The sequence below is a fragment of the Chenopodium album genome, chromosome 5 (assembly GCF_948465745.1).
Source record: "Chenopodium album chromosome 5, dcCheAlbu1.1, whole genome shotgun sequence".
NCBI classification, from domain to species: Eukaryota; Viridiplantae; Streptophyta; class Magnoliopsida; order Caryophyllales; family Amaranthaceae; genus Chenopodium; species Chenopodium album.
Window position 1 is genome coordinate 10,540,036 of NC_137838.1, and position 144,179 is coordinate 10,684,214.

Below are 144,179 nucleotides of genomic sequence, written 5' to 3' on the forward strand. Positions count from 1 at the left end.
TTTTAATTTATACAATTTAAATATTTAATTTATAGGTTGAAAATTTTATAATAATTATTACAGTTGGTTGATGCGTGCGTAGCACGCAGCGACCTAACTAGTACTAAGAAACAAAATGAGGGAGGTGGGTGTCATCAGGTTGATTCAATTGTAAAACTAAGGGGGAATTGAAGAATTTTCTTTGATCAAGTAGGTGTGAATTTTTCAAGTTAGAGCTTTAAGAAACGGACTTACACACGTTCTAATTTAACATCATTTATTATTACGTATCTAATCTAATTCTAATAATCAATGTATAAATGTTCCTAGAATTCTCCAAATTTTGGTGTCATTATTTATCCCTATATCAAAAGCTTTGAAGGTTATGCACACCCTCTACCACTCTTGATTCCGTGAATATGGACAGCAATTTCTACTCAACATGACAAGTTGGAGACTTCAAAAATCTTATAGATATCAATTCGTTGAGTTGATTAAAGTTTTGAACGGTGGTAGATCTGGTAGCAAAAGACTTCAGAAAAAATATTGTCGTTACCAAAATAAAGGACTTTAAAACAAAAAGGCATATCTTTAAAATTTAGCTCATATAGAGATTAAATGATTAATCTACTTTCCTTTAAAACTTTCTAAAGTCAATTTTGTTCACATATTAAGGTGTAAAACCACCTATTTGTGCATTGAAAGTAAGGAACAACAACTAACTTAAACAACATTATATTGATTTTTGATATATTTTGTGTCAAAGAATTGGGGTGTACCAACTACAAAACTGTGCTATCAAATTTTATTTTCCCTCCTGATAGAGTGACATGTAGATCAAACTCTTAGAGCCACATCATCTGTGATCCATCTGTGTACACCTTGAAAGTCTTCCTTCCATCAACTGTTACATACAAATTCGCGATAATAATTAGAATAAGATCAAGCCATATATCACCGGGTAGTTAATAGTCTTCATACCCAAAAAAAAAAAAAAAAAGAGCAACTGACTGGAACTATTACCGACATAATTCATTCACATCAATAGAATAAACTATCTAATGCATTAGATACCAATTAGGATGGTGAACAATTAACCACCAGGTTCGTGACAAGAGCAACCTTGTTAGCCACAATTCTCATTAGATGAACCAGAGAAAGCGCCTACCAAGACCATAATTGCTTGGTGGGACGCTTATATAAAAAATTGCCTTAGCTAGAATCTAGATCAACTACCTAATGCAAACCTCCCTTTTAGATCAGTAATCAACCACTTGGATGAGAGGAGAGCAAATTCCGCAAATGAAGAAAGAGTGGAGGAAACAGCATTTTCTTTGCCAAAAAAAGTTCAACAGAAGTTCAAAAGAAGAGTCAACGGATGGGCCAAAGCTGGTTAGTTTGAAGGTAGGAAAATGCTTTGACTGATCAATAACTTAAGTTTAACCCTTTACTGGTAGCCAAAGTATTAAGATACAAAGCTTCACCCAACCTAGCCCCATGTCCGCTTTATACAGCTGGGATATAAAATTTCATCATTTAGCTGGAATTTGTGCAAGAAAGCAAACAATGAACAGCAATAATTTTGAGCCACACATCCCAGACTTGCCTAACAGAAAGTTATGAATTCTTAAAAAGAAACAGAAGGTAAAAGGAAAACCACATACCTCATCAGAAAGGCAGAATTTGTTGCAATAAACATCACAGGATGAGCCAATACAAAATACAAAGACCTCAAAACTACAGCACAAAAGAATCACATGAAGATCTACAAGAAGCTTTGCACGATCAAGCAGCAAGGATCAAACACAATGGCTCAGCCATCCTAGGTGAATGCGCATCACTAGATTAATTTGGAGGGTCTTTCTGAGGCGATGGATTACTATACTTTATCATCTGTTGAAGACAAGAAACATATAGAAAAATAATATTAATCAAACATTGTGACACACAATGGGTACAGTTGAGATATAATTAATCCTTCAACATAACCAAGAATGAATAATTGATTTTTGCAACACCAAGTATCCCTACACCAAATATATGGTTTGAATTGACAGTCAAAAAAGTAAATTTTATCACACATAATAAACAAATAAAAAAAAAAGAAAATAAATAAATGATCTGCTACAAAATACTGATTGAAAGAAATAGTTGAAGACTCGGAGCGAAAGACTTAAGGAAGTTAGGAGAGCATAGTAAACGAGGATAAAAGTAATGTATCATGAAGTCTTTCTGCAATTATAAATTAATGGGAAAACATAATGTGAAAATTAAGAAAATGAAAGGCTGCAAATGGAAAAGTAAGATGGAAGATAGAATGATTCACGGAAATGAGAGGATAATTAATGAGAATAGCTCTATCTCCCATGAATCCATTACAGTATTAGTGTGCAGCATGATCTACTACTATGTCATTGAACATTGAGCCATTTCGGACCTCCAAGATATTGAGGCCCTGTACCTAGGTGAGGTACATCTGGACCTCCACATACCCTGATGATTGTAAGAGTAAGATTTATTCTGGCTCACTTTTTTAAAAGAAGACGGTTCTATAAAAGTCTGCTAAGCTTACTATATTTTCTAAGTCTGGAGGGAGCATGAAGAAAGAATCCTCATCAGCCCAGAAATGCCTGTGATAACTAATAAGTGACTTATCTAGAGTCATTTTAGGTTTTCTCCAACAAATTTGTGCCCAAATTATACTCCTACATAGATCCACCAAAGGTGATTCACTATATTTTTTTGAGTTTTTTCGCTATTAATATAATAATATGTCAGAGCAGGCCAGAGAATTTAGCTTTGCATCCAATTGGATCAGCTAACATCATTAATTCTTCTGAATAAAGAACAAATGCCTTATGAGGAGAAGATGGCACATCACTTTAACATGAAACACTCGAGGGTAGCTAAGATGAAAAAGCACCTTGTAGAAATATTTTTTCCGGAGCTTGATTGCTGTCCGTATGCATCTTTTGACTCTTATCTTCAGCACATTATCATTACAAATCTGCCAAATAATATTTATAAGCATAGACTGATATCACTTTATTTTTAAAGACAATAAATAAAATAATAATAACAAACACATACCCTGCTTAAGCAGAGTGCAACATTAAAGGCTAAGATAGAAGATACAATAAAGCAAAGACCCCTTTGACAGAACTGATGATATAATTTAAGTGACCCCTGTCTTCTATAAATAACGCTCATATAGTGAGCAATGGTATTTTTAGTCCATTTCTCACTTTATACTACTTTATATTCATATCAAAAATCACAAAAAGAAACTCCTTAAAGGAAAGATCTTAAAATGACTTTTTGAGGGTCAAAAACTCAAATTTTAGTGGCTTAATCACAGCACAGCTTTGCTATTGGAAATTTTAGTTCAAGGGAAAAGAAAATCAAACTATAGTTACTCGTTCAATAGTGAGCACTGAGCATAACAAATTTTAAGATCTGAGACATAAAATGTAACAGGCATGAACAAATATATAGCAAAAGCCACATTGCAGAGAAAAGAGCAGGTAAGATCAATTACCTTGATTAGATCATCTATTGAACGAGTTTCTTTGATGACTTTGTGACGGTTTAAAATTAAAATTGCTGCCACACAAAACACAGGTAGGTCATCTTCCCCATTCCTTGTTGCAGAGAACCCAGTGCGTTCATGCGTGCGATCACTCCGAGACCAGAAGGTCCTAGTTAAGCCACAAAAGGAATGATTAGATGCTAAGGACTTCATCGCTGCCTCCTCAGAACTGGCATGTTCACTATTTTCATTTTTTGCAAGTGGGCCAGACTTTGAACTGCTCTCGTCCGTTTCTTTCCTTTCCTCTCCGCTCTCAGTGCCCACATCATCCGGCAGTTGCAGCACCAATGGTTCAAGACAGTTTTGAGCAAGATTCCAAGCAAGAGGTTCATCAAAATCAGCAGCCCACATCATCTGCATGAATGGTCAATTTCAAAATGACAAGGAAACATGCAAAATAGAGCTTCTAGCTTTAGAAAATCAAAGAGTATCAAAAAAAATATAAATGTACGTGAAAGATTAAAAAGTAAAATTAAAAGGGTAAACACATGTTAAAGAATTGATTGCATATGCTAGAGGTCAGTCTTTCTATCCCTTAACTTCCATGACAGTCTACAGGCAATAGCACACTCTGGAAGCAAATCACTGCAGTTCAAGCCACACTCTGTCAACGATAAGTAACAAATTCTGCAGTCAAAGTACTTCCCATGGACCCCATGAGACTCCTAGGAAACCACTTGGGTAGTTAGAACCGTGCACTTTCCCTTTAAAGTTTAGTCAATTTAGCTGGTTATGTACAAGGCTCTTTTCATTAACTCAAGGCCACCATGGGACATTATGTGATTAGGCAATGGTTATATTTGGCTCCAAATAAGTGAATAACATTATGACTTCAGAATGGATCTCCTATCATCACTTGATTTTTTTACATCAAATTATGGATTTTACAAAAAGACAATCCCTATTCGCTAACAAAACTTATCTCCGAAACATTGTGGGCTCTCATAATCTTTTCATTTTCCTACAAATTTCTAAAAAGGTACCTTGACATTCTTAGCCCATCCCAAAATTTGAAAAATCGAAGGTTGCCACATTTTGTAAGGAGTATCCCTTTCCCATAATACCTATCATTGCAGTTTAAAATAATTTATGACAGTCTTATAGTCTTAAAATCCTGACTCTTAGTAGCAATAGCTAAACTTCTTACTTATTGGACTGCAGAAAACAGTTTAAGCCACAATGACTCAGCTCCTGTCAATGATAAATCATACAATACTAGGGGAAGATACTTAAATTGACATTTATTGAGTTATTTCATATGCACAGATATTAGCATATAAAGCTCTTTGATCTATTATTTTGAACAATTACTAATTCAACAATGAAAACCAACACACAGCAACCAAATCAACTATCATCATCAACCAACTTAGCATTATGGCTAAGATCATTCATTGACAGCGTAAATACATGCTTGAGGTCATCTTTTAACTTCAAATTATCTGCATTAATGAGTGAAATTGGAGTCATTTGGTTCAGCTGAGAGAGAAATTTCTGACATTAATAGTTAAAAACTACCATTTGTTCTCAGATACTAGGAAATAAACTTAAAACATCAATTTTATAATACTTTTTTACAACTTGAGTCTCCTGGAAATTCTTAATTTCATGGATAAAAAAAAAAATATGTGTAGCAGCAAGAGTGATTTCCAGGAAGTTAAGAGAACAAACCTCCCACATACAAAGGGCTTCAGTAAAAGATAATTCTCTTCGGAAAAGCACCAGTAGCATACGGAAGGCAAAATGAAGGCTTTCCGCACCTATGTGAGTTAAGTGTGAGAACATTTCTCTGTCAGTCAGTTTTAAGATTTGCCAAAGTGTTTGCAACTGCTTCATTACTCCAGTTTGTCCTTCCATTCGAAAATTTTCTCTCTGAATAGGTAAAGCCATACAGTAAACACAGATTAGACAAAACACAAGCCAATTTATTATCCAAATGAGAACAAAGAAAAAAGTCAGACCGTTCGTCGAAGAAGCATCTCAAAGCACCAAAATGCATCCGCGTCATTTTCAAAAAGAACGACAAATGGAGACAGTAAATCACTCATTCCTGTACCAACAACATACATCAAAACATCAAACATCTTTTTATAAAAATATGAACCATAACACATCTTTACAGTTCTCAACGAAAGGTCAGAAAAATGAGCATCAGCACAAATACTGAGGAAAGCCCTTAACCTTGGCAGTATCCTGTCTCAGGATCAACCCATGCGTAAACAGCAAGAATGTCGGACATCCTGGCCAAATTTTTTGGATCCTCGTAGAACTCAAGATGACTATCAGTTCTAACCACATCTACCACTGTCAACAAACATGCTCCAGTGATTAAAGCACATTAAGAAAGCATGAATGAGCACTTTAAAGAAAGAGTGAAAGAGAAAATTTAGCCAAAAAAAAATCCATTACCTATTCTATGCAGAGTCCAGAGCCATTCAGATACTTTATCTTCACTAGGTTCAGCTTCTTCGCATTTGCTTGAATAAAGCTCTGCTGTTTCTGGCACATCAGATATCCTCAATTTGTTCAGTACTTTATTTTTGTACTTTTGAATATCCTGTCTCATGTCATGGGAGAGTGGAAGAGTGGAAGAGTGGAAGAGTGGGACCATGGAGGGATTAAACGAGGAAGAGGGAGACCAAAGATGACTTGGTTGGAAGGAGTGAGGAAGGATATGAAGTGCATGGATTTACGTGAGGATGAAGTTTTGGATCGTAAGGGATGGAGGAGAAAGATTTATGTTGATGACTACACGGAATAATCAAATTTGGTTCATGTTAGCCGACCCCACTTTTGGGATTAAGGCTTTGATTGATTGATTGATTGAATATCCTGTCTCAACACTTGCTCGTGAGGAGTATCACAGCGGCCATCAGCCATCTCAATTTCGGAACTGATAGACTGTAGAACACTATCAGATCGTGAGCCATTTGATTCAATAACTAATTCATCATTATTATCAATCTGAAAACTGTGCATGCTTTGATTGCCAACTCTTTTCCATGGTGTAGAATGTCCATCATCATGTGATTCATTTGCTTGATCACTTTCATCACTTTTCTCAAATAAATCTGTGACCGGTAAGGCAGGAAAATCATAATATTCATCAACTGGAAATTGAGATTCATTAGCTTGCCTCCTAGGTCTCAAGGAACTGCAATTGAATTTTACAGGGCTGGGAACAAGGCAAGATGAATCATAAGCAGCACTATCAATGCTTTCTCTCACACTGGCAACATCAGAAGAATCGCTAGAGCTTGCCCTTCGGCATGTATATGTTGTATCTGTACAGTTATTATTCCTATCACAGTAAGCGTTAAGTTTGTTAGTATCATCTCCGGAAGCATGTCTTTCTTCAGATTCAGCTTCTCTTTTCACATCATCTTTAGAATATGCCCTCACATCCATAATTTTCGAGCCAACAACATAAGCAAGCGAACCCGTTCCTATGCTTGAATGCATTTTTTGACATTGTCTTACAAGTTCTTCATATCGCTCCCTGCATGACAGATAAAAGGAACCAAAGCAAGCAAGAGTTATTTTTCCATTGCAAGTAACTCAGTAAGCAGTCAAAAGAGCTTCTTAACAATATACCGAATATTGGTCTAAACATCTACTTCACTATCCAAAGTCCAACCAATAAATTTGAGAAACACGCCCTTCACATTTTAAAATAAAAATTTTTAAAAAAAAAGGGAAAAAGGAGAGCATAAACTTGCATCCTCATCATCGCACATATCATTTATGCAATAATGTTCCTAGTAAGCCCCTGTGGCCCTACCATATACATCAATTTCAATGACATTTCAATCACTGACTGACTACTCATGGTTCAATAGGCACATGCAATGTCTTAGTTCAAATGACCAAATAACCAACGTTTGCATCCAAGGCGCACCAAGGTGATGGAAATTTCCGAACGCCTTAGGCATGCCTCAGTGCGCCTCATTGAAATGTTATTGAGATTGATGTATATGGTGAGGTGCTCTTAATAAAAAAAAAATTGGGGGAAAAAAATACAACAAAACAAAAGTTGTGCACCTCAAGCTGCACCTAACTGAAATCGCCTAGCTTAGGCCAAAAAAAGGCGAGCAATAATCATTAAAAGAAAATTTGAATGCTAGTAAAGGTGAAAAGAAATGCACCTTCTGGCTGCTCTCAGCAGATCACGGTACTCTCTGGTACTGCCCAGTGCATAACAGCCGAGAAGAAATTCCCATACTTCTGACCTTATAGATGGATCCACACCCTATAATGAAATCCAACACGTTAACCATATAATTGGAAATTTACATTAAGAAAAGACGAAAACACAATTATATTAATTGTCCCGGACAGAGTACAGAAACTTTGCTCAAGACAAACACTTAGCAAATAAAAACAGTGAAGATTAGTAACAAAATGATTATGCTGAATAGTAGAATTAAAATTGATGAGAGGGGAGCAAATTTGTAGGCTGACTTTACAGTAATGGATTATTGAGTTATTGATTGCTGAGTGATAGCTACTCATCTCATGAAGACCTCTCTTTCAGAAGCTGATATGCAAGAGCAAGACGTCAAATAAAAGAGCAATATTTTTCAAAGTCGATATAATGTGAGCAAAATTTGTCTTTTTTGGTAGCAAGCAAGCTCATAAAGCTAGTGACAAAGCCTTAGAAAATTACAAAAATTAGATACAGGGTGTTCAATACAGACTGAAAAAGGTTGAAAGCTGTTGTGTGCTACAAAAGTTATGTTTCACAGATTAAGATTTGTAATCATTTTTTTGAAGACCACAGGCCCCAAGATATGTCTCCCTAATAAGGTCCAGATTATGATATAGAATAATACGTCAGTAGATTAAAAGCAACAAGAGAAGTTACAGGTGATAAATTGAATGCTATGACTTCATCCATAACTTGGCGGTGTGGTCACTAAGACTTTCCCTGATGACAGCACCATAATGTGAAGAAGCGCTAAAATGATTACTAACAATTACTATAACATCTAATATTCCTATGTCCCTAATTTATATTAGTATGTGTTGTTCAATGTCCACTTAAAAAATACGTCAATTACGCAGATGTCCTAAATTGCCAACATAAATAAAGAGCTTTTTGTCACCTACATTTATTGAGAACCTGTGTACCAGTAAAAATTTAGACTATAGTTAACGAATAATAAATAGAGTACATATCATTGAAAATATCCATACATGTATCCATCTAAAAGCCAGTCTTTCCATAATAAGAAGCAAAATTCGAGGATGTAAGAATATTGGAATATTTGTGGATTTGCACATTAAATGCTTAAAAATCAATCAATCAATCAATCAAAGCCTTAATCCCAAAAGTGGGGTCGGCTAACATGAACCAAATTTGATTATTCCGTGTAGTCATCAACATAAATCTTTCTCCTCCATCCCTTACGATCCAAAACTTCATCCTCACGTAAATCCATGCACTTCATATCCTTCCTCACTCCTTCCAACCAAGTCATCTTTGGTCTCCCTCTTCCTCGTTTAATCCCTCCATGGTCCCACTCTTCCACTCTTCGCACCGGTGCACCCTCGGGTCTCCGTCTTACATGTCCAAACCAACGCAGACGATTTTCCCTTAATTTATCTACAATGCCCGCCACACCTACTTTCTTGCGAATAACCTCATTTCTGATTCTATCTCTTAAAGTGTTTCCACACATCCACCTTAACATGCGCATTTCCGTAACCTCCATCTTTTTAATATGCTCTTTCTTAGAAGCCCAACATTCTGTACCATAGAGCAACACTGGTCTTATGGCAGTCCTGTAGAATTTTCCCTTCAACTTTAAGGGAATGCTGCGGTCGCATAGCACTCCCGTGGCCGCTCTCCATTTAAGCCACCCTGACTTAATCCTGTGGGTCACGTCTTGATCAATGTCACCATTCTTCTGGATGATCGACCCTAGGTACTTAAAACATTCACTCATGGTCAAATCCTTTCCATCCAAACTCACCACTTCATTGCTTGTCCCCCTCTGAGTGCCAAAACGACATACCAAATATTCAGTCTTACTCCGACTTAGCTTAAACCCTCTAGATTCCAACCTTTGCCTCCATTGCTCCAACTTGACATTAACCCCATCCTTAGTCTCATCCACCAAAACGATATCATCTGCGAACAGCATACACCATGGAACCTCATCTTGAATTGGTCTAGTTAATTCGTCTAGAACCGTTGCAAAAAGAAAAGGGCTTAATGCAGACCCTTGATGCAATCCGATTGTAATAGGGAAATCTTTTGTCAACCCTCCGCATGTCCTCACATTTGTTGACACATCCCGATACATATCCTTAACTAGGTCTACATACCTTCGTGGGATACCTTTCTTCAACATTGCCCACCAAAGTATCTCTCTTGGCACCTTGTCATATGCCTTCTCTAAATCAATAAAGACCATATGAAGATCTTTCTTCTTTACCCTATAAAACTCCATCATTTGTCTTATCAAATGGATTGCGTCCATAGTAGATCTCCCAGGCATAAAACCAAATTGGTTACCTGAAATGCTTGTGCATGCCCTCAACCTTTGTTCAATCACCCTTTCCCACAACTTCATAGTATGGCTCATAAGCTTAATTCCTCGATAGTTAGAACAATCTTGAGCGTCTCCTTTGTTTTTATAAACCGGGACCAAGGTGCTCTTCCTCCAATCTTGTGGGATCCTTGTAGCCGTCCATATCTTGTTGAAAAGGTTTGTTAACCAATCAATACCAATCTTACCCAAACACCTCCACACCTCTATCGGTACCCCATCAGGGCCAACCGCCTTCTTAGGTTTCATCTTCCTCAGTGCAATCTCCACCTCTACTCTCCTAATCCTTCGCACATACTCCATGTTGATTTCTTCATCACTCATAGAGGTATCTCCTATCACAACTCCATTACTTCCATTAAATAATTCATCGAAGTACCCCTTCCACCTGTCCTTGATGCCCTCCTCTTGCACTAGGACCATTTGGTTCTTATCTTTGACACACTTCACCATGCCAATATCCTTCCTTGCCTCTTGTCTTCTCTTTGCCATCTTATAAATGATCCTTTCTCCCTCCTTGGAATCAAGCTTTTCATAAACCTCCTGATATGCCTTTTCTTTTGCTTGGCGAACAGCTGCCTTTGCCTTACTCTTAGCCTCCTTATACGCTGCAAAGGTTTCATCACTCCTACATTTTCCTAAGGCTTGATAGCATTCCCTTTTTTGCTTAATTACTGCTTTCACCTCTTCATTCCACCACGAAGTATCTCTCTGTACCGAAGTTCTTCCCCTTACTTCCCCTAAGACCTCTTTGGCCACTCTTAGGAAACAGTTCTTCATTCGTAACCAGGTCATGTCCGGATCCACCTCTCCATCCCAATCCGCTTCTTCAATTACCTTTTCTGTAAAAACCTTAGCTTTTGCATCCCTTAGGGTCCACCATCTTATCCTTGGTTCTTCTTGTCTAACTTTTTTCTTCGCCTTCTCTTTCAGACGAATAGTCATTACCAATAGCCGGTGTTGGGTGACCACACTCTCCCCTGGGATAACCTTACAGTTTATGCAACTTTGTCTATCTATGCTCCTTGTGAGCAGGAAGTCTATTTGAGTTGCATTTGCTCCATTCCGAAAAGTTATCAAGTGTGAATCCCTCTTCTTAAACCAAGTATTAGCCAAAATTAAATCATATGATTGGGCAAAATCCATAATAGCTTCACCACCGGCGTCCCTCTGCCCATACCCAAAGCCTCCATGGACACTCTCATAGCCATCTCGGCTCGCCCCAACGTGCCCATTTAGATCCCCTCCAATATATAACTTCTCTGAGTGGTGGACACCCTGCACCACCTCGTCTAGGTCCTCCCAAAATTGTCGTTTCTCTTCTGCATCTAAACCCACTTGGGGAGCATAAGCACTGATAACATTCACAATCTCCTTGCCACATAGCAACTTCAGCCTTATCAACCTATCGTTCTTCCGATAGACCTCGATCACCTCTTTTGCCAACCTCTCATCGAGAACCACACCAACTCCGTTCCTAGCTCCACCATTCCTTGTTCTGTGGCTCGTTTCTTGCCCAACATACCATACCTTATACCCCAAAACCAAGCCTCGAGCTCCTTCTCCTGTCCATCTTGTCTCTTGGAGGCACATGATGTTCACGCGTCGTCTTTTCATTACTTCTACCAATTCTGCTGATTTTCCCGTAAGAGACCCCACATTAAATGCTTAAAAAGATGATGAATAATTAAAGAAATCAATAATCTACGGATCAAAACAGTAAGTGGGATATAAATGTATATTATAATAAATTGACATGCTGAATGAATCTTCTCAAAAGTATGGAAAACTTAAAGCAGTAGTAAAACCCACCCCTAAGATAATCAACTTCAAAGCTTTTTGAAAACCTAGAGCCTTGCCTTCGCTATCAAAAACTGCCTGCCACTTATCAGGCTTCAGCATTTTGTTTACCTGCAATGTCAGAAAAACAGAAAGAGTGAGCATCTTCATATTTCAGTTATAAGAGTACCATCAAATCAACCAGCAATAAATCCACAATTTCAGGAAAGCTAAAAGAATTTCAATTGTGATGCATATATATATATATATATATATATATATATATATATATATATATATATATATATATATATATATATATATATATATATATATATATATATATATATATATATATATATATCATCCATCCCCGCGTAAGCTAGAAATATCAAATAATCATTTAAAATAATTTATACAGAATATACATGGTAGGAAAATCACAGTGTCCTCTTTCTTTGTCAATGCAGAGAGAGAGAGAGAGAGAACCAAGCCTATCCAACTAGACAAGCAAGTACATGATAAAAATGTGGACATCAGCTTCCGTAGGGTCAATCACCAAGCACACAAAAATTAACAATAGCCTACTATGAATTTTATCAATGGAAGGGGTCTAGGGTAGTCAAGATCTGCGCAACCTATATGCACATCCGCCTGGGGGGTGGGGTAGGGGAGTGTCACTAGATTGGGCTGGAAGTACGGTATGATATCGCTTAAAAGATTATTTGAATGAAGTGTTTGTAATTATCATAACTTGCCATGATGTTTACAACATTTTACCCTACTACAATCCCTTTCTCTTACCTCAATGTATTAGCAAAACATAGATCAAACTACTAATCTGAACAGATTGGAACAGTGATCCCAATCTATTTCTTCCTCACTCTCCGACCATGATTCTATGCATGCCTTTCTACTGGCATCAAGAGCAAGTTCATCCAGGAATTTATGTTTTTCTTTCAGGTTACCATGACTATAAAATAGATGAATTACAAAGTATGGGCCAATCAGAGAGACAGAGAGTATGGGCTGTCTTACAAGAAAAACCGCTTTATTAAACAGGAACAAACAATAAACAAAAGGGGGGAAGGGGGAGGACTAGAAAACCAATAAGGAAGAAACTAGAACTACAACCATTTTGAAAACTAATAAGAACACAGCTAGAAAAGAATTTAAGACAGCTAGAGAACTAAATTTTAATATATTCTATCACGCTTCTCCAAAGGCAAATCCCATAAGCTATCCATCCATAGAAGCATAAATCCACTATAAAATCGTGCTTGTTATGAAGTAAGAACCAGGTAGCCACATGAAATCCACACAAAGAGATATGGATGGCATGTAACTTACAGTTAATAAATACAAATCGTAATAAAAAGTAGCAAGTCAAGGATAATCGTCCAATGACGGAACATATACTTTAAATTGATATGGTAAGATAACATAAATCTGATCCTAGAACATACCATAGGCAGAAACATCCTGGAAAGAAATGCTGATGGTAAGTTGTGGTATGGTATAGTACAAACAACAAAGCTTAACGAGATTCGCAATACAGAACTCACTCCCTAATTCAGGAACTTAGAGTGTGGTGCAAGTTTTAATATAAAGGTTTCAATGAGCAAAGGGGGAGGGGGCGACGACAACTCCTAAAAAATGTCTTACGGTCACCATAACCTTGATAGGCGAATGATGAAGGCAAGGATCCCCTATGTCGCAAACGATAGAAGTGATAGAACCCATTCTCTGATGATTCGCACCTGGTTTTCCACAACCCCATTGCTTGACAAGGCTATCAACAGACATCACCTAATTACACTTCTCAACTTCTCTCCACCTACATGTTTGACAAGATTAAACATATACAACTCAATTAGATAAATTAACAACAAAACTGCCAGTACAAAAATGTTAGCAGAATTAAGGCAAAACAGAAATTTTAACCCAAAATAGATTATTTAGTGCCAACTCTTAAATGCCAACCTAATTTCTTGATCAACTGTTACTTTAGCAAGATACTCCTATCATTTTCCATCTAAGCATACCCATTTATAAAAATTAAAAATAAAAAATAAAAAATCCTCAAAAATAATTAGTAAATGGTCATCTTCCTCTATTATTATTATTTTTAATAAATAAGAATATTCCAATAATAATAATAATTCCCCAATAATAATACGGAATAATAATTAATTATACTCCAATAATAATTATTTTCTACTAATATTAAAAAAAAAAAAAAAAAAAAAAAAAAAAAAAAAAAAATCACCAAAATAATTAGTACACCATACATGCTCATCATCCTAATTAATTTATACAGAGTATATTTATTTTTTTTAAATTAAAGAAAAAGAAAATGAGAAAACACGCTAACCCACTCCTTTGGATGAAATTGTGCTAAAATCAGTCAAAATTTACAATTTTTTTTACATTTTATACCATAAAAACTACCCAATTCCCTCAAAAATCACCAATTTCTTACCAATCAAAACACAACCCAGAAAAATTAACGAAATTTTGAAAAATGGGTTCTAAAAAACAGCATTGTGAATTCACCATTTGATGATCACATCAATCAATCCATCTTAAAACAGTAAAATAATAACACAACAAATTAAATCTCACAAAAAAAAAATTAAAAAATCAAGAGTAAAATGAAGAAGAAATACCTGAGCGAAGATTGAAAAGAATAACGGAGATCGGTTGACGAGCTCCGTCGCCATCTACACACAACACACCTACAAGAACACCCTCAGACCGTTTCTCTCTCCTAACACCTGAATTTTTTAATTGTTTTTTTAAGTCATGTTTTAGGGGGTTTTTCTTTTATGATTTTATTTTTTATTTATGAAAATATAATGGTTTGACAAATGGGGGTATGAATTCTTTAAAAAAAAATGAAGAAATGAATTATGATTTCTGATGGATGTTCTTGTAATGTGAATTGGAGACCAATTTATATAGGCAAGAAGATTGTATGATGAGGTTTTTTTTTTTAATTGGGGGATTTACGTCGGTTTTAATTAAATTAAATTAATTTTCGTCATAGTTTTATGATGGGTTTAGCATATTGGTTAATAATATTTATTTTGAAATACAATATACATATAATAGATTTTAATCACTCCATGAGATTACCTATGTTATGACGTAAAAGTCATAGGGTTAGTATGATTATAGTACGGAAAACTTAATAAGAAGCATGTCTTCTAAACTAAAACTAACGTTGATTCGACTTTATTTGACTTTTTGATATATTTTAATTAATCATGCATATCTTACATCACGTAAAAAGTAAATTATTGATTTTTTTTTCCCAAAGAAACTAGTTTTATAAACATATACAATTAGAACAGTTGCAATTTTTTGAGGCGACATAACCTAGTTTTTTTTTAAATATATTTATAAATGAAAGCTAACTAATTAATGACATTCGTGTTTAAGATGATTTATTAATCAATAAAAAAACGAGTACTTTATCCTTTCAAAGAAAAAAAAAGTAGTACTTTAATTATTATTTTTTTAAGTAAATGATACTTTAGTTGAAATAGGAATTGTTGTTGATCCATTTGGATATATTTCCTAATTTTGTTTGTAAAATTTTTGATTTTCATATATCAAACATGATTTCTTACCATATATATTATTATATTGTGTTGAATGTGTTCACATTGTAAGGCCATGTTCTTTAGAGCTGCTCTGCTCTGATTAAAAATAATACTTATAATAATAAAATATGATTTGCTCTGCTCTGCCCAGAAGCTCAAAAGAACAGGGCCTAACTAAAGTATTGAAACTTTATTCTATTGAAAAAAAAAAGAAAAAAAATATATATAGTATTGTAACTTTTATGATTTTTTTTGTCAACAACTAATCCCTCCAAACTTATATATTACATAAGAATTTGACTAACATATATGTCTGCACAAGTTTGGCTTTTAATGTACGCAATTATGCATTTTGGAGTAAATAAAAATAGTTATGACAATATAATATTTAAAATATATATTGTGACTAATTAATAACAACATATTACATAAATATAGTAGATTTTTACATAATAGAAAAAATTATATAAAATAAAAGTTAACATATGAATAATGCCGAAGTGAAACTGTTTTAGTGTTATGAGCATTCAATAAAAACTAGTTTTAGGCCTGGGCGATGCCTCGCATCATTGCTTGTATATTAAAAAAAATTATAACAAATAAAGTGAATTATATTGGTGGTTTTTTTTTTAAACGAAATTATATTGATGTCTTTATAAAAAGAAATATCATTTTTTTATTTTTGTAAATATAATTGAATATCAAAGGGAGTTTTTATTCTTCAGCTATCATAAAAAATTCTTTTAAGTAAACATATTTTGTGGTTAAAAGAAAAAACCTTTAAAATTGCTATGTATTTTTGGGCTACATACTCTATAATTGTGGTTGAATAACTGAAATCAATGGAATTAATTTGTAATCATATTGTTGTTAAAAGTAACCTTCTGACCCTTCATCAAAAAAAAAAAGTAACCTTCTGACCCATGCAATGCACAGTATGTGTATAGGTGTATAAACTTTTATTTATAATATGTTTTAATTGGAAAAAAGAATAGTTTATAATTTATATAGAAGAAGAAAGAGTGATAAATAAATGTTGTTGTATAAGATATTAAGTTAGAAGAAAGTGAATCAATAAACTTTCATACATATATTCAATTAAAGCTAGTGTTTTTTTTATTTTTTATTTGTAATATGGGAAAGGGAATTAATTAATGAAAAGGTGCGGTAACATGTGGCATTGGTGAAAAATAAAGTTTACATGTGGCATGATGGGAATGATGGTTTGTGTTTTTTTAAATACTAAGTGTAGATAGATAGATATAGATATACACATACAAGTTGACAATTCAAATTTTAGAATATAAGATCACGAATAATTCTGTTTAATACAACTTTATTATAATAAGATGTGACAACTACATATATTCATCATAAAACAATAACAATCCGTGAAAATAATTTAAATTCAAATAAAAACTAATATCTCTTTTGTAAAAAAAAAAAAAAAAAAAAAAAAAGTTAATACCAAACAAAAAACCATTTCAAGAAAAATAAGTTTAGTTTTTTTAAAATAAGTTTGTTCAAAATAAATATATAACAGAGAATCGCTCCTCTTATATGTGACTGGCCACATCATATAGTCACTAATTATACAAAAATAAAGTAACCCCCTGTAATATTGACTGAGTATTTGAGTAACCCTTATAACACTGACGAACTAACCCCTGTAACAATGACCGAAAAATTCCTCTCAATCAATCTATCAATCAATCAATACTATATACTAAAGTAATCACCAAAATTATCCCAATAGTACATGTGTCGTGTCCGCATTAAAAAAATTCCCTGTCAAAACCTTTTCTTTTAAAAAAAAAAAAAAAAAAAAAAACTTTTTCTTAAAAAAATAATAAGATAATTGATAAAAATGAGAGAGAGAGACAAATTATACACCAACCTAAATAAAAGAACAACAAATAAATAAAATATTAAATGATTACTCAATCTATAAACAAATACACATAGTAATATATAAATATATTTTTTTATCATGCGACTATCCAAACATTAACGAAATAACCCCCATGATGATTGGCTACACCATGTATTTAGCCAGGCACATAATAAGAATTTGTGAATGATAAAAAATAATTTAAGTTTAGTATTGATAATTTAAGTTCAACAAAATAATTTAATTTTAGTTTAAAAAAATATTTAAGTCTAACAAAATTATTTCATTTCACAAAATGAATTGAAATTCAATAAGTATCAGGTCAAGGGAATAGATCATTACTCTATCTTTGAGTTTTACTTGATGACGTGCGTTTCACCCAAAAAAAATGACCAGCAAAATGAACTTTTAGGCCTATCAACTTCATCTTTTTTTTTTTTTTTGAAATAAAATCAATTCATAAATAAAAGTCATACGACATCTACAATGAGATTTAGATCTAACAAATACATTATTGAATCAAATAAAAACATTCCGTAAGCAAAGCTACGATCGTTGTTGCAAATCATACATTCTTCATACCCTCTTTCATATTGTTGTGATTTACAACCTTCTTCGGTGAGGGGTCTATCCATCTATTGTAGCCGTGCATGCAGAAAATTTCAATCTGATTACGTTAGATTGTAATCGAAATATTAACCTCTTTTCCAATCCCGCACAAAATTTTACCCATGAAACAACTCTATAGCAATCCATGAAATAAAAAGCAAATCCTCCCTCAAAAGAGAGAAGAAAAAATCGGTCTTTCGAAGGAGCCAAATTCTCCTAAAGAAGAAGAAATACTCTATCTTTCGAGGGAGCAATGTTCCTCATAGAAGAGGAAGAGTTATTATAAACCTAAAATAAGAGAAAAAGCACACAATTAGGGCTTTCCACCGATAAAAACCAATAGAAGCCCCTCCAAAATTTAACAATGGAGGCTAATAGGGGCAGAGCCACCGGGGGGCTGGTGGAGGCCCGGCCCCCTGTGGCCCAACTGGTGATATACATAATATATAGTATGGCCCCCCTAGAATAACTAATAAATAGCTGATACTAGATGAAGCCCGTGCGATGCACGGTTTGTTTGAATTTTTAAAAATAATTTTTTTTATACATATATTTATGTGCTAAAATTTGTTATATATTTAGATAAAATTCCTAATATCAAAAGATAATATTTTATATTTAATTAATTTAAATTGGAAAATCTCATTCGCCAATTTTGCTTATGTGGTATTTGAATTATTTAATTATAAAAGATTTTAATAATCTCCTATTTAATTGGTTAGTACTAAAATTTATAATCTTACATGGCACACTAAGAAAATTAGATCCTATGTGGCTCTCTAAAAACTCGAGAAAAAACTCCCCTTTATATATATATATATATATTAGATTTGTCCTACATAATGTTAGTGATAGCCCAGTTGGTTTGTTGGAGTTTTTCATGGTGACTTGGTGAGAGAGAGGTCTCAGGTTCGGGTTATAGAGATAGGAAAGAGGAGAGAGAGGCTAGGATTTTTTTTTTATTTTTTATTTTATGTATTATTTTATATTTCTTATTAACTTCATCTAATTTACGTTAACCTTAAATTAAATTTTAAAAAATAAATTATTTTTGCTAAACTAAAATTAAGTTTTCCAATTATTCAAAAAAAAAAAAAGTTCTCCAAACTTAGATTATTGTTATTATTATTATTATTATTATTATTATTATTATTGGATAAATTTTAAATTAATTTTACCGATTAAAACTCATTTATATTGATTCTCTATTATATTTTTTTTATAAGTTATAGAACTCAAATTATATTTTTATTTAAAATAAGTAGAGTATTATTCTAGCTGCAAAATTGAATCATATATTATTTTTTTTAATCAATTTGTTTAATTTGCGTATGCATTAATATAGTTTCTAGAAGAAAACACACATAAACTTTCATACACAGATCTTAAGGTGATTGAGATTATATTCTTAATATAGAAAAAATTCAACAAGATTACACTTTTAACTTATTAGCTTATCGCATATAAATCTAAAATAGGTACGACATTATTTCTCATTTCTTTATATAGTTAATAAATACTAATTATCCTTAAACAAATTCGTAAAAAAATCTTCATAAAAACAGTTATTTAAAAAAATACATAGGTCCTGTTTGGGAGAAAGCTGAAAGCTGAATCTGATTGAGTTAGCTGATTTTGACTAGCTGATTTTATTAACTGATTTGACTAACTTATTGTATTAACTGATTATATAAAAGTGTTTGGTAAATAGCTGATAGCTTAAAGGTGATTGAGTATGTAAAATGACCAATAAGGTAATTGTGGGTTAGGTAATTTAGATAGGATTTTAAATTAAATGAGGTTATGAGTGTCATTTCTCAATAATTAATGAATAAGCTAATTGAAAAAGCTCCTAAAATGAGTTTTTTTAAAAAGAGCTTATTTAGTGGAATAAGCTCTTTCAATAAGCTTCCTACCAAATACTTGTATTAGCTTGTTTGACTAGTCAATCAGCTAAAGTTAGTCAAATAAGCTAATATACCCCAAATAAGCTTACTACCAAACAGGGCGATAAAGACACACAAAAGTAACACTGCGTGTCATTCCTAGTTTATCTTTTTTATGGTGTGTTCACTATAGCGTCTTTATTGAAAGGTTAAGGAAATGATTTAGTTTGATTCTCTTTATTGTTGTTTATTAGAGCAAGATTAGCCCTAAGTCTTAAGACTATACATGACATCAACAAATCACTTTTAAATTGTCTCAAGACAAGACTTCACAAAATTTTTGCATTTATGAAGCAAAGTCTTAACAAAGTCTTGAATGGAGTCTTGAAAATTCAAGACCCAACTTAAGACTCATTTAATACTTTATACTGTATTTTTTTTCTATATACGTATATTAAAGCACAATTTTTTTTTTTTAAAATAAATAAATTATTGTTAACAATAATTTAGTTTAATTTTATTGGAAAAAAAAATGTAAAGTGTAAATTTAATTGCAATTGATTGTTGTATTTATTTATTTTTTAAAATTGTTTGCTGTATTTTAATATAACGTATTCCATTATTTGCTATTTTTTGTTGTATTTATATTAATCTAAAGTATTCTATTATTTGCTATTATTTTCATCAACAAATTTAAATTATAAGAAAATGTAAATTTTACGGCTATGGTATTATGTATATATAATTCATGTAATTTCATTATTATTTATAATGTTGTATCTAGTGGTTTGATATTATTTTTCAGCTATATAAGATATGTAACTTACTACACCATTGCAAATTATACTATTAAAATATCATATATAAAAAAGAGAAATACCAATAATACATATTTAAGAAATCTTAAATGAGTCTGAGGAATGAAGATCTAAATTTAGTTGAATCTTAAGGAGTCTTAACATAATTAAAAATAAATAAAAATTATTAAAATATGATGTCGCATGGGGAAAAAATCTTAAGATAAGACAGGGCTAATCTTGCTTAGTTTCTTATTTAAAGTCTTTTCCCTTCTTATTTTCTCACAGCCCCCACTTTCCTCTACCATGATTCCCCACCCCCATGATATTTTCAATTCCTTTTCTTAATTCGTCCATACAGCACCACACCACCATATCTAATTACTCACCACCAACACCCTACCATTAACAAAAATCGTCATCACAACCATTCAATCACCACCACTACGACCACCCTTACCCTCACAAGCACCTCCAATACCACCACCTAAAACCCCTTCACGGTCGTTATCACCCCCACCCTCTCGAAACCACCCCACCACCCTGAAAATTCACTATCGTGAAAACCCATGCCCTTCCAATAACAAAAAAAAAAAAAAAAAAAAAAAAAAAAACCTACAACTCTAGAAATTTGAAGAAAAAAAAAAGGAGAAAATAATGATTGATGAAGAAAACAAGGAGTAGGATCTATAGGCACATTTATGCTACTTTTATATTTGCCTTATAGGTCTTTTAGTTGTTTTTTAGGTCGCAAATGCATAATTTGTCTGTTTTGTGCTCTATTACGCTTCGTTTGTATTTTCTTAATGTTTAAGATAATTTTCATAATTATTTGGACGCTTTTCAAAGTGGTTTTGGAATAATGAGACAGTGAAATGATGAAAAGTCAATAAATCAAGGTCGCTCAATGAATGATATGTGTTTGTGGAAACTTGGGTTATATTAATATGCATGAGGAATGAAAATAACATCCCTAAGAGCCGCTATGCACCTTTCATTGAGCGACCTCGATTCATCGACTTCCAAAACCACTCCTAAAAGCGTCCAAATAGTTATGAAAACTACTACAAGTAAGAATTTCGTTAGTTAAGAAAAATATGTAAAATGGGTAAAATCGTAAATCAAATCATATGACATACATAAATCTTAAAATCGTAAGATCAATTTTAAGACTTAAATAGGGATTTAAATAATTTAAGTTCAACAAAAATAAGGTGAAGAGAACATGACCTAAAATCATAACTTCGATCACATAGTCATTTTTCATGAAATAGCACATTGTATAGATTTAGATTCAACTATCTATAACAAATAATGATACTTGGATTGCACATTTGAAAACTATGTGCATGAATGTATATGCACGTATAAAAACTAATTTTAAACTTAAAATACGAAATATATGACAACAAGGTTAAAAATTAAAAGTTCAAATCAAATCTACCCCCTTTTAAATAAAACGGTTCCTTACCTAAAAGGCATAGATATAAATCTAGAGAACAAAAATTAATCTTTTATAGTCTGTTCTCTTCATCTTAATTGCAATTCAATTCAGTTAAGAACCAATCAGTTCAATTCAGTTCCTAATTTCCTTCTTTCAAAAACAATTCATTTTAGCTCTATTCAGTTCAGTTCAACTTCAAACAATTCAGTTCAGCTCAGTTTAGTAAATCAGAACATACAGTTGAATTAATCTATAACCCATTCGGATTTGAAAATCATAATGGCTCGACTCGATCAAGCATGCCTTCAAGTGTATTCAGAGGTGACTTACATCGGACCAACCCGATAGCTCGACCTAAAAATAAGGCGGGGTTAGGCAAGCCTAAAAGCACATTTATAGCTTAAAAGCCGAACCCGACCTGAAAAAGCCCAAAATTCCCATTATGGCCCTTTAAACCCGACCCGACCCAACCTGACCTCACCTCTAAACGTATTGTGGTTTCCAACTTGACCCAACCCATAAGGCCATAAGAATGAATACCTCGTCGGTTATAAAAACGCGGCTACATATTGTAATTTTGACGGTCGTTGTTTATCATATGATAATTAATCTTTATCTAATTAATAAATTACGGAGTATAACGAGTATGATGTCGTTGTACTACTAGCTGTTTCTATCTCTTCTTCCTTTCTCTCTCTTCTCCTCTTTTCTTGGCGCTTTCTCTCCTTCTTCTTCAGAGTTGCCAATGGCGACGGCAACACAAGGAGGTATTTTTTCCCTTCTCCTAATCTCAATTTTCTACCAATTTCCTTGATTAATTGTGTTAATTTTTGCTTTGCTTTTTGGTTATTGATTTCCGTTAAATTTTGGTTTTTTTTGGATAATCTGTGTTTGATTTCGAATTTTTACCTTTTTATGTCGTGATTATCGTTGGGATTGATTGAATTGATTAGGGTTTTTGCTTTTAATTACGAATTTTTCTGCAACCCTGTAATTGAGTTGAGTAATTGGGTAGTTTTGGCAAGATTCATTAATTTGGGGTATTGATTTGGTTTTGGAATTATTCTGTATTGCATGCCAATTTCTTGAGATTAGTGGTTCTTTGGTGTAGTATTGAAGATTTAGCTTGATCTGGAAATACCTCCGTTCTAAAAATTGAAGAAAAGAAAGAGAAATTGAGGAAATTAGCAAATTATGGCTGCTATTATAAGGTGTAAAATTGTATCCTTTCTAATTTGGGATTTTATTAAGATTTCGAGCAGCTTGTGCTGAATAACTGCTGATGTTAAAATTTACATAATGAAAGTATGTACGGATCATTAGGCAGCTTTTAGTTGAATTGACTCTTGGAGAGTCTAATTCGCTTAAATTTTCCCCTTATTCGAGTTAATACGGTGTTATTACACTAACAAGGCATGTTGTTTCTCTCTGCAGCTAGTGGCCCTCCACCGAAACCTTGGGAAAGGTCTGGATCGTCATCTGGTCCAGCGCCATTTAGACCCCCTTCAGCTGGTGCTACAAGTGATGTTGTAGAAGCTTCTGGGACTGCAAAGCCTGGAGAAATCGTTTCAACTTCTGATCGAATTAATACTGTTAACACAAATGCAGTTGGCAGGCCTCTTCCGACAAGGCCTTGGGAAAATAATATCGGAAACAGCACTTATGGAGGTAGTTGTATTTTGATTCATTGAGACATATAGGAGTATATCAGAACAAGAGCTTTGTTAGAAGCACTAGAGTTATGATGCTGCTACTATGCTTCTGAACCGTTTGATAAACTGTTATTTGCAGGATACAATTCTGGCATGACGAACTCTGGATATGGATCAGGGATGTATAATTCAATTGGTGGGGGATATGGAGGAATGAGCGGGGGTATGTATGGTAGTAGCATGTATCGAGGGGGAATTGGAGGGGGCATTGGTGGAGGATATGGTGGCGGACTTTATGGTTCTGGAATGTATGGTGGAGGAGGGATGTACAATAGTGGCTTGGGAGGAAGCATGGGTGGTTATGGAATGGGAATGGGGATGGGGATGGGTGGTCCCTTCGGACCCCAAGATCCGAATAATCCTCCTCCATCCCCACCTGGGTTTTGGATTTCTTTTCTTCGTGTGGTAAGTATTAACTTCTTTGTATTTTTTATTTTATTTATTATTATTATTTTTTAATAATCTATAGATTTTCTGCTTGTATATTAGACTTATCCTTGTGGACATCTGAATGTGATTAAACAGCTTTTGATGTCATTTGTGGAAGTCATTTGAATTTCTCTATTTGACCTAGTTATTTTAGTTCCTATTTCTCATGCACTGTGTTTATCAATGCTTAAGTTGTTAGGTTTGATCTATCTTTTAATCATTTCTTTGTGCTCCAGCTGTTACTTAGGATGTATATTTGTTTGTGATGCTGTGATCCTAATTGGCCCAATTGTGTGCTACCTTGGCTCTCGTATTTTGATAAGCAAGTTTGGTTACTTTCTTTCATCGTTGTGCCGTTGCCTTGGCTAATCTCTTGGCTGCTTTTGGTCGGGGGGTGGGGGAAACAAACTAAGTTTATAGTTCAATGATTGCAACAAACTAATTTTATAGCATAAGATAGTCTTACAGTGAGCTCTTGATAATTATGAGATTATTTTATAGTCCATAGTGGTTCTCCTCACCCTTTGGGATTTTTATAGTTCAATCCTTGCTCGCTCCTTTGCCATGTTTTGTTGCAAGTCACTTGCAACCACTGCAGGACTTGATAAAATGGCCCAAGGCTTGCATTGAGAATGCTCAAAGCCCAACCCTCCACTGCTCATTTTGTATCCATTGGAGCATTACGTTAGTTTCTTGCTCAATCCAGCCTAGTCCTACCTTGTTCCATACCCAAACGCGTTAATTGGAGTGCAATTTGGATATTATCTAATCAGAAAAGAATCCTAGATAGGCATGTTTTGGTTGCCATATTGAGACATCACTACTCTTGTGCTTTTATCTTGCTTACTCTTGCTGGCTGTGTCATATGATGCTTCCACTTTTGCTAGTGTTCCAGCTGTTTTGGGGATTTTCCATTATCACTGTATATTTCCAGACCCAAATTGAGCTCTTGACCAAAGTGTAGCTCTGAAATAGATGTTTAGTGGAAGTTGGAACTTGTTATTATTTCAGAATTAGACTTGATTGTTAATCCACTAGTTTATAAGAATTATATTATCTATCCCCTAGTTGATTGCTAGGTGGCACCCCTTCTATGTATGGTTGGTTACTGCAACATATCTGAAGATGTAGTCACAGATTTATGAAGCAGCTGTCTCCCATCTTCTGACAATATCCGAACGGAAGAGCATTTGTATCTTTAATAGAAAAATCTTCCATTGCTAATTTGCTAGCATCGTCATAGTAATGTGTACTCTTCATTGAGGCATCTGTATCCAATTATAATGAGTAGTTTCCATCATTGGTTCAGTTCAAGATTATTGTGTCTTTAATCTATGAAGGGTTGTGATGCTGAGAATATTTTTCACCTAGTTGTTCATTAATACTTAATAGGCTTCAAAGGTTCATACTATATTCTGGCTCCATGTTCCATTTCTTGAAATCAGACTATTAAACACCCGTTTATTATGTGGTCTGTCTTCTTCATAGGAGTTTCTATGGTTCATTAGTGGAGTTTGACTTCCCATCCATAGCCATGGTGGTACTTGGTTTTCACCGTTGCATCATCACCACATTTTTAGAGCATGATATTTTTGCTGAAACACGTTCCAAGTATCCAGGGTATCCTTCTAGTGTTTCATGGATAGGAGGTTTGTTTCTTGGACAAAAGGCTTAATCATCATCAATGAAGATATATGAAATGATCTGGGCCTACTTTACTACCTTGATGATATTCTCCCCTTACATTCGCATCACCATACCTGGTAGAACTTATATGCACAAATATGAAAATCTATGGTTTTAGTGGATCTCCTTGACAGTCCCCACATGCCGGTTGACATGTTGAAAACACAATAATTGCATGGTTGGTTAATGTGATTGGGTGATGAATTAATGGGGTTACCCTCTGGTGTGGGAGCTTTGGAAGGTCACGCAAGATTAGACCTTTGTTTAGTTTCCAATGGGCTGATGTTGGCGAGACAATGGACTTAGTTTGGAAGTTAAAGGTCAGCAGGATTAGACCTGAGTTTAATTTCCAATGGTGGGCTGATGTTGGCGAGACGATGGACTTAGTTTGGAAGTTAATTTCTATTTTGTCAATTATGCTTTGTTTTTATGTTGGCAAAAATTTTCCTTTTTATTAGTAACATGGTATATTTTCCTATACATGGTATTACTTCCTCAAAGGGGTGGGGTTACTTCTTTGATTGTTGGTTGAAACGAGTTGATCAGAGAGAAAAGTGGTGGGATTAGATGTAGTGGTTGTGAGAGTAAAGTTGTGGTCTCCACAACCAAAAATATTATGAGACAAAGTTAAAGGGGCGAACTAAAAAGTAGGGATGTTAGTGGGGGGGGTCAAGTAGGAGACCCGCCCCATCCCCGCGGGGATGGGTCTTGGTTTTGCGGGTGGTGGGGCAGGGATGGGGATGAAAACCATACCCGCCATGGGTGATGGGGCGGGGGTGGATTTTAGGTTGTATTCGCCCTATCCCCACCTTATACCCACATCTATATATCTTTTAAAGCAAAATTCTATACTTTTATACTATTTTATAAAATATTTATGTAAAATAAAATATTAATTATAATACTTTGTAATACACTTATATTATAAACAAAAAAATGTGTAATATTAAGAATGCTTTTTTTTTTTTTTTTTTTTTTTTTTTTTAATTTTATTTTTTATTTTTTAATTTTTTTATTTTATAAATGTAATCTATATTAATTATGTAGGATTGTGTATTTGAAAGGTGAAGGTTAGGTGGGTTTTGGGTGGGGATTAGGCGAGTCTTTGGCAGGGATTAGGTGGGGGTGGATATCCAAGTTGGGGGTGGGGTGGGGATGGTTTTGGTATTGTACCCGTCGGGGCGGAGATGGGGATGAATTTTAGACCCGCCGCGGGGATGGGGATGAAAATTTTAGGTGAGGCTGGGGATGGGAATGCCAACATCCGCCCCGCCCCATTGCATCCCTACTAAAAAGGGACAGAGCAAATATTAGGTTTCTAGTACTCTTAGGAAAGTTATTAATTTATTGTTATTATTTTTTAAAGGGAGAGCTATATAAAGCTAACTGTAAAGGGAGAGCTATATCATGATCTTTTATGCAACAGGTTCACACTTCATGAAGTAAGATATTTTTCAGAGCTCTTTGAATTTTCTTTCCAGGTAGCTTACATTTTGACCTTGTTTCACATTTAACCCGTTGGGTGGAGTGAACTATCATTTGGATTACACCAAAACCTTAGCGTAGTATCTACAAAGTTACAGACGCGGCACCCTTGCAGCCTTGCTTGGGGTAGCAATGTAAGCTTAAGCCTTGTCCAGCCCCTCCATGATACCTTCTTTTCCCTCTCTGCCATTCGTCCCGGTGAATACAATTCTTGAAGTGTTGGAACTTTTAGTGCTCTTGACACTTCTAAATGTCTTCAATCGTTAGAACCTTTTGCATTCTCGACACTTGAAAGAATCAGTGTCAATGAGCCTATTCGGCTGTTCCTATTATTTTTGTTCCATCATCTTATGATCTTTGCTTCTGTCTTTTCATTTATTGGGATCTTGGACAATCTTGGAATTTAGCTTAAGGCTTTACACTAATATGGGGATGATAGTTGGTTGTCTATAATCTGTTCCAGTACTGAGGGTGCTTGGAATACCTCTTAGGAAAGATAATGAAATACACGTCAAACATATTGTAATAATGGATGGCAGATCCTTGAGCTCTATTGAGAGTCCGGTGCAATGCAAACAAGAATACTTTCCGAGATAGTATAAGGCCGCTCTGATTCTTTGGATGCTTATCAGTTTTGCTCTTTTAAGTTGTGGAGAGGCTGGAGGGTCTTTTCTACCTATTGGCAGCTGTAGCAATCTTGCCGTGGTCAGTCAAAGCTTGGCTTTCCTCTACACAATGATTATTTATTGGTTACTTTCAACAGTGTGGAATTTCTGCACTTCATATAAGTTGAAAATAAGCAACTAATGTGGTGTGTCAATACAATATTGGCAAACTAAAGAAAAGCTATTGTAATGTGCCACAAAGTCACACGAGTCTCTTGTCTAAGTCTCAAACAAATACAAGTTCTCAGTCAGATTCTTGGACATATTTAAACATTAATCATCTAAGAGACAGATGTGAACTTTGGAAAGGTTGCAAAGGAAGGGTGACCTTTGAATCGTTGTTGAAGTATTCCTTTTTACCGTGCTTTCCTTGTATCACCTTGGCTTTCAAAGTTCCTATACTGAGCAAATCTTAGAACTCTTATCTGAAATTTGATTTTTTAATTTATCAAGCACGTGAGGAATAGAAGAGATTCCTTTTGAAATTATTATTCTTATTGTCATTTTTTTTGCTAGTGCCTAAACGTCATGCTATTTTATGTTACTTTCTTGTAGTGATTGTGTCAGTTTTAATACTCCCTCTGTGCCTTTTCTATGGTTATGTTTCTATTTTGGACTTCCTTTCTTTGGTTATGTTTCTATTTAAAGTAATATTTTTACCCACACCCTCATATATACATAACGCCAAAGCAGCTATTCCCATTTACCAAAATATTTACATAATCCCAAAGCAATTATTTCCATTTACCAAATATATTAACCTACTCCTGAAACAAATGTTCCCATGTACAAAAATGTTTACCTACTTTCAAAATAAATCACATTTTACCAACTCCCAAAGCATTTTTCTTAATACCCATGAAAAAAAAATAAAAAAAATTCTAACTTAACCTTAGAAAAGGGACGGAGGGAGTACTATGTTTGTTAAGTCCTGGGAGCACAATGTCCTATTGATGGTGAATTCTAAAATATCATTGCTGACTCTTCATATATTTACATTGATGTCAGATGGAAGGAGTGGTAAATTTTTTTGGACGGATATCTCTTCTTGTGGATCAGAACACACAAGCTGTTCATTTTTTTATGTCTGCACTCTTACAGGTATGCAGCTTATTTCACTGATTAAACCTTTGTAGCTATTCTGATCATAGCATTGGTATTCTGACCATAACACACAGTATGATTTGTTTGACATTGTGGACCAAAAGAAGAAAGAAAAGGCTTTCAGACGTTTCAGTCACTATCTTGTGTCTATATAATTCAGTGTGTTCAAATTTTAGGGTGTTAGGGACTAAAATGGTGGACCTATACTTTAGTAGCTCACTTGTGCAAAGCTTCTATTCTTGTTGTGTTTGATACATAAGAAATATGTGGTCTTAGTGCATCAGCTAAGCAATTGGGAGTTGGAATTTTGGTTTGTATGAATTGTGTCACTTCCTTGCTTTGGCTGTGTGAGGGGGCTTTCTTTTCTGTTCCTTATAGTAGAACCAGATAATGAAGTAAAAATTTTAATGTTCAGCTGACTTACAAGAATATAGCACCTTTTTTTTAGAAAAAAGGTAAATAAAAATTGTCTCCTGCTGCATATGCGTCCAAAACTCCAATATGAGAACATTCTTTTTTCTTCGTGTAGTATATTAGTATTTTTGACGAGTCATATCATTTATGCAGCTCTTTGATCGAGGTGGTATGCTGTATGGCGAATTGGCCAGATTTGTATTTAGAATTTTGGGGTTAAGAAGAAAATCGAAGAAGATTGGCCCTGCAGGCCCAAATGGCCTTCCATTGCCAGGACCAGACATGCAGAATGATCAGAGACTCCTAGAGGGACCAAAATCTGCACCAGCTGGTGGATGGGATAACGTATGGGGCAATGATGCTAGAAGATAACACAAGACTTTTTTTGCTCTGTGATCTCAATCTGGACTCTGCAGGATGCTTAGAGAGCGAAAAAAGCCTCTCTCCTACATTTGTGAAGGGAATGAGTTAGATTTTGTACTATTATTTCTGCAATATTGTATGTCGTGTATAATAACGTGTTCATTTTCACTATATCTCATTTGATGTATTACTAACTAGAAAAATGTGCTATAAATGCTTTATGCTATTACTCTGTAATGGGAGTTTGAAGTATTATGAATAAGTTGTGCTCTTGAAAAAAATAATAAAAAATGCATAGCTAAATATAATAGTTCTACCCTAAATGATCCCCCTTTTTTTTTTTTTTTTTTTTTTTTTTATTATTATTATTTATTTATTTACTTTTCAATTTGTTAAATTCATCAAGCTAAAATATTAAAGTTAGTAAATCACAAGACCAATCTATATTATCTTGTCTATTATCATCTAAGACCAAATTATTACCATCTAAGGTAGAAACTAATGTTCTATCTATGCACATAAATATATAATGAATTCATATTAAAAATAAAAGCAAAAATTATTCAAAACTATTTATACTAATGAAGTTGGTTTAATGATAATAATATATATAAAAAAAAAATATCAAAGTAAAATCCGGAGCAATACCTGGACTGAACACTAAATATAGAATTATATGCGACTAGTGTTGTCTGATTTTTCTCAGGCAAGTGTGATATAGACGGGATCAAATCTATTGTTTTGGTACCACCTCTAAATCTTAAATAAGTAATTTAAAAAAAAAAAACAATTAAGTAATTAGTTGACATGTACTAAGTATAATACAACTACACAAGTGTCATAATTTGTTTCATGGCAATTATTGAATATAGGATGTATACTTTTATATTAATATAGAATTTGATAATGCTATCTGTTTTTTGAAAAGTTGACTCTTTTTTCATGTAAACAATGACAATACCATTATTTTCACAGATAATGATCAAGATAGAGTGGCAGCTAAGAATAAGGATCTTTAAACCTTAAAACTATTGTGCATTTATATAAATAATTTCAACTACTGTGACTTGTATCAATTATCTATTTTTGTAAAATCGAGATTATATCAAGTCAAAATCCAACACACGTCAAACTCAAACTCCCGGTGCCAAGCCCGAATACTTGGCACCGGCTTTCTAGGAAAGAAGAAGTAAACACTCTCAAGTCTCAACAGGAGGTGTTCTGTTACATCAATCTAACCCACATCATCTAGGGAGCAAACCTAGGACTGTTCAATCTTGACTACTTGATAAAGAAATCTCCCAGTATAAAATTTCCATGTTAGCTTACTCAACTTACACATTTGCTATTAGTTGCTAAGTCACTATCACAATTATGCTTGATTTTACGGAATTCGCGACTAGAGAACAGGGATCCAACCACCTACAAGAATGAGATGGCCTTTCTGATTGAAATGAAGGGCACTTCTTCAAGGACAACCTGTCCCTCAAACATTCTCTACATCCCACAGCTAACTTGTTGATTCCTGTCATTCCATTATTAATTCATCTCACCTAATGCAAACTAGATAAGTCAAACCCAGCTGTATTAAGGATCCAACAAGAAAACATAGACAAGATAGAGCAACATTAAGGAAAGAAAAAGAAATAATAGAAAATTCGTGGAAAAAAAACAGCAGCTACTATACATGAAAAAGTATTATCTAACAATATACATCAAATCCTAGCAACAAACTACACTCCCCATATGCCCTCCTCACCAGATACAACTCGCCTACATTCCTCCCTCTCGCGACAAAATATACTCAGTACAAAATTACACTGATTGCAAACACTAGAAAAATGGGTATACTGAGCTCCCGTCCATTACGATGATAGCCTGCAAAATTTACCGTAGCACATGCATGTCAGCCAATTAGCATATGGAATTAAAAGGCTAGTAAAGTATAGCTCAAATTTCAGGCAATGGATCAGAAGCCTTAATTGACTTTAGACATAAAAGACAAGGTAGCACAATAAATAAAACAATTATCCCAGTCAGTTTCCAATTTCTTCCGTGTATAGAGTTATAAATTTAATTAGTACTCCGTGTCTCCGTAGTAGTGATCTTGAATATACATTGTAAACCGAACTCCAGTGAATGGTCATAGCTACAGTTTGGTGGAATCCAAGACTTTGAAAAGACTATTCTCCACCCCCCCCCCCCCCCCTCCTCTCTCTTTCTTCCTACCCCATCCTCTTTTCCCGGTATCAAGATTAGAATTTTCATATTTTTGACTTGGTTTATTACTCATGAACTAATTGCTACATCTTAAAAAATAGACATTGAAGATCTTCTTAAGCCTATAATGTAATATACAAGTGAACAACAAAGCAAATTGCACAACTGTGGATCTGCAAGTTGTTTGATGCTTTTGTGATTTGGTTAAAGTGATTGCTAAAACCATACCACACAAAATTTGAACATAGGCTCAGCATTGCAATAACATGCCATCACTAAGTATAAGCCTATCATTTTCAACACCCATTGCTGTGTCACTGGAGCTCGCACAAATTGAAAACATTCCATAGACAGCGATATGCAACTACCATAACAAGAAATGAAAATTAAATATCATAATCTCCAAACAAGCATTAGGATTTGACTTTCTCTTAGATAAGGGCATAGACGCATAGTTAGTAGTTTTTAGTAATTCAACTTCACAAGCAACGCACTCTTTACTAGTTAAGGGCTTTGGACAGAAATGTGTAAACTAACAGCCAAAAGTAAAAATGTAAACACTATCAATAAAGCTGCAATATAATTGGTTGTTATACTGTTGTAGACATACCGTGACTTCCTGAATGTTTTGACTTTGGAAGAGCAGGTAATGACATTTCTGCATATACAGCACAAAATTAATTAGGTGATTTGTCACATTTACACAGCAGCAGTAAGCCCAACTAAAAAAAGGAGCACACTTCAGATTAATAGGGGCATATAATTACTAGCTCTACCATTTCCGAAAAATACATCCCAAATTAAGTTGGAAGTATGTGGTATAATTTGATTTGCTTATATGTTTCATGACACAGATCAAGCAAATGCTTTTGTGAAATTCTTAGAATGCATGTTGTGATGGCATGTTTTGGAGTGGAATATAGTAGGTTAAGTTTTCTTCATCTATCAGTACTAATGCCCATTGCCAATAAAGCCTCTGGATGAAGGATAGAGCACTTATCTGACCCTTGCAAAAAGAGAGGGAAGGATGACAATGATAATTAATTAACCCATAACATAGTAACAAACAAAACTAGAACTAGAGAGTTTTTTCCGATTTACCTGGAGCACACAGGGAAAAGGACGACATAGAAGATGATGAAGGCCAGGGAGCTCCGATATTGTCATTTAAGTCACAAGTGAAACTATAGCCTGTTACATTGTCATACACAATATCTGCTGGCTGACTTCGGAGTAAACAACCTGCATTTCCAGAAGAGTGAGAATCAGGTGTCAACAGAACAGGGGGGGGGGGGGGGGGGGAATGAGCAAAGTCAAAGCGCAAAATAACAAGGACAGACAAACAGTTTCTGACAAAAGGGGAAAAAGACGCAAGTTTCAAAAATTCATTGATGGAGCTCATTGAAAATCCATTGGGAAAATCCATAGACATCACAGTCGATAAATATTATCATTAAATTACACATATGTCAAGAGAAGAAAAAGTACAGACCTTGCTGCCCATATGCTGTTACTGCGTCACAAATCCATGCAAGGAAAATTATAAAGTCAGACTGATATGAAAAGAAGCAATACAGCTAAATAAATCAAAAATAGAGTTATCTCTGTACCTTGGATTGAAAAATCTTTCAAGTCCACATCACAAAGTTCATAAACATTTTCCATAACTCCGGCCTTCTGTAACATTGATGCAAACATAGTTGAACATATGATTGCTTGCTTATTTGTAATCAGCATTTGCTTCTGAACCCCATTAATATAGCTATTTAATGAGCTACAACAGGAAGGACCAGGAGCAGCTGTGTTACGGCATTGCTCAACTACTTCTAACGGATGTCTGAACTGCAACGGACAAACTGCATAAGGAAACCACTAATTAGAGGCTAAATAATTCAATTCAGCAAGAAATTATATCTCTCAAAAGATCAATAGCCCAGTTTGTAAAGTCGCCAAACTAAAATCTCAAGTCTAAACAATAACAATGACCTTTCGACCCAACTCTTCGTTAATATAATGCAATAAAAGTTAATAATTCATGGCATGTAATCTATGTACATAATTTATCATATCCTTATTTGCCTCCAGTTGCTCAACAGGCATCACTAAGCAGTCATCAATTTCAGTATGCATGTACCTGAGAGGCTGAGATACAATCATGTCTCTATAGTGACACAGGGAAGAGCTAAATCAAAGACGGGCTTTATTTGCTACTCTATACTGGCACATGAAAATAATAAAGCCCTAAACTAATATACCAGCAAATTCAAAAAGTTGTTACTCCTATGGATTCATATTATTTGAATTTACATCATGCATAAGTAGTTATCCTTGAAAAGTGAGATCATAAAACAGGTAGCAACATCAGAGAGACTATAATTGATAGATTAACTCAGTGTTATGACGGCGATACGGCTTGAAGCCAATAAAACATGTCAGTAAGAAGAAAAAAAAGTTCTGGAATCCCTATTAAAAGCAGGTAAAACATGAACCAGGAGAAAATTGGGAAGAAAGGAGCTTTCAAGACAATCTTAATTAACGCTGAGAAAACCTTAATTAACACTGGGAAAGTGACAACAGATGGATGTTCAGAGCACTTCTATTTCCTCTGAACCCCTATTCCTTTTCGCATATAATTAATATTATCCTAAGGGACGATAAAGGAGTTTTTTTTTCTTCTCAGTATTACCTTGATAAAATGCCAAACAAACAAAACGAGACCCATCTAGTATAAAGACATTTTAACAAAAATAGAGCAAAAGAAGTCATAAAGCAGACTCAAGATACTACATCTAATGGCAGTATTATGTACAACACATCAGTAATACAAACATCAAATACTGTACCTTTATTGACTTTACAACTAGAAACTATCCTGAAAGCAGTATTTGCGGCATCTGCTGAGAGTTTCCTTGAAAGCCATGAAAAGACAACTCCTCTACAATCATTAAGCGTGTCAATATTTATAGCTCCTCCTGCCGCATTTTTCCCATCACTGGCTGCTAGTTGTCCTGAGAGCTGAAGTGCAGCATCTGTAATCGCAGGTTGGCAGACAGGTCTACAGCACTCCTTAAGAAGGTCAACAGTGCTGCAGGAATCTAACAACAGACTCGTGTTCACAATTCTTTCAAACGAATTTACATCTTTCACAGGACAGGATCCCCCCGTAATATTTGATGGTTTAACAGAACAGAGCCGTGAAATAGAGCTATTTGCCCCTTTGCTAGCAAGAATGCTAATAATGTCTGAGAAACAATCATCAGCAGTAGCATCTTGAAAAACCAACTTATCGGAAATTGTGCTGTGGTAACCCTGGAAAATACGGAGCAGACTACTAAACTGGGGACAGCATATAACATTTCCAACATAGGATGCTAACGGTTGAGAACAATCAAGAGCAGTTCTCTCAATGACGTCTGATATGGCAGAGAAGTTTACAGGACATTTCCCTGTCAATACAGGCTTGTATATCATCGGAAATCTAGGATACATTGGAGGATTAGATTCATCAGGAATTGGATCGTGAGGAATGACAGATGGTGATATCTGAATAGGTTGAAAAGCCCCTGTGGTCGGCAACTTATCAAGCTTATGATGAGAAGGAAGATGATACTGTTCAGCTAACACTTTCAAAAACACCACATCTTCGAAAGTGTAAAACCAGATAGTGAATAGCAAAAACCTCTGGCATAAAGTACCTGCTATGAAAAATAAGAATGCATTGACATGAGATGATGATGTAGCGAGATGAAATATACAGAGACATACATATTCAGAACAAGAACCTATAATATAAAAGGCGGAACAACATAATCTATGTAAAATCTAGCAACAACAAGCAGGCTAGCAACAATCTTTGTAGGCTAAGATATGGATCCTCAACAAGGATTTTCACAAAAACGAAAATAGCAATACATTTATTTGATGAATAGTCTCCACTCACTGTCTTGCAAAATCATCAACCAATTTTGAGACATCGTCTACAACAATTTCCACATAGTCTACAGTAGAAAACATAAGCAACAAGATGATAATCTCCAGCAAAGCATTATATCATTAATACGGACTTGAGAAGTTAGACACTTCTGTGGTTTGAATGCCAGCAAAATATAGACAAATCATGATCACCACAGATAAATCATAAAATAGCAACAGCAAAATCAGAAAGATCTCTTTACCCTTGAGACGATCCACCGTCCTTCTACAGTCCATAGTGCGACTAACCATTAGGCAACATCGAGATCCTCGAAGACACCCCTTCAAGATATAAATTCCACGGTCCAATGACTTATCCGAGCCATAAGACAAAGCCTGTCCATAGTAAAACAATGAAGTTGAGCTTTGGCCTAGTACATGAACTTTAAAATTACAGAAACACAATCTAAACTACAAAAATACCAGATTAAACCATAAAATATTGTTACTTGGTTGCTCAAATATCAATCAAGTAAATAAATTACATTTTTTTTTACCAACACCTAATCTGACATAAACTAAAATTTACAATTCAGCTCAACGACTAAGCAAATTAGCTTCTGGAAGTGAGAAATTTTACCATTTCCCCAGATAAGAAAAAAACAAAACAAAAAAGACCCTTTTTATCAAACCAACTAGATTACCCAGATTATCAAATCAAATCCAAATCAAGAATTTCCCCAAACTAAGAAAATCACAAACACCCAGAAAACAAAACCTATGTAACATCTAAAACAAGATATAAAAACAGCAAAAAAATATAAAAATCTAATTGAAGAAGAGCTGAATATTGCATTAAACATAGAGAAACATACCTCAAATGAGAAAAGGCAACAACCCAGAAAAAGGGAACCCCAAATGTGAATGATAATTTGTTAACGGCTGATTCCAGAAGATTCCTTTGTCAATGCAAACTTTTCCTTTTAATTTTAATAAAATGTAAAAAGGGAAGTTCTTTATTTTTAGGGTTTTACCCAAAAAAATCCCCAAATTGATTTCTTGATTTCACAATCAACCCAGAAACCAAAAATTTTGCTACAAATCTATGAACCCTAAAAAATTCTAGTGATAATAATTGGCGGGTAAGAGAGAGAAAGTGTTATTATCAGTAGTAGCAGTCTCTGTTGCAGAATAGTGCTTGCCTTTTTCTCTCTCTAGAAAGAGAGTTTTGTGGGGAAGAGAGAGAAAGTTTACTTTCCTCTTTTAGAGAGAAAAACTGAAAAAGGGTACCCCAAATGTTTTGGTTATAGTATCCCAAATCTTTTGGGTCATTTGATTAAGGTTTGTAGAAACCTGGTTTTTGGGGTTGGATTAAGGAAGATGATGAGATTGTGAGCCATTGGATTCTGGCATTTGTTGGTCTAAATTTTACTGCTAAAGTGGGACCATAAAGATAAAATAATTTGATTTCTTTAACAGCATGTTACATCATGTGATGTTGGATTATAATTGGTTTTAATCTACTTTTTGTATTTTTTTTTTTTTTTTTTGTAGCATCACAATTCTTCATGGTTATATAAAAATAAAAAATCTACAAATGTTAACTTGTACAAGTAATTGTGATACCTTAATTAATTGGATAGATGGATGCTAATTAAGCATTAAGTGTTACAAGTAATTAGTTTGTTGATATTGTTGTGTGAGTAGTACCTTAGAGATTTTAACTTCTAGATCTTTAAAGTCATTGATTATGTTTAGGGCACACATGTTCTCTTCAACTTATTTTCAGTTCAGTTCAATTCAGCTCCAATCAATTCAATTCCGTTCAGTTCAATTCAGTTTTTAATTCCCTTATTTCCTAAAATATTCAGTTCAGTTCAGTAAATCAGAACGGGGTCTTAGGGCCTGTCCTCTTCAGATTATTTTCAGTTCAATTCAGTTCAGTTCCAATAAGTTCAGTTCAGTTCCAATAAGTTCAGTTCAGTTCAGTTTTTAATTTCCTTCTCTCATAAAATATTCAGTTCAATTCAGCTTAGTTCAGTTCAATTTAATTCAGCTCCGATAAGTTCAATTCAGTTCAGTTCAGTTTACTTCAGTCAATCAGAACAGACCCTTAATTGTCTAATTATAATGTCATTGTGTCACGTTTCGTGTTGGGGACTTGATATTAGCGACAATATTTGATTTTATTTTGTTTTTGTGAAGCAATGAGAGACTTGATTTTGGATAACCATATTTATCTTTTTTCTGTGTGCATCTAAGAAAAGTTTGTTTTACCAAACTATATAAAGTTTGCGATTAGATGTTGCAAAGCTAATGAATTACTCTATTCTAGGAAGAAAAAAAAAGCAAGCTAATGAATTACTTTTCATATGTACTTATGGTGGGTTAAGTCTTGGCGCATAGCGCCTATTGATTTCAGCGTATATAGGATGACAATTTTGTAATTTAAAAGTACCGTTCTGATAACTTATACTTTAGTGGTACAATATACATGCATAATGGTACATTATAATGTACCATTAAAGAGTCAACTTTTTCCAGAAGTTGAAAATTATATGATGGTAAAAAGTACCACTACACTCGTAATAGTCCACTAAACATACTATTCAGACAAATTATACTTTAGTGGTACATTATAATGTACCATTAGAGAGCCAACTTTTTCTAGAAGCAAAAATTGAATCAACGGAAATTACTTCCTTACCCTCCTATTTACATAACTCGCCCATAGGTGCTATGCGCCCAGACTCACTCCTTATGGTGTACCCCCATCATCTTATTTTCCTATGTATAATATAATCTGATCTAGATCAATTTAAATCTATTTGAACTTTGAGTGTGTATGAGATTATTAGAACTTATTCCGCATTATCTTCCGCATTATGGCTCGTTGCTCCTTCACCATCCTTTACACTTCGTCCCCCTATCTATCGCTCAAAATGTTCTCTTGAATAATGTTTTGTCATGATATAGCAAATTATGAGCATAATATGTAGTTTCGTCGAGAGGCACCCCATCACCACGCTTGCTTGCCTACCTACGTAGTTAGCGTACCATCCACGCTAGTTGGAGTGCCCCGCACCAAAGCATTCCCGTTGTCACACTAGACACCAATGAGTTTTTAATGTCCTTTATACATGCGTCAAACTAACTAGGCTGTAACGAGTTCCTCTACGTCACAATTTAGTTACTGGTGGACCTTCTTAATGGTGAATGGAATCTTGTCTCCTTAAACGATGTTAGTGTGACTTTGATACCATATGTCGTAGAACAAGTGTTAATTATTGCAAGCAATTCCTAAATTATGAACACCAGCTTGATCTAAATTAGCCTTTTCTTTTCACATGCCCAACAAGTATTAAATATAGTAATATTTTAAGAAATAACACCCAATGACGCAAATTTGCACCAAAACACATGCATGAATATAAGTACACATACAACTGATACAAGCATAGGAAGATGCCTTATATAGCCCGCTTGAGCATCAAGGAACTGTCAACACAAGACTCATTGCTCACGCTCAACATCCCTCCTTGCTTACGCCCAACATCGTTGCACACGCCTCGTTATGAGAAGTTTTGAGAGCGATGATGTTGAAAGAATACAAGCAAGAGTGACAATGGTAGTATAGTAATCGAATTACAGAAAACCAATATCCAATAATTCTAGTAGGAACGAAATTCAATAAAAATATATTTCTTAAATTGAACTCTTTAAAAATTGTTTTATTATACCATTGTTACGTTACATATCAACTTAGAACACCTAAACAATATGATCTATTGTACAAGATACAAATCTTTCATAATCTTAGCGGCATACTTATATAGCATGTAACATTGTCGAACAACTTTATACAACTACGTACCTTGTATCAAAGATTAAATTGAATAATTGACAACAATTTTTTCTTTCAAAAACCAATTTAAGGAAATAAAAAACACACCACTACACCTGTATTAATGTTGGAAGTTGTAATTACACCTAAACAAAGATGATTTAATGGCAAGAGCTAATATGGGTGATACTTTTTGGCTTTTTGCAAGTAAAAAAATGAAACAAAAGCCTTAAAATACAAGAAAAATAAAGGCAGATATATATAAAAATGGTCGTTACTCGTTACAGAGAAGTGTAACAAAAATGAAGAACACTGTCAACAACATCAACAACGACCCAGCTGATGATAATGATACCAACAAAGACCCTGTTGCTACTCTCGATTCACGCTTCAACCAAACCCTCAAAAGTGTTCAAGGGTACTTTTATTTTTCTCTCATCTTTTTATTTTTGTTGCTAAGATTTGATTTTTGGAACACCCTTTTGTTCATTAGATTTGATCTGTCTTTAAAAATTCATAATTTTTGATAATTTGCATGATTTTGAGCTTTTCTTGTAATTTTTTGAATACCCATTTGGGAAAAGTGCTCAGATCTCTTTTGATTCTGTGTGATTTTAGATGGGTGTTGTTACTTTTTGGGTGTTCTTGATTTATGCGAAATTGTGGTTAGAATTATGAGCAAATTTCCCATTGTTCGTCGACTGATCCTTAATTTAAAAGAGTATGTTATATTCTAAGATCTTTCATTTTTATCTATATTGTTTAAGTTCAACGTTTTGGTTAATTCACAAGTAGGCTTAGTTAACTGGATTTCTGGGTTTCCCCAGATACACTCATTTGTTCCTTTTCACTGTTATCTATTTATTTTTTTCCTTTTAAAAAAAAAATTTAACTACTTTATGGACTTGAGCTGTTTGTTGTACATTAAGGAAGGATTCTACTTTATATTGTACTCTCTCTTGCCATCTGATCCCAATTTGGCTATTCGGATGTTATTGGGGGTCTTTAACCATCTGAAATCTGATATTATGGTTTAGGTTTAGATTGTCATTGGGAAAGTACATTGTTTGATCATTGTAGATTGAAAGTGAGGTAAAAATGATTGGAATTTATTTAATTGCATAGAGATGCTAATTCATACTTGACAGAAACTTGGACTGCAATTTCTATTTGCAAAATAGTATTAGTATGAATGTATGAGACCTGGCCCTTTTTACTTCTTTAAATGTTGAATCTGAAAGGCCTTTTGCCTTTAGCTTGAGTATGCTAAGACATGGTTTAGAAGTGCCGTGCATTTTCTTACTTCTGATGTGGTTCATTATAGGCTCCTTAAAGGACGTAGTTTCCCTGGTAAAGTATTGCTGAGTCGTCGAACAGAACCCTTTGACACCTCTAGCATACATGGATCTCCCCGGGGATACGGAAGGAGTTACTCTCAAAATGATGCTGGACCAAGTGAACAGGAGGATAATTTTGTTGAGGCAAGATGCATGGAATCTCTCCTTGTGCACTTTCATTGGTTTGTGGCTAATGGTATTATTGAACCAATTTTTAATATTTGATTTTGGATTCAGGAACAATCTCCAAGTGTTGATAGTAATGAGTCTAATGACTCTGCTGTCAGTAATTCAAAACCTTCACCGTCTCCCGTCAGTTCATCCAAAGAGTCCCAGAAGACTTTGTTAAGCGCAAGAGCTACAGATACTGCAAGGGTTATGAAGTTTAAAAAGGAGCTTTCGGCACCTACAGTTACTTTAGGTAGTATAACAGTTCATAGTTTCTTACTAGCATGTTGTTTGCTTATTATTTGTCAGAGTGTCAGAAAGGAGTATAGAGCTGTACGTGTTATTTAGATATGCACAACTGAGTAAGATAACCTTGTAGTAGGTTTTATTGTTTTAACCCCCAATTAGTTAGTGTAACTTCAGTCCTCAGTTTAAAAATTATTGAATTGGAAGCTGTCTGAGGTTGCTGCAGTAGATTACTTCTTGTTTGAATTGTTGGCTAGCCATAAAAATTGTTGAATAGGAAGCTGTCTGAGGTTGCTGCAGTATATTACTTCTTGTTTGAATTGTTGGCTAGCCATACAAGTCCGTGGCTTACCTTGAGAGTCTTTACTTAGTAGTAAATTAGTAATTGGTCTTTTTGTGGGACCTCTAGGGAGCAGCCTATACTTACGGGCTTTGTTACATGCTCCTGGCTACATCAAGAATATATTTTTGAAAGAATTAGTGTATGCATTATTTTGAAGCAAATGCATTGTTAAATTAAAATTGAGTTCTTTGGGTCACATGTTTATTAGCTCATGCTACCTCATTGTAGGTTAATCTTTTCAGGTTAGATCATCACTGGAACTAATTTGTGTTTGTTCCTTCTCTCTTGTAAGTGGGAATTTGACTTAAGTTGCTTGATAAAAATGTATTTTTTTTTAATTCCTGTAAAGTTGTAATAGTGGATTTTTTATGGAGGCTTTTGTGTTTCAAATAACTAATTAATTATTTTCCTTTTATTATGGAGGTTCTTTTGTGACACGGCTCCTACTTAACTTCTTTACGAGCTCTGTTATTGGGTGTTATAGATACTTGGTTTTGGAGCAGGGGGTAATGCAATTTGAGAATTGTACTCTTGGATGGTAGAGGATTTCTATTGTCCTGGATTAATAAAACATATTTGCCTGAATCAAATACATTGTCTTTCGACATCTATATTTTCAAATGGATGATCTGTCAGGTGCTCCTTAGCATGTTTCTAATTTGTTTGGTGGGGATTGATTGTTATTATGAGTTGATGTCTAAAGTGAGTATTTGATATTTCTCAAGCTGTCTGGCTTCTGAATGCCTGATTACGTATTTGTAAATTTCATGGTATTTTATGTATAATCTGCTTATGGTTCTAGCGTCTGCTTTTAGGAATCACCAATAGCTCTTTCTTGCTTTACTTAATTGATATTGTTAGTGCTGAATATGAACTATCAACTCATAGAATTTCCTTCTAATTGTTTTCCATCCTTCAGATAAACTACGGGCACTAGCTTGGAATGGCGTGCCATCTTACATGCGGCCTGTTGTCTGGAGACTTCTTTTGGTAAGATTTTACTTATATGTTTATGTGTTTTCTTCACATGTAAGGCCAGGGTTCTTCCCCCCCCCCCCCCCCCTCCCCCCCCCCCCTTTTTTTTTATTATTTATTTTTAAGCTTTTAGCAGCAATAAGATATTGAAGTTTGTGTGGCAGAAGAACACATTTTGCGACTTCACCATAAGAACACGCTTAGTGACTTCATCATATATGCATAAAGCTGGTTAATACCCTAGAAAGTTGCTAGAATTTAGTATGAAAACAGAAGTTGAATCAAGTAATCAAGAGAAGTAATTAGCTACCCAGATATTTTGTATTGCAATTCCAGAAATGAATACAACACAAATGCCCTCTTTTCGAGAGGAAGGCTCTCTCCCAAACACTCAACAGTATTTTCCAGATGCTTTCCCCCTAGCCCCTTAACCATATTTATAATCAGAAATTATTCTAACAAACTCAATTATTACAGCTAACACAGAGAATTAAAATAGCAAACTATATTCTGAATTGCTCTTCTGCCCTCAAGCATAACTAACTTTGTCCAGCTCAGCTTCCCACATTAACCGCACCATTATTCTTGGCCCTTCTCCTAGCATAAGTAAAACGGACCTCAGGCCTAGGATTATCTCTTGCAATACCTCCCACCCAAAGATTCACCTTGTCCTCAAGGTGGAAGCAAGGAAACCTTAAATTAACTTCATCAAAAAATTCCCAGGTAGCTTCGAATTCTTGCAAGCCTTTCCAATGAATGAGCACTTCCATGGCTGTCTGAGAGTTCCTCACCCCGAGCACAGCTTCAGGTTCCACCTCCATTATCATGTCAGCTGACAAGTGAGCAGGAAGCTGGGATGGAATTTGGTGTGGTCCAAGGGCCCTCTTTAACTGAGAAATGTGAAAGACAGGATGTATCTTAGCATAAGGGGGCAGCTGCAACTTGTAAGCTACACTCCCTATACGCTGAACCACAGGAAATGGCCCGTAGAACCTGGGAGATAGCTTATCATTTGTCCTGCGCACTAAAGACTTCTGTCTATAAGGCTGAAGCTTTAAGTAGACCAAGTCCCCAACCAGAAAAGAGCCCTCCCTTCTGCCTTTATTCTCATGAAACCGCATATAGACTTGAGCTTGTACCAGGTGGTACTTGAGATCATCAAGTATGGCATCCCTCTCTTGTAGCTGCTCTTCAACAGACGAAACAGAGGTACTCCCAGCAGAAAACCTAACCAAGTGAGGGGGATCACGACCATAGAGTGCCTTGAAAGGAGAACAGTTGGTAGCCGTATGAAAGGATGTGTTGTACCAATACTCCGCCCAAGGGAGCCACTTAGCCCAGCTGTGGGGTTTCCCATTTACAAAGCACCTTAAATAGGCTTCCACACCTTTATTTACCACTTCAGTTTGCCCGTCTGTCTGCGGGTGATAAGCCGTGCTGCGCAAGAGCTGAGTACCTTGCAACCGAAATATCTCCTTCCAAAAAATACTCAAAAAAATTGTCCCTGTCCGAGACAATAGAGCTAGGAACTCCATGGAGTCTGACCACCTCATGAACAAAGGATTGAGCTACGCTCTGAGCAGTGAATGGAGGCCTGAGTGAAATAAAGTGCCCGTACTTAGTTAGCCTATCCACCACGACTAGGATGGTGTCCCACCCTAATGACTTTGGAAGACCTTCAACGAAATCCATGGATATATCCTCCCATACTCTCTCCGGAATAGGCAAAGGCTGAAGGAGACCCAAGGGAGTGAGCGTTGAAGTTTTGTTCTGCTGGCATATATGACAGTGTTGCACATAAACCCGGACATCCTTCCTCATGCCAAACCAAAACCATTCCCCGGCAAGTCTCTGATATGTTTTTAACTCCCCCGCATGCCCACCAATCACTGTATCATGGTATTCTCGAAGCAATTTGCTAGTAAGTTCACATTGCTTAGGGATTACCACCCTCCCCTTGTATTTCAAGACTCCATTATCCAAGGAGAACCATTTGGGAACCGACTCTCCCGCCTGAATTTGAGAGATCAATCTCTGGAGGACAGCATCTTTCTCGATAAAAGATTGTACATAATCCCATTGAAGGCCACATGAAGTCACCATAGACAAGCACTCCACCTCCGGTGAAAATTGACGAGACAAAGCATCTGCCAATTTATTTGTAGGTCCGGGCTTATAATGAATTTCAAACGAGTAACCCAAGAGTTTGCTTACCCATTTTTGATAAGCCTGACCCACTTCTCTCTGTTCAAGGAGAAATTTGAGACTCCTTTGATCAGTCCGCACCACAAAGTGGCGACCAAGCAAGTAATGTCTCCACTTTTCAATGGCAAGGACAATCGCCATCAATTCCTTTTCATATATGGGCTTGTTTCTGCTTCGTATCCCTATAATCTTGCTGAAATAAGCTACCGGGTGGCCATTCTGAAGAAGCACTGCACCCAAACCGTGTCCTGACGCATCAGTTTCTAGCACAAAAGGTAGAGAAAAATCCGGGGCAGCAAGAATAGGAGCGTTGACCATAGCTGCTTTGAGTGTGTTGAAGGCTAGAGTAGCCTCTTCTGTCCACCCGAAACTGTCCTTGCAAAGTTGGTCAGTGAGAGGTCGAGCTATAAGGGCATAACCTTGGATAAACTTCCGATAGTAACCCGTAAGACCAAGGAAACCCCGAAGCTCCCTCAGATTTGAAGGAGGAGGCCAATTCACCATAGCTTGAATTTTGGTGGCATCCACCTCAACACCTGCTGCCGAGATCACATGGCCCAGATAAGCCACCCGAGTTTTGCCAATCTCACATTTCTTGTAATTAGCATACAATTGATGTGTAGCCAAAGTTTCCAGCACTTGTCTAAGATGGTGTAAGTGGGATTCTTCACAGGGGCTGTACACAAGAATGTCATCGAAGAAAACAAGGACAAATTTGCGAAGGAACGGTCTGAATATTTCGTTCATAAGTGACTGGAACGTAGCTGGAGCGTTGGTTAGCCCAAAGGGCATAACCAAAAATTCGTAGTGGCCCTCGTGCGTGCGGAAAGCAGTTTTGTGCACGTCTTCTGCCTTAACTCGAATCTGGTGATATCCAGATTTCAGATCAAGTTTTGTAAAAATGGCCGCTCCGCCCAATTCATCCAATAATTCATCGATTACGGGAATTGGAAATTTGTCTGGAATTGTTTCTTTGTTCAGAGCTCTGTAATCAACACAGAACCTCCAGGAGCCATCCTTTTTCCTCACCAAAAGCACAGGGCTCGAATAAGCACTTGTTGATGATTGAATAATTCCAGCACTTAACATGTCAGACACCAATTTTTCAATTTCATCTTTCTGTGATTGAGGGTATCTATACGGTCGAACGCTGATGGGGTTAGCACCGCTGCGAAGGACAATGGCATGTTCAATTTGTCTTTGTGGGGGCAGCCCTTGTGGCATATTAAACACCTGCTGGAACTCCTTCACCAAGGGCTGAAATACTTCTGGTAGTGATGGCTCAGTCTCATTCTCCACTTGTTCCAATCGGTTAAACTCAAGTAAGAATCCCTGACCTTCTTTTTGAAGGTTCTTGAGCATAGCCTTTAATGAAATACCTGTCCTCCCAAGCTGGGGTTCCCCCTTCAAGGTTACTGTATTTCCGCCTAACTGGAATTTGAGAGTCTGTGTTTTCCAATTAGTGGTGGTGTTCCCTAATTTTTCCAACCACTGAATTCCCAAAATAACGTCGGAATTTCCCAGAGGCAACACAAGGAAATCTTCCACGATAGTCACCCCTTGGAGGTCCAGCACAACTCCTGTACACTCTCCTTCCCCGTGGACAGTTTCCCCTGTTCCCAGAGTAACCCCAAAATTCTTTGAGTGAATCGGAGCAATAAGCAGGTGTTTCGCGGCGGTGGAAGAAATGAAATTATGTGTTGCACCGGGGTCAATCATCACCACCACAGAGCAACCATTGACAGTTCCGGTCAGCCTCATGGTTTTCGGGCTAGTTAACCCCATCACCGAACTCAAGGTGACGTGAGGTTCAGTCACCGGAGGTGACTCTAAGAGAGGGGGTGGTGTTATAGGATTATCGGGAAAAGTTTCGGCCATAGAAAACTCACCGGAGCCTTCGCCGTCGTCGTCATCCACCGTCAGCAGCACACTCAAGCCCCGGCGCTGACAGCGGTGGTTCAGCTCCCACTTACCATCGCAGCGAAAACAAAGGCCTTGTTCGCGCTTCTGCTGCAGCTCTTTCTCCGTTAGCCGGCGCAGCTCCCCGGTGGGCCTTGGGGTGGTGTTGCGGTTGGGGTAGGGTTGGATGGTGGAAATGGGTTGTGGGTTCGTGTTTAGGCTCGTGTTTAGGTTCGGGTTGGGGACTGTGTTTGGGTTGAGTCGTGTGTTTGGGTAATGGGTTCTCCACGTGTTTGAGGTCGAAATTTGGGCTTTAGGTTTTGGGCTTAGTCTTAGTTTCTCCTCGACCCGCATGGAGAGATCCATGGCTAGATCCAAAGTGGGTGGGTTTTGGATCCGAATTTCTACCCGTATCTCCTCTTTAAGCCCATTGATATATTGCCCTTTAGCAATCTCTTCTGGTACTCCATCAATAGGAGCAAGCAGCTCGATGAAGCGGCGGCAATACTCGGCCACCGAGCCGGTTTGCTGGTGGGCGAGCCACTGCTCATGAAGAGTCCCCGTGGCGGTGGATCTGAAGCGGCGGAGGAGAAGCTTCTTCAAGGTATCCCAGCTTGATACGGTATGTCTCCGGTGCTCCCATTGGTACCAAAGCAGAGCATCGCCATCCAGAGCGACGATCGCCGCCTCCAGCTGGTCTTCCTCCGAGAGGCGGTAGAAATGGAAGAAACGTTCAGCTCTGAGAATCCACCCATCCGGATTAACACCATTAAAAATCGGTAAGTCAAGTTTCCTTAACTTCCAACTAGATTGACCCTGAAAACCTCCATCCCCATGATCCACACGAGGTTGTGAGGAGAATGGGTTTTCCCAGTGATAACTGAGGGGTTCCCCAGAATGCGGTGCACTAGGCAAGGTGGCGCGCATCTCTGATCGGATTTTCTCCTGCCCAGCGGCAATCTGATCAGCAATCTTCGATTCAAACGCCGCCATGTTTGTGGAAATTTCACGAGCAACGCGCGATGGCAGCCCTGCAATTTCCTGTTCCAGCAAGTCCAAACGCTGACCATGATTCAGGCGAGCCATTGTCTTCTCCGGCCAGAAACGTCACCGCTCTGATACCAAATTTGCTAGAATTTAGTATGAAAACAGAAGTTGAATCAAGTAATCAAGAGAAGTAATTAGCTACCCAGATATTTTGTATTGCAATTCCAGAAATGAATAAATTAAGGGAAAATCGTCTGCGTTGGTTTGGACATGTAAGACGGAGACCCGAGGGTGCACCGGTGCGAAGAGTGGAAGAGTGGGACCATGGAGGGATTAAACGAGGAAGAGGGAGACCAAAGATGACTTGGTTGGAAGGAGTGAGGAAGGATATGAAGTGCATGGATTTACGTGAGGATGAAGTTTTGGATCGTAAGGGATGGAGGAGAAAGATTTATGTTGATGACTACACGGAATAATCAAATTTGGTTCATGTTAGCCGACCCCACTTTTGGGATTAAGGCTTTGATTGATTGATTGATTGATTGAATTCCAGAAATGAATACATCACAAATGCCCTCTTTTCGAGAGGAAGGCTCTCTCCCAAACACTCAACAGTATTTTCCAGATGCTTTCCCCCTAGCCCCTTAACCATATTTATAATCAGAAATTATTCTAACAAACTCAATTATTACAGCTAACACAGAGAATCAAAATAGCAAACTATATTCTGAATTGCTCTTCTGCCCTCAAGCATAACTAACTTTGTCCAGCTCAGCTTCCCACATTAACCGCACCATTATTCTTGGCCCTTCTCCTAGCATAAGTAAAACGGACCTCAGGCCTAGGATTATCTCTTGCAAAAGTTTGAAGATCTGGGTTGTAAGTTGAAGTATTTACAGGGTTGTGTTGTAGGTAAAAGGCAACTCTGAGGCAAAGAAAGAGAAATATTTGTGTATTCTGATATTCTCTGTATGTATAGCTGTTTTCCACAGTTTTATCTTGGGTTGTTAGTTGAACTACTTACAGAATTGTGTTGTGAGAAAGTGCAACTCCAAGGCAAAGAAAAAGCAATATATGTGCTCGCTTCATCTGCTTGATAATTTCCCCAATTTTTTCTTGTTCATTGATAGTTTTGGACAAGTGAGAATAGTTAGTGCCATTAGAGGCTTAGAGCCATGTGTATGCTCTCTGCATATTTGTCCGTCAATGCTTATTCTTGGGGTTATTCAGTGACCTGCCTTTTTGTCGAAGCTGTAATAACTTTGCAGTATCTTTACTTAGTCAATGATGCAAGATTGAAAGGATAAGCACATAAGCTTCAAGCATCTGTTCCTACCAAATCCTTCTAGTGCATAATCTCAATTCCTTACTACCTTGCATTCCAGAATTTCATTCCTCCAATGTCTCCAGGTGATACTCCCACCTAACTTTGGATTGGTGGGTGGGTGGGTCCAAGTACACAAACACATCCCCATGATAGCTAAGAGGCACTTGATGTCAGAGTCTTTACTAGTTGATTGAAACTCAAAAGTATTGGTAATTTTCTATTTGAGGTATAGTGCATTTTTCTGGGACTTATAACATACTTCATTATGTCCCAAGCTATGACATATAACATAGTTTTGTAAATTAATTCTTTCAAGAAACAAGAATTCAAAAGTAGTCATGATGACTCACATTTTTGTACTCTACAAATTTCTAAAAGGATTTATCTTTTATGATTTGGCATATATAATTATGCAGTAATATCTTCTGATTTTGGTTTATTTTTTTTTATTTTTATTTTTTTTATCAATGGCGAAGGCTCAAGTTGTTATCTGCACAGCACAAATCCTAAAATATGTTTTAATTTTTTGTTTCTGGTTGCATGTTTATTCAGTTGTAAAATAAATTAATGGATGTATTTTTATTGGTTATAAGTTTGAGCATGAACTGACAACAGGGATATGCACCACCTAATTCAGATAGAAGGGAAGGAGTTCTGAGAAGGAAACGTCTCGAGTATCTTGATTGTGTGGCACAGTATTATGATATTCCAGATAGTGAACGTTCAGATGATGAAATTAACATGCTTCGCCAGGTTTGCTCTATTTTTTTTTTTTCATGTTCTTTCTGGAGTCATGATTAATTCTGCTTTCTCATGGCTCGCTTTGCCATTGACAGATTCAAGTTGACTGTCCCAGAACGGTACCTGATGTAACTTTCTTTCAGCAACCTGCTGTCCAGAAGTCTTTGGAGCGGATACTCTACACTTGGTCTGTAGTAATTTCTGTTTCCTCTATTTCATCTATTGACTTGGCAAGATCTTCTGTCTGAGTGTTCAATTTTTTGGGAAATACATGTGTTTTTTTTTTTTTTTTTAAAGTACTCTGTAATTCATTATTTACGTGTTTAAATGAGGGCTTTGTGAGCATTTCATAATCAATAAGTTTTCTTTAATCTACATTCTGTTCTAGGTTGTTAATATGTTTTAGTATCCTCTAGTGTTCTTATGCTCATTAAAGCATGATAATTTGTCTCACCAGGGCCATCCGTCATCCTGCTAGTGGATATGTTCAAGGAATAAATGATCTTGTGACACCATTTCTGGTTGTATTCTTGTCTGAACACTTAGAAGGAAGCATTGACACTTGGTCATCTTTGGACCTGTCCAAGGATAAAATTGCTGATGTTGAGGCTGACTGCTATTGGTGCCTGTCAAAATTGCTTGATGGTATGCAAGATCATTACACATTTGCCCAACCAGGAATCCAGAGACTTGTTTTTAAACTAAGAGAACTGGTTCGTAGGATTGATGGTATGTCTTTGTCGTTAGTTCCTTACTTTTTTTTTTCTTTTTTTTTTTTTGCCATATGTTTTTTTCTTCTATTAATACTAGTATGAAATTTTCACCTTTTCATCTCCAAAAAAATGACACTATCACCGTCAGGCTCCTTTAGGCACTAACATTCATAAGAGTGGTTTCCATTTTACTCTACTATATCATATATGGTGTTTGGCTAATTAGAATGATAGGATGGAATGTAATCATTTAGTATTATGGCCAATCTCTATGGGAGGTTAATGCAAGTAGCTTTTGGGGGTTAGAGCATTAGTGTATTATTGTTTTTGCGTTCACTTACAATTTGTCACGTTTACACCCTTATGCTATGAATATTTGATTCATGTCCTGTTATATAAAGTTTTACTTAGCAGCTAACTTAATCTCTAGTTGCCACCAATAGGTAATTGGTAAATGGCTACTAACTAACTACTATGTGAGTAGCTAAGTTTGCCAAGATGTCATAAAATTCTTAGAAAACAGTTAAGCATTTGTTTGGAGTTGCATTCCAACATTGTTCTTCCACTATGCAGGCAAAAAAGCTGTTTCACAATTCTTTTTTCACACATCATGATCAATTTTTATATGGTATCCGTAATTTCAATTTTCAAAGTTCCTCTATGGGTTTATGAAGTGGGAACTAAATATTTGGACAAAAAGCATTTTGTACAGGCTTCTTGGCTGTGTTTGAGGGGGAGGCTATTTGTCAATTACTCAAATCCTAGTTCCCAATCCCCCTCCCCCTTTTTCTGTGCCTCGGGTGGCCTCCTTTCACGAGGAAGATTGATTTAGTGCCTTTATAACCCCCCCCCCCCCCCCCAAATAATAAAGCTTTAAACAAAAGAAAATGAGACTCAGAGGAAGTTCAACAGTTTCTTTCCCTTGTACAAAGCAAAGGGAACCAAAAACAGAAAAAAAAAAAAAAAACATTTCCTGTGGGGTTGCTAACTTGCTATCATACATTTATCACACATCTCTCTCTCTCTCTCTCTTCTTTTCTTTTCTTTCTTTTTTTTTTTTTTCCTAAAGTTGTCTCATTCATTTCTTATTTTACTAAAAATACAACCAGAACCTGTTTCAAAACATATGGAAGAGCATGGTCTTGAGTTCCTCCAGTTTGCGTTTCGGTGGTTCAATTGTCTTCTAATACGTGAGGTTTGTGGTCTCATCTTCTATGTTTGCTTATACTTTAGTTTCTTTTTTACAAAGTTTTTCTGGGATTTAAGGGAAAAAGGAAAAGCTGCATATCAGATATCATGCTATCTAAAGTCATCAGACCTTAACTTTGACGTTGGACTAGCTTTCCTGTGTGAATTGACAGAATACATTTCTTTTTTTTTTGTTAGATTCCATTTCCCCTTGTCAATCGCCTTTGGGATACATATCTTGCAGAAGGTGATGCACTCCCTGATTTTCTTGTGTACATAGCAGCCAGTTTTCTATTAACTGTAAGTTGACTTCACTGGGTTTGCCAACTGTTTAAGTTGATCCATACGACCATACATGCTTAGCGTTTGGAAGACTAACTTTTCTCCATGACCTCACAGTGGTCCGATAAGATCCATAAGCTTGATTTCCAGGAGATGGTGATGTTCCTTCAGCACCTTCCAACTCTCAATTGGCAAGATCAAGAATTGGAGATGGTGCTTTCAAGAGCGTATATGTGGCATACCATGTTCAACAGTTCTCCGAGCCATTTAGCTAGCTAGTCAATGCGGCAAAATATATATTTTGACATGTTTAGTCCTGTATGTTCCCCATTGTGTTCATCTAGTGGTAAAGATCGGTTCATACTGTTGATAATTTGGCCTTGTACCATTTGTGTTAGATTACATTGTTCTTCATGATATTTAATCAATGGCATGTTTCATCTAATCAAAGTACCTTACTTTTTCAATACTAGTGATTGTAATTCGATTTCAATTCAATAGATGAGGGAATTACAGAGGAGAGTGGATGATTCTATTTAGCAAATCTCATGTTTTACATACATCAAAGAATCTTATGAATCAAGCATTTGTTTCTGTTATCCTATATACCCAATTCCCTTTTGTTAAGTTCTAGCCAGTTTGAATCATATCTTGAATTCAAAGAAAGTAACCTAGAAGTTCCTCTCTTTTTTTTTCTTTATCAATACGAAGGTCTCACGGTCTCACCTATGATTTTACTCCCCTAGTACTACCAAAGCAAAGGATAACGTCTGGTGACATAAAACAGTATACAATAGACAGTTCATAGCAGGGATTATAGAGTACAGCTTTTCTTCCCTCCTCAGGTTGATGTCTCTGAAGTCTGAACCAATAGCAGTCACTTCTTAGCTCAGGTCTCTTAGCTATTTCTTAGGAAAACACTTGCATTTTAAAGTAATATCAAAGAAATGTCTGTACAACGAGCAGATATTTGTAGAAACAGAAATATACTACTTATGAGCGACTTCAGTGGTGCTGGAGTTGAAGAGAACACAAATTTACACTATAACAACTCGCAAATGCAGACAACTATAGAATTTCTATGAATTTCCTTTTCTTCTACAAGGCTAAAATTATACAAATTCTGCTGTCTCTGCACAGTCCTACCACATGTAAAACCATAATATGCAATCATACGATACTAAGATTTCTTCCATATTTTTTTTCTACTTCTTCAAGAAATTTTTCAGGTTCATCGACATATTCTTCAAAGTCTCTTTTTACTGATGCTGCTAGCTCTTCTTTACCAGCTTTTTCCAGATTTCTTACCATAATCATCAATGTTAGCTTATCAGGTATACAACCAGAAACTTTCATCTCATTATAGGTCTCCACCGCCTTTTCCACCATGTCTACTTGGAAATAAGCACCGATCAATTCAGTATATGCTCTTACATCAGGTTGTAAACCCTCTTTCTTCAGTTCATCAAAAAGCTCTTCAGCCTTATGAATCAGCTTGTTCTTTCCCAGTAGTAGAATCATGTCGTAGTAAAGGGGGAGATCTGGCTTGTATTCCTTCTTCACAAAGTCGAACACCTAGAGTTCTGATTACAAATCAGATGAGATACAAAACAGCAAACTGTACAGGAAGAAGTTCTTAACATATATGTATTGATGATGAAAAGAAGAAAAACGATTATATAACCATGATGTGCTTTCTTAGGATTATGAAAAAATGACGTGGGCAGGGACATGAAATTAATACAGAAAGGAAAAAGGGACAATCAGATGCCAATTCTGCTAATATCATGCCTCGTCTAATTTAGATTTGCTATGCGCCAATGCATTTCATGTTCAACTATCAAAGTAAATATTGAACGCAGCATCAAGTTGTCCCAATAAGTATAGAAATCTAGAAAAAGATCAAAACTGTAAACCTCAAACACGAAAATTTCATGAAAGCTCAACCAATGACAAAGATAGACAGACATTCTCTTACTGCTTCCTAGACATAACAGACGAGTCTGATAGTAAACTTAAGCACCCGAAGCAACCTTTGAATACACTTCTATTGTCTAAGATCAGACAAGACACAATGAATAGTAGCTGCAGCTTTCTCACAATACATACAAATCTACATACAGGCATAACTAATATTGTATGTTTCGGTTAGTCTCAAGATCAAGATTTTCGGTCCTCCAGTTCGCCAAAGGAGCCAATTTCTCAATCAAGGAATTATTTGGCAATTGGCATGCAAATTCAAGTAATTCAAATGGCAAACTAATAGAGCAGAAGTTTTCATTAATTAGTCTTTTTTTAAAAACTGTAATCTACAGGTTTTGGCAAAATGCTATCTGAAATTGATCTAAAATGAACTATTTCACCTAGATTATATAAATTCCAACAAGCTGAAGATTTTTCCCTTGTCCAAAACTTGATAATAAGAAGTAATTGATTAAAATAAACCATCTAATTGATTTCTTCTATAGTTTTCTGCTATTTCAATTACCAATTTAACCAGATAATAATAATCCTAAATTCCTAATAATAATTCAATTGACTGCCTAAGCAGTCTAAAATTCAAGTATAAAACAGGGCAATTTTTTCCCCACTTAAACTAATTATTCATCCACCAATTACAAAAAACAGGTTTAACAGCATTGATTACCGAAACCCATAAACAATTATCATTAATAAAATATTTTCAACCCAAGTTACAGTTATTATAGATAAGACGATAAACCTATTTTGAATTTAGTTGTCGCATTACTAGTTCAAATTACACTATCAACATTCAACACGACTATTAATTCCGGACCAAGAGAGAAACAAAAAAAAGATTAAGACTTTGAATAAAAAAGAGAGAAAGAAATGACCTGAAGAGCTAAATCCAAGTGATTCTGTCTCTGAAGTTCAGTCAAAGTATCCAACAAATCAGCCTTCAATAAACGAGTAAGTCTGGTATGAATTACATGCTGTAATTTATCAGGAGATTTAGCAAGTTTAAGGGAATGAACAGCTTGAATGGCTTCAGTGGAAAGAAAGCTTGACCTCCATAATGGTTTTTTGGGTCCAATTTTTCTCAAACCACAAGTAATTGTTCTTGTTTTTGTTGTAGTTGAGAAAGATGAAGAACCCAAATGTAGAATGCTGGGAAATTGGTGGGTTTGGGTGTGATTTGAAGGGTGTTTTTGAGGGATGTGTAGTTGGGTGAATTGGAGTTTCAGAGTGTTCATTTCATTCAAAAGTTCAAATTGTGTGAGAGAGAAGAGGTGGGGAATTTAGGAGATGAGACAGGAATTTGGTGGTTTCTCTTTTGGCAAAAACTCTATAAGTAATTCCTTTGTGTTAAACTAGTTGGATCGCCGCGTGCTACGCACGTGCCAACCAACTTTAAATGTAAATATTAAATGACTTTAAAATTAATAAAATGACTAATCACTTGAAAAAGATTTTAAACAACATTAGAATATAATACTACCTCCGTTAATTATTATATGCAACTCTGGGTTATTATTGATGAGATATAAAATATTTCAAAGTTACATATAATAATTAACGGAGGGAGTAACATTTTATAAAGACAAATTAGAGTTTTGTTAATGACGGTAAAAGTTTTCAAAGAAAGGCTCTATTTTTTTCATTATAGTTTTCACTAATTTTTGAAAGATAAGCTCTATTAGAATTAATAGGTTATGTTTTCTTTACATTCTATGTACGAAAACCTAAACTATTTTGGCTGAATTTAAATGTTTTGTTTGTTGCTAAAATTAAAATATTTTTATTGGACATGAATTTATTTTCACTAAACTATAATTATTTTCACTATAAAAAATTATGTTTCACTAATTTGCTATTGGATATGCTCTTTGAAATCAATGAGTTTTACTGTTTAAAATATTTATTAAATCTTACTGATTTAAGGTGGAGTTATCGTAATTGAACATAGCTAAATATATTGTACTCAATATTATAAAAGTTTGTTTATTCACTTTATTTTTACTTATTTCAAGTCTAATAAATTCAGACAAGTTTAATTACTTATGGGTATGTTTTATTTACCTGATTTTACTTATTTGAAGTTAAGTGAACTTATTATATTACCTAAATTATTATGAACTTATTAAAACTTATTTTACTATCTCTGTTTCATATTTTTTGCAACTTTTGCCAAAAATGGATGCTGCACATTATTTGCAACTAAGGTTTTATTTCCTTTTTAAGTTGTCATTTCTCTCTATCTTTCTCCTCATCTCCTGCATTCCTATTTTTCTCTCTCTATTTACACTCAAAAATAAATTTTTCATAGGAGTTTGTGCACCCTTCAAAGTTGTAAAAAATGTGAAATAGAGGTAGTAGTTGTAATTTGTACTTGAATAACTGTATCCTATTAAAACTTTTTTTTCTTAACTTAACTTATCTAATATATTAGACCTGAAACACGTGAAAACAAGGTGAATAGGACAGGGCCTAAGTTTATATATGATAAGTGCAGGAAAATTAAGTTTTAATAAGTTTAGATGTGTTGTTTCCAAAACAAATAAATATCATCATTCCACTTTAAAAAAAATCCCCTAAATGAAAGTCTTAATTTTTTACAACTAATTTTTCTTGATCACCTTTAATCAATCATATCCCCAAATTGAAAGAATTACACTTTGTCCAATTTATTGCATTTAAAATATCTAAAAATTATGCATAATACCATCTTTATTTACCACCTTTTAAAAAATTATACATAAGTAAAATGTGATTATTCATCTCAATATTTAAATTAAACGTAGCTTATAATAATATATACCAAAATATTATACTCTCTTCGTTTCACAATGATATTTCCATATGAATTTTTTTTACCATTAAAAATGGCAGATTATCTTCAATAATCTTCTGTATATATAAGAGCAAATATAGTCATATGGGGTCTAGTTTAATTCATCACGCTTAGTGCTTTATTAATAACTTAAATTCATAAACCTTGCTAATATATTGAAGATATTTGCGATCAAATATTTACACCTTATTAAAATCTTTAATTCTTTCCAAAATGTAAGATAAAACATCATCAACTAAATTAATCAATCTCAATATGTACTTTTATAAATTTTATTAACTTACTTTTTTTAGTGTTTATAGAGCCACTGGGGCAGGTGATGAGAATCTATCTTAAGCCATGGAGGGAAGCTCTAACCACTTGAGCTATATCCCTTGTTCTCAGTTTATTAACATGTGTTTAAGATATAAACAAGTTAATAGAGAATGTGTATTAATAAATGTGTCAAAAGAAACAAAAAAATAACCGGATGGAATAGAAAGAATACTGAAGTATATAAATAAACGCCAAGTAAATTAATTACAAAAATGCTAACTAATGTTTTTTTTTTTATAAAAACTAATGATTTTATAATTGGAAGGGATGCAAACACAAGCTTGTAAGTGATTTTTCCATAAAATAAACGTAGTCCTTACTATTATCGTCTTACTTAATGCTTTAAATTTTAATTGTATGAAAGTCTTTATATCTTACAAGCAATTAGATAAGAATATTACACTCTCAGTTTCTTCTTCTTCTTCTTTTTTTTTTTTAAATATTATCGCAACATTTACAAAACATACTTTTGCACACACTCTTTTGACCGTCTTTTGTAATTTATACACTAAAAATAAAACATTAAAATCGTGTGGGATCTTGTTCGAATTTCCAGGAATATATTTTCATAATATCAAAATTTAGATTTTCTTGAAAATATTTTTGGCAATTCAATTGACTTAATTAAATAAGAGGTAAGTGGGGTGGTTAGAGTATTAAACAATTATAAAAAAAAATATAGTAGGTTTAAAAGTTTATTAAAAAGTAACGAATCTGAGGGGGGGAAGTAGTAGTGAATTTGAGTGGGGATCATGATAGGAGAGATAATTACATTATTAAAATGTAACACTTATTAAACATTAAAAAAAATGTAACACTTACTAAACAAGTCCACATTTAATAAGTGTACTAATTAAAATACGGAGGGGTACTAATTAAATTAAAATACGGAGGGGGTAATATGTAAAGGCAAAAAATGGAAGGGAAAAAAAAAATGTGCATGATAAACAAAATAATGTTCCCTTCAGTTCATAATAATCTTTCTATTTACAATCATATGATTATTAAAAATGAAATAGAATCCTTTAAATTTGTCTTTAAGTATAAGAAAATAATACATAGGCAAATGAGGTCTGGTTTTACTCATATCAGTGGGTACAATATTAATATTAAATTTTTATAATTTATGCTAATGTGAAATTAAAATAATTAGTGATACAAAATTAAAATCGAAATACAAAATAGGAAGATTGTTGTAAAACAAATGGTGTAATATAAAGTATTAAAAATAAAATTAAAAAAGAAATAAAATTTTAAAAAAAATAAATTGGTAAGGTGTCCTATAGTCTATACGACTATACCTATTGGCTATAATATCTACAGACTACAATAGCTATCCATGTAACTATAGAGGAGAATACTTCTAAAAAAATGAAGTTTATCACATCATATTAGTAGGACATGTTTGGTATTTTGATAAAACAATAAACTGTAGTAATACCCTTTTCAACAAAATATATTATTATTATTATACTTACATTTTGGAAGGAATTAAAGATTTTAATAAGGTGTAAATATTTGATCGCAAATATCTTCAATATATTAGCAAGATTTATGAATTTAATTTAAAATTTTGGTACTAATAATAAAACATTAAACTTGTGTTAAAAAAGGTTAATATTAAAAAAAATAGCAAAAAGGATAAAGTTTTTTAAATAAAAAAGTTAAAAAAAAAAAAAAAAGGAAACAACCTGATGAGTAGTGATAGACCACTACCAGGTATGGGCTCGTTGGGCCCATACCAGGGGTAGAAATGTAATTTCACGTAAAACTTACCCATGTTGTAAAAATGGAGTCTCTCTCCTCCCAATAACAGTATATAAATTATATATAACAGTATAAAAATCAAGAATAACAGTATACAAACCAATAATAACAGTATAGAAATTAATAATAACTGAGCACCGACAAAAAACTACCGGCGTCAATTTCGACTGAACTCATCGATTTCCAGCATAGAACTCACCGTTTTTAATGGCTAGAGCCATAAGTTTGTGTCTCTTGTTTTTGGGTTATGTTTTTTTTGGGTGGTTTCCGGTGATTTTTAATGGAGGTAGTTGCATATTTTTGGATTTCGACCAAGGTAGTAGCCGGTGGGGTGGGCTTCTTGTTGTCGGAGGTGAAGGTGCGGTGGGCGGAGGTTTGGCCGGCAATGGGAGCTACCCATGGAGGTGGGGAAAAGAGTTTAAGGAAGGAAGAAGATGAAGAGGAAAGGGAAAAAAAAAGGTGAAAGAAAAAAAAAATGTGGTATTGGGTAATATTACCCATACCATGGTAGTGGGTAATACTTACTCACAACCTGATGCAGGCAAAGTTCCACGTGAATATAATTCCAGTGGGACGTGGGGTCTATTTTTCTCACCCACCAAAATTTTATATGCAAACAAACTTGTAGGATATATATGGTATTTTGAAGAAACAATCTACTGTAGCAATGCCCTTTTTCACCAAACCAAGTATTCTCTTTTTAGAATGTTATAGATGTTTAGGGTTGTTCAATGGCTCAAGATTATATCGAATTGGATCAAATTGAATTGGACCGAGGGTTTAAAAGTGAAAAATAATTCGTGGAACTTGAGATTAGGCGAGTTATATGAATGGATCAAATTTGGACTGAAATTGATAAAATCGGTCTAACCTTAAATCAAGTTGGTTTTGATCGATTTTAAACATTTTTGTAACTTATTACATCATATAATAATATGGACTTTAAAAATAAATCTTTTTTTTTTAATGAGTTGAATGTATAATATCTCATGATATAAGAATTTTCACATAACACTGAGGGGGCGTTTGGTATAGTAATTTTAGATGTAGGAAACAGATTCAATTAAGGATTTCCTTTTCTAGTTGTTTGTTAATTGTTATAAGTTAAAAAGTAACAAATACCGTTTTCGGAGGGTAACAAAATCCCCTAATTTGTTACCATTGACAAACTAGTGGAAACAAGATACATTTCCTTAATCGCAATCTCCTCAAATTGTTTCCACTCCACTAGGATACCAAACATCTTATGATGGTAACGTTTACCATTACTCTTTCCCTTACTTATTTGAATCCTTTTCGTTTCATTTATAATGTTTATACCAAACACTCCTAAGGAAAAAAAAAAGGAATTATTTTAGATGTTTTATTATTTCATTTTTAACTCTAAAAAAGAATTGAGATGATCCACAATCAATGGTAAATGGTTTGGTTTATCTCAATTTATTTATTTATTTTTGATGTGATTTAAGTTTTTTATATTTTGGTGTATTCATACACGTATCAAACTGTTGGTTTGAATTGAGTACCAATCGGATTGGTATGGTTTGTAATGTATATACGTATTAGTTTTGCTTCAGATCGGTTTCTTTGACGTGATTGAGTTTCCATGTATGTGGGTGATATTCATAGTTTCATACACCTATCGGTTTGAATTAAGTACCATTCAGATTGGATGGCTTGTTATGTACATATCCCTTTTGATTCAGGACGAGTTTTCTTTGACGTATTTGAGTAGTATTCATACACCTATCAAACCGTTACTAAGCAAAGCTTAAGCAAAAGTTGATAGAAATTCACCTTATAACTATAATTCGAATCCTACTAACTACAAAAATGCTTGGAAGTAGGGTTTTTTTTTTTTTTTTTTTTTTTGACCTCTACTCTCAATCGAAAAAAAATAAAAAAAATATGTTGTTTTTCAAATTTTTAAAACAAATTAATTAAAATCTTTATATTTTATTTATAGGGCTTAAAAATTAGAAAATCTCTAAAGTCAATTCACCACACAATCGATTGTCATCAATGGGGATATCACCATCGAAGAAAGTCAGCCACCATTTTCGCTCCTCCCCAGAATTCACCTCTTCCTGCAACACCATCTTCTCCGATCTCCAAACCCTAACTCACCATACTTCTCCGGGCAAAATCTTCGCTTACCAACTTCACGACGCCACTCTTCGTCTCCACAATTCTCTCTCCTCTCCTCTGATTGCCACGTGGTGTCCTTCCCCTCCTTCACGCGCGCAAATCGACGGCGCGTATCGCTCAATTCGCCGGAGTTCTCCGCCGGAGGAAACCCTAGGTTCCGACGAGTTTAGAGAGTTTGCTGTTGTTGTGTTTACTGATGCTGTTGTTACGAATGCCTCGAAGGCGGCGGCGAGGAAGGTTTGTGTTGGAGTTGCTGGGATTGCTGGGGTTGGTATGGTTGGGAGAGTTGGTGGTGGTTTGGTTGGTTCTGTGATTGGGGTTTACGTGCTTGGGATTGTTACTTCGGCTTATCTTGGATTGGGTTAGATCAGTTAATTGGATTAAGGGTGTGTTCTATTCACCTTTTTAAAAAATAAAAAAACGGATTGATCCGGGTTGGTTAGTTACTTAGTTACGGTGAAAAGAACCCACCCATATTTGTTGAATGTAAACCAAGATTTGTTTTTTTTTTTTTTTTTTTTTTTTTTTTTTTTTTTTTTATAGAAAAGAAACCATGATTTGTTAAATGGTGTTAATATTAATTAGTTTTTACTAGTAATTGTAAATTTGGTTATTATGTTGTATCAACTAATTCTATAATTAACAATGTAAAGTTCGACCTGAGTTCTTGTATATTTTTTTTTTTTTTTTTTTTTGTCATTTTAGATTTGTAACATTTCATTTTGATTTTAATCAAATCTATGTTGCTTTGACTTGGGTATACCAGAAACAAGTGTTAAAGATTCAATACGGGTACTTAGTTATTCAATGAAGAGTCCAACTAGCATAGCTTAAAACGGCTTTTGTTTCTTTACTAGTCTCTTTGTAAGATATTCCAAACACGACATAAACTTGGAAGACAATAGACATTATATCTCCCTGTAATTAACCAATTTTTACCAACATATGTTGGTATAGCTCTAAAGCAGCGCCTTTCAAATAAAAAAAACTGTGGCACTGAGATGCAGTTGGATCAAGAAGTAACTGCTAGAAAATGGATGTATTATCTCTTTAGTTGGAAAAAATTGACACTCATTCACATTGTATGTTATAAATATGCAAAGCCAATTCAAGAATAAGCTGATTTTGTACATTATTTAAGGGCATGTATTAAGATGTACAAAGAGTCGCAATTATATTGGAGAAGAGCTAGCTAGCTTGCATAGTTTAGCTTCCACCTCGAATCACAGGAATAAGTAGTACAAACTACAAAACGAAGGAGTTGGCGTGTTCATCAGTTTTCTATTCCTCTGTCTCAAGACCTGGTATGTATTCCAAGCTTACATCAAAGATAACCGGACTATTGGGTGCAACACGAGGCCTTCCAGGAGCTGAGGTCAGGCCTTTTGGAAATGCCAACTGCTCAACAGAACGGAAACAGATTAGCTTTTCTTAAGCTAAATAACAAACAACAGCCAAGCATAAGATCACATTTTAAAACATGAAAATTAGTGTTAAGTTAGAACATTTGCTGTTTGAGTAGATATAAATCAAACCAGAGAAAAATTTGAAATCAAGATAAGGCGAAAATGCTCACAGGTCCAGGAATGTAGAGTCTCCGTTTACCACCAGCTTTCATTGTAAGGAGTCCTTCGTCAAGTCCCTTGATCACCTGTTCTAGCAATTAACAATATTAGCAGTAATTCGAGAACTAATGTATCAAAATTAGAGGAGGTTGACTATTTTTATTGATTTATCCAGGAACAACTACTCAAAAGTGTATATTACATCAAGGACTCTCATTTACCTGGCCCGAGCCAACTCGAAAGATGTAAAGCTGATTCTTCTCAAGAGAACTGCAGCAATAGGTTCAGTAATAAACCACTGATACTTAAATTTTGTAAATACTTGTACAAAATAATTCAATTGACCCCTTAATTTGACAAAGATAAAATGATGCAAAGTAATCTGATAAGTAAATCTTAGTTATTACCTGTCAAAAATCTGTCCGGAAGGAACCATTGCAACATAGTTTGCAGCAACCTGCAGTCAAACAAGCTACATGATTATAACATGAAAGTTGTCTGTAATAACAAGCATTTCTGATGAAATAAATAGTTTTAAGTAGAGTCTGTAGTTGATTTCAGACTTTAAAAACAGTTTCTCACACACTGAAAATTTCTTAAATATACCTGAAAGCCAATTGGTGGACTCGGACCATCACCGATCTTAATGTCTTTGTACTGCAATCCAGATTCTGTTGTTACCATGGGTACCTTCAAAGAAGAGGAAACTTTGAAATTAGTACGTCGTATAGAACATAAATGAAGATCAATATGCAAATTAATACTTACTATGCTTATAAACCTCGATATCTATCAAAATTCTAATGCAACTACAGCTACATGTTGTTTGTTTAGATACAAAATAGTTTGGAGGGCTTTCGGGGCACAAAGGGGTTTGATCATTCAACCTCAAAGGTTTGGTACATCATGGTTAATAGTCTTAAAAACTCAAAGGAAAAAACTGTGGATTAACAGAAAAGATTGGCCCTATTTTATTAGCTGCCTCATGAATCAATTGTAAAGAAAGTTATGCAGCTTTTGATATCAGCATCAGAGCACGGGATTTAACAAGGATATCGTGTTTTAGCAATGGATACATACAGGCATTATCCAAAACTACATTGGCAAGTCCTCACCCTTTTAGTTTCGTGTTTGTTATAACAGACGAGGGAGAACACAAGGGAGACTGGGAGAGAGGCAACAAACCAGAGCTCACAGCGAGGTTCCATCCTAAAACCAATTGACAATAGGAGGAGTAGCCCGCTTGGGTTATTATAAACTTAAAAGCCCTTTGATTTCTTTATCAATTGCATAGAAATATAAATGTAAGATGACATGAAATACATAATATTAGTGCTACAGTTTTTCGAATGTGTAATTAATGTAAGTTATTCTAGTTATAAAGAGAAGGCTTAGTAAAAGGTGTAAGCAATCTCACCTACATTTTCAAGCTCCTTCTCACAGGCTTCATCACATAGTTTTGGCTTATCCTCTGGAGGCAAGCCTGCAGCATTCGCGGTCGCCTCATTGGAGCCTATTCTGAGACAAGAAAGTCCAAGAAGCAATCCAACAACATTCCGACGATAATATAAATTCAATCTAGAGCCTTCCATAGATGACATTTCAAGTGGAGCATGTCTCATTTTCGAACATCGAATAACAACACATTGTGTGTTCTGTTTTGCCTTGTTTGTATAATAATTGGTCGAACCACTAAAAGCTACAAAGCCACCCAAATTAGTAAAATGGATAAATACATAAAATCAAATAAATTAACTCAAATAGCAAAATGCAGCTTATTAATAAAAGATCGATTTATGCTAAAGAAATTCTCTAAATCCCAAATTCGACGATATTAGGATAGGCAATGTGACTATTATTTCCGAACAGACGGGGTTTTATAATTTAAAAGTTCCCCTCCTATTTATTGAGCATATAATACTGAACCCAAAAGCAAATCAATTAATTAAATTGATAACAAATATGAGAAAAAGAGGGGAATTTGACATTAATGTAAAGAATTTGATTAAGAAGAGCAGTAAAGACCAGGGAAAGGAGGAGAGAGAGAAGTATACCGAGAGGGGAAAGCAGAGCAGAAGCAGCCATAGTTGTCAAAGTGAAAGCTTCTGTAAGCTAATCCTGTGTAGTGTTGCTACTTTGATTGAATGGATAATGTTTCTGAGGTTGAGAAAGACGTATTTAACCGATTTAACGGAACAGTCAATTTTCTTTGTTAAAACTTTTTTTTTTTTTTGGAAATTTTGTCTAGAACTACCCTAAAGATAAGGCCATTTGTGAATAACTACCCATTTTTTTTTTCTATTTGTTTATAACTACCCGAAAGTTACAAAACATTTGGGTAACACTACCCATTAATGTTTTCCGTAAAAAAAAACGTTAATGAGACCCACTTTTTCATTTTTCCCACTTAATTAAATCCCCTAATTACTTTTCTCTCCTCCCTAATTAACTTCCCCTAAACCCTAGAAATCAAAACCCTCAAATTTAGACATCCTACCAATTACAATGGCCAATTAGATATCCTACCAATTACAATGGCCAATTAGTTATTAAAATGCAATTAAATCAATCTTAAAGTCAAAATAATCGAAACCTACAACTCAATTTAACCCATAAACCTTAAAAATCAAAACCCCTATTTTTTTTTAACCTATAAACCCTAATCCGAATCACTAATTTACACTGTAATTATGTTAATTGCATTCAATTAAAACTTGTAAACAAATACAACAAACAATGAATTAAAAGGTAAGTGTGAAACATTACATGAATAATTGAGAATTTGTGTTCAATTGATTGAGTATATGCTCTTGGATTTTTTAAGTGAGAATTGAGGAAAGTTAATCAGGGAGGAGAGAGAAGGTAATTAGGGTATTTAGGGGAGTAAACGGAAAAGTGAAAAATTAGGCCTAATTACGTCTTAATTGGACGGAAAACGTTAATGGGTAGTGCTACCCAAACGTTTTGTAACTTTCGGGTAGTTCTAATTAAACAAATAGGAAAAAAATGGGTTGTTGTTCACAAATGACCCCATCTTTAGGGTAGTTGTAGACAAAATTTTCTTTTTTTTTTTTTTCAATTAGGAATTTTGGATGGAGTTTGGGACTTTGGGTTGATCCACGGCAGGTCGGACAGGTTCAGGTTACAAAAATATCCTTTTAACTCGCCTTGGGTCAAGTTGGGTCACTTCAAGTCGGGTCAATTTCATGTTATTATTTGTCGAGTCTGGGTCAAGTCAAATTCAGATATGTTCATATTCGGTTCGAGTTCAAAACGGGTTTAATTGGTTTTGTTTTGGTCGAATGACTTTAGGTCGGGATGATTCTGGTTTAGATGATTCTGGTTCGGTTACTTTCGTTTTGATTAAGACAAGGTTGATTCAATATTAGTCAATTTCGACTAGATCTTTTTAGTGTTTACTCGAATTTTAGTTGGGTTGACTAAATTTAATATTCAAATAAGGTCATTTTTTGAATTAGAGTAATCATAATTTTTTTTTTTTTTGAGAAATAATTATTAAGCTTTTACCTTATTATTAGGTTGATATCAGGTCATCTATGTGTCACTTTCCATATCATATCATTAATAATTACGGAGTATTAGTTTTTTCATTGAATTGGTATCTATCATTTTTATCTTTTAGCCAAATATAAATTGTATAATCGATAACTTATCATACCTAAGTATTTGATTGGTGAGGATCGGAACATATTCAAGAGAAGAAACCTTAGCTTCTAGAACGTGGAAATCAAATGGAAAACATCAAAATTAAAAACTAATATCTAAATTAAATCAAAACCCCCAAGTAAAATGCATTATATTATTAAACAATTACTTATAATGTCACGACGTTAAAATTTTTCTAACTAGACATTAGACATATACAGATTACAAAAAGTTAATTGGGAGCATCGCCCAGGATATTCACTAGTTACATATAGATACATGTAATTAATTACCTTCCATCAGCTAAAATTGAATCTAAACGTGGATTATACAAGTCAACCTCCATACTACTACTACAACCACTAGTAGTAGTACCGGATCTTGGATATCCTTCGAGCAATGTTTCACAAACACCGTCTTCTTGAAACGATCCATCCTTACTACTCCACGATGGCTGCGAGCCTAGTCTCTTTATCGTCTCGAGCTCTATGGCAACCTCCTTCATGCTCGGCCTGTCTTCGGCCTTGACCATTAAGCACCACGTAGCTAGATTAGCCATTTGTTGAATTTGCTCGATTGTACCCTCACTTACTATTGTTTTGTCAAGAATACTCAACAATTGACCTTCTTTCATTTGAATGATTAGGTGCATAGCAAGACTAGTCTCATCATCGGCCCTATCATAACATATTGCTCTTTTTCGAGTTATTAGCTCTGCTAAGACGACACCAAAACTATAAACATCGCTCTTTTCAGTTAATTTCCTTGTTTGCATATACTCCGGATCCAAGTACCCCCATGTTCCTTGTACCATTGTGGCTATTTGACCTTTGTCCTCCGGAACCAACCTTGAAGCTCCAAAGTCGGCTACCTTAGCCGTGTAATTATCATCTAAGAGTATGTTCATCGACTTCATATCTCTATGAATAATCGGTGTTGAGATTGTGGTGTGCAAATACGACAACACATTAGCAACCTCCAATGCTATCTTTAGACGTGTGTTCCACGTTAAAATCGATGCCTTCACTGCATCGACTAAGTGGTCATATAACGTACCATTGGTAATAAACTCGTACACCAATAGTGGTACTTCGGTCTCAAGACAACAACCTAGTAACTTGACCACATTTCTGTTGTTGATTTGTGATAAAACAAGAACTTCGTTGATGAATTGCTCAACTTGGCGTGGATCCACCTTGAGTGATCTTTTGATCGCGATATGTTGATTGTTATTGGTTAAAATTCCTTTGTAAACAATGCCGAAACCTCCTCTTCCAATCACATATTTTTCACTATAATTGTTCGTCGCTATTTCAAGATCTTGTGCCGTAAATACCTTTAACCCGTCAATCTTACGACCCGAGAGTTTCTGATGTAGAAGTAAACCTCCATTTTGCCGGAAAAACTTTTCCCGCATTTGTTGGTTTTTAATTTTTCCGTTTTTCCAATACAGAATAAAACCAACTACAAGTAGAATTATCATAGCACCCGCAACGCCTACGTGTGTGCCAAAATCATAAATCATCAAATAAATTAGAAAAAAAAAAAAAAAAAAAACACTTAGTGACTTTTACATCTATACTTGGTATTTAAAATTTATAACCACGAATCTAAGAAAGACACATGTCTCCATTCATTCTATTACACTTCTCTAACCATAGTGACATATGTCATCTTACACTATTAATTTTTTTCACACCATTTTTTAAAAATTATTTCATTAAACTTATACTTCATCTTTCATATACATTTCATCTATCCCCTTTAATTCAACCTTTTCCTATTCTCTCTTTAATTTTAGCCCTTCCACCTTCTATTTAAGCCTATTTTTCGATTAAAGTTCCAAAATTTTAATTTCTTTAATCATGTTTCCGATTACATATTATACCCTATAATGACTTACTGATATTTCCTCACTTATCTCTCAATACAATTTTTTCCGATTTCATATTATACCCTATAATGACTTACTGATATTTTCACATTTATCTCTCAATACAATTTTATATGAATAACCCGTACATTACACGGACCAGAAGACTAATTTTATTTAAAACACAAACATTACTACATGTCACGAGACAACGACACTTAAATTAAGTAGTTAGGTCTTTATTACCTGCTGTGGCCGCAACGGGTATGATCCAAGACTTTTTATCAGAACTGCAAGGTTGGGCTTTAGTCCCATTCCCGTGGAAGCCCTTTGGACATTTGCAATCATAACTTCCAATTTGATTGACACAATACTCTGGCTTCTCACAATCATTAGATTCCTTGCATTCATCAATATCTGAAAATAAAAGAAATTTAATATTCATGAAGCTAATTAAATTGCCAATAATTACTTTTATTAAGCATTCAATATTTTTTTAAATGGTCAAAATAGTACAGTACCGTAGTTTGTTTTGGATAGAAACATGAATTGAGACAATTAATCACTAGTAGAGTAGTAGTAATTTAGCATGTATGATTGTATGGGGTAGAAAAAGGTAGATTTGTTAATTTTAAAAAAAAAATATTACCAATTTTAACATAAAAAATAATTGTAAAGGATACAAATAAATGGAGTAAAGAAGCTAGCAATTTTGTGTTAGTAATAAAAAAAATGAATAAAAACACATTACACATTTAGGTTATGTTCATATTTATTTAATTTCAGTTCAGTTCAGAGCAGTTCAACTCCAATAAGTTAAGTTCAATTTAGTCCAGTCCATCTCCTAATTTCCTTCTCTCATAAAATATTCAGTTCAGTTCATTTCAGCTCCAATCAGTTCAGTTCAGTTCAACTCATTTTAGTAAATGTGAACAGGCCCTTAGGCATATCTAGTTATCTACCTTACATGATTTACAATAATTTTTTTATTACTTGGTAGAATATAATAGAGAGATTAGTTGAATGTAGAAAACATATTTTAACCAAAACAATGAATAAAATTGGAAGGGTGAGCGGTGAGCCCATAGAAAACAAAATGTGACCTCATATGTAGGGATTGGTTTTAGTTTAAACAATTTTAAAATCAAATGTTACAAGTAGAAATAAAATAGACTATCAAGTAGCATGATAGCTTATTAGCTACTGTCCAAAGTTCAAGTGGCAAATGCTAAATTCAATATTATTTAGCATGGTATAGAGAATTAGATAATTTTTAAATCATGCTCGATTTTTTAAATTATTAATGATTTTAATATAGAAGTTTTTAGAGAATTATAACACAAATGGTCAATTATAAATATTATCTTCAAAAAATCATTATTAGTATTATTATTACATAATGAATTTCCTAGGCAAAACTAAAAATAGATAGATAGATAGTATACAAAATAAGAAAAAAAATTTATAATTTTTTAATACACCTTACCCATTATTTTGTTGTACCACACTATAAATCTGTACCCATTTTATGTTTAAATTTCAACTTAATCTGTGTATTTTTATTTATTTTTTATTTTTTAGTATAGTCGTCTATTCTTACTCTAATAATAATTCCATAATATATTCCGACTTATTTTTTAAAAATTATACTATACTCCATAGTCAGTTTTACAAATGCAACGAACTGCTATATGAAGTTAATTAGACTAATAAATTAATTTTACTTTAAATAGTAATGGAGCTATATAGCCATATAGGTAGAGAAGATAATATAACTTAAATAGCATGCATGTGGGTGCTATTGTGCTAAGCTAAGCCATACTACGTATGAATGCCAATTTTCTAAACCAAGTGGCCAATTGGGTGATATTTAAAAATCGTGTACCATAAAGTGGCCATGTGGCCTCTCTACGCAGCTACTTTGCTTGCCTACATTTGGTGTTCAATGAATCATATTCATGACCATATTAGATTGGAGATTGAAATTTATCCATGCAATTACTACCTCCGTTTCATATTATTTGTAACGATTTAACATAAAATAGAAAAGAAAAATGTCTAATCGTTGTAAATAATATGAAATAATATGGATGTGGTATTTCAAGACGAAAATGAGTGCAAAGTGAAGTTTTTATTTTTAGCATAATGGGTGACAAAAATATAGTCTTATATATTCATATAGAGTAATTCGTGACAGATTTATTTAAGACATGACAAATGGGTCATTCAAGTCGGGTCAATTTAGGTATCAGGTTAAGTTTGGGTCAAGTATGTTTGGGTTGGGTTGAGTATGTTCGGGTCGTTCATATTGTGTTGATTATTGTAGATCAAGCTAAAATTGATAATTTTATTTGGTTTGTGAGTTCAGCACAGTTGGAGATGAAATAATTGAATTATATATGGCACCAGGTATTTTTAATTCGCGACGTTTTGGGTATCGAGTTTATTCGGGTCAAACAATTCAGTTTAAAATTAGATCGGGTCAACTCCCGATCAGATCATTTTTGGGTGGGGTTGACTTTGAGTTGGGTTCATCGGGCCGGGTAATTTCGGGTATCGGATTATTAATATCATAACGTAGAAATATCTTTGAAATTATCATCTCCTCTTTAAGGAACAGTCAACAATGAAACAATAAATTAAAGGAATAATACTTAAAATTTGAAATGAAACCAAGAACACCAGAAAAATTTAATTAAGATGTACAAAAAATCATACCTGCACAACCTTGAGGAAGATAAGGATTCCCTATAAATCCAACCTTACATTTGCAATGATACCCTTGTTGGTTAGGTGGATCAACACATAATGTGTTACTTTTACACAAAAAACTCCCATCTTTTTGTGCAATTGAACAATTTTGTGATCCAATTGCCCAATTAAAAACCACAGGAATCTGAACTCTATTTTCTCTAAAGAATTTCAAGTCCCTAGTTAAATCCATTTTATTGTACCTGTACTCGTTCACCGCGGCCGGGTATGCAACGCTACACGGGCTGAACGGCACGCTACTATGGTTCGAATAGCTTCCAATTGTGGTCGATATGTTGGTCACTTCATCCGGGAGTGAGGCTATACAACAGCCAACCCCGTTACACGAGTCATCGGAGACTTCGTCTAGGGTGCCACACTTAGTCATGCATCCGGTTTGGTACGGCTTACCATGCCGTACCCCGGTGAACCAGACATAAGTGTCGCACCCCATGGCAATTAACAAGTTATTAGTACTAGAGATCGTGAACCCTCGTATGTTGACTAAGGCCGTGTAATTACTGTTGGATTGATTTTTATTGTAACAATCGTACGATATGTCACGTCTAATGCATATTTCACCCGTAAGTACGGACGTGTTGAATACCGCAAAACTCGTATCAAAATAGGCCGTTGGTGGTGTCATGGTACGATCACACGATATCTTGAAATTGTTGTGAGGGTCTTCGTAGTAACAACCATCTTCCAACCCAAAGGGATACGGAACGCTAACGTTTCCACACTTATCGGGACAATGCGGAGCCAGGACTTGCGGTGGTGGTGGCGGCGGTGACGCTATTGCACCTCGTGCCACATATTGTAGTACCACCCAAAACAAGAAATTTTTTGTAAGATGAACATGAGTTGGATAGCTCATGGCTTAAGGTTTTTTTGTTCTAACCCAAAAATTAAAGGTCAAAAGTGTATATATATGTATAGAGGTGTCAAACCCGAACCGACCCGAAAAAAATTATCCGTTTCGAACTGTAACCGATCCGATTTTATCCGAGAAATTCAAGACCCAAACCCGAACTGTAACCGAACTGAACTCAACCCGAATCCGAACTTGACCCGATCTGAACTTAACCCGACACCGATTTGATCCGACCTGAACTCAACCCGAATCCGATTTGACCCGACCTGAACTCAACCCGAACCGATTTGACCCGACCTGAGCTCAACCCGATCCGAAATTGACCCGACAAATAACCGATCAGATCCGATCTGTTTTGACCCGAACTGATATTAACCCGACCCGATTTTAACTCGATTTGATTTTACCCGATCCAAATTTAACACGACCATAATTGATTATTGACCTTTTTATTCAAGTTCTTATAAAATATATTTACTAATTATTAATAAGTTAACTTTTTTACTAAAAAAAAATAGTCTGAAGTCTTAAATTTACTACAAACCCATCATGTGAGACAATCTGACCAAAAAGTAGGTGGGGTCCATATAAAGAGCTCTTTCTTCCTATCTCTCTCCTTTTTCCTCTCTCTACCATGTGTTTTTTAGAACATTTTAATTATTGTTATGTATTTACAAATACACAACATTCCTTCATTACTACTTCCTCTACAACTGTGCATTATCCTAGAATTATAGGCATTATACATCGTACGGTTATATACACACTAAATACATATGCAATAATTTATGCTCAAATAAAAAGAATGTACGTAGTAACAATTAACTATCAATATGTATAATGTCAAGTTTTTAATATAAAAATTGAATTAGTAATAAAGTAATTCTAACAACTCTAACAAATATCTTATACAAATTGAACTAGTAATAAACTAAACTAATAGTACAGTACTCATAACCTCGTAAGATTGTACAATTGATGAAGAGTTGTAACCTTGCAATAACCTTAAAAAATTGATATTCTTTTTTGTATATATCACCATATGTAACTATTACTCGTTAATAACTTAATATATCACTAGCTTGGTCTCACTTATATAAGTATGATAAGTTATCAATAATTATTCAATCTCAATTTTTCTTTAAGATAAAAATTATACATAACTTGATCAAATGAGAAAACTAAAACTTTGTGCTTCATAATTAATAATCATATTGAACCAATAATAAGGTAAAAACTCAATAATATCTCTAGATTAAAAATAACCTTATTTGGATATGAATTTGGTCAGCTCGACCAAAATCCAGCCAAACACAAAAAGGAATTGAATTGAAACTGACCATTTAATGAATCAACGGATCAACCTTATCTTAATCAAACCGAACTTGACCGAATCGAAATCATCCGAACCGTAATCAACCCGACCCAAATTCATCCGACCCGAAGTTATCCGGTTAAACCCGTTTTAAACCCGATCCAAATTTATTCGATCCGAAAGTGAACCGATCTGGAGTTGACCCGACCCATATCCGACCCGGACTCGATAGACCATGACCCGAATTTGTCCCGACCCGAATTTGATCCGATCCGACCCGACCCGAGTTAAAAGGATAATTTTGATCCGAACATATCCGACCCGAACAGATCCGACCCGAACAGACCCGACCCAAACTCCATCCGGTTATCCGAATTGACACCTCTATATATGTATATACTCCTTGATTAAATTAAGCTATTTATTTGAACAAAATTATTAATTATTTGGAAAATTAATTTATTATATATACTTCATAACTATTTTTAAGAAAAAAATTAGGACAAAATTTCAAAAGCTCACCTACTACCAAAACAATGTTCGTAGGCACAGCGAGCAATAGTTGTTTTTGTTGAAATTATTACTAATATTTTTATAAAAAGTCCCACAATTAAAGTATAAAGTATAAAATGATTATTATTATTATAAACCATGTTGTGATTAGATTTAATTATACCATAAATTTTGTTTGATTTTGGTTGTTAAACAATAGTACTTTCGTTGGTCAAATTAAATGATTTATTGTTTGTTGACTGATTTTTTTTTTTTTTTTTTTTTTTGGATACGAGTAGTAAAATTAAAAGAATTTAGCCAGTTTGGCCTTTACCATGGTAGAAAGGACAACATTTAAAATATTTATTAAATTATTACTCCTATTTTAAAGGCTAGTCCTTTATTAGCTTGCAGCTCATGCATCATGAGCTCCAAAGTTACACTGCACGGTGCACTTTAAATATGAGCTATTCCAAACTACTTGCCCTTAATTCAAATGATTCAACACCATTTGTAAATGATAGAGTTATGAAATAGAAAGTATAGGTCGGAAAAGTTTGAATATAATGATCGATGAGATAATACAAATATTTATAGTGTCACAATAAGTCAATAATGTATATTAATAATGGTAACATAAGTCAAATTAACTTTACATAATAAAATAAAACAACTCGATCATCTTCAATGTTACACATTACGCATTACACATTTCATTTAACTGTTTAAGATTAACGTTACATACATAGAGTCATAAAGTAAAACAACACATCTTTAATCACATATAATAATCTTATTATTATTATTATTATTATTATTATTATTATTATTATTATTATTATTATTATTATTATTATTATTATTTATTTATTTATTTATTTATTTATTTTTGCAGATATATATGGGGAACACAAATTCTTAATTAGGCAAACTTTCATTAAATTAATTATTGTACGACGGATTAAAGTTTTCCTTATATACAACCAAAGGTATCATTTTCCGAACATATATTTTACCCTTAAAAACACTTATAATGTATGTGATTAATCATAATAACCTTCATAGCATGTATCCATTGAAGTTAAAATTTACAAATTAAAATTCAATCAAGCTCAATACAAATTAAAATTTACATCTAAAGGGATTAAAGTTGCCATAAAAATTATTTACGTTACCCTTAAATCAAGCGTCTTAAAATAAAATTAACGTAATAAACTCGCCTTACAAAAGACTTATTGTAAGTAACTAAATAAAAATAGGTTGCCCTTGTAATAAAGCACTCGGTCCTGAAATAGCTCAGTGACTACAATTGGAACTGCTACCAGAATCTTGTTGTAGAGAAGGAATCAGATAAGAAAAGAAGCCAAGCTTTGTTTCTCCATTCGCCCGCTTGCTACAATAATCTGATAGCTTGTTCCATAGTTCTCCAACATTCCAATTCTGGGACACAATCCATCCAACAACCTGCATAATATATAACAGATTACAGGATACATTGATCAAGGCCAACAGAAATGTTAAATTGTGCTTCAGGTTTCGGTCTAATAATGTATCAGTTTTCAGTCTAATTTGGTTATTTGGTTGAGTTCATAACAAACTTTATGGTATGATATAGGAGTAACTAGATCTGCAGAAAGTAGTTCTCAAAAATAAAATACCTGATCCAAATTTCGCAGTTTTTCCAATTCAAATGTATAGTATGACACAAATGATCTTGAGGCCTGTGAATGAAGATTGATTGTAATATGTATTAGAAGTAAAATATTAGAGTTCATGATAAACTATTTTACTATGTAGTCTTCATCTCTAAATGAGGCTCCTTATGTAAATATTCGAGCAACCCTCTAACCAACTGAAAGTCTGAAACAGAATCAGATGTCATAAAAGCTATCATAAAACTTTTATGTCTTATGTCATGTGTACACTCACCTGAGATGCAGCCATCCATTGTATGATCGACTTGATTTCAGGATCTCCTCCGAAAACACCACAACCCCAGTTACCGGTCACAATCCCCTCATCAGTATCAGGCGCCTGCTGCTGCTGATGTTTGGAATGATCCAGGAAGCCACAAAATGCCTTGTTAACCTCCCTGCAAAATCAAAGTTACAATTTGTTAGCAGAATACATAGCAAACTCTGTTATGAATTATTCGTAGTAGTTACAATAAACAAGATCGATATCAAACCTCAAGAGATTTATATGCTTATACTGTACAGCTCCTCCCCAGCCCAAGCGTAATGCATCTATTGCAATAACTCTTGACATACGTCTTCCCATTGAATCTATTCCCTTGTTGTCCACATGATCCCCATCGTATTGAAAACTAGCATCATACCTACACAAAAGAAAGGATTCGAGATTATTGTAACCTGCATACCTGTTGTATCATGTAATAAGGGAAATTCTGGCTAGTCCAAAGATAAAAAAAACTTGTCATCAATAGCTAGCATATCAGCAATAACTCTCACCCGTTATAATTTGAGAACCTTTCAGCACCAACAATTTCTATTGCCTCATTTGCTGACATGGCCGGCAAGAAGAGCATGGCAGCAATCAGTTCCGGATTGATCATGAACCGGATCTCCTCCTGCGCACAGCGCACACCACCAGTTTTAAGTTAGATTCTCCAGGACATCAGTTAACAAAAGAAAGTCCTTAGCTTTGTCACAACATGCACTAACAGCATACACTTCACACTTTACAGTATAACAAAACATAACATAAACAACTAAACAAGGCTTCTGAGCATGTAAAGGAGACACGAATTCTATAATAAGCTAAATACATATGCAATGTAAATTATGTCATACAAGATGTGCCTTAAAATATTTAGCAGCAAGTTCAGTAACAACCTGAAGACATCCATCAGTCAGAGAAAGTCCTCCTATATACTCGTCTGCAAAGTCAACTTCAAGAGACCCTGGAGGATGGTCCTCTATCATACCCGTAGGAAAAACCTTACAAAGAAAATCAGAACATCAGCCAAATATCCCATGGTTCAAATCGACGAAGCACCTATGTTATATATAATAGTTACCTTAAACTTGCAGAGGGGAACCATAGAGTTGGCCCAGAGTTCAGGAGGTGGAAGAGAAACAACAGATGCATTTTGCTCAAGCGAAAGAACTTTCCGTTCAAATGAAACAAAGTTTGAAGGTGTTGATGTACATACTCTCTCAAAGTAATGTATGATGCACATGATTCTGTTTTCTTGTTCAGGGTACCTATCATGAACACTCCTGAGAACACCGAAATAAAGATTCATCCAATGTAAGTAGTTAGAAGCTAAGTAATGTCAACAAAAGAGCGAGTGACTAAAGCATAAGTGATAAGCATACGCAAACATTCGATCCATGTTGAATGCCTGCATAAGATTGGCGTATCTATCAACAATCACCGTCGGAAACAAGCAGAAGAACGAACATGACAGCAGAGCAGCAATAAGCTCCTACATGAAAACACCACCTTGCCATTAGAAAATATATTTTTTACAACAAGAACTTGTACACCCTCGTTTCCTCAACGTGGTCTCTAATGCACACCTTTGACTACATGTCTACATGAATAGTAAGTACAACTGATAATCAAACAACAGAAGTTTACAACAGTTTCTCATTTCTTGTGTATGAATATCCTTGCAAGTCCTTAATTATTTTACTACACTACGCAACACATATTTTTGAAAGAAGCACACTTCTTCAGTTTACAATCTATAACATAATAAATTTAGTCTGTCCCATCTTAAAATTGTATAAAAAAAACAATCAACCTTTACAATGGAAGGATCCTCTCTAGACATAAGACATGGTCTCGGCCTGTGAAATGAGCTGAAAGGCGAGCTAGGTTGGTGGGTGAGAGACCATAACCACCTCACAGGCACACAGATCAGTCCAGACTCCAGAGGTGAGTCAATCATATATTATGTGGAATTGCTCAAAGTTTTATGTGGACTTGCTCAAAGGTTTCACTTGATGACATCCTAATAATCCTTTTAGTGTAGTCTGACCAAATCAAACTACTCTTAAAAGATGGAATATTATATCAAAATTTACATTGCCGCCAACAAACATATAGACACATACACAAGTAAGCCACATTTTTTTTCCATATCATGAACACAGATTTACAAACCCATAATTCATTATCATTCAAGCACAGTGACTCACGAAATCATCAACAACAACATTCACAGCTAGGAAGGGAGGGAAGAAAGCATAATAGGCAAATGTGTCGAAAGGAAATGTAAAGAACAAATAGGAACAGAGGGAGTACAACGTAATTGCAATCCTTTCAAGTTAAACACAATAAATACCCAAAAACCATACAATTACATCAAGAAACGAGTACAAGTTAATGTAACACACCTGATTGAGAAAAACAATGCCCGGTTGTTGTGGCTCCAATAACCGAAGACCAGTAGATACTCCGGGTACAATATCACCACAAATTTGATAATGTATTTCAAGAAGCGATGGTAATCTCAATACCAAATCAGCCATTACAGGTACAACTTCACCAAACCATTTCATGGCTATGTCCTTAGGTAACAACTTATCAAAAAATCGCTTGAATCCATTACTAGTAAATGTTGCTAAACGATCTTGATCAGAAGAGAAAGGAAGAGAATCCCTGAGTTTTGAAATTGTAGTAAATAGTCGTGCACCCGAGTTAACTTGACTTAGACTCGGCCCTTGAGAGACCAATTTGATTGCATCAATGAATGGTTGATTTGGCCATGCTAAATGGCCTGATAGATTGGTTGTTAATGGCGGGAGAAATGGTAGAATTGAATAGAAATCGATACGATTTTCCATTGATGGTTTTGCTATTGATTTTAGTAACCATGTCAAGGTGCCAAGGTGGTGGATATATAAGCATCAATCAATAGAAATGAGAATAAATCAATATTCTCCAACAAAGAAAAGTTGCCGAGTCAATAAAAAGTACAAACCATTAAACTGTTCTAGAAATCAAAGACTAAATCAAACCCAATCTCATACTAAACCAATGAAATAACATAAATAGCCCTTTTAATAGGTTGAGAAACTTGTATTTTCTCAGCATATCTAGCAGAGCCTTCAACTCCTTTCATGTTTCAATTTTCGGTCTCAGAATCTCAGCTTGATTTGTAATTTTATTCTAAATTTATTTACCTTCTCAAATCAAAGTTAACTCTAAGACAAATCGATTCTATTCAAATTTTTTACTTTGAATAGAAACATCAACTACAAACACATTTTTTGCAGTTAACAGCTAAATTTACTCCTAGGCCTATCTATTCGGTTGATATGAATTATTTACGACCAAAAAAAAAAAAAGTAGCACCTAATTATGGAAATACGTATTCATATGTATATTGACGAGGTTGATTTAAGATTTTTCCAATTTCCATCAGACCGCCAGTCCACTGCCACTGTTCATTTCTTGAATCTGCCGCGGCCACGGCCACGAGAATCCCCTTCAGCATCACTGCCACGACGGTGTTTGGAACTGGCAGACTCTTCCTTTAGAGAAGGAAGCAGATAAGAAAAGAAACCAATCTTCTTTATACTATCCCGCTGAACACCATACTCGACCAGCTTGTTCCATAAGTCTCCAACAGTCCATTTTTGAGACACAATCCATTCAACCACCTGCATCACATTGACATATCATAGGATACATCATAGCCATTAGAACTGTAGTAATATTCTAATATTTGTATACAAATATTAATAAGCAAATGCATTGGTACAGGAGAAGTAACAAGATTAGATGATAAAGAACACCGAAATTGAAAATAGATTTAATTTTTTTTGCATAAATCCAAGAAGGGATATGATATCAATCTCTATAATAGTTAGAAAGAACATCTATTACGTAAAGTTAATGGTACTCAGGCTTCGACTCTCCAAGAAAGAACCCAGAGAAGAGAAACGGATACCTGATCCAAATTTTTCACTTTATCCAATCCAAATGTATAGTACGAGACAAAAGGTCTGGAAGCCTGTCAAGTCAAAATTCGGCAATAAAACATTAGAATTCATCAAAAAGAGAAAACAGAAACGCCTTTAAGGGAATAACCCAACCACGTTACATCCCATTTTCCAGATGACAAGGTGGGGGCAGTGAGGCACTATCAACTAAACAACTATTCTCATTAAACAGGGTCTTTCACAACATAGTATCCAGGCTACTAGGACTGACTTATACTTTAGCTCTTCTGCGTAGCAAAATCCACTGAAATAGGTGTACCTACATCTCATTCAGCACATGTCCCAACCCATCAAAATTTACGTATTATTACATAAACCTGCTAGTTTCATTATTAATTCTATGTTGAGACAAAAGCCTCCATTTTATGTTCGCCTATTCAGGAAATGACTAGGTCATATCACCAACGAAATAAGAATGAAACGAAAGAAGGCACTGGGTCATATGCAGATTCAATTGACTATAAAGCAATTGTTGTGGTGTAATTGTGTAAGGCTCACCTGAGATGCAGAAACCCACTGTATCATTGACTTAATTTGAGGATCTCCACCAAAAATACCACAGCCCCAGTTTCCAGTAACAATACCACCATTGCATCCAGGCACCGTTTGCTGGTGCTGCAGATACTCAGAATGATCCAGGAACCCACAGAATGCCTTGTTAACCTCCCTGCCAAAATTAAGAGTTATGTCACCAACCTCAGCAAACAAATATTAAAACACAAAGTAGTATTTTCCCAATGCCCCAAGAAAAAAAAGGGGGGGGGGGGGGGGGGGGTGGGAGAAAACAGTTGGTCATGGGCTCATAGCATTCTGTGCACCACACCTAATATGTATCAAATGACCAATGAAAAAAGACCTACTAGCTGAAAATTTATGTTTCAACAATCCTAAGTGGAGTACAAGGACACCCACCTTACCTTCAAAATCCTTTGGGTGTAACTTCCACCTGATGTAGCGTCAAATCAAGTCCTTAAATCCCCCACCAAACCACACTATTGAGAATGAAAAGTAATTAAGTGTGGGAAAGGAGAAATAAAAAGTTTAGGAAAGCAGTAACACTTGAAAATCATCCAGTGCCACCATTCAATCCTTTCTTAGACAAAAACCAACTGCCACTATCAGCCACCACAATCGTATAAGTTAACACCATGTGTCTAACTCAAAATATGACAGAAGACACAGCAAATTACATTTTGTATATTATAGTTACTTGTACAACTACTAGATAAAATTCAAATAGGAAAGAAACCTCAAGAGAAATTCACTCTGATACTGCTTTGTTCCTGCCCTGCGCAGTGCATCTATTGCAATAACTCTTGACACACGTCTCCGCAAAGCATCAACTCCCCTTCTATCTATGTAATCACCAGTATATTGAAATGAAGCATTATACCTACATTGAATAGCAAAAATGCAAGATGGGAATAAGCATGAGTATGGGGACCATTTAATTATACAATGTCAACACCCAAAACAAAAAAAATGTCAATAAATGCATGTATAACTTTAATAAAAGAGTAACGGTCAACCTTGATAAGGTCTTTCAAGTATAAAGACAATTTCACTCTTTTCAAGGAAGAAAGGTTACTCAGAACCAATGAACAACAAGCTCATACAATTTGTGAACCATCATAATCATGCATGTCAGTGCTCAAAAGATTGAACATCAGATTCCACCAGCACTCACCCTCTATAATTTGAGAACCTTTCAGCACCATCCATTTCTATTGCCTCATTCTCTGACATGGAAGGCATAAAAAGCATAGCAACAATCAATTCAGGATTCATCATGAAACGAATTTCCTCCTGCAAAGAAATTAACCAAAAATCAAATCAGATATGCCAGGACAGCAATACTCAGCAGATTAAACAAAGGAGGATCTTTGTGGGCTACAATTGTCCATATCCCCTTCATGTAATATATAACTAATATATCCTCCGTTCTTTTTTAATCAAAATGTTTAGAATTTTACATAAATGACTATTCACACACTCTTCTGATCGTCTCCTGTGATTTATACGTCAGAAAAAATATAGTCAATTAGGATCATGTTAGATTTGTATCAAAATAAACTTTCAATATATCAAAATTTGATAATTTTTACTAAAATATAAGTACAACTTAGCAAGATATTAAAGTTATAAAATGTGCATTAGCAAACATAAATCCCCAAATTGCAATCAAAGAAGAAAGGAAAAAGTATAATACGTTAAAGCTTCAGACCATACCAAGAGACAACAAAAAAACACTCAAATTTAAATTTAAATCTAAATCTAATATGCAATGTCATGCAGAATATCCCCTGTAGTGCTGTAGTAATTAATGACAGGTAATCATTTAAAGTAGGAAGGTTCTACCTGGACACACCCCTTGGTCAGAACAAGTCCTCCTATATATTCATCTGCAAAATCGACTTCCAGAGACCCTGGAGGATGGTGCTCTATCTTGCCTGTAGGGAAAATCTTTGACAAAAAGGGTAAATGTAGCCATGTATTTCATAGTTTAATGAAAGTCCAGAACTTTAGAGATAGCCATAGGCTCGTAAAAAAATTTAGAAACAAAATCATGCAATTCTATTTCACATAAAATTTACCTTAAACTCACAAAGGGGAGCCGCAGAATTCGCCCAAAAATCAGTTGAAGGAAGAGGAACAACAGATGGGTTCTGCTCCGGAGAGAGAACCTTCCTTTCATAGGAAACATAATTTGAAGGTCTTGACGAACATATCCTCTCAAAATAATGTGTGATGCACTTCAATTTGTTCTCTTGCTTTGCATGATAGCTATCATGAAGACTCCTGAGAACACCAAAAGAAAGAACCATCCGAAGTAACTTTCTGAAGAAAGAAAGAGAGAGAGAGAAAAAAAAAAAAAAAAAAAAAAGGTAAGTGTAGGAAAGGTGATTAACATACGAAAATATTTGATCCATGTTGATCGCTTTCATGCGTTTGGCCTTTCTATTAAGAGTCGGAAACAAGCAAAAGAATGAGCATGACAGCAAAGCAGCAATAAGCTCCTACATAAAAACACAAATAGCATTGTTAGGAAATGCATTTCATATATTGTTCCACCCAAGGTTGATAGAGGAAACTAAAGGAGAAAGTACAAGCAAGGGGCACGATGGCCTCAAAAGGAGGGAGCAGAACTGCAGAAGCACTAAGACAATAAATCCTACTGCGAAAATCTTGACACTTTAAGACATAACAAATAAAAAATCCATCTCTTGACAACATAACATGTAAGAAAATAGGTAATTCCAAATATTAAGAATTTCAAAACGTTGCACAAATTACCACTACCCTAATTGGCCTAATGCCTTTTCAAGGAACACACCATAGAGAAGGGTGTAGTCAGATATGTTCACAAATTTTCCCCTAAAGTTGCAATAGACTGTATCAGAATTCCTATTAACACAAATAAACTATAAAATGTATGCAATCAATTGGAATTATACAGGTTCTTCCTTCCACAGTTCCACTGACAATAAATATATGCCTAATCTCTCACACCGAAGGATGGAAGTCGACCCAAAGACCATTGCATATAATATCAAACACTGAATTGAGATAGAAATTTGCAACAAGAATTCAAAACCAAAATCAGTAAAATCCCAATATCTTAGGTTTATCAGTAAAATCCTACAATCAAAAATCAAAATCATCCAACTAAAAATCCGCCAAAATAACCAATTATAGAACATGGAACAACAATTGCTCCAAAAATTTCCGATCAATTTCCAAAATATAACCATAATTACCCAAAAAAAATACAAAATTCATACAATATACTGTGATCAAAACCATAAATCAACAAGAAATGAACAAAATCAGTAAAACCCCAATATTTAGTTTTATCATTAAAATCATACAACCGAAATTTAAAATCACCCAACTAAAAATCCGCCACAATCACCAATTATAGAACATGAAACGACAAAAGATTCCAATCAATTTCCAAAACATAATCATAGATTCATAATTACCCACATAAAAAAAAAAAACCCAAAATCCATACATTATACAGTGATCAAAACCATAAATCAACAAGAAATAAACAAAATCACATATACCTGACTCAAAAACACGATTCCAGGTTGCTGGGGTTCCAACAATCGAAGCCCAGTAGAAACCCCAGAAACAACACTATCACATTCACGATAATGCGCTTCCAAAAGCGCCGGCAATCGCAAAACCAAATCCCCCATTTTGGGCACAACATCTTCGAACCATCTTCGAGATTGTTCTTCCGGAAACATCTCACTGAAGAATTTGGCAAACCCAACAGCAGTAGATTTGGCCAATCGATCCTTGGAAGAAAGAGGGAGAGAACCTCTGATCCGGGAAATTGCAGCGAAGAGGCGTTCGCCTGAGTTGACCCGGCTCTGAGTCGGACCCTGCGCGAGTTGTTGCAGAGCATCGGTGACTTGGGGGTTCGGCCATGCGAGCGAGCTTGAGCTTGAGCTTGAGGCAGATTGTTGGGGTGTTAATGGCGGGAGAAAAGGAAGGATTGATTTGAAATCTGTGCGTTTTACCACCATGATTGAATATTGACGATGATAGATGATGGAAATTCAAGATTTTGGGGGTTAAAGTTTGGGGATTTATTTATAGGTTTTGGTGATAATAAAAAGAATTGTTTAGGGTTTAATTATGATATAATGTCATGTTTTATAGTTAGGGTTTAATAGTGATATAATGTCGTGTTTTATAAGTGAAGAATTAGAGATTGAGGAAGCCCAGTTTTATCATTTTGTCATTTTTAATCCGTGGAGGACATGTGTGTGTTTATTTTTTTGCTTTTAGCCTTTTTGGGATATTATGATAGAAGTTAATATTATAGGCTACTTCTTTCGTTCCTTTTTACTCGACCTATTTTATTTATCCGCTTGTCAATGCATAACTTTAATCATCAATAACTTTAATTCTCCATTAATAAAATATATGTAGTATGATTGTACTTATTAAGACGATTCTAACAAGATCACGCATGAATATGTTTTTCCTTACACATAATTCGCTACATATGGTCAAAGGATGGGTGGTAAACAGTATAAAAGTCAAAGCAAGTTAAGTAAAATTGAACAAAGGAAGTATAATACTAAATTAATCTATAATAATTAAATTTGAACAATCTTCCTTATATTGTGGGTAGAGTTCAATTTTCACTCTACCAAATTAAAGGACATAGCTAAATTTTTTAAAACTAAGATTTGATCTAATCTCATCATGAGTAAATTACAAAAGAATCAACGAATTACAATTTTCTTAAAATTTGAACTAACCCTATTGTTGCGATGAATGCGAAACGAAGGGAGTATAAGTGTACGTATAAAGGAACCTCCTACGAACAAAAGTAAATATAAAATTAAAGAATCAAGGAATTTGAAATCCATTGTATCATCATCACCGGTCATGGCGGTCAATGACCACCACCACCAGGACTTGGACCAGAAGACAGTCGTTCAAGCCAATAAGACATAGTAGATCTTGCCCTCACGTAAAACTGGCTATGATGTTCACCGGCGGCACCACTATCCTTGGACAATAGCCTTATAGCATGCGCCGAAGAAGCAAGGCTTGAAAACGCTAGCAAAACAACCAAAGTGAACAAAACAAATCTCTTGTTACAATTGTTCATCATGTTCAAACTCATTATTGTGCAATAATATCTATGGTATATCTTGTTGAATGTAAGAGGATGTTTGAATGTAAGAGGATGTTTGAATTAGTGTTTGGTGAAATATGGATGTATGTTACGTTACCTAAAGAGTATTTATAGTAGTAGTGAGTAGTTGATAATCTTGATATACAACATACAAGTATTAAGTGTATAAAGTGTAACGTTGAATGATACAAAGTATAAAATTGGACTTAAAATTAATAAAGTCATAAGATGGCGGCTTTTCTTGTTGACCAAGAAAAAGTCAAATGTAATATTCTATGGTTTGGACTATGTTAGGAGGTGTATGATCAAAGCTATGAGGTCAGTTGTTCAAGCAGGGAGGCAGACGGATCGTTCCATGAAATGACACGGTTGCTCACTTGTTTTGACGAATGGGTAATAATCTAGCTGCCACAATTTATTTGGGCTGGGTTGAGAGTTTATTGGATTAAACTATTTCTAGCAATTTTGTGAATTGAGTCTTATTATTTTTTTTACTTATATTAATCTCTTTTATACTAAGTACAACCTCCGGTCCAAATTACTCGTAACTTTGGAATATTTTATATCTCACAAATAATACCCCAAAGTAGCGAGTAATTTGGACTGGAGGTGATATATCTTTTGTCAAATTTTCTACCTCGGTTTTTAATGCAACGGTTTCATTGGCATATGCGATGAGACATAAATTTGACCATAAATATTTGTATTTGTGTATCAATAAGAGAAAAAAAAATGGTTGATAATTTTGTGTAGGATGGATGGAGTATGTCAGTGGACCAACTCAAACAAAAAGTGAGGGTGGATGAGATTTGAACTCAAGAGTTTTCAAAAAAAAAAAAAAAAAAAAAAAAAAAGATTTGAACTCAAGACTTTCATGTTACGTTGACTCCAATATCATGTTAGTGGATCAATTCAACCAAACGCTTAAGTAATAGTTGAGGTCCAGAAATATGTTTTATACTCTATCAGAGTATTTTTAGTAACATGAAAAAATAAAAATAAAGGATGAAAAGCAAGGCATTAGGAGTATATTTTAGAGGACTTGATTCAATGGTGAAAATGAGAATCATATTTACAAGCATTTATTTAGAGGGAAATGATAATTTTGTGTAGGATGGAGGGAGTATTTTGAAAGTTATGAATACGATTACTAAATTAAAGAACACTTGAATAACCATATATATCCTTCCTAATAAATAACAATATAAAAAGTTTCTTTTGTTTTTTAACACTGATAATAAAGAAAAGTAAATAAGTATTACGTGTCAAAATTATTTTGATTGATTACATTTTATAATCTCTACCCTAAACTACGTACGTGTCATACGGTTGTGTTACAAATAAAAAATGATATGAGGAAGTACATTACTTAGCTTGGGGTTGTACGTACAAAATTTGTTTGTTTTTTGAAGTATTTCCAATGGAAACCATAAATTAGAGAACCATACAAAAGAAATCGACCATTTTGAAATGATTGAAGAGAACAAGTGTTATATTATTTATTGTACTAAGGAATTATAAAAATTTAAGCCAAAGTATATATGAATGACATTCACTAATCACTATAACTAAATCATAATACGAGCTACCTCAAGTCAGTCAAGGACTTGTTTCCTTATAAATTGCATAATATGTTCCTCAATTGTGCAAAATATTAATTCTTTTGAAACTTTAGGGTTATTAAGTCTTGATTAATTAGGGTTTTTTTTTTTTTTAAACAACTTGATTAATTAGTTAATATGACATAAATTCATATCCTTAGAATTGGGGTTGCTTGAATCACAATACATTTCCAATATATACAACGTTATTTAAAATTTTTTTTTGTTAAGAACAAATGAAAATTACTTAATAAAAAAAGGAAAATTACATTGAAATAATCTAAAATAAAAGAGACAGACTACATTTTCGATCTTAATTCTTAAATCCACTATATCTTACTTCGATACATCTTCTAATTAATTATGCTTTATACATTATCGACTCTCTATCTATATAAAATTAATTGAATGAATTGAATGAATAAATAAATAATGAATTTTCCTACAATATACAAAATCTTGGTGTATGTTTAAATTACTTTTCAAAATAAACTAAGTTGTCATACAACCATCAATGTCCTGCACCACCACCACTAGGGCCTGAAGACAGTCGTTGGAGCCAGTAACCCACCACATACTTAGCTTTCGTATAACCAAAACTACCATCATCGATATCCCCTCCTTTATTACTACTATCATCGGACAACATTCTTATGGCATGCACCGAAGTAGTAGAAAGGCTTGAAAACGCTAGCAAGAGTACTAGCATGATCAAAACTAAACTCTTGTAATTATTGTTCATAGTCGTCTTCATTGATTGTTTCTTCTTGAAATAAAGTGCAAGATTTGTTGAAATATAGAGAACTTTGAGGTGGTTGATGTGTTTAGAAGAATGTTAGAATAGTTGAGATGATAAGAAATTGTAGTATTTATAGTGTAGTTAGGTTGTTGGTAGTTGGAAATTTTGCTAAGGAAAATGGACTTGTTGATTGTTGACGAGTACAAAATCGTAAGGCAGTGTCTTTTCTTGTTGACCAAGAATAAGTCAAAATATAGTAATAGTACTAATTTGAATTCTTTTGTGTATGAATTTGCCACTTGCTTGGCCAGGTCACAGCTTTGATCCATAGTATTCCGAAATGATGAGTTCACCGATGGGTCGTCTTAAATATTTTGGAGGTCCCGTGTGCTACCACAAAATGTTGGCCCTAACAAATATGCTGTTAAATTTTATCGTTACGATAATTTTTTAGCAAGCAAAGGGATGGAAGCTTGACTATTCAAACATCCGATAACACATCTATGATCTCTTTGACTAAATTGCATACTTGTATCACCCATATTTTGCTAAGTGTTACCCACTTGCATTTTACGCGGTTTGTAATCATTACTTTGACTATTAATTTCTTTTATTGTTCATTAGTAGTTTAGTACTATGTATGGAGTAATAATTATACAATGTTGATATATTAAAAATTTCATATCAATATGAATCTAATAAGATCAAACATGATAATGTTTTCATATATACACAATAAGACATGGTCAAAATCTTAAATTTTGACCTAGTGAATAGTATATGGGTAGAACTTAGGAAAGCCGATGTATGTATGTCATTTACACATATTTAATCTAACTTAGGTTGCTGTATAAACCAACTAACTTAGGATGTACGTATGTCATATACAAATATTTAATCTAACAGACTGAAAAATCCACCAGAATTTTGAAAAAAAGTGGAATATGAGTAAATTTTTAATTTGAGGGTGGTAAAATAAAAATAAAATATTAACGGGTGGTAATTTCAAAACAGGTCTACTATTTACAAATATTCCATTATATAACTTATTATCCTAATAAATTTATCCGAAATTTTCTCATACTAATGCTTATTTGTCGTTTAAGTGGTGTGATACTTGGAAAAATATTTGAACAACAAATGTTGTCATCTTGTATGTAGCCTAGCTGAGGGTCTCAACTTTATTTATTACTAGTTCTTTGCTCGAGCAACGCTCGCATATTCACAGGAAAATTTTTATATTCATATATCATTATATATTTAATATTTTATTAAAGTTATTGTTATTGTTCTATTATTTAGGCTATATATTCTCTTTTTTCATCCGTTATCTTATTATTTTTTAAGGAAAAAAATAAAAAGTTTTTGTTGGGAAATTTTTTAATGTAGACATGACACGTGTACTTCAAGAATATTCCTGGTGATTACTTTAGTATCAATCAATCAATCATCAATAACTATATACTAAAAGACACACCAGCAATGACACGTGTCATCTTCTGGTGTGTCCTTAGTATATCTTTTTTATATGTTAAAAAAAACTTTTGAAAAAAATGATAGAGAATATACGCAAAATATTTTCTTCCAAAATTTAATCATAAAATAATATATTTACCAAATTAGATATCTAATCATATCTTTCTATTTTTATATAAGTAATTGCTTTTTAATGTATATAATTATTATTTATAGTAAAAAAAAAATCATGAATATAATCTTTCAACCTAACATAATTAGCGAATGAAAATTTTTTAAAATGTGAAATAAAAAAATGTAAAAAAGAAAGTTTGAATTAAAAATATAATATGTAGTCATAAAAATTAAAAAAAATAATAGTAGTATTTTAAGTTGCTAGATTTGGGATAAAATAAGAAATAGACTATGGACCAAATTTTTTTTATATTTAAATATAGTTTTAATTGATACTCCTTAAAAAAAATTGAAAAACCGTGCACATGGCACGGGATCTAACCTAGTATAGTACTAGATTAGGGCCCGTACCATGCACTACGGTAATTTTAGTATAGTACTAATTTGAATTCTTTTGTGTATGAATTTGCCACTTGCTAGGCCAGGTCACAGCTTTGATCCATAATATTCCGAAATGATGAGTTCACGATGGGCCGTCTTAAATACTTTGGAGGTCCTGTGTGCTACCACAAAATGTTGGCCCTAACAAATATGCTGTTAAATTTTATCGTTACGATAATTTTTTAGCAAGCAAAGGGATCGAAGCTTGACTATTCAAACATCCGATAACACATCTATGATCTCTTTGACTAAATTGCATACTTGTATCACCCATATTTTGCTAAGTGTTACCCGCTTGCGTTTTACGCGGTTTGTAATCATTACTTTGACCATTAATTTCTTTTATTGTGCATTAGTACTGCGTATGGAGTAAAAATTATACAATGTTGATATATTCAAATTTCATATCAATACGAATCTAATAAGATCAAACATGATAATGTTTTCATATATACACAATAAGACATGGTCAAAGTCTTAAATTTTGACCTAGTGAATAGTATATGGGTAGAACTTAGGAAAGTCGATGTATGTATGTCATTTACACATGTTTAATCTAACTTAGGCTTTTGTATTAACCAACTAACTTAGGATTTATGTATGTCATATACACATCTAACAGACGGAAAATCTACTGAAATTTTGAAAAAAGTGGAATCTGAGTAATTTTTTAATTTAAGAGTGGTATAATAAAAATAAAAAATTAACGGGTTGTAATTTCAAAATAGGTCTACTATTTGGATGGTAATTTACAAATTTTCCAATATATAACTTATTTATCCTAATAAAGGTATCCGAAGTTTCTAATACTAATGCTTATTTGTCGATTAAGTGGTGTGATACTTGGCAAAATATTTGAACAAGAAGTCAACAAATGTTGTCATCTATTATGTAGCCTAGCTGCGGATCTCAACTTTATTTATTATATGATCAACACTACAAGAAAAAAGATCAAAAAGGACGACTTTAATCGGTCAAGATGGGCGAGTTATAGTTTGTCTTGTTAGTTTCTATCAAGGAGGGCAAAATTATAATTGCCCTTTTATTATAGAGCAAAGAGGGCGAAACTTACTTTCGCCCTTCTATTTCAGAACAAAGAGGGTGAATTCAGTTTTCGTCCTCTATAACAAAGCAAAGAGATCGAATTAAGTTTTTCGTCCTCTATTTCAGAACAAAGAGGGCAAAATTTTAGTTTTGCCCTCTAATTTTAGAGCAAAGAGAGCGAAATTTTAATTCGCCCTCGTTGAAATAAAATAACACGCCCAAAACAAACGTTAAGTATATGCACTCAGTCACTCTTCTTCATAAGTCATAACACAAAACACTCATTCTCTCTCCTCAAAAATGAAGAACCCTAAACCCCCAAATTGATTTCGAATTCTTCGTTCAAGTTCTTCGCTACCTAGATTCTTCGCTACAATTCTTTGCTAATTCTTCGCTCTAATAGATTCTACACTTTGAACGTACGAAAGGATTTTTTGAAGTTAAACATGCATGAGAAATTGAGACCTATCAAGATAGGTGATAAATATGTTATCCCTAAAGCTTCTTATCAATTAACATTGCTTGAGAGGCGTAGAGTATTGGAGTGGTTGTCTAAGGTTAAAGTGCCAGATGGTTACTCTTCTAACATGGCTCGATGTGCAAGTGTAGAAGACGGAAAAATCTCGAACATGAAGAGCCATGATTGTCATGTTTTTATGCAAGATTTGCTTACACCGGCATTTCAAGGCATTTTGCCTAAGTAAGAACCTTTGGTTGAGCTAAGCTTGTTTTTCAAGCAATTGTGCTCCAAAACTCTTAAAATTGATGTGTTGGAGCGATTGGAAAAGAGTATTGCAATAACTCTTTGTAAGCTTGAAAAGGTGTTTGTTCCATCATTCTTTGATATTATGGTTCACCTCCCAATCCACTTGGCTAGTGAGGCCAAGCTTGCTGGGCCAGTGCAATATCGATTTGAAAGGTAATCTTATAGCTCATCTACATTAATATGTGAAATTGTTTTATTTATGGCATCATTTAATAAGGTTATTTCTTGAAGGGAAATGTACACCATGAAGCTGCCTACTGCAACTAACAAAGCTCAACCAGAAGGCTCTATAGCTAATGCCCGTATAATGGAAGAATGTCTTACCTTCGTCTCTAGATATTTAAGTGGTGTTGAGACAAAATTCAATCGCATGAGTAGAAATGACTTGGATAAGAATTATCATTCTCCATTGTTTAAACTATCAGTTTTTCAAAACAAGGGAAATCCATTAGGCAGAAGAACATTCAAGCAATTGAGCATCTTAGATTGGGAGCAAGCTCAATTATATGTTCTTATGAATTGTCCAGAAGTACAACCATTTGTGGAGTAAGTCATCTATATCTTTTTATTCTTTTAATCATTAATTCATCATTATGTGAAATACCATTAACATGTATATGATGAACAGAGAGTATGCCTCTATTTGTGGGCCAAAACCAAGTGTAGTTGATTGGTTTCAATCACGAGTAAGTGTTATGTCTTTATGTTAAGGTTAAGATTAAGGTTATGGTTTGTAAGTAGTGTTAATACTAATTTGATCTCTACATAATGACTTATTTTCATAGATATGGAATCTTCATATGGAAGGAGATCCAAGAGTAACAACCGAGTATCATTGTCACGAGGCCCGAGTAAAAGTGTTAGAAGCTATCAAGGATACTATATAAATGGGCATCGTTTCCACATTAAAAAACGTCAAAGAAGGCGAAAGACACAAAATAGTGGAATAGTTGTTAAAGGAGATGAAGAGAGTGGATAAAGAGACTTTTTTGGGGTTTTAAAAGAAGTCATAGAATTGGAGTATGATGTTCCAAATGGTGCGGATAAGTAACCAATCGTGGTGTTATTTAGATGTGTTTGGTTCGATATTTATACGGAGAGGCGAGGGATAAAAAGGGACAAGTTTGGCACAATTAGTGTCAACACTAAAAGGTTTTTACAAACCAATGAGCCATTTGCTATGGCATCCCAAGTTGGACAAGTCTATTACGTGAGGGCACAAAATGAGCCAAATTGGAGAATCGTTATTAAGACAATTCCTCGTAACTTCTACAATTTTCCAATTGTTGATGATAGTGGTTGTGATGATGAGAATGATGATGTTGAATTAGGAATACCTAACTCAATAGTGAATGATGTAGATGATGAGATTTTACCAAGAAATGATGTCCCTCCTATGTAAGTGAACTCAATTGATTTTGAGTCAAAGGAGAATGGGATTTTGGAAGAAGAAGAAGAAGAAGAACTCGAAGAAGAAGAAGAAGATGATGATGTGGACTCGGGCAGCGACTAAACTTGTTGCTATTCCATCTTTTGTCTTTTTTTTTTAATCTCAAACTTACGTAAAATGTGCTACTTTTATACATGGATCAGAACTTTTATTTCTGTTTTACTTTCTGTTTTCTATTTATATTTCTGTTTTTATTTTTTGTTTTCTGTTTATATTTTCTATTTATATTTTCTATTTATTTTTTGTTTTCTATTTATGGATTTAAACCAGATTTTGTTTGGTATAGAAAGAAGAACAATGAATTTGGAGACTCAATCATCGTTATTGCAATTAGGATCGACCTCTCAACCTAATAAAAGAAAAGGTCCCTTTCGTGGTCCAAGTAGAGCACTCAAGTATAAAAAGTTGCGAAGCATTCAACCCGGAAAGCTCAAGGTTAGTATTCCTCCAGTATTAGGAGTTGTTGTGGGTGAGCGTGCAAATCAATTTGTTGTTTAGTGTGCTTATTGGGTGAAGGAGATCTGCCCCCTTGATGTTCTTAAATGGAGTGATATGCCTGACGGGATTGTAGATCAATTATATGCAAGGATTAAGGTATTTAATCTTGCTTGTTCAATCTTAAATTGAAATGTCAAATGGTATTGTAATTTTTGGGTCTGCTGCTGATTTTGTACTTCTGACTCTTACATGGTTTAAAACAGGTTTAATAAGCATTAGTTTGGCAGGCCATTTTTGTTCCTTTATGCTTGTTTTCTGCTTGTTTTCCTTTATGCTTGTTTTCTAGCAGGCCATTTAATAATTATGCTTGTTTTTTGCTTGTTTCTAGTCAAAGTACGAATTGGGTGAAGGAGCACACATTCGTAAAGCAATAAAGATCCAATGCTCCACCCTTTATAGGCATTGGAGAGAAAGGTTGAAGACTGACTATTTTTCAACTAGAAAATCTTTATTAGAGGCGGAGTGTGCTTGCCCACCTTCAATAAAACATGACCAATGGAAGTGGCTTGTTTATAACTATTGGAGCTCTCCTAAACAGAAGGTAAGTTATGGGAATGCTCTTGTAATCAAAATTCTTCAATTGGCATTTCTTCCCTTTTGCTAATCCTATATGTTGTTTTGTAACCTTAGGAAAGGAGTGAGAAGAATCGAGCAAATGCTCTTGCAAAGAAGATCAAGTCGGCATGTGGTGCAAAATCAACAGCTCGCATAATTTATGAATTGATGAGTATAATCTATCTCTGTCTTAGTTGTTTACTGTCTTCATGAGCTGTGACTGTATACAACAGAGTAAAAATAGTTTTCCTGATTCACTTGTGATTTTGCTATATTCAATTTCGGATATCTAGGTTAAATCTTAAGGAGTAATTTTTTTTTTATTAAATATGGAGCATCATTATTGTTTTAAGTTGAAGAGAGCGTGGCCTATTTCTTAAAGCTTCATATATGTGCATTATTACATTATATGCCTTATAGAATTTATCATAATTAGCTAGCTGATTACTAGAAACCATGTAACAATGAACATCCTAGTAGCTTAGCAATGTGAGCCTCATTTAATTACAGAATAGTGGAATGGCTTTTAGTGGCCAAAGATTACTGCCTCATATTATTCTGTATGATCTGCTTGATGCAGATTTACATCATCCCTCATTTATTAATGAAAACTCAACATGGTCTAATGATACTACGCGTTAGATTTGAATGCATTAAAATCATTGTTTTCCTAGCGTATTCAACATCTGTAGTTTTTCGTTTTAAGTAACTTATCTGGAAACTTGATTCTGTTCTGTTTTAGTGCTCCTGTGGTCATGTCCTGTTGTATTCGTCGTATTATAAATTCTGCATTGTTGAAATGTGGATCTGATCCTCTTGTTATTAAAAAAAAAAAAAAGAAATATGCATTGTTGAATTACTATATGGTTTTGAAATACTTTCCTAAATGGATTGATCTTGCTGAAACTAATAAGTGTATATATATGATTTGATAGGAACTTGAGGCACAAGCTTGTGAACATGAGAATGAGTTCATCGAAATCAATGGTTCTAGTTCAAATGTAACCACCTCATCCCAAGCTAATGATGATCCCATGTATTTAAAGTTATGGGAGAAGTCAAAGAGGTATATTGAATATTTGTCTAATGCACGAACACTTTGTTTTTCTTTATTTTAAAGTTCTGACTTTGTTTTATCTTGTAAGGCATAAAAATGGGAAGTTTGACAATGAGGCCGAGGAGAAGTTCAAGGAATTAAGGGAGTTGCATGAGAAGGAAATTAGTGAAAAGGGAGTTGATAATCTTACTCTTGAAGAAGCTTATGTGAAGGTTCTTTGACATCGTCCAGGTTATGCCCGAGGTTTAGGCAAAGGGCACCTGGTGTCGTCTAAAGATCGAAAGATCGAAAGATCAGAAGAGCTGAGCTGAAACAAAATGTTGAAAAACTACAAAATGAAAATAATATTATGCGAGCTGAATTGGAAGCGTCTAAGAAGAAACAAGAAGACCCAGAACAAAAGCTTCGGTTAATCATGGAGAAGATTGGCCTTGATGCTTGATAGAGGTAATATTTTCTAGCTCATTCTCTGCATATTTCCATGAATGTTGACTGAAGTTCTTCATTATACTTGCTAAAGTTAGTCTTATGATTTCTGCTCTAGCCTACATTTACACTACAGCCAAGGGTGTACATTTGTAGCCGAAATTCTGCTGTGTTTGACCTTAGAAAATATTCTATCATAATCTATTTGTAGGAATGACTTGCAAATGCTTTAAAGTAATGAGAGTAGGAGACACATTGGTAGTACTTGAATTATTTTCAGTGTTCAACTAAACAGAAGCAAATAAGCTTATTTCTAATCTGATGCTCTGACTATCAGTGACGCATTAGAAGTCGTCTTCCTTTCACAAAACTCATTTATGTCCCTGTTTTTCTCCTTGAAGCATGTGTAAATGTAGGGAGTGTTTGTTCCTACTCTGCTTTTAATTGCTCCTTTATTTAGCCTACATACATCTGGAAAGTTCAGGATTATGTTCAATGTATGTGATGTTATTGTCTAAAATATAAAAACTGAGCTATTCCTTCTTTTCATAATATACTTTGTGACTTCGTGTTACAATTGTAAAAGAAGCCATGTGTCATATATAAGGTTTGAAACTTTGAATGCATTAGTGTTATGGTAAATTGGTGTTTTGAGTAATGCATCTATTAAGACTTTTGGAAGATAAATTTTGATGGTGTTTTGGGTGTTTTTGTCCCTCGGGAGAGTTACGTCACGAAGTCTGGTCTGGCCGGTCTGTACCCGCAAAATAACGGAGACTCCGGATGGTTGGAGCTCCGCCTCCGACGGTCAAGTTAGTAACTTGAAACGGAATAAAGAGTACGAAAATTGAGGTGGGGATCTGCTTGGATTCCAAGCTCAGGTATTTCTCTGATGTAAGAGAATGCAGGTGTAATAAATGGTAAAACGTGCCCTCAAAATGAGGGACATCTCCCTATTTATAGGGTCTTTGGAAATTGTGCCCCTGATTAGGTCACTGAACCCTAATTATTGGTGGGCTGCGCCGTTTTGCGGCGTTCTCGGGATTTGGGCCTGAAGGCCGTCTTTTCCCTTGATTTCTGGAATGACACGTGTCGAGCATGGATTGGTCCATTTTAGACCAATATGGGGCTGACACGTGTCACCCTCTGATTGGGCCACGTGGCAGGGTGAAATTACCCTAAACATTTGCCTCTCACAGATGGGACGTGGCACGCCACGTGGCATCTGTTACACATGTCACACTCCGGTTGGCGGTAATTTTACCGTTACAGAGTAACCGTTCACCTTCCGGGTAAATTACGGAAATGCCCCCATATTTACCCTCTATATATAGCCGTTTTACCCTCATAATTTTGTACGTTTACAAAAATTTTCTAGAGAGAAAAACTTTAAGAGAGCAGAAGTCATCCGTTTGAGTCAGGCGCGAGCAAGAAACTTTGTTCTTCAGCAACCCAGCCGGACCCGCCTTCCTTCAGATATCAAATCCAAAGGTACCGTCTCTGTCTCTCAGCTCTTTTCTTTTTTCACCGCTTGTACATATTTCTTGCAATAAATGGATGCATCACCAACACACACGGCACAACCTAGGTTAGAGTCCAGCCGGTCACTAGGGACGGCTGAGTCTAGGACTGGGAGTGCCGGCTCAGGGTGTTGGGACCACCCTTTGCCATGGATTCCGACCAGTTATGTGTCTGTGCAGGACACCATGGCTCGGACTATGCAGACGGCCACCGATCCAAATTACAAAAGCGAAGGCTCAGGCGGCCAAACGCCTGAGGGAGAAACGTCTGGTCAGGGAGATCAGACGGCTCTGGAGAGATCCCCTCCGCGCGCCCCTTCAACCCCCACTGACTCTTTCTTGGAGGAATGTGACCAAGGCGGCGACGAGGCCGCCTCTGCCCCCTTGGACCAAAGTGAGGGTGAGACGGAGAGTGACAGCTCCGCCTCTACCTCTGAGAGCAGCGACGACTTGCCCCCTCTTCCGGATAGCGAGGAGGAAGAAAGGAAAAGGTGGAGTGAGAAGGATGATCCCTTCAGCATCCACGTCTCCTCCAAGGACCGGATCCAAATAGGGGAGAACTTAGAGAATTTTAAGCAAATGCACCCGCTTGGAGACGGGTATAAGATCCGGGTGCCGCCTGAGCTTCGCACCATCTCCTGGGGGGACGATCAACAGAACGCCAACAGCTATTTTGGCTGTTATGAGGCGGCGTTCAAAGCCGGCCTTCGCTTCCCCCTTCACCAGGCGGTGAAGGCAATTTTGAGAGGCTACGGCCTTGGGGTCTGGCAACTTATCCCCAATTCTTGGACCAACATTCTGGGGTATGTTGCCGCCTGCGAGTTTCAAGGGCTTAACCTCGGCTGGGAGGCTTTTGCATGTATGCATTACCTCATCAGAAGCCCAGGCGGCTGGAGGGCGTGGTATACTCTAACCACACATCCGCAATACATGATGACCTTGGACAAGGTCTCAAAGTTCGACGGCTGGAAGCACAGGTTTTACCTGATGTCAGCCCCCACCAGACGGGAAAATTATGAATTCCGTCTGTACAATAAGAAGCCTGACTTGTTGGGCAGGAAGTCCGCTCTTCCCCGGATCCCAGAGGAAGACTTTGACAAAATAATTGAGGCAGACTTTTTCGGCCTCACAGACGTAACTCTGTCAACCGGGGAAACAATAAAAGTCCCTAAGAACTGGATTCCCAAGAGCGCCTGGTTCAGGGATGAATGCTTCCTAGCCGCCTGCGGGCTAGGGCACATGTTTAATAAACGTATGCACCTGAGTTCATACCGTCTGTAGTATTTTTCTATCGGTATTGATTTATGATGTTAACCAATTTCTTTCTTTTTGCAGAAGAAGCGTTGAACATGCTGCAGTCGGAGAAAACTCCCAAGCGGTCTTCTGCGACCATCCGCAAAGATCTTGCGGAGAAAGCTGCGGCCGAACTCAGGGCCAAGGTAATGAGCGCCTGACCCTTCCATAAGTTAATTTAAAAGCTATCTTTTCCGGATGCTAACTTTGACTTGCTTATTTTTCGCAGGGGGGAGAAGTTGGGAAATCATTTGAGAAGAATCTCAAACGGGCTAGGGAGGAGGCCCCAGCCGTTCTCAACAAACTAAAGAAGGCCGCCTCCGCGTCGACTTCTGGCGCCTCAGCCGGGCATCAACAGATGCGGATAGCGGGGCGCAACGAGAGGGTAGGCGGCAGCCTGGGCCTCGACCTTGTTGACCCTGTTACAGCGACCGGGGGGTTCTCCACGCCTGCAAGCGGTACTCGCTTGGCCGGCTCTGAAGGTAAGAACCCTTTTGAATCCCCGCTTGAGCTGGGGTGGCCTTTGCGGGTGAAATCCCACTCCCAACAGACGTCATCCTCAGACGGCCGGATACAAATAGGTGCCGCCTTAGTTTCGCACTCATCACCTATTGATTGTGGTGCAGATCAATCTCAATCCCCCCGCTGGCCAGACGTCCAGAAGCATGCCAAGGCCATGCTGGAGGCCGTCCGGAAGAGGGATAAGGACAATATCCCTGGGATAGAGACGTTCAACCTTGAACGCATTCTATCCCTTCCGGCTGAGGTAAGAAACTTGTCAATTCAATTTATTTTTTTTTCAAGTGTTTTATCCCGCCTGCAATACTTATACCGCCTGACTTTTTGCAGGCCATGCTGCGGGTGGACGGGCTCAAACGTCCTTATTCCCGCAAACGGGAAGAGGTAAAAAGGGCCAAGAAGTCTGCCATAGACGCTGATAATATTTCTTTACACTCGACTATCGTAAATGAACTTGAAACTAAAGCAATAATTATGACACAGGCGTCTAAAATCCAGCGGCTGGAGCTAGATTTGAAGGCGGCCAACCAGCGGGCTACGGATGCTGAGACGGCCAAGAAGGGAGCGGAGGAGGCCTAGAAAAAGGCAGACGAGAGCGCCAAACAGGCTAATGAGGCGCTCAAGAAGACCCAGGAGGACCTTGGCAAACTGAAGACCAAGGTTGAGAGGCTGGAGAAGGATGCTGCGTAGGCTCAGAAAAACTTTGCAGCAACCCTGGAGGCGGAACAAAACCGCCTTGTTGCTGAGAGTGATGCTGACAACGACGCCCGTATGAAGATTGCTTGGGCAACCTTGTACCCAGACGCGAATTACAGCATCTGGGCAATGGCGCACAGCTATGCTGAGTACGTGGTGTACTTGCGAGAGCAAGGCGAGCCAGAGCCTGCCTCCTTTGAAGCCTGGGTCAACTCCACTGAGCCGTCCGCGCCTGAGCTTCCTGGTCCTGGCGAAGCGCAGGAAATTCGCTCAGACAATGAGGAGAAGGGAGAGGACCAGGAGGCTCCGTCTGCAGGCCAGAAGTGACCCTTCAGCGGCAGTATGCCAATCTTTGCTTTCTTTTAATTTCCTTTTTGTTCAGCGGCTGTATGCCAAAACTTGCTTTTTCCGGCCTGCGTGCCGAGTATATATGTATTTACCGGCTGTGGAGCCGGGTTAATTAACATTTGATCCATTACAACCGTTTGGTTGGATGGACCTTTATGAAATTCACCGACTGAGTCGGTTTTGATCAATTTACATTTGAGTTTTTATTTTTTGCAAATTATAATTTTTGCCTAACTTATCAAAAGCATGCGGCGGCGATTTCTTGCCTAACTAGTCAATAGTCTGGCTGTCCTTGCCCCTGGACGGCTGTGTGATTGGTTTCAAGTGGAGTTGGTTGATTGACTTGAAAACGTCTGATGCTGCAAAGAGCATGATAGGTTTGTAAGTCAATCAATCACATTAGTGATTGCCCCAAACCAAGTGCACAGCCGTACACCAACAGGCGCGTCGGTCACTACACAGACGGCGTATGTCCGTCCTTGTAGAGATTTCATAGCCATTAAACAACTCTTTTGCCCCAATTGGGGTGGGAGGTGCACTTTTGGGATTAATAACCCAAGTGAGAACTTCAGCCGGTATCTGGGAACTTATTCGTTCTTCGTAGGTTATTTTGGTCAGACGGCTATGAGTTGACCAATTTGGTCATTCAATTTTTGCCGTCTGCATGGATACGTAGAACCGACAAACTGTCCGTTCTCTGCGGCGATTGCACCCGGAGGGGTGTCGCCGGACGCCTTTGTCCATGTTGGGACAGGCGATTTTGTAAAATGAGCAACCATCCGGCCATTTTAGCCTCTGGTCTTGTTTGAGACCGGTTGTGTAGCCACTAAACGTTTTTGTGCTTAGTTTCTAGTTAGTATTGAATTTACACTAAGTATCGAACTTAGCTTTTTAGACAAACAGATCCGTCTGTGTATTACCCAGGCGGATAGTCAGGCGGTTGAATAAACAAAGTGTCAAACTTAAATAAACAAGGTATCCGAGTATTACCCAGGCGGTCCAATGTAACCTTTACTAAGTGTCAAACTTAGTTGAGTAGAGAAGGACCCGCCTGGGTATTACCCGGATGAATAATCAATAAAAAAATAACTCAATCTTGCAAACGTCTAATTTCATTGATTTGTTTACAAAAAATTTACATTCTCAGAAGTAGTACTTTTTCAGATTATCTACATTCCAAGTTCTAGGCAGGCGCCTGCCGTCTGGGGTTTCCAGGCGGTAGGTGCCGTCCCTTACTTCTTCATAGATCCGGTAGGGGCCTTCCCAAATTGGTGTCAGCTTTCCCAGCTCATTGGCCCTACCGGTTGCCTCCATTTTTCGTAACATTAAGTCGTCAACTTTCAAAGGAAGCTTGTGTACTTTTTTGTTGTAGGCTCTAGTCATTCTCAGACGGTAAATCTCATGACGCAAGGCGGCATTGCCCTTGCGCTCTGGGAGTGAATCCAATGCCAGACGCATTGCTTCCCAGTTTGCCTCTTCATCATATAACATGACTCTAAGAGTCGGCTCGTAACATTCGATGGGCAAGACGACTTCAGCACCGTAAACCATGAGAAATGGGGTTTCACCGGTTGCCCCTTTTTCTGTTGTCCGGATGGCCCATAGGACATGGATTAACTCTTCTGCCCACAAGCCACCGGCTCTTTCTATTTTCTTCTTAATTCCGTCTGAGATGAGTTTGTTGAAGGCTTCAACTTGGCCGTTTGCTTGGGGCCGGCCAACAGATGCAAAGCAGCTTGAGATCCCCTGATCTCCCAACCAAGTTTTTAGCTGAGGCGTCTCAAACTGAGGACCATTATCAAACACCATAGACATAGGTACCCCATACCGGGTGATAACATTCTTCCAGATGAAAGAAATTACGTCTGAGGTCTTGATGTTTTTAACCGCCTCAGCCTCAACCCACTTGGTGAAATAATCCACAGCCACTAAGATGTAACGCTTTCCGCCTGGAGCAGGCGCGTAGGGACCTAGAATATCCATGCCCCATTTTGCAAACGGAATTGGGCTGTGGATGGCCGTCAGATCAGTAGTCGGGCGATGAATAAGTTTGCCAAACTTTTGGCACTTGTCACATTTCTTAACCAACTCCTTGGCGTCTGCCTCAAGAGTGGGCCAAAAATAATGTCGTCTGGCTCTGACGGCTAGGGACCTGCCGCCTATATGAGAGGCGCAGAATCCCGAGTGCAAGTCTTCGAGAACTTCCTTCCCCTTTTCTGGGGTGACACACTTCAACAGGGGCCTAAGAAACCCCGCCTTGAAGAGCTCTCCATTTCTCAACTCGAAGCTTGTAGCTCGCTTCTTCAGGACGGCTGCTTCCTGTGGCGAATCAGGAAGTGTGCCGTCTGAGAGATAAGCCCGGATGCCATCCATCCAGGTAGAGCTTCGGTCCAAAACTCCAATGGGATCTTCATTGATGCTTCTCTTTTCCAGAACTTCCCAAAAGACAGACCGAGGCGTATCATGGCAGGCGGAAGATGCCAGTTTTGACAACGCGTCCGCCTGGTTATTTTTAGACCTAGGCACTTGGTTCAGCCGGAATTCCTCAAGTGCCCCGGCCTCTTCTTTGACTGCCTGAATATATTTGATCATAGCCGGATGGGTAGCCTCATAACTTCCCTCGTACTAGCTAACAACCAATTGAGAATCAGAGTAGGCGTCAATTTTCATGGCCCCCGCCGCCTTACACATGCGCATGCCAGCTAGCAGGGCTTCATATTCCGCCTCATTGTTAGAGGCCTGAAACTTGAAGCGTAGTGCATACTCAAATTTGTCCCCTTCAGGGGATTCATAAATTACGCCTGCACCACAACCGTTCTTTGTAGAGCTCCCGTCTACATACACTTTCCAAACCTGATCAAGATTATCCGGAGCCACCGGACGAGTCATTTCTACAATGAAGTCGGCAAACGCCTGACCCTTCACTGCCTTTCTTGGTTCGTAAGTGATTTCAAGACTTTGCATTTCAATAGCCCATTTCAACATTCTCCCGGATGAGTCCAAGGTAGACATTGGCCGCTTGAGTGGCTGGTCCGTGTAAATTACCACCGGATGTGCCAAAAAGTAAGGCTTTAATTTTTTAAATGCCATATACAAAGCAAGGCCAAATTTTTCAACCATGGGGTACCGGAGTTCAGCATTTTTAGGAACATGGCTAATGAAGTAAACTGGGAGCTGCACGCCGTCTCCCTCAGCAAGGAGAACGACACTGAGGGCATGGTCTGAGACGGCTAAGTACATGTACAACGTCTCCCTAGGCAAAGGACTGACCAACCTAGGCAGAGAGTGTAAATGCTCTTTCAGCCTCTGGAACGCTGCCTCACCATCATCCCCCCATTCAAATCTGGTCTTCTTCCTGATTGCTTGGAAGAAGTAGAGGCATTTGTCACCTGACCGGCTGAGGAATCTTCCCAAGGCGGCCAGGCAACCGGTGAGTCTCTGGACTTCCTTGACAGAACGGGGTGACTTCATGTCAATCACCGCCTGTATCTTCTCAGGATTAGCCTCTATCCCCCTTTGATCAATCAGGAATCCGAGAAACTTCCCAGACTCAACACCAAAGACGCATTTCTTAGGATTTAACATAACCTTATGCCGCCTGAGTGTGGTGAAGGTTTCTCGGAGGTCGACAAGGTGATCCGTCTGCTGTTTGGATTTGACTATCATGTCATCAATGTACGCCTCCATATTCCTCCCAATCTGATTAACAAAGACCGTATTAATCATCCGTTGGAAAGTGGCAGGCGCATTTTTCAAGCCAAACGGCATCACAGTATAACAGAATAACCCCTGATCAGTGACGAAGGTCGTCTTCTCTTGATCTTTCTTCCACAGGGGTATCTGATGGAAGCCGGAGTAGGCATCCATAAAGCTCATCAAGGCGTGGCCGGCTGTAGAGTCGACCAGACTTTCGATCTTTGGAAGCGGATAACTGTCCTTTGGACACGCCTTGTTGAGGTCTGTGTAATCAACACACATGCGCCAGGTCCCATTCGGTTTCTTAACAAGGACCACATTGGCCACCCAGTCGGGAAAATTACAAGGCCGAATGAACCTGGCGTCTAGCAGCTTTTTGACTTCGGCAACTGCCGCCTGACTTCTTTCCTCGTCGTGGTTTCTTTTCTTTTGCCGGATGGGCTTCTTTTTGGGATCCACAGCGAGTTTGTGGACAGCGAGATCCAGGCTGACGTCTGGCATCTCTTCCACTTCAAAGGCAAAGATGTCTTTGAATTCCTTCAGCAGGAGGTGCAATCTTGCACCCAAAGTAGCATGAGCAACCGTCCCAACCTTAACAGTACGTTCTAGACGGCTGTCATCCAGAACGAGATCAATGCTTTCGCCAGCCGGTTGGGGACGGAGCTCATCTGACCGCTCACCGGTCAGTGATTGCTATTTTTTCTCCTTCTTCACCTCCACCAGCAGAGGTGCCTTTCTTTTCTTACCGGCTGCTGGTGGGGCAGGTGCCGGATCGGCATCCTTGACATTGTCAAGGTCTATTGGTTCCTGGACGCCTGGGGTTACAGTGTCCCTGACGGCTGAGAGGTAGCACTCCCGAGCCGTCTTCTGATCCCCATTCAGGGAGCCAACAGTGCCATCATCTTTCTCATACTTGATGAGCATGAGAGACGGGATGATTACCGCCTTGGCTACATTGAGGGTTGGCCTGCCAAGGATAATGTTATAGGCGGTCAACTCCTCAACGACCAAGAACCTGACGACAATATGTCGCCCTTGGCCCTTCTCTCCCAGCCGGATGGGTAAGTCAATTCTCCCGGCTGGGTAGACCATTCCACCCCCAAAACCAACCAAGGGGTGGGTGACCGGATGCATGCTGCTGACATTGTATTTCAGCTTTTGCAGGCACCGGAGGCTGATGATGTCTGATGAGCTGCCGGTGTCTAAAGGATCCGTCCGACCAGCTGGTTGGCAACCTTACATTCAATGACCACCGGGTCATCATGCGGGCGGCGGACGCTGCCCCTGTCCTTCTCAGTGATCAAGATGTTTGGGAAGGAGGAGCTGGCTTCCGCCTGCTCATCATCATCTTTGTCCATCTTTCGAAGATGGCTCTTGGTGCCCCGGATGGTAGGGCCACCACATGAGAACCCGCCTGCTATAGTGTAGACCGGCTCCTTGTCGGTATCCGAGCTACTAGCAGGCTGGGGGTAGTCTTTGAGGACTGACCCTTGTTTTTCTTTTTTTGCCCCGGCTGGGGACTTAGTAATGTAGGACTTCAGCAGCCCTTTGTCAGCCAGACGGTCCAACGCCCGCTGAAGACTAAAGCAGTCGTTGGTGTCATGGCCAACTTCCTCATGGAACTGACAAAATTTATTTTTGTTCCGTGACTGGACAGAACTCTTCATAGGATTCGGCTTCTCAATGGACAGCCGGTCCTTTACCTCCATGAGGATGGAGTTGCAGTCTTTGTTAAACTCGTACTTGGGGACGTACGGTTTAAACTCTTTCTTCTGGGACGGCTGGTCAGAGTCAGTAACCGCCCAGACTTCTTTTCTTTTCTTGCTCTCTTCTTTGTTTTTGGCCGGCTGAGCTGACCGGCTGTCTTTCTGCTTGTCGGACTTTTTGGAGTCCGACTGGCTACCAGGCGAGCAGAGGTCGGTAGCTTGGATGTAGCTTTCCGCCTCCCTCAGGGCCGCCTGTAGGGTGAAAGCCCCTTTTCTGACGAGGTCGAACTTAAAAGTCGACCCGTCTCTCAGACCCTTGAAAAAGTCTGTAAAAGCTACCTCGTCAGACAGTCCTTGAATCTGAATTCTTATTAGATTGAACCGTCTGACATATGAGCGCAGCCCTTCTCTCTCTCCCTGCTTAACAGTGCTCAAATCAAGGCTTGTTTTCTTAGCAGGGATGTTCATTGAGAAGTTGGAAGCAAACAGGAAGGCGAGCTTCCTGAAGCTATCGATGGACCCGGCTGGCAGATTGCCAAACCATTGTTGGGCAATGCCCTTCAATGTAGCCGGGAAACACCGACACCACGTGGCATCATCCAACCACTGCAGATACATGAGGTTGGTGTACGCCATGAGGTGGTCTTCCGGATTGGAGGTACCATCATAGGTACCAACCAACACGTTCTTAACCTTGGCCGGCTGAGCCGCCTCGGTTATCTCCCGAGTGAACGCAGAAGGTTGTTCACCCAGGCGCAGCAAACGAAGCTGCCAGTCCAATGGCTAGACATTTGGATATGCCGCCTGACCCCCAAAGAAGGTCGGCTGCATGAAGTGAGGAGGATACTGCCCGTAAGCCTGAGTAGGCATATACGGGACAGCTCTAATCATATGAGGGCCAGAATGGACGGTATTACCGCCTGTCTGACTCTCATGCAAGGAGGGTGCACTCCCTGCAGAAATGTTGTTGAAGCTGTCTGGAAAATTCGACGTTGAAGCCGACTCAGACAGCGATTGATTTCTCTTCTGGTTGATGATCTCCCGGGCATCGATAGTTGATTTTTTGCTTCTCACCGGCTGCTGAGGCCGGCGGGTGTTGTTGTTCCTCCCAGGGAGGAGAATTTTTGACCAATCAATGGTCCCGGCTGCCTTCTCCTTTGGATGGGGAGTGGGCTGCCGGTTTCTGACTGACTTCCCCTTCTCTGGAGGGGTCTTCTTCGCCGACTGACCCTTGCTTAGGCCAGCTCGGCTTTTGGTGATCAGCTCTGTGATTTCACCCTTGAAACTGGTCATGAATCTCATGAGTTCGTCTCAGGTGACAGGGGCTGATCCAGCGGCCGTTTGGGTTGCCCCTTCTGGTTGCCCAGTGGGTCTACTCGGACCCGCCTGGGAGGCACCCCGCTCCAGAGTCTCTCTGGACCGGATGTGCTTGACTCTGAGAGAGCCGTCTTCGGCTGTGGAGGTTTCGACCTGAGGATCCTCATCCTCCTCATGGTCTGTAAAGACTTTTGGATCTTTGCCCAGACGGTTAGGGGGTGGTACAGACTCTTGAACCATCTTCGAGGTACTCTCCCCACAGACGGCGCCAAATGTTTTGGGTGTTTTTGTCCCTCGGGAGAGTTACGTCACGAAGTCTGGTCTGGCCGGTCTGTACCTGCAAAATAACGGAGACTCCGGATGGTTGGAGCTCCGCCTCCGACGGTCAAGTTAGTAACTTGAAACGGAATAAAGAGTACGGAAATTGAGGTGGGGATCTGCTTGGATTCCAAGCTCAGGTGTTTCTCTGATGTAAGAGAATGCAGGTGTAATAAATGGTAAAACGTGCCCTCAAAATGAGGGATATCTCCCTATTTATAGGGTCTTTGGAAATTGTGCCCCTGATTAGGTCACTGAACCCTAATTATTGGTGGGCTGCGCCGTTTTGCGGCGTTCTCGGGATTTGGGCCTGAAGGCCGCCTTTTCCCTTGATTTCTGGAATGACACGTGTCGAGCAGGGATTGGTCCATTTTAGACCAATCTGGGGCTGACACGTGTCACCCTCTGATTGGGCCACGTGGCAGGGTGAAATTACCCTAAACAGATGGCATCTACTTGAAATCTCATACTGCCGAAAGTTTAGAGGAAAAGCTGAAGTTATCTGGTGTGCCAAATGAGGTTCATATCTACCCAGGAAGCAAATAAGCTTATTTCTAATCTAATGCTCTGACTGTCAGTGACGCATTAGAAGTCGTCTTCCTTTCACAAAACTCATCGGATACCCTAAGATTATGTATGATATACTCTAGAATTTTGTTTACTGCTAGGTCTGCTATTTCATATGTTACTGTCTTTTGTTTGATCTTGTTAAAACAATTCAGTTTAAGGGATTTATGTCTGCTGGTATGAACACTCATTTATGTCCCTGTTTTTCTCCTTGAAGCATGTGTAAATGTAGGGAGTGTTTGTTCGTACTCTATTGTAATGTTTCGAGTTAACTAGCTTTAAAGTCAATTCTAATTTGATTGCAGACTGAATCTAGAAAGTGCAGTTATAAGATTGCTAATATGCATAATTGTTTTTGTCAAGTTTGCAGTTAGGAAATCAAGTCAATGTTTTGGGGATGGAGGACACCAAAAGGCTGGTTGCAAGGATGAGAAGATTGCTTGATATACAACTTGGTTAATACTTTTGTATATGTTTGCTATTAAATATTATTAAATATTTGCTATTATAGAAAACTTGGTTAATACTTATATATAATGACAAAATTAAAATTTATGCATATTAGCACCTAGAACTATTTTTTTTTTAAAAAAAAAACAAAAAATTGATTAAAGAGGGCGACTTTGATTTTGCCCTTTAAAATTTGATCAAACAGGGCGAATTTTGAGCAAGGAGGGCTATATGAATTGACTTGTTTGAGTTGTTTATAGAGGGCAAAAAGAATTTTCGTCTTGCTTGATTCAATCAAAGAGGGCGAAAATTTTGCCCTATTTGAATTTGATCAAAGAGGGCGAAATTTTTTACCTTATTTGATATTTAACAAAGAGGGCGAAAAAATTTGTATGCCCTTTGAAGCTAATAGAACGAAGCTAATAGGGCGACTTGGGGGCGATTTTAAAATCGCCCTATTTGCCTAATAGGGCGAAATTTGAACCTAAGAGGGCTATTTAAATTGCCCTCTTTGATATAATATCTTGTACTGCCAATCTGGGTTTTCTTAGGTATTTCCTACTTTCAAATGGTCTTTTCGATATCCTTATGATAGTGATATTAATCGGATTTGTACTAGTTCTCGGTACCATTACTCCTCTCACAGCTGTGTATTTTGGACTGCTGAAGTTTGGGATGGTAGGATATTGGCTTTTGTTGTAATATATACTTTTAAGGCTATTAGCCAGTAATATAAGTTCTTCGTTCTGTGTTAAAAAAAAATTGGTCTTTTCGATCCCTGGCTCTAATCTTTTACCCACTTTTATTGGCTTAGATTGTGTCTCATGTCCCTCCAGGCCTCCAACTCCCGCCATGATGCAATACTTATTACTTGGGGGAATGATGAAAATATCAAAATACTAATCCCTTCGTTCCCTTTTATAGTGCACAATTTTCTTTTTAGGTGCCTTAAAATGATGTTTTCATTTTATATCTTCCATAAATGTGTTAAAATGACCAAAATAACCTCGTGTCTTTACTTTTTGAAGTACCCACACAATATTTTTTTAAGAACCTCTAGTGAGGGTAACAAGTTACAACCTCAACCTTAAGCGCTTAAGGTGTGAATTTTCCCACTAAAGCAAGCTAGCTTAACTTCGCTTGACTATTATTTTTGCTTATCAAAAAAACATATATTTATCAAGATTTAATGGTTCCTATGTTTATGACATTAATTAATAGTATAGGGCCTAATCTTTAGGCTTGTTAGTTATTTCTTTGGCCGGCTTAAGATGTAATTTTTTTTCTTTTTTATTTTTTTTTTAATTTTTATAAAAGTGGATTAAATACAAATTTTGTTCTTTTCCCTTTCTCATTCTCATCTAGCTCTCTTATAAATTCTTAAAGTAAAATAAATACAAATATTGTTAGAGTGGGAAAAATTGTATTTGGATGTTTAATAATAATGAACATCTTGCCATTATCATCATTAATTATTGTTGCAAGAGAAGGGTTGAAGGGAACAAGGTTTAGAGCAAATTTAATCTAGTTGTATAGTGATTGTCATCTTACTCTTTATACCTTTCCAATTCAATTTTCCAAATTGATCTAAGTTGTAAGAAACACCAATATTTTGACCAACTTCTAAAGTAGAAAATTAATATGGAACCTTTGGTCCCCTCTTCTAATTTTTTTTTTTTTTTTAAATCCTCTTGCAATAAGCTTTTATTGATGCTCTAATTGACCATCCATTTGATTGTGAACCAATGTGATTTTGAGTGACTATTAGAAATTATATCTGTTAAAGTTTAACACATTAATAAAAAAAAAAAAAAAACAAAGTAAAACATGAACATGGTTCATAATTATTAGTTGTGCTGTGTCATGTTCATGTCCGAAACTAAATGATGTAGGAAATAAAAACCCGAACTAACCCGAACTAGACAATAGTGAACATGTAATGTCGTATTGAGTATTGACTAGCTAATCCAATAATACAGATTGGTGAGTTAATACAAAATACACGTTAATAAAGACAATCCAAATAGCAACATTAAAATTATAAATTCCAAAGTTCATAAATTGCAACAAAAAATGTGCCACAATCCTACAATATACATTAGGGATAACATGTAGTATAAGAATATGCGTCACAAACCTATATTGCAAATTATTGGTTACTTTTGACTAATTTTTTCCACATATATAGAGGTGTAATGATGTAATATGCTATTCTTTATAATTTATATATATTAATATATCTAATTAAAGATATCGATCGTAAAAGTTGTGGCTCGGTAAGTGTGCAAACCCAAGTGATGTATTTATAAAAACGAAGGGAGTATCATAAATGGATCTAATTTTAAACATATTCTTTAAATGAATTTTACATGAAAAAAAAATGTATAAGATAATTATTTAAAGTTATAGTAAATTTTATACATATGAACTATTGCAACAATGCAACATGTACACAGGTGCAAAAGCCAAGACGATATTACTCTACCACTCTATAAATGGAGGCTCGGACTGAGCTGAGGGAATCCCCATAAGTCACTGAAACAACCACAGACAATTATAACTTATTTTTCCTAATAATCTGAAGTTTTCTCATACTAATGCTTATTTGTCGTTTTAATGGTTGGCAAAATATTTGAACAATAAATGTTGTCATCTTGTAGCCTAGCTGCGGGTCTGAACTTTACTTATTAAATGATCAAATTTGGGTTTTCTTAGGTATATGTTACTTTCAATTGGTCTTTTCGATCCCTGGCTCTAATCTTTTACCCATTTTTATGAAGCTTGTATTGTGTCTCATGTCCCTCCATTCCTCCAACTCCCGCCATGATGCAATACTTGCGAAGTATTACTTAGGGGAATAATGGTGAAAATACGAATCCAAAGTAAAACATGAACGTGGTTCACAATTATTAGATTGTGTTGTGCGATGTTCATGTCCGAAACTAAATGATGTAGGAAATTAAAACCCAAACTAACCCGACATAGACAATAATAAACATGTTATGTCGTATTGAGTATTTACTAGCTAATCCAATTATACAGATTGGTGAATTAATACAAAATACATGTTAATAAAGACAATCCAAATAGCAACTTTAAAATGTAAATTCTAAATTTCATAAATTGCGACAAAAAAATATGCTACAATCCTACCATATAGTTATATAGATAAGGGGATAACATGTATAAGAATATGCGTCACAATATGTATTACAATGGACAATGAGGTGGTAAGTAATCGAATGGAAAAGAACAAAAATTACTACTTCGTATATAACACTAATTTCGTTTTTATTATATACAACAAAAGAGTATTATTAATGAGATTAAAATATAATTTTGTTGCAAATAATAAGAATTAGAGGAGTGTTACTACAATATTAAGGTACCAAGCTAACATTTCATGCGTGTGCAGCGTGTCTTTTATGATTATATTCCATGCACAGGCTCGGCTCTGAGACGGTCTATTCTGATCCTTCCACTTATTATGTTAAAACCCAAATACAAGTAAAAAATCTTCTAGGCCCTAAAAATTTTCTTCTTTTCTCTCTCTAGAAACCTCTCTCTCCCTCTCCCATAAACCGCCGCTCTCTTTCTTTTTCTCCGGCCATGAGGCTCGCCGGCGGGTGTGTGGCTCACCGCCCATGCCACAGCGTCGGCGAGCCTCCGATCTACCCCTTTAGTTTGTTTCTTTCCTTTTCCGTTATGGTTTTTCGTTTTTTCAGCCTTTCATCTTGCGCTGCACCGCTTCGTCCGCCACCGCTGTTCATCTCCGACCGTGCGGCCGGCCAACCGCCGTTTTTTTGTACCGCCTCCCCGCCGCGCCTACGCCCCACCTCCTTGGCCGTTGTCGCGACGCTGAGTACGAGAACGGGGAGGGGGAGTTTTCTCCCTCTGAGTCCCTCGTGTAGGGCCGTTCTGAGTCCCTCGTGTAGGGCCGTCGTTACCGCGGCTCAGGGGCTTGTGGGGTTCGGGCTTCTCGGGCGGGTCTCGGCGGTCCGTGCGTTTCTTTGTGGCGGTTTGTGGGCTGGGTCGGTGAACCCCGGAGCGTTGGTGGTGGGGCTCGGTTTGGCGGCGGAGTGGAATGTTAGGGTTTCGTTCTTTGTTTTAGGTTTTAGTTTTCGTTCTGTTTTTTCTTTTAGAAGTATTGGTGTGCTTTTTAGTTGTTTTATTTTTCTGTTTGTGTGGTGTGTTGGGGTGATATGGGGCTTGCAGATCGGTGTACCGATCTTCTGGTGCAGGATTTAAGCCGGATTTTTTGACTATGGGGCTTCGGCTTGATCTTCTGTTGGTTTGGGCTAAAGGGTTTTGCTTCCATGCCGATATCCGTGTTTGAATCGGAGTTTGTCTTGTCTATGGTGAAGTGTACGATACCAATTTTGATTTCAGGTCGAGGAGTACGGGATTCTGAGCCAATGAAGGTTCTCGTCAGAAATTACAACATATTGCCAGACCCCCTTGCAAGAGGCTGCATAGGACAGCGTTATATGAGCCAAGGGTACTTAAGAAAGTCATTTTGCGCGTGCAATTGTAGTTTCTTTTATTTCGAACTTGTAATTGGTTCGGTTGTCTTTGTATTGTTCGATTACGATCTCTTATGTAAGTGTCGTATGGCTTATTATTAATGAATTTAATCTCCCCCCTTCAAAAAAAAAAAAAAATGTAAAAAATCTTCTAGTCTTCATCACATTCCCTAAGGAATTGAAGTTAACATTTACTAACCTCATTAATACTCTATGACTGATTACTTTAATTTTTCTACAAATTCTTGAATGAACTTGGTTCACACTAATTTATTGTGGACCACTAACATTAGACAAACTATAGTTGTTTTATTAATAAAAAAAAAGTCACTATAATAAAATGAAGATTACTATGTTGAAAATCAAAGTCATTTTGGTAATATATAGGCTATAAGAGGTTAATTTTTTTAATGAAATATTTTATAAGGTCAATATTAATAATAAAGGTCACTATGTTAAAATTAAGGTCATAACGTCGTACTTCAAGTTCACAATAGTATTAAACATTATACAACTTTTAATAAAGGTTATTATGTTAAAAATAAGGTTACTATGTTAAAAATAAAGGTCACTATGTTCAATATAATGTCAGTTGCGTGTGTATAAACCTCGGGTCCACAATAACATTATTGTGAATCAGATCCACGCAAGTATTTCTGTAATTTTTCATGTTTTGGTTTCCAACTAAAGTAAATACATCATACTAGTACTCCGTAGTCAATACTCTTACAATTATCATTCTCCTTAATTTCCATGTTTTTATTTGTTAAATTTTAAGATGTTTTAATTATAATTGTTGCAGTGTTATTTCAATCTGTGTGCATGAGTTTATCAATTATGTGATATCTATCTATTACATATTACTTAAGGCAAAACCAAAAGGGACACTTGGCAGCATGTTATTAAAAAATTTCCCTTCAATGATACTTGCTAAAAAAAAAAAAAAAAAAAAAAAAAAAAAAAAAACTTCCACAATAATCCTTTTGTTAAAACATTATAACTTTTTTTAAAAAGGATTGTATTGGATTTATTACATTTTCTTTACATCAAATATAAAACCAAACTTTTGTTTTAAATAATTTTTATATGTAGAAAATTTGAACAACCGTGCATCTATTGCACGGGGTTTAACCTAGTGTCTCTTAAAATCAAAGAACTAATGCTTCAATTTGTATGATTTTGGTTGTGAATTAAAAATGGAATAAAAATGAAAGCTCTTTATTCTTGTCTTATGACGTGATTTTTAGTTTTTTTTACATTAGTTAGTGTCCTAACAGAAATTAAAGGGGACTCATAATAGTACTTGGCACAGGGACTCTAAATTCCCGGGGATGGCCCTATCCATGCATATTAAGTAGTTTTGTTCTTCTTTCCCCTCTCTCATCTAGCTTTATTATAATTTCAACCATAAATTTGTTGGTCTAAGAAATTGTAACAATAATGAACATCTTGGCACTATCATCACCATTAATTGTTGCATATGCAGGGTTGAAGGGGACAAGGGTTGAATTGGAGCATATTTGATCAAGTAAGTATAGTGTCATAGTGGTTGTTATCAAAGATTAAGACATATTTGGATAATCCCTAGCTCTTTACCTTTCTATTTCAATTTTCCAAATTTATGCCATGGCTTGTAAAAAATACCAAAAAAAATTACCAATTACAAATATAGATCTTTTGGTCCCCTTTTCATAAAATATAATAAAAAAAAAAAATAATAATAAATAAAAGAAATTTTTTTTAGAAAAATGCTTTTATTGATGTAAGGTTATATGGAGTAGTTAAATTCAAACTTGCTTGTACAAGGGCAAAACACATAAGCAAGTGTGTAAAAAAAATTGTTTATGCCTTAATAATGTAATTTATTATCTATAAGCACTTAAATATCAAAATAAAAATTTATTTGTATAGTAGTTGTTAGTAGCATGTAGTTTATTCTACAAAACAAATTCCATTACAAGATATAAGAGGGTAATTTAAATCGCCTTCATAGAACCAAATCTCAGCTCGCTCTACATTAAGCAAAAAAAGTCGACTTTTATAATCGCCCTCCAGGTTAATTGTCTTGTTAGCGTTGTTATTGTAATAGCTTCGGAGGGACGGAGGGTAATTAAGATCATTCAAAGAAGCCAAAAATATTTGCCCTCGTTAAATGATTCAAGTAAAACAATTACCTTTTTCACCTTATAAAATAAACTCAAACATGACATCTTATCCTTAGCTTTTTTTTACTATCCTCTACTTGTTTCATTTTACTATCCTCTACTTCCTTCTTTTTTACTATCCTCTACTTGTTTCTTTACGTACAAACCATGGAAACAACTAGGCTTAGGAATTGTATTATACTCCAAAACAATATTAATGAAACTACAAATGAGATTAATGATCTTAGAGAGGAAAGGGAAACACAATTGAGCGATTGTGTTGAAGCCGCAGTGCATCTTGATCAATTGAGCGATTGTGTTGAAGCCGCAGTGCATCTTGAGCTTAGCTTGTTGTAGTAGAACGTACTAGCTTAGTATTATTTTAGCTATTTTCAACTAGGCCTCCTCTTAAGATTTCTGTAGTTTCTAATGTTGCAGCTCATTCTAATATCTCTCATCATTTGCTTGCTTCTGTCAAGGCCTAATTACATTAATCTATCAACTTACATTGTACGTACTATATGTTCAATGTCAGCAAATAGTTTTTTTTTTTTTTTTTTTTTTTTTTTTTTTTTTTAACAAGTATATTCTTGAGCACTTGTTAGGCTCAACTAAACTTTGGGCCCGATCTATGCATGGACTGTGTTTAAGTTATTACGTATTAAACTTTAAACATTCAAATTTAATTTAAACCTCAAATTTAATCCTATAATTGCACGAGAGTTAAATAATACCCTTTGTATCAAATTATTGAACAACACTCCGGTGTCATAATTTTACATTCCTTTTATTTTCATTGATCATTTGTCATTTATGCTTATCAATGCAATTCTTTGGCCATTATAGCTTTCATTTTATTTATGTAAAAAATATGATTTTTAAAAAGTAGATGTTTAGAGAAGATCTATGGTTTCCACTTATGGTGATGTAGAGATAGAGAAGATCTTTGTAGATGTTGAATTTTGAGTACGTAACTACACTTGATATGCTTGATTTGATAAAAGGGATAAATTTATTACATCATGGATAAGTGTAACAAGATTTGCTCTTTCAACAACCCAAAACTGTTAAGATAAGTGTAAATATTATTGTATATTTCGGTTTCCTTGTATGTAGCCTTAGGATTATTTCCTTTCCATGTTTATAGCTAGATTAGTGGCTTAGCATAATCTTTTAAGCTGTATATATTACGAGGCTCTTCAATGAGAATATCCACGGAAAGTATTCTTTCATGGTATCAGTAAGCTAGGGTTTTCTCTTCTTCCGCTCAACCCTAACACTCTGTTTTCCGCCCAAGACCTCTGTTTTCCGTCATCTTCTTTCCTACTCCGGCAACCTCACGATGTCGGACAAATCTTCTTTTCATCCTGCCTTTACTGTCAATAACATTAAAACTTGTATTCCAATTGTTCTATCCATGGACAATTCGATGTATTCTACTTGGGCGGAACTCTTCAAAATTCACACACGTTCTCACAAAGTTCTCCATCATATCATACCTCCGGCCAAGGGCAAGGAGAAGGCTCCTCCCTCCACTGACGAGGAGAAGGAACTATGGCTAACTTTGGATGCAACGGTTGTAGGTTGGATTTATTCAACCATCTCTAATGATCTTTTGCAAACCATTATTAAACCCGATGCTACGGCTATGGATGCTTGGAAGAGGTTGCGTGACATCTTTCAAGATAATCAAAATTCCCGCGCCGTCGCTCTTGAACAGGAGTTTTCTACCACATCTATGGAGGATTTCCCTAATGTCTCTTCATATTGTCAACACCTTAAGACCTTGGCTGATCAATTGAGGAATGTTGGTGCTCCTGTCTCTGAAAGTCGTATGGTTTTGCGCTTGGTTGGAGGTCTTACAAAGGCCTACAGTGGTGTTGGCACGTTAATCCGGCAAAGTGACTCGCTTCCCCCTTTCTATAAGGCGCGTTCCATGTTGACGTTGGAAGAAGCAGGTATGGCCAAGGAAGCGGCTATCGAGTCAGCCATGGTGGCTGCCGAATCACCGCAAAATTCGGACCAGGCAGGGAGTTCGAATGGGCGAAAATCCGGTGGTGGACGCCGCAATTCTGGTGGCCGGCGAAACTCCGGCGGCAGTTCTGGTGGTGCTCGGAATTCTGGTGGCGACAAGTCCGGCAAGGGTCAACAGTCCGGGGGTCGGGGATCGAATGCATCTCCAAATTCGAACTCGGCTTCTCCTTCGTACTGGCAACCTCAGTTCACTCCTTGGGGGTGGATGAATGGCGCTTGGCCCATACCTCCCTGTCCATACCCCAATCAAGGGTGGGCCAGCCCACAGCAGCAAAAGGGCCCAACTCAAGGCATTCTTGGACCAAGACCCATGGGTCAGCAGCCTCAAGCGTATGTAGCTTCTCAATTTGGGCAGTCCGCATCTTCTACTCCAACGGACCTCCAGGCAGCAATGCATACTATGGCTCTTAATCCCCCGGACCCGTCATGGTACATGGACACCGGTGCTACCTCCCACATGACTTCTTCTTCCGGTAATCTCTCGTCTTATTTTAATTTGAGCACTCATCCTAATAATGGTATTCTTGTTGGAAATGGCAATTCTATTCCAATTGTTGGTTATGGAAAATCCACTTTACCCTCTCCTAATCCTCCCTTATCTCTTAACAATGTTCTTCATGCACCCAAAATAATCAAAAACTTAATATCTGTTCGTAAATTTACAACTGATAATTATGTGTCTATCGAATTTGATCCATTTGGGTTTTTTGTGAAGGATTTTCGGACGGGGAAGCCAATAATGAGGTGTAATAGTCATGGAGATCTCTACCCTATCACCACCACTACCAATAATCAAGCTCCTTCCACTTTTGCTGCCATCTCTCCTAAGCTTTGGCATGATCGTTTGGGTCATCCGGGGGCACCCATCTTAGATACTCTTAGGAAAAATAATTGCATTAATTGTAATAGTTTTTCTAATTCAAGTATTTGCGGTTCTTGTGTACTGGGAAAACACATTAAACTACCCTTTTCTTCTTCTATGTCTAGTACTACTATGCCATTTGACATTATTCATAGTGATCTATGGTCTTCTCTTGTTTTGAGCTCTTTGGGTCATAAATATTATATGTTGATTTTGGATGATTTTTCGAATTATTTATGGACGTTTCCTTTATCTAGAAAATCGGATGTGTTTGATAATTTCATGACCTTCAAAACACATATTCTAACCCATTTTGAGCGCAACATTAAAAATGTTCAATGTGATAATGGTAGAGAGTTTGATAATAGTTCTTTTTGGGATTTTTGTAAGACTCATGGCATGTCTTTCCGATTATCTTTCCCTCATACCTCCTCACAAAATGGGAAAGCCGAAAGAAAAATAAGATCCATAAATAATGTCACTCGTACTTTACTTGCTCATGCTTCTCTTCCCCCTTCTTTTTGGCACCATGCATTGCAAATGGCAACATATCTTCTTAATATCCTTCCTAGCAAACTTTTGAAAAATAAGTCTCCTCTTGAGGTTCTTTATCAACGGGTTCCTTCTTACTCTCACTTAAGGGTTTTTAGTTGTTTATGCTACCCTCTCATTCCCTCTACTACCATTAATAAGCTACAACCTAGATCAACTCCTTGTGTTTTTTTGGGATACCCTACGAACCATCGTGGTTACAAATGTTTTGATTTATCCTCTAATAAAATCATACTTTGTCGCCATGTTTTATTTTATGAGACTATTTTTCCATTTGCTAATCTCTATGTTCCACATGCTAATGCTTATGATTTTCTTGATGATGGCGTAAACCCATATATTATGCATCATCTCTCAACTTCCCAGGCTCACGAAAATGCAACTCCTAATTCTTCCTTGCATCAGACACCCACGGCCCAACCTACCCATACCCAGTCCTGGCCTGACCGTGGGCCTCTGTCTCCCTCCAGCCCACCTGACATTACTCCTCCTTCCTCTACCCCGCCATATACCCCTCCTTCACCCATTACCCAGCAGACCCAAACACAAACAACACAAACAGGCCCAATACCAACCCCCCCTCCAAATCCTCAACACCAACTCAGAATGGTGACTAGGAGTCAACATGGGATTGTTAAGCCCAATCCTAAATACACTCACCAGTCACTACACACTTCGGTCACGAGGTCTCCTTTACCTCGAAATCCGGTTGAGGCACTTCGTGACCCTAACTGGAAAATTGCCATGGATGAGGAATTTGATGCTCTTATTAAAAATAAGACGTGGGAATTGGTACCCCGTCCGCCTGATGTTAATGTTATTCGGTCTATGTGGATTTTTGCTCATAAAGTTAAATCTGATGGTGTGTTTGAGAGGCATAAAGCCCGTCTTGTAGGTGATGGAAAAACTCAGCAAGTTGGCATTGATTGTGGGGAGACATTTAGTCCGGTTGTGAAACCAGCTACTATTCGTACTGTTCTCAGCATAGCTCTATCTAAGGCATGGTCTATTCATCAGTTAGATGTCAAAAATGCTTTTTCTTCATGGTAAGCTACATGAAACAGTATATATGCATCAACCTGTGGGTTACAGGGATCGGACTCATCCTGATTATGTATGCCTTTTGAATAAGGCTATATATGGTCTTAAGCAGGCCCCTCGCGCTTGGTATAAGCGTTTTGCTGACTTTGTTTTATCTATTGGATTCACCAACAGTACAATGGATAATTCTTTGTTCATTTTCAGGAAAGGGTCGGACATGGCTTACTTATTATTGTATGTTGATGATATAATTCTCACAGCTTCTTCAGATACTCTCCGGCGTTCCATCATGGATCTTCTTAGCTCAGAGTTTGCTATGAAGGATCTAGGTCCTCTTAATTATTTTCTTGGCATTGTTGTCACCAGACATAAGAGCAGTATGTTTCTTTCACAGCGTAAATATGCAGCAGAAATAATTGAGCGCGCCGGGATGTCCTCTTGTAAGTCGTCTCCCACTCCGGTTGACACCAACCCAAAGATCAGTGCTACATCTAGTCCTGCGTTTGATGATCCTACATTGTATAGGAGTCTTGCAGGGGCTCTACAGTATCTCACATTCACTCGGCCGGATATTTCATATGCCGTCCAACAGGTGTGTCTTCATATGCATGACCCGAGGGTTGAACATATGTCAGCTCTTAAACGGGTGATCAGATATATTAAGGGTACTATAGACTACGGTCTACACTTGTATCCTTCTTCTTTTTCTACTCTAGTCTCGTATACTGATGCAGATTGGGGTGGATGTCCTGATACAAGGCGCTCGACATCTGGGTATTGTGTTTTTTTGGGGGATAACTTGGTTTCTTGGTCGTCTAAAAGACAACCAACGTTATCTAAATTGAGCGCAGAGGCCGAGTATAGGGGTGTGGCCAATGTGGTATCTGAGTCATGTTGGCTCCGAAATCTTCTTCTCGAATTGCATTGTCCGATTAAAAAGGCGACATTGGTGTACTGTGACAATGTAAGTGCTATTTATCTATCTGGTAATCCGGTACAGCATCAACGAACAAAACATATTGAGATGGATATACATTTTGTTCGAGAGAAGGTTGCCCGTGGTGAAGTCCGAGTTCTTCATGTGCCATCAAAGTTTCAAATTGCGAACATATTTACAAAGGGGCTCCCGCGAGTTCTCTTTAATGATTTTAGGGACAGTCTCTGTGTCCGTCCACCTCCCGCTTCGACTGTGGGGGTGTGTTAAGATAAGTGTAAATATTATTGTATATTTCGGTTTCCTTGTATGTAGCCTTAGGATTATTTCCTTTCCATGTTTATAGCTAGATTAGTGGCTTAGCATAATCTTTTAAGCTGTATATATTACGAGGCTCTTCAATGAGAATATCCACGGAAAGTATTCTTTCACATTGCTGGCGCCATAGCCATAGGTTGGCATTCTTCACCGGTAAACGGATAGAGAGTACCAATATGAATGTGTGTCATGATTCGATACAAAGGGTATTATTCTTCACCGGTAAACGGATAGAGAGTACCAATACACCGTGAAACCATACCTTGTAGTTTCACTAACATCACAATTCAAGCCTTTAAATTTAGTAACCACACGGAGGTGATCGACTTCACTCCTTGTGGTTCTGCTTTCGTTGTGGCAAAGGATGCATTCACCTTTAGCTTGGTAAACTTGTCTAATAAAGTGCCTCACTAGTTGTCGATTGGGTGGTCGGATCAGAGAAATGCTCGATTGCTCAAGTTTATGGTAATTGATTAATTAATTGTTTGTGCAGTGGGAATAGTATATGTCATGATTCGATGCTTGAAGGGATGCAAATATTTGCCAAGTTACTCAATACTTGCAAATTGTGTATGTGCACCTTTCTACTTGCAATGTTGCATAATTAATTACATAAATATATTAAACCATACATTTTCATTTTATTATTCCAAATAACCAATTTAACTGTGAACACTTCATTTATCAACACAATCGGAAGTTACTATTGCAAGTGTCCAATGGGCTTACATGGCGAAAAGAGTACTATTTTGACAGCTACAAGATCACTTATGGCAACTATTATTAATTGCACATCAATTATGCGTTAATTCATATTTTTCTAAATGGGGAATTTAACAAACTTGTTCATCATGAGCATAATTTAGAATATATATTTCTTATAACATAATATTGTTGCACATTGGATATGGTGATTTGGTCAAATTATTTACAGTAGTTGAAGAGCTAGAGAAGGCCACCAACAAATATCATTGGAAAAATTACTGTCTCGGTGTCTGATTTGGAGCTTCAAGGTTGAACCAACACAACTTGGCTACTATGGTAATTTTACTCTATATTACAACTGGAAGTTTTCAAAGTTGTACTAAGATGGTGTCTACCAAGATGCTTATAATAACTCTTTTAAATGAAGCTAGGAAAAAGGAATAATATTAGCACCATTTGAAAGAACAAAAGAAGAGTGGATCCTTTTTCCTTATTCTGAAACCTTGGGGAGTACTAATCTTAAAGCTTGTCTGAAAGACTAGAATAATTGCTCCTATCCACTCCCTGACTCCCATTACGAGAATGTATTGTTAGAGAGGCAGAAAGACACCAAACATCGGCCTACATTAGACTTTGTACTGAATTCCTAATTTTATGTATGTATCAGATCATTATATGACTATTGATTGGTAGCAGATAGCAGCAACAGGAAGTAGGAACTAAATGAAGGCTAGAATACAGATAGCATATAGCCCATATCTTACATGACCAAATCATAGTCAGTAACAGAACTTTAAATATTTTCTAACTTTCGTCGAGTTTTATAAAGAGATAAAGTGCATAACACATTGGTAATATCACAATGTTCTACTAGTGACCTTAGATGAATTATATAATTAACATACAAATGATCCACTGACCTTTTCCTAGTGATCAACCTTAAATAATCTTATTTCGGATCTCTTCAATTTTCTTCAGAATCTCCGCAGGACTCCTGTCCAACTCCCCTGCAATCTTCTTCTGTAAATTCAAGGGAAGTGAAGGGAACTGCTCACATAGATCACCATCAATCACATCCTACAAAATAAGTCCATACAGCAAAGTAGCTAAGTTGTTAAGCAAATGTATGAGGAACAAAAAAGCTCAATATAGTGGACAAGCAAGAAGCAGCAAACTAAACTTAACAGGAAGATATGCAGATCTGTAGGCCATATGATCTCTGCCACACAAAGGAGGATGCTCTTGCCTCATATGCATCTCCAAGTGAGAAAAGAAGTCAGCATCATCGCGAGAGGCAATAAGAAGATATGATCCCACACTTCCCATCATAGTACCATAAATCTCTTCCATGTTAAGATCACTTTCATTATCAATTTCATCCTGAAAACATGCTTTTTGTGCAGCTTCACGTTCATCGGTGTTTAAGGATTGCTTGTCACTCTCAATCACCACCAAAAGTTTTCAAAATCCTCAAACCGGGTTGTCAAACCCGCAATCAAGGCCACAAATAGCATAAGTTATAGTATGAGACTTGTGAGCCTCTAAAGGAGATGAAATCGTCAAGAATCCCTGTTCAAAACATAAACAAGCTTCTGCTTCTCACAAGCTCCAACCATAACAGCCCTCCCTTTCGGCGACAACCCGATCTCCCAAATGTTTCCTGGTCAACTTTATCAAAGCTATTGTTCATTTTATTATATTCGACCAGAATCAGAACCAACAACAATGTAGTCCTTTAGAGAGCCGGTTAAACGGAATTGAGATAAACACCAAAGATTTCAACGGAAACATGGGTTTCAAGCTTACCGCTTTCATCGGGGCAAACATGGGTTTTATTACGGAGTATTATTATTTAACGATAACTAAAGCGGCGAAAGAATATATTATAGAGATGGAATCAACAAATACTTACTCCCTCCGTGTTTTTAATAAGTGTTACACTTATCAAATTCGGCCGTATTTTAATAAGTGTTATATTTCTATTTTTGGCAAAAAACTACATTAAAACATTATATATCTTTCCTCTCATGATCCTCACGCAAACCCACAACTACTTTTTTTATTATATTTTCCCTCTCACGTTCATTACTTTTCAATAATTATTAACCACACCATCTTTCTTTTACAATTTTTTTAATACTTTAACTACCCCACTTACCTCTTATTTTACTTAAGTCATCAATTTCATTGCCTCCCTTCCCTTATGTTGTTGAAAGGCATTCTTCACGTCAAGTTAAAATAAGGGCCACTTTTTGTTTGATTGCAACCAAGGCAAGATAAAGTTTGGTATACTTTATATCAGCTTGAAAATTTCTACTCCCTTGGGGCCTTTCTTTTACAATTTTTTTAATACTCCAACTATCCCACTTACCTCTTATTTTACTTAAGACAATTAAATTGCCTAAAACTATATGCCGGTCGAACTGTAACACTTAAAAAAACACACGGAGGGAGTATTCTAATTTCTTTCAAAAAAAAAAAACAAATAGTTATTCTAATCCATAGTTCTCCACGAGAGAGTAAGAGATAGCTTAAGTTGGGCTGGTCATCGGTCCAAGATCGGACCGGATAAGGCCGGAGAACGAAATTTTAAATTTAAGAATCGAAAACCGGACTGATTAAGCTAGGATCAAACCTGGATCGGACCGAAAAAATCGATCTAGAATTCGGACCAGACCGCTTTGAGCCGATTTTATAAATTTATTTTAAAAATGCTAAATTTTTAATAATATTATGGAAAAGTGGAAAACTCGAAAAAATATCTAAGGAAAAATTCTACTTTAGCGTCTTTTTTTTAATTTTAAGTACAAAAAAGTCCATATAATTAAAGTTATCAAAGGTTATTAAGAATAATCTTAACCATTAGCTAATATTTTATGCATAAATTAAAGGAAAAAATTGGTCTGGTCTAAGACTGGTTTTTTTTGGGGTTTTGGACCACACTGGACCAAAGATCGAAAAAATAAATTTAATTTCTAGACCCAGAGACTGGGCCGGTTAATTCGATCTGGTCCGGTCCGAGGTTGGTCCAGTCTGGTCCAGAACACATTTTCGGCCCGGATCGATTTTTGAACACCCCTAAGCTTAAGAATGTCAGTGGGGCGGGTCAAGTAGGACACACGCCCCATCCTGGGCGGGGATGGGTCTCGGTTTGGCGGATGGTGGGGCGGGGGTGGATTTTAAGTTGTACCCGCCCCATCCCCGCCCCGCCCTACCCGCCCCATCCCCACCTCATACCCACATCTATATACTTTTATATTATTTTATAAATTAATTACGTGAAATAAATATTAATTATAATATTTTGTACTACACTTATATTATAAACAAAAATGTGTGTAATATTAAGAATTTTTTTTTAATATTATAATCCGTATTAATTATGTAGGATTGTGTATTTGAGACACGGAAATTTGGTGGGTCTTGGGTGGGGATCAGGCGAGTATTTGGTGGGGATTAGGCGGGGATGGATATCAAAGTGGGGGGTGGGGCGGGGATGGTTTTGGAGTTGTGCCCGCCGGGGCGGGGATGGGGATGAATATTAGACCCGTCGCGGGGATGGAGATAGGGATGGGATGAAAATGTTAGGTGGGGATGGGGATGGGAAGGCCAACATCCGCCCCGCCCCATTGACATCCCTACCTAAGCTCAAGTGGTTAGAGTTTCCCTCTCGATTCCAGGAGATCTTGCGATTGATTCTCACCCCTGCCCTTGTGCGCTCTCTATATACCAAAAAAAAAAAGTTACGTTCTCCACAAAGCGCAAGCTTTAGAAAAAAATAAAAAACAACGGAAAAAGCATATTATAGAAATGTAATGAACATATAATTACAGTGAAATAAAAAAACTAAAAAAAAAAAAAAAAAAAAAAAAAACAATGTTAAAATTTGATGACTATATACCTAGAATAAAAGAACATATGGTTAAATAATCAATAACTATCAATAACTATATACTAAAAGCAAAATCAAGAATGACACGTGTCATCCGCTACTTAAAATTTTTCCCACCTATTTTACTCTCTTTTAAGATTGATAAAATGGAAATTAAAAATCTAACCTTTGCACTTTCTTTTCTAAAAACTCCAACCTTTTTGTTTGTCCCACAAAAATCCAATCTTTATACCCCTCTTCACCAACAGACCAATTACCTATTAATCGCTTCTACTCATGGATAATTTTAGGTGTCTTTGCATCGTTTTTGATGGAGCTATTAATGTATAGTCGCAGCAATGATAAAACTTGATTGGTCATCAAGATCTGCAAATTTGCAAGACAAATCTTCTACATCTGTACCCCTATACCAACAAACCCAGAATATCACAAATTTACAAGATGAATCTTTCAAATTTGTATCCCTACACACACACAAAACAAACAATATTAAACATCCCAACATTAGAGAACTGACTAAACCCTACAATTGGCTGAAAACATTAAATTAAAAAAGAATAATTTGTGGCTTACCATCGATAAAAATCAATAACAGTCTCTTAAGTTTTACTATGGTGGTTAGGGGCGGAGCTACAAGGGGGGCTGACAGGGGGCCCAACCCCCGTAGCCTAGCCCTGCGGCCCATAATTTTTTAACTTAGCCCCTGCAAATTTATTATACATAAAAAGTCTTATTTTAGTGGTAGAAAGGTAATACTTGATACCTCAAGGTTATAAGTTCAATTCTTATAACTTTCTTAATCAAAAGTTTTTTTTTTTTTTTTTTTCCTTTTATAATTCCACTTTATTTTTTCACTTTTATTTTTGTTTTATAATTTGGCTGTTATTTTTTTCTTTTTATGATCCCACTTCCTTTTTTTTTTCCCTCTTTCTCTCTCTTGTATAAGTAGTAGATGAATATTCAACGCTTCAAATTCAATAATACTTTGTCTAAATTTGATTAATTGATGATCATAATGATTTTGCCTTTATATAATGTTGTGACATACATTCAAAAAATACATAACTTTCAAAAATGAAGATGTTGCACTTTGCTTGTTGATGTTTCTCTTGGTTTTTGTTAATTGTCAATAAAGCCAACCTTGTATGATGTTGTATTGTTGTGACATACATTCAAAAGAACACGTAATTTTCTAAATTATAAATGTTGTATATTGTTAGTTTATGTTTCCCCTTATTCTTATCAATCATCAATCAATCAATCAATCAATAACTATATACTAAAAGACACACCAGTCATGACACGTGTCATCTCCTAGTGAGTCCTTAGTACATTTAAATAAAAATATTTAAAGAAACAAATATTTTGCATATATCTAAATAAAAAAAAAATCTTACGGTCTATGGAGAAATTATATGACAAAGATACAGTAATGTCAAAGATATGAATATATAAATATTCCTACCATCAATTTATTATCTTCTAAAATTAAGGAAACAACATGATATGAATTTTGATGGATATAACCTTCAATCGCAGTTGAAAGGTTTGGAATCTTGAGTCTCTGTCAAGAAACGCTAAGCAACACGAGCTTAAAACCTAAACTAGGCCAAGAATACACAAGCACAAGCTTACGTAAAACTTTATAAATTTCAAATCAATCAATCATACTTTTCGTTAAACACCATCACGTATTTATAAGCTAAATAATTAGCCTAAAAATCGGTAAAACAAATTCTAATCTAACTAGGAAACTAACTCTAACTTGTAAAGATAATATTTTGCAAATATGATCTTTAAAGTTAAGCTTATCTTATACTAACCGAATTAAACTAACAAAAATATCCTAATAAATTCGGTCATCTAATAATAAACTAAAAATAACAATAAAAATAATTATAATAACAATATTGGTGCCTTGGAACCGCATCATACTCCCCCTCTTGAAAAAAACTTGTCCCAAGTTTTAGCAAATCATGGAACCAAGATATCATCCAAATTAATCGAACATGAGCTAAAAGAATATGTCTCCATCCAACCACGTCATGCTTATATTTTACACCAATGAATGCACCACAAACTTCAATTGAATGCTCCAAAATTTTAATTGATGACACACCTTTGTCAATGCAATCAATATAATGGAAATAATACGTGAAAATATTTGTATCCCAATTATCACCATAAAAGGAAGTTGTAGAAATTTGACTTTTTGCTACCAACTTAGATAGTTCAAATGTAACCTCCTCGTCAACAAAACTAGACAAAAATACACTTTTGTGCTCCATAATTTCTTTTTCTTCTACTAGTTGTTCATGAGATTGCTCTAAAATTGGATTTGTAAGATTATCACTCGGGAAAGATACAATCTTTTCCTCGTATATAGCCTCAACAATTGGTTGCTCTAGTTTCTCTTTCTCATAAGACATATCTTGTACACCACATCTCACGTCACGAATTTGAAAACGAGCATCAATTCTATCCAAACATTCATTCATTTTCTTGATTTCCATCATAAATGCTTCAAACCAACTTTTATTTTCCATGTTTATGTGGATGAGAAAACACACAAAACCAGTCCAGAAATTGATCGAAAGTACGAGGACCAAAACCCAATGAAAACACCTCGAAAAATTCTCAAATTTTGTATACTGCTAGCCCTATCTGTCTAAAATACTCGACCAAAAATTCAGAAAAAAATTCCCAGCCAAGAAATCGCAGTTTATTTTGTTCTCAACAATGGCAGATTAATTTGATTTTTGATCAGGTGTAAAGAACGAACCCAGTTTAATAGCTATGCTTCTCGAAAAGTTCTCAAATTTTGCAGGTGAAAACTAGACAAAAAATTAACCAATTTGAAAAAAAGAATCACCTCAAAATCTTTAGAAACGAAGGAGAACCAAGTCAATCAATATGACATTCGAAACTGAGTTTTTTGACGCAAATTGTCAAACTCGTCCCTCGTCAAACAACAGCCACACCAATTTGATATGAATTTTGATGGATATAACCTTCAATCGCAGTTGAAAGGTTTGGAATCTTGAGTCTTGGTCGAGAAACGCTAAGCAACACGAGCTTAAAACCTAAACTAGGCCAAGAATACACAAGCACAAGCTTACGTAAAACTTTATAAATTTCAAATCAATCAATCATACTTTTCGTTAAACACCATCACGTATTTATAAGCTAAATAATTAGCCTAAAAATCGGTAAAACAAATTCTAATCTAACTAGGAAACTAACTCTAACTTGTAAAGATAATATTTTGCAAATATGATCTTTAAAGTTAAGCTTATCTTATACTAACCGAATTAAACTAACAAAAATATCCTAATAAATTCGGTCATCTAATAATAATAAACTAAAAATAACAATAAAAATAATTATAATAACAATATTGGTGCCTTGGAACCGCATCACAACAATAATCACCAAGTAAATATTCTACTAAATATACCATGATTGTCCTAACATATATATTACGATGATATATAATTATGCAATCTTCCCTTTAAAAAAACAATCTTTGATTTAACGAATATACCCTTCAAAAAAAACAATCTTAGACTTAACAAAGATACCCTTCAAAAAAAGACTTAACAAAGATAAGAAAGGTCAATTAATATGAATTATGCATATTTTTTTACAAGTAATACTTAATAGTAAGTAATATTATACTTAACTTTATAATTGACTCACTTTTGATAACTAACAAGTAGTAGTTCGGTTATATACTATTATGTCTATATTTTATTTTAATAGAGATGATGACTATATTGTCTATATACCTTAGAGAAAGTGAAATAAATAAATTATGCAATTTTAGATTTAACAAAGATAAGAAATTTTGTATAAATTTAAGAAATGTCAGTTAAATCATGCAATAATCTTTATACCTTTTATTTTTAACTCAATTTTTCCAAAAACATCTTACCTAACCATTATAAAAAGTATTAATCTAAATTTTTGAGTCACAACCACTAAATAACTTTAAACGTTATTTTTTCTAATGGCACAAAATTATACACTATAAATATCAATCCGTCGAATGAAAATATTACTATACAAGCTAGGGTTATCTACTTATATGAACTATTCCATATTTTAATAATGTAAATGATGTACATTCTCTAGAGATGGTTTTACTAGATGAATAGGTATTCAATGGCACGTGTTAATTTCTGATGTGCCATTAATTTTTTAATTTTTTTTTAAAAAAAAACTCCTATAAAACATTTATTTTTGGAAATTATTACATAATAATAATTGTCATATATAGTTAAGTGTATAAATTGATTAATGATCTTTTGCATTCTAAAGATGGATATGCCACTATCTAGTATCTAAGGTATGTGTTTTGACAACATATATATTATATAAGTACTTTAAAAAAACACAATCTTTTTGAGAATATTTTTTTAGCAGATATAATCTTCATTCATTTATTTGACAAGAACTACTGAATTAGGCACAAAAAAATTTACTTGGTATTTCTATCATCTTCTTCTTCTCTATTTTGTACGAGTATTCTTAATTTCTTTTTGAGGAAACTCATTCTACTACATATTTCTATAAGAACAAAGGATTGAACAAAATGTCAATACGGGTATACAACAAAATGATTGTAATTTCTATAAGAACAAAGGATTAAAATGCTCATTTTATTTTAATTAAATATAATGCAAAGTTAATAATAAATATTAAAATATACCGTGCATGGCACGGGACCTAACCTAGTTGTTACCGATTTAGAGTAGTTTTTAACTTTTTTGTGAAGTACTTTATACTTGTCTTGTATTTGTTATAATGTTAATGATGAACTTTGAAAACAAAAGGTAATAAAATGATGAACTTTAAAATTTGTATAGAATTTTTTTTTTTTATTATTAATAGCAACACGAAAGAAATTTTAGCCTCGAAAATATAATAGTCTTGGCCCCGTAACTTTTAATTCCTAGCTACGCCCATGATGGTGGCTAGGTTTAAAGAGAGAAAATAGAGAAAATTTTAGGGTTTTTTTTTAATTTGACTCAACTTGGTTTATTTTGATACTCCCTCCGTGTTTTTTTAAGTGATACACTTTCCATTTTCGGCCGTGTTTTTTTAAGTGATACACTTCCTTTTTTGGCAAAAAAATACATTAAAATATTATATCTCTCTCCTCTCATGTTCCCCACCCGAACCACTACTACTTTTTTATTATATCTTTCCTCTCACATTCATTACTTTTCAATAAACTATTAACCCCACTATCTTTCTTTAGCAATTTTTTAATACTCCACTCCATCCACTACCCCACTTACCACTTATTTTATTTAAGTCAATTAAATTGCCTAAAACTATGTGCCGGTCAAAGTGTATCACTTAAAAAAATACGGAGGGAGTATGTAAACCATACACCAAGATTTTGTATATTGTAGGGATATTCAATATTTAGTTTCATAAAAGAATTAGTATAAATTTTTTTTTTGAAATAAAGAATAAGGGCCTGTTCTCATTGACTGAACTCAGCTGAACTAAACTGAATTGAACTGAGATGAACTGAACTGAACTGAACTGAGCTGAACTGAACTGAACTGAACTGAACTGAACTTATTAATTAGTAATTTTTAACTACGGATTAGTGATCTTTTATTATTTATTGATTATTTATTTATTTATTTATTTATTATTATTATTATTATTATTATTTATTGATTGTTATTATTATTATTATTTATTGATTATTATTATTATTATTTATTGATTATTATTATTATTATTTATTGATTACTATTACTATTATTATTATTATTATTATTATTATTATTATTATTATTATTATTATTATTATTATTATTATTATTATTATTATTATTATCGTCGTTGTAATAAGAGCTTAAAAGAATGAAATTTGGCTTTATATTAGGGGTGTTCAAATACGGGTACCCGGGTTTTGGGACCCGGAGTTTCGGGTACTTGTTTATTTGTCCCATGTCCCGACCCGAATATCTCGGGTACCCGGGTTCCGGGTAACCGAATTATTCGGGTCGGGACATAGGGTACCCGGATTTTTGAACGATTGTAATTAATTTGCTCCCAAAAGGTAAAAAATTGAAAAACAATTTAGATCTATTACCCAAACTCCACACAATCGAACAACCAACATACAAAATAACCAATTACACAAAGCTTTGTTTCAATAAAATTTGAAATATACAAAGAATTAGAAGAAAAAAAAATATATAATTAGAAATTGCATTAGCATCAAGCCATCAAGGAACTAGATCTTACATATGCGAATAAATAAATAAATAAATAAATTTATAAACAAAAAAAAACATATTTGGTACAGTTGGGCGAAGTAGCAGCGACCACCAACATTGTTATTATTGTTGGGCGAAGTAGAAGCGACCACCACTGACGACGGAGTTACTTAAAGCAGCAGCGAGCCTTAGGTGGGCAAAGCAGCGGTCGGAGGCTCAAGGATCGATTTTGAGAGTGAGGGAATTGAATGAGAAGGCGATTGATGATCGATTTTGAGAGTTTGTGAATAGAGAAGTAGAAGAAGCAATGGAAGTAGGAAGAACATAGAAGGAACTCAAGGATGAAGAAGGAAGGAAGAAAGAGAGAGAGAGAGGAACAACGTGAGAGGAAGAGAGAGAGAGGAACGGCGGAGAGAGAGAGAGAGAGAGGAAGAGAGAGAGGAACGGCGGAGAGAGAGAGAGGAAGAGAGAGAGAATGATAACCCTAATTTTGAAAATGGGTTGGGCTTAGTTTACTAAGTAGTAGCGATTTTTTTTTTCAAATTTTAATTTGGTATTCGGGTATTCGGGTACCCGTTTCTGAAAAAATGCGCCCCATGTCCAGACCCGGATAGAAGGCAATTTTCCCGGGTCAGGTACCTGACCCGGAAAAACTGCTTTTTCTCCTAAATTTCCCATCGGGTATTTACCGGGTCATCGGGAAATCGGGTCGGGGTTTTTTGAACACCCCTACTTTATATCATTAGCAATATCATTACACATGAACTGAACTGAACTGAACTGAATTGAATAAATCAAATTAAATCAAAATCAAGCACAAAATCATATTTTAGGGCTATTAATTTCGAAATATTCGAAAATTAGGGTTAGGGAGTTCGAAATTTCGAACATATTAGGGCTTAATTCGGTCCTTTTCATGGCTATTTGAGCATAATTAAATCACATTTAATTGAATCCAAGACTTTAATCACATTAAATATAACAATTGAACCATAATTAAATTAATTTCTCCCTCTTAGGGTCTGTTCACATTTACTAAACTGAGATGAACTGAACTGAATTGAGCTGATTGGAGCTGAACTGAACTGAATTGAGTTGAAATGAATATTTTATGTGAGAGAGAAATTAAGAGCGGAACTGAACTGAACTGATTAGAGCTGAACTGAACTGAACTGAACTGAACTGAATTGAAATTAAGTAAATGTGAACAGGCCCTTATTTGATTATAAAATTAGCGTGGACATCAAATAATAGTATTATTATGATCTAGCGCGTTCATGCAAGAGGCTAACTGATACCACTGTAGGAGTTTATTAGGTACTACGCAGCAGAAATAACATGAATCATATTCATAAAGCACCTAAACCAAGAATCGCATGCATAACACACAAGACACATAATCATACCTTTGATGCGTGAATTCCACAAAGCAATTCGACAGGCAAATCAGGGAGAGAATAGAGCCCCAAGTGTTGCTCCTCTACTTAGTCAACGAGATTCGAACGAGCCGTCCACCAATACTAGATTGGTCGAGTGATTGAGGAAAACCGCGATCACCACCTTTACGGACAACCGACCACCGCACAATCCACCACCACCACGAGACACCACCGTGCGTCGAGGAGGAGGAGAGAGCCGTGAGAGAGAGGACTTTCACTACTAGAAAACAGCAGAATTTCGACGGAACATTTCCGTCGGAAACACCCCGTTTTCCGTCGGAAAACCCGTTTCCGACGGAATTCCGTCGGAAGCGGTTGTCGGAATATGGTTTGTTGGAAAAATGACCTATTCCGACGGAATTTCCGTCGGAAAAGGGTATTCCGACGGAATGATTTCTGTCGGACGGCATATTCTGACCCGGGCAAGTCCGTCGAAAATTCCCGACAGATATGATTCCCCCGGAAAATTACGACGGAAATTCCGTCGGAATATTCTATTAAAAAAACAAAAAAAAAACTGCACCCCCACCAGCCTCCACCCAGAACCACCACCCCCACCCGAGAACCACCGCACACCGACCCCAACCACAAACCCACCCTTATCCCACCACCACCGACACAAACCTAGTAAATTAAACACCACCACCACAAACTCAGAAAATTAAACACCACACACCACCACCACAAACCCATTAAATTAAACACCAAAAAACGAAAAATTAAACCCATAAACGCGAAAATCAAACCCCAACAAAACGAAAATCACCCAAAATCGAAAATTAACACCAAAAAACAAAAAATAGCCCATAAATCTAAAAATTAACAACAAAATCGAAAAATTCCACACAAAATAAATCAAAACCTGTAGATCTACATATTTAAACAGAATTTCGTTTAAAAAAAACATTAGTTTTATTAATGGAAATATATAAATATACAATTATCTAATAAAATTCATAAATTTACATAACAATTACATAAATGTAACTAGATCTACAATCTAACCTAAATTAAAACTAGATCGATCTACAAAACAAAAACCTTGAGAGTGGGTGGCTCGAGACGGTGGTTGTCTTGTTGCGTCGTTGTTGTGGGTTGATGTTGTGGCGGTCGTCGTTGTTGTTGAGGGTTGATGTTGTGGCGGTCGTTGGTGGTTGTGTTGCGGATATACACAAGAGGAAGATAAGAGGAAAGGAAAGGGGAGAGGAGAGAAGAGGAAATGGAAGAGGAGAGGCGAAAGAGATTGAAAGAGGGGAGGGGCAGAGCCACAGAGGGAAAAGAGAAATGAGAAGAGGAGAGGAGAGAGAAAGAGAATGAGAAGGAAAAGGGGAAAGTGAAAAAAGAGGCGGAGAGATGAAAAGGGGAAAAGGGGCGCCTCTAGCTTTAGGGTTTTATTTTTGAAATGTTAATTTTTTTTTTTTTAAAATAGGACTTCCGACGGAAATTCCGTCGTAAATTTCCGACGGATACAAATTCCGTCGGAAAATTAAATTTCCGACGAAATAATCCGTCGGAAAGTACATATTTTCCGTCGGAATAATTGTCGGAAAATTCCGACGGATTTCCGACGGAATTTTTTAATTCGTCGAAAATATAAGACGGAATATAATTCCGTCGTAATTTTTGGTTTTTCCGACGGAATTTTAGGTCCGTCGGAACCTTTCTGTCGGAATTTGACCTGATTCTTGTAGTGTTTGAGAGGGGTTGGGTTTCGTGTTTGCTAATTCGGGTTTGATCAAAAGATCAGTTAATAATTGCTTACTTGCAAAGCTAGGCACCTAGTCTATTTATAATCTCATTATAATTAGACTAGGGCACCCAAAACCCTCCTTATTCCTCCATATGGCCGGCCACCTAGAGTGATGAGGCCCATGATGGGCCTCGCTCGTCCTCTAATGCTCGATCTAGCCCCTTTGTGTGACCTTATAGGATCCGTCCAATTGGGCTTTGGCCTTTACTAGTCCAAAGATCGTAAGTACCTCTAGCTATGGCAAAACGACGACCCAAATGTCCGGACTTAATCATCTCTATAATTTGATCCATTTATATATCTAGTAATTGCACATGACGAAGACATAACTCCTTCAATTTCGCCAGTGCTTTAGGGTTACTCGGTTAGTGTTATAGGGGTTACTTGGTCTGTTTTATATGGGTTACTTTTTTTTTTCGAAACCATTATATGGGTTACTTTGTTCTTTTACAAGTGGTCACACGGTGTGGTTGGCCATACACAAGACGGGTTGTAAGTTTAAAAACGCAAAGACAAAATTTTGCACAAATTAGTGTAATTAATGAATATATTTTATTAATACTTTCTTGTTTTAGCTTTTTATACATAACACTTAGGGCTACATATAGCATTTTTCATTGTTAAAATATGTACAAATAGACAAAGAAAAATACAATTATCTAGGAAAGTACAAATTCTTAAATGGACCTGGTTCACATTAATTTATTGTGGACCACCAACATTAGAAATAATATGTCAATAAAAAAAAGGTTACTATATCAAAATAAAGGTTATTATGTTGAAATAAAAGTTAATTAGTGTGAAATTATAAAAGCTATAAGAGGTTTTTTTTTTCTTTTTTTTTTTGAATAAAAAACTATAAGAGGTTATTTTTTAATGAAATTTTTAATATAATGGTCAATATGAATAATAATAATCACTATGTTAAAATTAGGTCACTATCTAACATAATGTCGTACTTTAAATTCATAATAACATTAAAGGTCACACAAGATTTAAAAAAGGTTATTATGTTAAAAAGTAAGGTTACTATACTTAAATTAAGAGTCACTATGTTGAATATTATGCCAGTTACGTATGTATAAACCTTAGGTCCACATTAATATTATTATGGACCAGGTCCACGCAAGATTTTCTGCCTTGAAAAAACACAAAAGTTATATTTCCGAATTTAAAAATAAAAACATAAAAATGGGATATTGGATATTACTCCGCAGAATGAAACTAAAATCCATGTGTAAAAAATCATTCAAGCTTACTAAAAATACATAATCAACTTGATTTTTGGTGAAATATAATCAACTTGATAACTCAAAGCAAAACTGATAGACGAGCTGAACCGACATACCATGATACCAACTAAATCAAAAATTAAGACCACAATTTAATGGAACCAATCTAATCCATACCTCAACCAAAAGCCTACAAACCAGAATTTAAATCCTACCCCACATTTACTTGTAATTGAACGACCTTATTAGCCATTAACATTATGTTTGTACTAAAACATACTTGTATCTATAATTGTACTTCCTTTATTTGACTCTTTTCATTCACTTATAGGGCCGTTTTGCACTAGCTACTTGTTAATGTTTGTGAATTATACAAAAAAAAAAAAAAAAAAAAAAAAAAATTGGTTTTTCTACATGGTATCTCTGAATTATTGGATTTTCTACATTGTACCCTTGAACTTTGTAAGTCCAAAGTTCTACAAGGTGCCCTTGAGTTTTTGTGTTTTTCTACATGGTAGCCTTGAGTTGTAAAATACCTTATAAAGCACTTTGTTTGCGAGAAACTACCTAATAAAAAAAATGTTGTAAGAAACTACCTTATAAAAGGGTAAATGTTGTAAGACACTACCATTGGTCGGAAAGTCACAGTTGACTTTCATTTTCCGGCGTTGACCCAATCACGTGCCAATCATGTGCCTTTTAATTTACCCTTTCCCTCTTTTTTTTTCTTAATTGGCACGTGATGTGGTCAACGCCGGAAAAATAAAAGTCAATGATGACTTTTCGACCAAGGGTAGTCTCTTACAACATTTACCCTTTTATGAGGTATTTTCTTACAACATTTTTTCTATTAGGTAGTTTCTCGCAAAAAAAGTGATTTATAAGGTAGTTTTTCACAAAATGTCCTAAAATAAATTACTCTTAACTTAATTTGACTCAAACCAACACCATCTAAATGATCTATTTACCACTTTTATATTTATATTAGATGGAGGAATCACCAATCTTCATTATTCGCTATTTAGTGGAACTTTTGTATGATTGTTTGAGATGGAAGATATTAACTTTTTTTTGCTTCTACTTTAACTAAAAGAGCTTGTTTTAGAGGGGACTCAAGTTTAGTTTTTTTTTTTTTTTTTTTTTTTTTTTTGTTTTTCAATAAACATGCTAGTTGTGTCTTTGAGGGTGCTAATTAAATAAGTGCTAAATGGTCTATTTACCACTTCTATATTTATATTAGATGGAGGAATCACCAATCTTCATTATTCGCTATTTAGTGGAACTTTTGTATGATTGTTTGAGATGGAAGATAACAACTTTTTTTTTTTTTGCTTCTACTTTAACTAAAAGAGCTTGTTTTAGAGGGGACTCAAGTTGTTAGTTTTTTATTTTATTTTTTTAATTTTATTTATTTATTTATTATTTTTTTTTTTTTTGCAATAAACATGCTAGTTGTGTCTTTGAGGGTGCTAAATAAGTTGATTACAGGGTGTTGGTTTGAATCAAATTAATTTAGAGTCATTTATTTTACTACTCTAGGGTACCATATAGAAAAATTCAAAAACTCAATGGTATAATATAAAATAAACTAATAAGTCAAGGTCACCTTGAAAAGATTTGAATTTAGGAGGGTATAAGGTAGAAAACTAAAAAATTCAAGGGTACCATCAGAAAATAAACCCAATAAAAAAAAAAAAGTTACGTGGGTATGTAATTGCTAGAATCGTCAACGAATAAATTATTAATAATATTCGATTGTTGTAATTTATACTTATTGATTATTTAAGATATTATTAGCAGTCAAAGTATGAGCTTAGCACACATGACGAGAGATCTTATCGTCACGTGTGCTAAGCTCCAACAAGGCACTTAAAAAATAGAGGAATTAGTTGTCATCCCTCCTTTATCTGCAATACTATACCATTAACTAGACTTAGACCTGATTTAATATTTTGTCTTTTAAAGGAAGGCTTTTGCCACACTGACTTGGAGAAAACTTATGAAGGAAAAAGTCAGATTTGACTTCAAGTTACATCTAGTTACGAAAAGAAAATTTGGGATACATGCCACTATATACTCCCCCCGTCCTCTTTTGATAGTATTTTATGTGCAAATTTTAGTTCCAAATTGTTCACCCCATTTGCTTTTTTCAACAACTATTAATATTAATTCTTTACCAAAATTCCCTCCAATTTGCAACAATATTGGTGCAATATTTAACTTTCCCATGTAAATTTTATTTTCCCATATACTTTTATTACCTTTTCTCTACTTTTTTGCATACCCAATATCAATTTATTTTTTCAATTTTCTTTTACTACTCTTATTTTTGTTTATTAATTTCCGTGAAAAATGCCCATAAGGGACTATCAAAAGGAGACAAATGGAGTATTTGCTAGTTTTGCTAAAAAAAAAACCCCTTCTTTCTCTACAAATACATATCCAGTTCTTTTTTCTTGAGAACCTATTCCTCTTTTACCGAAACGGACCTCGACGAGCCCTTGAACCTAGCCCTCATAATCATCAAATCTAGTCAAAGTGACATATATAAATAATGTAAAAGTTAAATTTTTTCAAGTAAAAGGAAGGAAATATAACAAAACTAGATGGAGCCCGTGTAATGCACGGTTTGTTTGAATTTTCTAAAAAATATTTTTTTGTATTTGTGTGCTAAAATTTGTTGCATATTTAGATAAAATTCTTAATATCAAAAGATAATATTTTATATTTAATTAATTTAAACTTAAAAATATCATTTGTTAATTTTGCTTACGTGGCATTTGAATTATTTAATTGTAAAATATATTAATAATCTCATATTTAATTGGCTACAACTAAACTTTATAATTCTACGTGGCGCGTTAAGAAAATTAAATTCTACGTGGCTCTCTAAAAACTCGGGAAAAAACTCCCCTTTATATATATATATTAGATTATTAGGGTTCGTTTGGCATCACTGTGGTTTTCTGTTTTTCAAAATTATATGATATATGTCATATAATGAATTAAAAAATAGTCAAACTTATTAAAATCATGATAAATTAGAAAACTGGAAATTAAAAAATGGAAACACCTTTTTCTTGTTTTTGTAGTTGGTTCTAAATTTTGTAAATATATATTATTAGATAATAGATACTAATGATAATTTTTATTTTTTTTTTCTAAAAAATCAGGGAATTGCTAGTTAGATTCTTCTAAGTTCTAAACGTCTTTTCAAAAATCAAATTCTAATATATTTTTTACATAAAATGAGAAATGATCAACGAAAATAAAAGGAGGAAGAATGGATGAACAAATATAAATTTGTTTTTTTTTTTTTTTGATTCAAATATAAAATTATGACAATGGATTGTTCTTCAATTATTTGATACAAAGTATTATTTAACTCTCTTGCAATTAGAGATTAAATATGAATGCTTTTGGTATTAAAGAAAATAATAAACACAAAATTAGTTGAGCTTTAACAAGTGCTCATGAATATACTTGTTAAAAAAAAAAAAACTTATTGATGACATTGAACATATAGTACAATGTAATGTTATTAAGCCTTGACGGAAGAAAGCAACTGATGAGAGATCTTATAATCAGCTTCAACATTAAAAACTCCAGAAAACATAAGAGGAGGCCAATTAAATGTTGTAGTCGTAGGAGAATCGGGATGGTTCAAGACATAATTCATTGTCTTTAGACAATTGTAAACATTTTCTCTAATTGTTGCCTTAGCATCTTTAAATTTCCTCATAGTAACATTACCGGCGGGAAAGAGTTAGCTTGAGTTCTTTTTAAGATACTAATCGGCGAAATTGATAATGATGTCCATATCATGCATGAGTTATGCAAGCATCCAAGCATTTGATGGATCACATCTACGTCCGTAAGAGCGTCTTTGCTATTGCTCTTTATGCAGCTAATGCATACTTCTGGAGCGAATGTTGCACCGCACATTTTGTTAACTAGAGTAACGTTGTCTGCGGCATGTGTCAAAACGTCTATTAGGCAAAGGAGAGAAATTATTAGTGTGCAAATTTTCTTGTAAAAACCCATTGTATTGTATTATTATGTTTTTGAATTGGAAGCCTAATTCAATTTTAAATAGATTGATCAATTCATGTAATTTATAGATCAGATTTAGGTAGTTTTAATTATTAAAAACTTATTACGCCGAAGAATATGGGTGAGCATACACAAATCACGTTAGCCCAAAGATAAACTATTGGATATACTTTAACCAATAAAATTAATGTGGTCTTAAATAATTTTAATTTAATGCATTTTTTTTGGATTTAAAATTTACATTGCAAACATTTTTAAAAATTATGTGGTTACAAAATTACTTGAATATAATCATTTCTATAGCATTACCCTTTAACAAATTTGACAAAACGATCTACTAACGAACGCGTCCGAGGCGTTAGATAAACATTTAAAATATTACCTAAGTGGTATTAATTTGGGAATTCATGACAAAATCACACGTCGGTCGGTGTAATTAATGTTCATTTTAATGTAATCTTTCTACTTTTAGTTATTAGCTTTTCCAAGAGGAGTTCGTTAGCTAAAAATAAGCAATTTATATCTTTCCTTTTTTAGTATAAATATAGAAATGTATGACAAAATCATGTGCAAATCACTGTAGTTAATGAATATATTTCATTAATACTTTCTCTTTTTAGCTTATTATACATATCCCTTAGAGCTACATATAGCATTTTCCATTGTTAAAATATACTTCGTATATGTACAAATAGACAAAGAAAAATACAATCCCCTAAGAAAAACAAAAAAGTCATACCGGAGTATTTCTAAATTTAAATAACTGTGACTCCGACTCAACAAATTTTTTTGGAACATAAAAAATGATGAAATTATAAAAATGGGGTATTGGGTATTTATTAAGTAGTAGCTAGTATGAAACTAAAATTCATGTGTAATTGTTTAAAAAAAAAAAAAACATCCATGTGTAAAAAAATCATTCAAGCTTACTAAAGTTACATAATCAACTTGATTTTTGATAACTCTAAGCAAAACTGATTGACGAGCTGAACCGACATACCATGATACCAACTAAATCAAAAATTAAGACCACAATTTAATGGAACCAACCTAATCCATACCTAAAGTCCTAAACTAAAATAAAGCCTACGAACCGGAATCTAAACCCGTACACATTTACTCGAAATTGAACGACCCTATTTGCCACTTCTAACATTATGTTTGTACTAAAACTTATCTGTAATTGTCCTTCCTTTGACTTTTTTTAATTAATTTACATTTATTTTGCATTGTTAATAAATTTACTTGATTCACTTCAACCAATGTTCGTGGGTACAGACTTGTTGGAATCGTCTAAACAAATAGATTATTAATATTCAATTGTTGTAATTTATACTTATTGATAATTAAAGATATTATTAGTAGTCAAAGTTATGTGTCAGCTTGTGTGCTAAGCTCTAATGAGACACTTAAAAAATAGAGGAATTAGTTATCATCCCTTCATTTTTTTGTTTAAATACATCACTTAGGATTTTACACTTTTTTTTTTTTTTACTTCACTTACTTGTTCAGAGGTTACTCGGTCATCCAGGGTTTACCTCACTTAGCTCGGTCAGGAGTTACTCATTTGGTCACGGCTTATTTGATTAGTTAGGGGTTACTCGTTGTTATTAGGTGGCACCGATCATATACAAAAGTTGATGTTTATAACATTAGATTTTACTTGAGTTATTTTTAAGAAATTGAAAAAATTAGGTCGATACATAGAAAAAATGGGCATAATAATAAATGTAAAGCAGTTGTACAGTACTTAGGTTGTACTAACTAAACAAAGACCTAGTTATTAGTATTTTGTGGAGTCTTTCAAAAGGGCGTGTGTGCCATTCTCTAGCTAGTTGTTGTTATATACAAGCAGTTTGTTTAAAAAAACAAGATATTTAATACAGTAGTTAATTGATGACATAAGTTTGTGAATAAACAAATTAATATGATGAGAGTAAAATTGAATTTACTGATAATTGTAGTAATAGTAGTATCAATATCATCAACACACCACGCACACACTGTGGGTGAAGATGTTGCTGCTACAAAAAAATTAGCTCTTCCAGGTTGTCCAGACAAATGTGGCAACGTGACGATCCCTTATCCTTTCGGAATAGGTGATAAGTGCCACTACCATCACCCCGAAGACGGCAAGTGTTGGAGTATTTGCAATTCTAGTAATGCAAATCGAAGATTTACCAAGTGAGTGTGCGAGGAGTTAACGAGGGAGTGATATATGCAAGCTAAAGATCTAGCGAAGGAGCTATAGCTCTGGCAAGGATAGATAGCTTCGGCAAGGCCGAGCTATAGCTCGGGTAAGAGAGAGCTATAGCTCGCTGCTACTCGTGGTCGCTGCAAGGACAAGCTATAGCTCGGATACGAGAGAGCTATAGCTCGCTGGCCATTTGCTTGCGGCAGGGGCGAGCGAGAGCTCGAGCGATAGCTCGCACGCTAGCTCGCTGCCTTAGTTGCTCGAGCGAGAGCTCGGTCGATCAGTTTGCTTTTGGGCGGTGGGCTTGCGTGGGCTAAAATACCTAATTTCTTGGCTTGTTCTTTACTCCATTATATTCGTATAAATACCCTCATACCCCAAAATCAATATACGTTAATTTCATTATTGAAAATACCCTAAACACACAAACAAAAACCTACCCTTTGAGATTTGAACAGTTCTTGAGCAATTCCACTCTTCGGGTTCGGGTGCACGAATTACGAAGGAGAGTTGCGTTAAAATTGGGGGGCGTGCGTCACTAGGAAACTTGTACCGGTGGTGGCGTATTTCGCTTCTAAGGCAGTGGATTTTGTTCCGCGGCGCGACTGTGAGTTTGAGATCTTCAATCCAGGAAAGTTCTAATCTTTTATATGTCATAAATGAAACTAAGAAATTTCTAAACTCAAAGTTCGAGATGAAGGATTTGGGAGAGGTAGTGATTCTTGGTGTTAAGGTTACTAAGACCAACAAAGGTTATTTTCTGTCTTAGTCTCATTACGTGGAGAAAATTCTGAAGAACTTTAATTGTTTTGATTTGCTTCCATTGAAGACACCCTATGATCCTTGTGGAACTTTGGTAAAGAATGTGGGAGATAGTGTGTCTCAAACAGAATATGCTAAGGTGCTTGGTAGTCTGATGTTTTTGATGAACTGTACTCGTCCCGATATTGCTTTTGCAGTAAGTCGACTTAGTCGCTATACTCATTGTCCTAGTGAGCAACATTGGATTTCTTTGAGGCGTGTGCTTAGATATCTTCATGGAACCATGGCCTGGGGATTAAATTTTGTTGGTCATCCTTTGGTTCTTGAAGGGTATTGTGATGCAAATTGGGTGACAGATAGCGACGAAACGAGTTCTACAAGTGGGTATGTTTTTTCCCTTAGTGGGGGTGCAGTTTCATGGAAGTCTGGAAAGCAGACGTGTATAGCTCGATCGACAATGGAAGCTAAGTTCATTGCATTGGATCTTGCTACTCAAGAGGCAGTAGATTGGCTGAGAAATCTGCTAATTGATATTCAATTCCCTTGTGGGGAAAGCCGACACCACATGTGTCGATGCATTGTGATTCACAAGCTTCTATATGTGTTGCTAAGAACAGCCTCTACAATGGTAAGAAAAGGCACATAAGGGTTAGACACGAGTCTGTGAGGCAGTTTATTGTGAATGGGGTTGTTTCGTTAGACTATGTTCGAACGGAAAAGAACCTGGAAGATCCCTTTACTAAGGGATTAAGTCATAGCTAGACTGGTGGTGGAGTCATCAATTGGTATGGGTTTAGGTCCTATGTTGTAATGGCTTGATTTGTAGCTATAAGCTATGTGACATGATACATTGGTTATAATAAATCTGAAACCTGTTTTGGTTTATTTGTTTCATTGGGGTAACACTACTAAAATTCGGTCAAATTACGACCGTTTTTTTACGACCGTTTTTACTATAATCTGCGACCGTCAGAGACGGTCGCAATTTGGCCGAATTTTAGTAGTGTAAGTCATGTGGATCTAATATTTACGTGTCATGTGTTTGAGTCTAATACTCTTTAAGAGTGGTAAATTTTACCAGTTAGATTCTGTTAGGATGAGCTTGTCTCTTAATGTCATTTGTCCAGTTGATTTCTGAGTAGGGTTTGATGAAGGTTCTTAAGTGAGTTAAGACCTTTAGCCCAGTGGCTCTTGAAATAGGATTGATAATGACATCGAAAGTTGAGGGTTGAACTTTTGTTCTTAATGTTCTAATTCCATTGCATGTAATTCTCTGGTTTGCAAGGTGCTTGTATGTGT

The 144,179-nt window shown here is 35.7% G+C and overlaps 10 protein-coding genes and 1 long non-coding RNA gene across 15 annotated transcripts; 4 read left to right on the forward strand and 7 right to left on the reverse strand.

Annotated features, from left to right (window-relative positions):
• Nucleotides 1–593: 593 nt before the first annotated feature.
• LOC145632575 (uncharacterized) lies at nt 594–14,708 on the reverse strand. Its single transcript, XM_081684939.1, has 13 exons — nt 14,571–14,708; nt 13,567–13,738; nt 11,935–12,033; nt 7,714–7,817; nt 6,380–7,067; nt 5,978–6,170; nt 5,750–5,872; nt 5,530–5,618; nt 5,240–5,440; nt 3,518–3,922; nt 2,903–2,986; nt 1,644–1,872; nt 594–883 (listed from the first exon to the last, which is right to left on the reverse strand). Exons 2-12 carry the CDS (start codon nt 13,705–13,707, stop codon nt 1,825–1,827), a joined length of 2,175 nt encoding a protein of 724 aa, XP_081541065.1. The 5' UTR covers nt 13,708–13,738; nt 14,571–14,708; the 3' UTR covers nt 594–883; nt 1,644–1,824.
• An 8,021-nt stretch (nt 14,709–22,729) lies between these two features.
• LOC145631857 (peroxisomal membrane protein 13-like) lies at nt 22,730–30,231 on the forward strand. Of its 2 annotated transcripts, none has more exons than XM_081684065.1 (5): nt 22,730–22,903; nt 23,571–23,807; nt 23,928–24,253; nt 29,122–29,214; nt 29,785–30,231. In XM_081684065.1, the coding sequence occupies exons 1-5, from the start codon at nt 22,882–22,884 to the stop codon at nt 30,001–30,003; spliced, it is 897 nt and encodes a 298-aa protein (XP_081540191.1). In that variant the 5' UTR covers nt 22,730–22,881; the 3' UTR covers nt 30,004–30,231. The 2 variants fall into 2 exon arrangements, with proteins under 2 accessions (XP_081540191.1, XP_081540193.1); XM_081684067.1 differs by having other exon boundaries at nt 22,731–22,903; nt 23,571–23,804.
• Nucleotides 30,232–31,657: 1,426 nt separating this feature from the next.
• Nucleotides 31,658–37,473, reverse strand: LOC145631858 (putative GPI-anchored protein At1g61900). 3 transcript variants are annotated; one of them, XM_081684070.1, is made up of 8 exons: nt 37,002–37,473; nt 36,390–36,522; nt 35,058–35,912; nt 33,825–34,070; nt 33,707–33,721; nt 33,316–33,456; nt 32,825–32,872; nt 31,658–31,872 (listed from the first exon to the last, which is right to left on the reverse strand). In XM_081684070.1, exons 2-8 carry the CDS (start codon nt 36,436–36,438, stop codon nt 31,799–31,801), a joined length of 1,428 nt encoding a protein of 475 aa, XP_081540196.1. In that variant the 5' UTR covers nt 36,439–36,522; nt 37,002–37,473; the 3' UTR covers nt 31,658–31,798. The 3 variants fall into 3 exon arrangements, with proteins under 3 accessions (XP_081540196.1, XP_081540194.1, XP_081540195.1); XM_081684068.1 differs by having other exon boundaries at nt 33,707–33,727; nt 37,002–37,471; XM_081684069.1 differs by having other exon boundaries at nt 33,707–33,727; nt 35,058–35,909; nt 37,002–37,470.
• Nucleotides 37,474–40,199: 2,726 nt separating this feature from the next.
• On the forward strand, nt 40,200–52,848 carry LOC145630415 (uncharacterized). Its single transcript, XM_081682674.1, has 10 exons — nt 40,200–40,388; nt 41,295–41,451; nt 41,545–41,728; nt 42,984–43,054; nt 50,073–50,210; nt 50,294–50,385; nt 50,656–50,927; nt 52,021–52,106; nt 52,298–52,399; nt 52,499–52,848. The coding sequence occupies exons 1-10, from the start codon at nt 40,273–40,275 to the stop codon at nt 52,658–52,660; spliced, it is 1,380 nt and encodes a 459-aa protein (XP_081538800.1). The 5' UTR covers nt 40,200–40,272; the 3' UTR covers nt 52,661–52,848.
• Nucleotides 52,849–53,401: 553 nt separating this feature from the next.
• On the reverse strand, nt 53,402–55,699 carry LOC145630416 (uncharacterized). The gene is made up of 2 exons (XM_081682675.1): nt 55,237–55,699; nt 53,402–53,956 (listed from the first exon to the last, which is right to left on the reverse strand). Exons 1-2 carry the CDS (start codon nt 55,594–55,596, stop codon nt 53,552–53,554), a joined length of 765 nt encoding a protein of 254 aa, XP_081538801.1. The 5' UTR covers nt 55,597–55,699; the 3' UTR covers nt 53,402–53,551.
• A 5,599-nt stretch (nt 55,700–61,298) lies between these two features.
• Nucleotides 61,299–61,790, forward strand: LOC145632576 (uncharacterized). Its single transcript, XM_081684940.1, has one exon. It carries the CDS (start codon nt 61,299–61,301, stop codon nt 61,788–61,790), a length of 492 nt encoding a protein of 163 aa, XP_081541066.1.
• Nucleotides 61,791–62,444: 654 nt separating this feature from the next.
• Nucleotides 62,445–65,173, reverse strand: LOC145631859 (peptidyl-prolyl cis-trans isomerase FKBP16-3, chloroplastic-like). The gene is made up of 7 exons (XM_081684071.1): nt 65,044–65,173; nt 64,411–64,688; nt 63,596–63,679; nt 63,397–63,446; nt 63,211–63,259; nt 63,001–63,075; nt 62,445–62,822 (listed from the first exon to the last, which is right to left on the reverse strand). The coding sequence occupies exons 1-7, from the start codon at nt 65,072–65,074 to the stop codon at nt 62,706–62,708; spliced, it is 684 nt and encodes a 227-aa protein (XP_081540197.1). The 5' UTR covers nt 65,075–65,173; the 3' UTR covers nt 62,445–62,705.
• Nucleotides 65,174–66,876: 1,703 nt separating this feature from the next.
• LOC145630417 (wall-associated receptor kinase 5-like) lies at nt 66,877–72,158 on the reverse strand. Its single transcript, XM_081682676.1, has 3 exons — nt 71,247–72,158; nt 68,775–68,945; nt 66,877–68,152 (listed from the first exon to the last, which is right to left on the reverse strand). Exons 1-3 carry the CDS (start codon nt 72,154–72,156, stop codon nt 66,945–66,947), a joined length of 2,289 nt encoding a protein of 762 aa, XP_081538802.1. The 5' UTR covers nt 72,157–72,158; the 3' UTR covers nt 66,877–66,944.
• A 2,848-nt stretch (nt 72,159–75,006) lies between these two features.
• LOC145631861 (poly(ADP-ribose) glycohydrolase 1-like) lies at nt 75,007–78,816 on the reverse strand. Its single transcript, XM_081684073.1, has 9 exons — nt 78,328–78,816; nt 77,302–77,411; nt 77,001–77,202; nt 76,816–76,920; nt 76,432–76,550; nt 76,149–76,298; nt 75,890–76,052; nt 75,619–75,681; nt 75,007–75,424 (listed from the first exon to the last, which is right to left on the reverse strand). The coding sequence occupies exons 1-9, from the start codon at nt 78,775–78,777 to the stop codon at nt 75,257–75,259; spliced, it is 1,530 nt and encodes a 509-aa protein (XP_081540199.1). The 5' UTR covers nt 78,778–78,816; the 3' UTR covers nt 75,007–75,256.
• On the reverse strand, nt 78,816–84,555 carry LOC145631860 (poly(ADP-ribose) glycohydrolase 1-like). The gene is made up of 9 exons (XM_081684072.1): nt 84,009–84,555; nt 82,852–82,955; nt 82,533–82,737; nt 82,297–82,401; nt 81,626–81,744; nt 81,188–81,331; nt 80,437–80,605; nt 79,887–79,949; nt 78,816–79,596 (listed from the first exon to the last, which is right to left on the reverse strand). The coding sequence occupies exons 1-9, from the start codon at nt 84,474–84,476 to the stop codon at nt 79,381–79,383; spliced, it is 1,593 nt and encodes a 530-aa protein (XP_081540198.1). The 5' UTR covers nt 84,477–84,555; the 3' UTR covers nt 78,816–79,380.
• Nucleotides 84,556–93,258: 8,703 nt separating this feature from the next.
• On the forward strand, nt 93,259–95,621 carry LOC145630418 (uncharacterized). 2 transcript variants are annotated; one of them, XR_014112049.1, is made up of 4 exons: nt 93,259–93,828; nt 94,061–94,273; nt 94,363–95,353; nt 95,433–95,621. It is a non-coding gene; the product is annotated as an uncharacterized LOC145630418 (long non-coding RNA). The 2 variants fall into 2 exon arrangements; XR_014112048.1 differs by having other exon boundaries at nt 93,259–94,273.
• The last annotated feature ends 48,558 nt before the right edge of the window (nt 95,622–144,179 follow it).

What these genes read in the sequence shown, in the direction of transcription:
- LOC145631860 (XM_081684072.1), bottom strand. Translation starts at nt 84,476, where the DNA reads ATGGTGGTAAAACGCACAGATTTCAAATCAATCCTTCCTTTTCTCCCG. An exon ending in AACATGGATCAAATATTTTC is followed by an intron (nt 82,738 to 82,851) that starts GTATGTTAATCA and finishes TGGTGTTCTCAG; the next exon opens with GAGTCTTCATGATAGCTATC. An exon ending in CTCCCCTTTGTGAGTTTAAG is followed by an intron (nt 82,402 to 82,532) that starts GTAAATTTTATG and finishes TTTTTGTCAAAG; the next exon opens with ATTTTCCCTACAGGCAAGAT.
- LOC145632576 (XM_081684940.1), top strand. Translation starts at nt 61,299, where the DNA reads ATGGGGATATCACCATCGAAGAAAGTCAGCCACCATTTTCGCTCCTCC.
- LOC145631858 (XM_081684068.1), bottom strand. Translation starts at nt 36,438, where the DNA reads ATGGTTAGTCGCACTATGGACTGTAGAAGGACGGTGGATCGTCTCAAG. An exon ending in AACAGCATATGGGCAGCAAG is followed by an intron (nt 33,457 to 33,706) that starts GTCTGTACTTTT and finishes CTGGAAATGCAG; the next exon opens with GTTGTTTACTCCGAAGTCAG. An exon ending in CTTTTCCCTGTGTGCTCCAG is followed by an intron (nt 32,873 to 33,315) that starts GTAAATCGGAAA and finishes CTGTATATGCAG; the next exon opens with AAATGTCATTACCTGCTCTT.
- LOC145632575 (XM_081684939.1), bottom strand. Translation starts at nt 13,707, where the DNA reads ATGTCTGTTGATAGCCTTGTCAAGCAATGGGGTTGTGGAAAACCAGGT. An exon ending in CTGCTGAGAGCAGCCAGAAG is followed by an intron (nt 7,068 to 7,713) that starts GTGCATTTCTTT and finishes TCTGTCATGCAG; the next exon opens with GGAGCGATATGAAGAACTTG. An exon ending in CTGGACTCTGCATAGAATAG is followed by an intron (nt 5,873 to 5,977) that starts GTAATGGATTTT and finishes GTTTGTTGACAG; the next exon opens with TGGTAGATGTGGTTAGAACT.
- LOC145631857 (XM_081684065.1), top strand. Translation starts at nt 22,882, where the DNA reads ATGGCGACGGCAACACAAGGAG. An exon ending in AAACAGCACTTATGGAGGTA is followed by an intron (nt 23,808 to 23,927) that starts GTTGTATTTTGA and finishes TGTTATTTGCAG; the next exon opens with GATACAATTCTGGCATGACG. An exon ending in GGATTTCTTTTCTTCGTGTG is followed by an intron (nt 24,254 to 29,121) that starts GTAAGTATTAAC and finishes CATTGATGTCAG; the next exon opens with ATGGAAGGAGTGGTAAATTT.
- LOC145630416 (XM_081682675.1), bottom strand. Translation starts at nt 55,596, where the DNA reads ATGAACACTCTGAAACTCCAATTCACCCAACTACACATCCCTCAAAAA. An exon ending in ACTTGGATTTAGCTCTTCAG is followed by an intron (nt 53,957 to 55,236) that starts GTCATTTCTTTC and finishes TCAGAACTCTAG; the next exon opens with GTGTTCGACTTTGTGAAGAA.
- LOC145630415 (XM_081682674.1), top strand. Translation starts at nt 40,273, where the DNA reads ATGAAGAACACTGTCAACAACATCAACAACGACCCAGCTGATGATAAT. An exon ending in GAGCGGATACTCTACACTTG is followed by an intron (nt 50,386 to 50,655) that starts GTCTGTAGTAAT and finishes TTGTCTCACCAG; the next exon opens with GGCCATCCGTCATCCTGCTA. An exon ending in ATTGTCTTCTAATACGTGAG is followed by an intron (nt 52,107 to 52,297) that starts GTTTGTGGTCTC and finishes TTTTTTTGTTAG; the next exon opens with ATTCCATTTCCCCTTGTCAA.
- LOC145631859 (XM_081684071.1), bottom strand. Translation starts at nt 65,074, where the DNA reads ATGGCTGCTTCTGCTCTGCTTTCCCCTCTCG. An exon ending in GTCCACCAATTGGCTTTCAG is followed by an intron (nt 63,447 to 63,595) that starts GTATATTTAAGA and finishes GTTTGACTGCAG; the next exon opens with GTTGCTGCAAACTATGTTGC. An exon ending in TCCGGACAGATTTTTGACAG is followed by an intron (nt 63,260 to 63,396) that starts GTAATAACTAAG and finishes CTATTGCTGCAG; the next exon opens with TTCTCTTGAGAAGAATCAGC.
- LOC145630417 (XM_081682676.1), bottom strand. Translation starts at nt 72,156, where the DNA reads ATGAGCTATCCAACTCATGTTCATCTTACAAAAAATTTCTTGTTTTGG. An exon ending in TCTTCCTCAAGGTTGTGCAG is followed by an intron (nt 68,946 to 71,246) that starts GTATGATTTTTT and finishes TTTTATTTTCAG; the next exon opens with ATATTGATGAATGCAAGGAA. An exon ending in ACCCGTTGCGGCCACAGCAG is followed by an intron (nt 68,153 to 68,774) that starts GTAATAAAGACC and finishes GCACACACGTAG; the next exon opens with GCGTTGCGGGTGCTATGATA.
- LOC145631861 (XM_081684073.1), bottom strand. Translation starts at nt 78,777, where the DNA reads ATGGAAAATCGTATCGATTTCTATTCAATTCTACCATTTCTCCCGCCA. An exon ending in AACATGGATCGAATGTTTGC is followed by an intron (nt 77,203 to 77,301) that starts GTATGCTTATCA and finishes CGGTGTTCTCAG; the next exon opens with GAGTGTTCATGATAGGTACC. An exon ending in AAGCATATAAATCTCTTGAG is followed by an intron (nt 76,053 to 76,148) that starts GTTTGATATCGA and finishes TTGATTTTGCAG; the next exon opens with GGAGGTTAACAAGGCATTTT.